At 45.5% G+C, this 144,179-nt stretch overlaps 2 protein-coding genes across 5 annotated transcripts in view; one reads left to right on the top strand and one right to left on the bottom strand.

Moving 5' to 3' along the window:
- LOC110510023 (transmembrane protein 47) overlaps positions 1 to 11,553 on the bottom strand; it is a 16,885-nt gene extending 5,332 nt beyond the window's left edge. The window contains exons 1-2 of the mRNA XM_021591294.3: positions 10,823 to 11,553; positions 8,191 to 8,331 (exon numbers count right to left, since the gene is read on the bottom strand). Coding sequence (XP_021446969.1) covers positions 8,191 to 8,331; positions 10,823 to 11,018 — 337 coding nt within the window. The 5' untranslated portion in view covers positions 11,019 to 11,553. The remainder of the gene's footprint in view (positions 1 to 8,190; positions 8,332 to 10,822) is intronic.
- A 38,751-nt stretch (positions 11,554 to 50,304) lies between these two features.
- LOC110510024 (neuronal migration protein doublecortin) lies at positions 50,305 to 142,516 on the top strand. 4 transcript variants are annotated; one of them, XM_036967372.2, is made up of 8 exons: positions 50,305 to 50,735; positions 57,724 to 58,147; positions 69,301 to 69,641; positions 114,062 to 114,164; positions 121,354 to 121,410; positions 127,648 to 127,725; positions 132,135 to 132,277; positions 140,062 to 142,516. In XM_036967372.2, exons 2-8 carry the CDS (start codon positions 57,787 to 57,789, stop codon positions 140,116 to 140,118), a joined length of 1,140 nt encoding a protein of 379 aa, XP_036823267.2. In that variant the 5' UTR covers positions 50,305 to 50,735; positions 57,724 to 57,786; the 3' UTR covers positions 140,119 to 142,516. The 4 variants fall into 4 exon arrangements, with proteins under 4 accessions (XP_036823267.2, XP_036823269.1, XP_090083489.1 ...); XM_036967373.2 differs by lacking the exon at positions 50,305 to 50,735 and adding an exon at positions 51,025 to 51,043; XM_036967374.2 differs by lacking the exon at positions 121,354 to 121,410.
- Positions 142,517 to 144,179: the final 1,663 nt, after the last annotated feature.

Genomic DNA, 144,179 nt, shown 5'->3' with positions numbered 1-144,179 from the left:
AAATGCTGCCATCTATCCACGGTGTATGGTTTGGGTAGGTTTTAATAGTCACAGTGGGAACAACATCCTCTATACACTTCCTGATGAACTCAGTCACCGGGTCCGTGTATACGTCAATGTTATTCTCAGAAGCTACCCAGAACATATCCCAGTCGACGTGATCAAAACAATCAGGAAGCATGGATTCCGATTGGTCAGATGAGCATTGAATAGACCTTAGCACGGGTACTTCCTGTTTGAGTTTCTGCCTATATGAAGGGAGGAGCAAAATGGAGTTGTGATCTGATTTGCCCGAAAGGAGGGCAGGGGAGGGGCTTGTAGGCATATGTGAAGAGAGAATAGCAGTGGTTGAGTGTTTTCCCAGCGTGAGTACTAAAGTCAATGTGTTGATAGAACTTCGGTAGCGTTTTCTTCAAGTTCGCTTCGTTAAAATCCCCAGCTACAATAAAATCCTCAGAATATGTGGTTTTCAGTTTGCACAAAGTCCAGTGTAGTTTCATGAGGGTCGTCATGGTATCGGTTTGAGGGGGAATATACACAGCTGTAACTATAACCGAAGAGAATTCTCTAGGGAGGTAATACGGTCAGCACTAGATTGTGAAGTTTCTGTACGTTATCACAATCACACCATGAGTGGATAATCATGAAACATACACCACCACCCTACCAGGCACAACACACCCACCAGACTCATTACTGCAGGACAACACACTGGCCCATACTTCACCACACAGTAAACAAACAACATCCTGTATCCAATCTCTAATTCACTTGTAACGTTCTAATGCATCCTCCTTCAGTTGACTCTGAGCAGTACTCTACCATATGTTATACTCTATGGTTGTGGCATAACATTCTTGGGCTTTATTGACCACAGCCTAAATATAGGCTCATTGGCCCGTATTCACAAAGCAACTCAGACGAGTGCAGATCTAGGATCAGTTTTGCCTTTCAGGTCAAAATTAATAGGTTTATATGGACAGCAGGCACCTGATCCTAGATCAGAACTCCTACTCTCAGACGCTTTATGAATACAGGCCATTGTATTAAACAATTCCGGTCCAGTATTTTACACGTATTTTACACTGAAGTGTTTAGGTAAAGGCCTACAGATACTGGATCTTAATTTGACCAGTATTGTCGTAGCAAAATAATCCTATAGTCCAGAATGTTGCTCGATCGGTGGTTATGCTATTACGTGGAAAAATGAGGCTACATGAAATGTGCAATACGCTCACATTCAAAACTATCAGCAAAAAAAAAAAAAAATCTAATTACAACGAACAAAAATATAAATGCAACAATTATGTTACAGCTCATATAACGAAATCAGTCAATTGAAATAAATTCATTAGGCCCTAATCTATGGATTTCACATGACTGGGAATATAGATATGCATCTGTTGGTCACAGATATCTTTATAAAAAAGGTAGGGGTGTGGATCAGAAAACCAGTCAGTATCTGGTGTGACCACCACTTGCCTCATGCAGCGTGACACATCTCCTTCACATAGAGTTGATCAGGCTGTGTATTGTGGCCTGTTGAATGTTGTCCCACTCCTCTTCAACGGCAGTGCGAAGTTGCTGGATATTGGCAGGAACGGGAACACGCTGTCATACACGTCAACCCAGAGCATCCCAAACATGCTCAATGGGTGACATGTCTGGTGAGTATGCAGGCCAGGGAAGAACTGGGACATTTTTTGTTTCCAGGAATTGTGTACAGATCCTTGTGACATGGGGCCGTGCATTATCATGCTGGAACATGAGGTGATGGCGGCATATGAATGGCACGACAATGGGCCTCAGGATCTCGTCACGTTATCTCTGTGCATTCAAAGGGCCCTCGATAAAATGCAATTGTGATCATTGTCAGTAGCTTATGCCTGCCCATACCATAACCCCACCTCCACCATGGGGCACTCTGTTCACAACACTGACAACAGCAAACTGCTCGCCCACACAACGCCACACACACTGTCTGCCATTGGACCGGTATAGCTGAAACCAGGATTCATCTGTGAAGATCACGCTTCTAAAGCGTGCCAGTGGCCATTGAAGGTGAGCATTTTCCCACTGAAGTCGGTTACGCCGCAGAACTGCAGTCAGGTCAAGACCCAGATGAGGACGACGAGCACTCAGATGAGCTTCCCTGAGACGGTTTCTGACAGTTTGTGCAGAAACTCTTTGGTGGTGCGAACCCACAGTTTCATCAGCTGTCCGGGTGGCTGGTCTCAGACGATCCCACAGGTGAAGAAGCCAGATGTGGAGGTCCTGGGTTGGCATGGTTACATGTTGTCAGCGGTTGTGAGGCCAGTTGGACGTACTGCCACATTCTCTAAAAAGACGTTGCAGGCAGTTTATGGTAGAGAAATTAACATTCAATTCTCTGGCAACAGCTCTGGTGGACATTCCTGCAGTCAACATGCCAATAACACACTCCCTCAAAACCTGAGACATCTTGTGGCATTGTGTTTTATGACCATGCTGTTTTATTAGCTTCTTGATATGCCACACCTGTCAGGTGGAAGGATTATCTTGGCAAAGTAGAAATGCTCACTAACAGGGATATAAAGAAATTTGTGAACAACATTTTAGACATTTTAAAGCTTTTTGTACCTATGGAAAAATGTTGTGATCTTTTATTTCAGCTGATGAAACATGGGACCAACACAAAAATATTTTTGTTCAGTGTAAGATCTGACACCTGTACTATAACTAGCTCTATGTTGGCATAATACTGTCATATAATCCTGAACTTCCAGAGAAAAGTCAAATGTTCCACCAGTGTTTAAAGTTGTGTTCTACTGGACTGTATTGAGTTTGTAGTGGCAGAGTAAACAACACTGTTAAAGCTTCCAATTCACTGCTTCATTGACAACGTTTGACCTGACGAAGATCCGTTTGGGATGGAAACGTTGTCAATAAAGAGGTGAATTGGGAGCTTTAACAGTGTGCGGGCCTTCTTGTTCTTTACTAGTATTTTTTATTAGCCTATGTTTTTAAGGATGTGCGTATGCCCACGACTTTTCTATAGACTGTAGTGGCAGAGGTCATAATAGAAAACCTGAAATATCTGAAATATCCCTATAGCGACAGATCTTTCATTATGGACATCATGTGTTAACATTGTTCGGTGCAACTTGTGGAGCAGGAAAGGTTTAACACAGTAGTTGCCACACAGTTGTCAGATTGTTATAAGGCTCAGTGAGTGTCTGTTCTGTACATCCTGTGGAATAGTCACCAGTGTTGGCCGATGGAACTTTGATCTAATAGCACTACAACAAAGTTATGATTCACTTTGGCTCCCTTTGGTCACATTGTGTAAACTCATCCCTCATCACATTCCTCACATTCTGAGTCAACGCATTCTTAATAAATCCTTTTAAGAGCAGGAAGCTGTCAGTGTGTGTGTGTGTGTGTACATGTCTGCTTACACATGTGTGTGTTCTTCCTACTTTTAGAGTCAAACAGTAGGGCGCCTAGTTAAAAGAGAGAAATACCACACTGTGGGCCCTCTACACATTTTAACTACTGTTCCTTGTGTGTGTGTATACGTGTGTGTGTATACACGTATGTGTGTATATGTGTGAGTACTGGACTCAGAGCAAGGACATTGTGTAATTTACTGAGACCACCTATTTCCTTCCTGCTGTACAAGGCGGCGGGGCCTGGAGGAGAGGAGGAGATGGAGAGGGGGGTAGGCTGAGACATAAGCCAAGGAACATGACTCTGTTGAGGGAGGCCAGACTGAAGTGGCTGGGCTGGGGCTGTACCTCTGGCCAGCAGTTAGGCACAACACTATTGACTCCAAGCCTTTCTCTGACTAGGGGAAAGGCTGGGAAATGTACCACTCTCTCCCCTTCCCTCGCTTCCCCTCCCTCTCCCGTGACTGCTGGCTCCCTCTCTCCCATGACTGAGGGCTCTCTCCCTCTCCACCCCTCTCTCCCGTGACTACTGGCTCTCTCCCTCCCTCTCTCCCATGACTGAGGGCTCTCTCCCTCTCCCCCCTCTCTCCCATGACTGCTGGCTCTCTCCCTCTCCCCCCCTCTCTCCCATGACTGCTGGCTCTCTCCCTCCCTCTCTCCCATGACTGAGGGCTCTCTCCCTCTCCCCCCCTCTTTCCCATGACAGAGGTCCCTTTCCCACCACCCACCCATCCTCTCCCATGATGGAGGGCTCTCTCCCTCTCCCCCGTGACGGAGCCCCCCCCCCCCCCCCCATCCTGTGACTAAGGGCTCTCTTCCCCTCCTTCTTCCCCCTCCCTCCGCCTCCCTCCTGTGACTGGGAGCTTTCCTGCCATAAGGAGACCTTTATCCTCACCAGGCCTGAAAGCACTGCCTCTTACACATTTCTCAGCAAATGACAAACAGCGAAAGCCTCAGACATCATATCTACCCCACTACATACTGTTCCTACAGTACTGCAGGCTTTCATGCTGTTTAGGTTTTTCCAAGAGCGAGCTTAAGTAACCGGGTGATGGAACCAATGGTTGGCTGTATCCATCCTTACACCTGTCCCCCAATGGACTTGCAGAACACTTCCCAAACAGAAAACTTAGAAAAGATATGTGTTGAGGCCTAAGAAGAGAAAGTGCAGGGAGTGGGAGAAAGGTATTTGTTAGCATTCGACATAAATGGCATAGCAGGGTGTATGTCTGTTATTAAAAACAAGTTTTATATTGGGGAAAGTTGTACTGAGCACCACCCAAGTAAGGCTGTGGTCTCTGCTTCATCGTTGTTTTCAAACCACAAGATGTACTGACTGCACTGTACACTGCTCTATTCCTGACATCACATACAACACACAGACACGCACAGACCTTTTGTTCTTCATTACTACAACAAAAACAATGTCTGTTTTAATATTCCTTTCTTATATTTTAACCTTTATTTAACTAGGCAAGTCAGCTCAGAACAAATTCTTACTTTAAAATGAAGGCCTACCCCCGGCCAAACCCTAACCCGGACGACGCTAGGCAAATGGTGCGCCATCCTATGGGACTCTCAATCACGGCCGGTTGTGATACAGCCTGGAATTTAACCAGGGTCTGTAGTGACGCCTCTAGCACAGAGATGCAGTGCCTAAACCACTGCTCCACTCGGAATGCTTGGTCTACTATGCTTGTCCCCTCTGGGAATGTTTTATATGGTGATGTATTGGTTGTAATATGTCGCTGTTAATTTGCAACAGTACAGTTCACACAAGACAAACACAAAGTATTGTGAAATTCGTTTTTTGAACTATGACTTTATGAGTTGAGTGCTCCTCTGCACTGTCATTCCAGGACTATTTATTGTGTTTCACTGAGCCTGAAAAGTAAAAAGGACCAGAGCAGACAGAAAGAGTGAGTGACTGAGTGAGAGAGTGAGAGAGAGAGAGTACAGACAAAACAGAGAGAGAGAGAGAGCAGACAAAGCAGGGAGAGAGAGAGAGAGAGAGAGAGAGCAGACAAAGCAGAGAGAGCAGACAAAGCAGAGAGAAAGAGAGAGCAGACAAAGCCGAGTGAGAGAGAGAGCAGACAAAGCAGAGAGAGAGAGAGAGCAGACAAAGCAGAGAGAAAGAGAGAGCAGACAAAGCAGAGTGAGAGAGAGAGAGAGAGCAGACAAAGCAGAAAGAGAGAGAGAGAGAGAGAACAGACAAAACAGAGAGAGCAGACAAAGCAGAGAGAGAGAGCAGACAAAGCAGAGAGAGAGAGAGAGAGAGCAGACAAAGCAGAGAGAGAGAGAAGAAAAAGCAGAAAGAGAGAGAGCAGACAAAGCAGAGAGAGAGAGAGAGAGAGAGAGAGCAGACAAAGCAGAGAGAGCGAGAGAGAGAGCAGACAAAGCAGAAAGAGAGAGAGCAGACAAAGCAGAAAGAGAGAGAGAGAACAGAAAAAGCAGAAAGAGAGAGAGCAGAAAAAGCAGAAAGAGAGAGAGAGCAGACAAAGCAGAAAGAGAGAGAGCAGACAAAGCAGAAAGAGAGAGAGCAGACAAAGCAGAGAGAGAGAGAGAGAGAGAGAGAGAGCAGAAAAAGAAGAAAGAGAGAGAGAGCAGAAAAAGCAGAAAGAGAGAGAGCAGACAAAGCAGAAAGAGAGAGAGCAGACAAAGCAGAAGGAGAGAGAGCAGACAAAGCAGAAAGAAATAGAGAGAGAGAGAGCAGACAAAGCAGAAAGAGAGAGAGAGAGAGATGGGGAGGGAATACATTCCTCTCCTCATTGGTAACTGTGCAAATTCTGTGGCTGCTTTTCTTGGCACACAGCAGCCTGCTTTCTGGGTCTCACAACAGCTCCCTCACCACAGAAAAAGTTAGCTCAAACCCAACTCCCCTCTTATCCCCCCCACCCTCTCCTTCTCCACACGTTAGTATTTTATTACGATCCATGTTAGCTGTTGCCAAGGCAGCAGCTACTCTTCCTGTCCTGAAGTCCAAACAGAGATAAAACATTACATCAAACAAAACACTGTGCATTATATAAATGTATATTTCTCCATTACAGTATTACAATACTACATTACTAACAAAATTGTGTGGGTGTGTGTAGAGTGCATGTTTTAGAGAGTGTGTGTGAGTCCCCGTTGTGCGGTGAGGTGTTGTTTCATCGCTTTTTCTAATCAGATTTTACTCCTGGCTTGAGTTACCTGAGGAGGAAGAGAGTTCCATCCTGGCTCTATATAGTACTATGCATTTCCTAGCCACTGTTCTGGACTTGGAGACTTTTCAAAGACCTCTGGTGGCATGTCTTGTGGGGTACGTATGAGTGTCTGAGCTGTGTGCTAATCAATTAAACAGACAGACTGCTACTTTTAACCTCACCCTCACATTCAGTCTCAGTCAGTGTCTATTTAGCTTTGTGCAAATAACTTGACCATTTTCTCAAATGGTAATTATGTGTCTATGTAGACCAACTGTGGTGTGAAGAGAAAATAAAGGTAACTGCCAAAATAAAGGAAACACCAACATAAAGCGTCTTAATAGGGGGTTGGGTCACCGTGAGCCGCCAGAACAGCTTCAATACGCCTTGCCATAGATCTGGCTATGCTCCATGCCATAGGCTGTAGGCTTGTTCATTTACCCGACAAGATATGTTATGTCCCATGCCATTATTTTATATTATATGATTTTATAGTAAAAAGAATAGAATTTAACTGAACTGAAAGAAGTAGAAGTGATATTTTTCCCATTTCGGAGCGAGTGGAAATATGAAGTGGATATGTGGAGCATAAAAGTGATCATTTGAAACAGGTCCTATATGCTTGATTTTGAGTTATTTGGCAACTTTAGTTGTGAGTGATACAAACCTTAGAATGTCTTACAAATCAAAATGTATATGGGATGCATGATGGGACTACGGGCTATCGATGATTTGAGAAAGTCTGCAAAAAAAAAGCTTGCTCTCTGTTCCTTGCCTCATGCTGCACATGCTGTGTGTCCTCCCATCAAGTGATCATATTTTCACCCATCAGACTATTCTCTCGTCTTTACTAATATGTAACATTTGTTTCGATTTAGAATGACCCTTTTGGGAACAGGGGAAAATACATGTTATCTCTATGCACTCGAATAAATCAAATCAAATCCTATTTGTCACAGATAATAAACATTGAGTAGCAGCAGTGTAAAAATGTTTGTGTGTGTGTGTGTGTGTGTGGGGGGGGGGTCAATGTAAATAGTCTGGGTGGCCATTTGATGAATTGTTTAGCAGAGAAGTGAGAGCCAGTTTCATCATAAAGCTTGATGGTTTTAACAAGGCACACCTGTTAATTGAAATGCATCCTCATGAAGCTGGTTGAGATAATGCCAAGAGTGTGTAAAGCTGCCATTAAGGCAAAGCGTGGCTACTTTGAAGAATCTCAAATATGAAATATATTTTGATTTGTTTAACACTTTTTTGGTTACTACATGATGCCATATGTGTTATGTCATAGTTTTAATCACTTCAGTATTATTCTACAATGTAGAAAATAGTAAAAAGAAAGAAAAACTCTGGAATAAGTAGGTGTGTCCAAACTTTTGACTGGTACTGTATATATATTAAAAATGAACATCATATTTTTTGCAGTGGTGGCAAGAATTTAACAGCGGTTGGCCACTGCTCCTAAATGAATATAGGAGAAACATTAGAGATGTAAGTGATGGTGTTGTGGATTATTGTAGAGTGTTGTACAGTATGTCCATGTATGGTGTTATGTTGGAGCATGATGGATGTACCTGCAGTGAACAGGAACACAGCCACCATGCGGTAGTGCCGTATGCGTGTCCCCCGGCACAGGGAGATGAGGGCCACCAGGAAGGTCACCAGAGTCACCGCAGCACCGGCCAGCAGCAGCACCAGGGTGGCGATCTGCCAGTCTGCAGGAGGAGGAGACATGTTACAGTCACTCACTGAAATCACACTATGGTGGAGTTGAATGGATCCCCCATTAACTCAGATCAGTGATGATAGACAAGCAGGAAACAAATAACCTACTGCTCGTTACAACGCAAAACACGTGTGTTTGTGGTCAAGAAAATATATTAAAATTCCCCACACACAGCTCTCCCTCTTCAGTGTTAGCAGACAGTGAACAGGGAGCTTAACTCATACAGCTACTTCAAACATGCTCACTTGACTATGTGCCAAAAAGGTTCTCCCATATCCTCCATCCCATCTGCCACTGCCTCTCTTCTGTCCAGGTTCTGGCTGTGCAGAAAGTGCTGAAGTACAGTGCTCCAAAATCCAGCTGACTGTTCAGTTCTCTCTCAGGTCTGTTGCGTCTCGGTTGGCTGGCTCATCTCAGAGAACAGAGAGAAGCTCCACCCGAGGCAGCTAATGGGCTCCGTCTGTCCTCTGTCATGTCCCTATCTGCCCCCCCAGGCCATTTACTCTTTTGTCTCCTGTAATGTTAACCCCACAGCCCTGATGCCCTTGTCCTTATGAGCTCCGCCAGGCAGGCAGGTGTTCTCTCTCACTGCCCAGGGACAAGCTTATCTCTCAGGGCCCACCTCACATTCACCCCCACACTCTCCACATTCCACCACAACAACAGAGGGGAGGAGATCCATCACAGCAGCTCATAATGCCCCCTCTGCTCCACCTCATCAAGCTGTGTGAGATGAGAGGCCTCCACAGACCCACTGGGGATGGATGCTGATGGTTCCTCATTTCACCCCTACTCAAACGAGCTGGACTTAGAACCAACCACAGCACCAGGATGGACCAGAGGAACAATACAGAGACCATTCCATTGACGACACGGTCTGTCCAGACAAACCTCTGAGGTGGGGATAGCAGGAGGCTCTGGCAGGAGAATGACAGGTGTTTTTCTGACAGAGACGGACCATCAAGCTGGGTTGGGAGAGGGAGGGTGTCGCTGGCTGGGCACAGATCTGAGAGAAAGGATCCTATCAGAGGAGACAGCCAGGGTTAACCTGCCTCGCCTGAGCACAGCACCCATCTGGTGTCTGTCTCAGTCTCCACTGCCTGCCAGCCTCTCTGCTCTGTGCTGTGCTCGAGTCATAAAGCTGGCTGCAGTGGCAGTAGTGTCATCCCTAATGCCCTCCCTGCAGGTAAAATAAACAGCACATTCTACTCTGCTTGGAGGTTCAGCCAAAACAGCTACTGAGATACTGAGAAGCAGTAGGGGAGAAGGAAGATACTCTTGTTTGGAAGGAGCATGGGATATTGAAAGAGACCAACAATCGTTTTCAGTAGTGCAATATGATAACATGTTGTTTCCATAAATAGATAGAATACATTCTCATCAAACATATGTTTATGGCCAAAGGAAATGTTTTTTTCTCCCTTAAATATGTGTCTTGAACCCAGTAGGAATGTGTGAGAACTCCATCTCCTTAAAACAAACTGTGAAATCTATCTATGATAAGGCTTTCAGTCCCTAACCAAGGACCCTCAATCCCCATCCCCCATTCAAAGAGAGTGGCCTACACCAGTGGAACGCAACAATAGGTGGAACACACCCACCTGCATTCACAAAGCTTACAAAGGCCAGTGGAGCTCCCAGACGGCACATCACGTCATAGGGACAACTCTCAGCTGAGAAAGAAAACTTCAAATTGCAAGATCAAAAAACCGCGAGGACACGAAAAGAGAACCGATATGCCTAAACAGCTACTTGTATCTCGAGAATTACTCACATAGGTGGCGAATCTCCACTATATTGGCGCGCTCTGACTGACAGGGCAGAGAGCAAAATATTACCACTGGCCTGGAACGCAAATGCTACAGTAGACACGCATATGTGGAGCCGGACTGAGAGCGATTACAGTACATTAACAATGGTCCATTGTTTTATCTCTTCATCCATGATGTACATAGAAATTCACCGTAAATTCCAGACATTTCTCTCACTATAATCAGATTGAGTCACGCATTGTTCTTCTATCCATCTGGGCCAGTCTGTTAATGTGTGTAGACTAAACATTGTATAGCCTATGCTAGAACTTTGATAAAGAGAAACAACTGAAAAAGAGACTGGGTCTCAGTGGGCTTTTCCTGGTCAAATAAAATATTAAATAAATAAACTGCACCAGACGACCCCCAGTTTCCATGCCACAGCATGAAGGCAGGCGTTATAGCCAGGTTCTATAACGTGTGTTACAACAGATGATGGGAAATAATATAATGTTTTAAAAGGCCAATATCACAATGTTTGGGTACCGTATAGTCAGTCCCAAGTCATGCTATGCCAATAAAGGCCTACTTCCCCATTATTTTGGGAGTCAAAGGATTATAACTAATTATGGGGACCCCTTTTCATCTGGACAGAACACCACTTGAAAGGCGTGATTTACATCAAGATACAGAATCATTTTAGGGAAAAAAACGTTAATCGCTTCTTACCAGATGTGAGGGTGGAAAGGCATCTCCAGCCAGCCTCTGTTTCAGTGCATGATTCCCATAGCGACAAAGAAAAACGCTCTGCCGTTACCCAGGCGGGACTCAATAACGCTACGATGTCCAGACACAATGCCAGAAATATACAAAGTAAAGCAATCAACTTGAACGGTCGGAAAACGTACACTTCATTTATCGACATTTTTTCATATTAAGTTGACTTGGACCCACGCGTGTTGAAATTGAGGAGAAAATAAAAGCTGCGACAGGGTCCTCAAGCACGATCAGATCCGAAAGTTCAGAATCGACTACAGCAAGTTGTGGTGCAACCCCTCATAAAGTCCTCTCCTCCCGGCGTCTGTCTGTGCGCACAATGCGCTTTACTCAGATCCCGTGCGCCCCCATCTGGACAATTGATATGGCAGCTCCCACAGTCACTGCGGAACTCATTTCACTACTACAGTTGGGATAAGGATGGAAATATACGAGCCATCAATATAAGAATGATTACAGACGGAGTAGTCTCCCGTGGGCAGATTATGCGTGTAGTTGACCAAATTATTCAAGATTTTACTTCTGGGTTAACCGAGATTACAGACGGAGGCGCTTTGGATACCATGGACTGGAAACCAATCAAAATCCCGAATTCCTCCCCACATTGGAGCATCCCGCCAGTCGTTGGTCGCCTAACACCTCTAACAAGGTCACATGACCGTCCCATAACGACACCTGGTCAGAGGCTGGACTTCAAGTCTATGGTTGCTGTCCAAACACTTAAAGACACACCCTATCCCCTCTGCCCTCAAATTAAGTGGACACTTCTGATGACGTAACATGACGTCTGACGAGTATACACTTGCAGGGCAAGGGGCGAGGGAGGAAGGAATGTTTTTCAAATGGACCACCTTTGGTTGGAAATTCGTCACTCGTTCATCCCGCCATGATTGTGTTTTCCGCCACAGGTAGCTTGTGGGTGCTTTATATGCGCTTCAGTCAATAATGAGTGCATGTCTACTTATATTAATATATAATTATGAATATACGCCTACTGTATGATAGCTAGACAATTAATTAGCTAACTAACGTTAGCCTGCCTAGCTGGAACTAGCTGAAGAAGGAAAATGTTTTATTTCTACAATTTCCAAATGATAACCAAACAAAAACATATTCACTTTTAAGAGAGGTGTTTGTGCTGTCGTGCATTAGTAGTACAATTTCTAACTTAGTTGCATTCGTTTTTACTTATACTTATGTCTTAGCGGATGTACAAAAGTCGCGATTTGAATTAATGGGGAGTTTCAGGCCCCGGAGTGAACTTAATTGTACACTCGCAAAGCCGACTAAAAACGGGGATTCCCCCAAGGGCATAAGGCGAGGGTAAGTGGACGAGGGTGTCTTTTAAGTGTTTGGACTGTGTGGATATGTGCTTCACTGATTTCTGCTGTCGTAAAAGCCTGGGGTTTCTGCACGTTAACACTAGAAGCTTATTACCTAAAAGGAATAAATTGAAAGTGTGGGTTCACAACTCCAATCCAGATGTGTTGGTCATTAGAGACGTGGGACGTGGTTAAGGAAGAGTGTTTTGAATACTGATGTCAACCTTTCTGTTTATAACCTTTTTCAGCAAGACAGATCTTCTAAAGGTGGGAGAGTGGCAATCTTTACCAAGGATCACCTTCAGTGCTCGGTTGTCTCCACCAAGTCTGTCCCCAAACTATTTGATTTGCTGGTTATAAACATTCAACTTTCAAATTGCTCTTTGTTGATTGTTTCTGGGTGTTATTGTCCTCCATCTGCACCGCCTGTACCCTATCTGCTCTAAGCTCTCTCCTGGCCCCATACACTAAGTCTGAATTTATCCTGCTAGGTGACCTAAACTGGGACATGCTTAAACAACCTGACCAAGTCCTAAAGCAATGGGACACCCTAAATATTAAATTGTCAATATTACAAATATATATATATACCCGACAGTATTTGGTGCCTGGTGTTCTGGTTTTTATATATTCCATAAGTGATGAATTTGCAACATGTTTTTAAAAAACAAATAAATAATGAGGTTGTCCTCCCATGAGGGGAAGGGGGTGAATGTGGTGGAGGTGTGCCAAATATATATATTTTTAATAGACTATTTAAAGCTAGAGTCCTTAGTTTCTACATCAATGTTTTACTTTCAATGATTTTAGAAGAATACAACTTATTTTTTAATTAGTTATTTATTAGTTCATTACATTTTTTACAATACAAAACAAACACATAAATGACAAAATACAGATGCACACATACATTAACGACATCACCCCTGCCCAGACCCACCTGCTCAAGATTCTGGTAGTGGTGGCAGCATCAAGCTGTAGGGATGTTTTTCAGCGGCAGGGACTGGGAGATTAGTCAAGATCGAGGGAAAGCTAAACGGAGCAAAGTACAGAGAGATCCATGATGAAAGTTTGATCCAGAGCGCTCAGGACCTCAGACTGGGCCAAGGTTCACCTTCCAACAGGACAACGACCCTAAGCACACAACCAAGACAATACAGGAGTGGCTTCGGGACAAGTCTCTGAATGTCCTTGAGGTGCCCAGCCAGAGCCCGGACTTGAACCCAATCAAACATTTCTGGAGAGGCCTGAAAATAGCTGTGGCAGTGACACTCCCCATCCAACCCGACAGAGCTTGAGAGGATCTGCAGAGAAGAATGGGAGAAACTCCCCAAATACAGGTGTGCCAAGCTTGTGTCATACCCAAGAAGACTCAAAGCTGTAAATCGCTGCCAAAGGTGCTTCAACAAAGTACAGGGTAAAGGGTCTGAATACTTATGGAAATGTGATATTTCTGGGGGGGGGGGTTTGTGCAAAAAGGCATTGGGTATGGTGGGGAAAAAACAATTTAATCAATTTTAGAATAAGCCTGTAACGTAACAAAATGTGGAAAAAGTCGAGGGGTCTGAATACTTTCCTAATGTACTGTAGGTTCTCCCACCGCCTTTGTTTTCTGGGTCCTTAGAAAAACGAAATAATGGGGAATGTTCCCGAAGATTCTGGTGATAGCAAAATGCAGCTAGCCATGTGGATGATTGGAGGACTTCCACCAGACTTACTGGTCTTCCAACATGGAGCCTGGTGCGGTTGCTAGGTGATTTGTAACACAACTGCATGCCCTCTCTAAGTAGCAAGTAAAGGCCCTAAGTGGCGAGTTGATACAATTCCAGGTCTGGAAGGTTATAACCACCTCTGATTTAGGAATATGTCAAATATTCCTTTTAATTTTATGAGTTTTATTTGCCCGTAAAAAGTCTTATGACCAAGCATATATTTTTTAACAATGTCTTTAGAGGGGTAATTGGTATTACCAAGAATAAATATACAAACTTTAGAAGCCATGCCATTCTGAAGAGGTTTATTCTGTTATTGGAAGATTGTTCCATTTACAGTGCCTTGCGAAAGTATTCGGCCCCCTTGAACTTTGTGACCTTTTGCCACATTTCAGGCTTCAAACATAAAGATATAAAACTGTATTTTTTTGTGAAGAATCAACAACAAGTGGGACACAATCATGAAGTGGAATGACATTTATTGGATATTTCAAACTTTTTTAACAAATCAAAAACTGAAAAATTGGGCGTGCAAATTTATTCAGCCCCTTTACTTTCAGTGCAGCAAACTCTCTCCAGAAGTTCAGTGAGGATCTCTGAATGATCCAATGTTGACCTAAATGACTAATGATGATAAATACAATCCACCTGTGTGTAATCAAGTCTCCGTATAAAGCCTGAAATGTGGCAAAAGGTCGCAAAGTTCAAGGGGGCCGAATACTTTCGCAAGGCACTGTAATTACATCTGTTTTCATATTGTTGAGCAATGGGATAATTTTATCTTTATATACTTGTTGTTTGTTGTCACTTATTAAGCATCCTAAGTAGTTTATATTTTTTTGTAGTCCACTTAAAGGATTGCTGTAAATCATGAGTTATTTAAAAAAAAAAAAATCCTATTGCCATTGTTTTTTTCCATGTTAATATTATATCCTGAGATTTTAGAATATTCTGAAAAATCTTTTAGCAAGGGGCCATTGATTTTTCAATATTGGTCAGGTATATCAGGAGATCATCTGCAAATAACTTATAACAATCTAGTTAGTTAGTCCAATCCAGCATTTATTTGGGGGGGCGCACACCTCCATGTGCTCGCCAGAGGTAGCCTGACTGCCATTAAGTACAGATGAGATCCTCAGACCCCTTGTGAGACCATATGCTGGTGCGGTTGGCCCTGGGTTCCTCCTAATGCAAGACAATGCTAGACCTCATGTGGCTGGAGTGTGTCAGCAGTTCCTGCAAGAGGAAGGCATTGATGCTATGGACTGGCCCACCCGTTCCCCAGACCTGAATCCAGGCACATCTGGGACATCATGTCTCACTCCATCCATCAACGCCACGTTGCACCACAGACTGTCCAGGAGTTGGTGGATGCTTTAGTCCAGGTCTGGGAGGAGATCCCTCAGGAGACCATCCGCCACCTCATCAGGAGCATGCCCAGGCGTTGTAGGGAGGTCATACAGGCACGTGGAGGCCACACACACTACTGAGCCTCAGTTTGACTTGTTTTAAGGACATCACATCAAAGTCGGATCAGCCTGTAGTGTGGTTTTCCACTTTAATTTTGAGTGTGACTCCAAATCCTGACCTCCATGGGTTGATACATTTGATTTCCATTGATAATTTTTGTGTGATTTTGTTGTCAGCACATTCAACTATGTATTTAATAAGAATATTTCATTCATTCAGATCTAGGATGTGTTATTTTAGTGTTCCCTTCATTTTATTGAGCAGTGTATATGCACATTCCATGTAATACGTTGGATTTAGTTTGTCTTTACTTGTATACAATCAAAGTCAACATTGTCTGTTCCGTCTATCATTAAAAACTGTGATAAAACATTTTAGCAGACATGTATGAGGGCTGTGGGCATTCCATGAAATGGGAGTCATAGTATGAATACATAGTTATTGAATACATTACATATATATGAGCATGTGCACTGTAAAATATATTGTGCCCCTTCTACTTAATTTTTTTTTAGGTAACTATTTGCATCAGCCTTTTAAGTAAATCCAACAAGGAGGATCTTTTAAGTATAATATACTTCACTTTTAGTGCATTATAAACTCAAATATATTAAGTGCAAACAGGATCTCAAAAATTCCTTCCATTCAACTTAATTTTATCAGGTTCAAAAGTTTTTTTTTTACCTGCTTAAGTCCTTCAAGTCCCAGAACTAATGTTATGCGTTTGATATACTTAATGTAAATCAGTTACAGAACTAATATCGTAAGTTTAATTTGATGAATTTACTCTGTATCAGAATATAAATGACATGTTTTATCTACAAATGTTTTTTGCTCAGTTACTTATGGTACTCAGATAGTAAAATGTATTTAATTTGGGTTCTTATTACTCAAATATATACTCACAACTATACTTAAAAAGCTGACGCAAATAGTTACCTCAATATACTTGGGATAATTTACTAAAAAAGTATTATTTCTATACAAGGGAATATGCAAAAAGAAACAGTGTTCAACCTCAAACTTCAACACCTTTATTTTTAATAAAGGTTTTCTTCAAACTTCAATCTCAAATGGCCACTTAAACCCTACTCCTTAAGAATTTGTGGAGAGCTCATTATTTTGTAATCTGTAATCATTCTGGGTATAACTCCACCTTACATCCAGATAGCTACACCTGACTGCAAATCATCTCAGATCTTCACAACTGCATGAAGTTAAGGTTATAGTTTGATTAGCACTTTGACCTCACATCTTTTACAATTTGGCAATACTTCTCTGGTGGTCTGTGTGCCCCTTAACAAAGCGATATTTTATACGATATACTTTACACAAAGCACAATATGAACTTTAGCTCAAATACAACTTCATTCAAACTGTTTTAGATTCATCAAATCATGGGTTTTCAAAACATGCATTGTACATATTGTTACAAAATAAATGCCAAATTGTCCCTTAAACCTGACTCCATATGCACTAGTGAAGCCCATATGGACATATTATTTTGACAGCTATAAGCATTCTGGGTATGACTACACCTTGTCTCCTTAGGTAAAGATACATCCAGATAGCTTACACTTGACTACACATAATCTCAGAAATCCACTACCGCATATGGAGTAAGTTTTAAAACAAAGCAGTTTTTTTAAACAGGAATTGACAATGACTCATGACTTCACCTGAAAAAGAGCATCATGTAAACTGTAGTTCCTATACCACCTAGCAGCTAGCTTTTCAGCTTACTGAGTAAGGTTTAGACCAGTTTGTGAGTGGCCCTTTGAGAGTTCTCATAGATATCTTTAGATATCTCTGAAAACAAGTAACTTCATCTTTAGAGCTTGGACCCGTGGAAAGGTCCTGAGATCAAGTTCCAAAAAGGTATATTTCAGTTCTTTAGGGTACCTTAGATTTAAGCCATAAATGAGGCCCATAAGCAAGGTACGTGACACTGCAAATACTGACCAGGACCCAAGGATGACAAAAAGCAGAGAATTTACCGTTTACTAGGAATTTATTCCGTCACACGGTAATTTGGGGAAAAAGGGCTGGATGGAACCAAAGCAAAGAAAATAAAAGTCAAAGCCCCCTCTCCTACCTACCCACTACTTACCTATTTTAGCACCACCTGGTGCACTAACCAAAATACAAGGGGTGGTCCCCCCAGGTCTTACCTAGTGTGCATAGACAGTAAGTACTACAGGTTATGTATGCCCGCAGGCCTCTTGCCTAAGCACTCCTAGGTGCCTTCCCCTTCCCCCCTGGGAACAAATGAAACAGAATAATACAAACTAGTTCACAACAACTACAAAAAAACTCTGAGAAACAACTAACACAGGACATAACCATCAGCTCTCTCTCAGCAACAACCAACACAAGACATATCAATAATCTTTTTCCTAACAAAGGAACACTTGCTTTTCTAGCTTCAGAAGGAGTCGGTAATTGAAGACAGCTGTTTCTGACGAGAGGGCGGGGTCAGCTCCAATCATCAATGGGGCTGACCAATCAGCTGCTTGAGGGAATTTCAGGAAGCCACCCTGAAACACACAAATACAAACAAAACCACAACACAGAAACTGGGGAATGTAACAGAGACAATTAAGAAATAACAGACTAGGCTATTACATTAACTGTGCAACTTGAGGAGGAGAGGGAAACAAAGGAAAATACCTAATTTAGAGATAAATAAGGATACAAAAATAAAAATATTTTACCTTGTACTCTGTAATAAGGTCTTCAACCATCTCACCGAGGTATATGATCAGGCCACGGATCACCCTGTCTCTTCTTTCATGGATGGTGTTGCACTGTGTAATGATGTTATACAAAAAATTGCATTTAATATCGGCAACTAAATACACACAGTATAACCTATATACTATTATGAAGGTGTTACTGTACATAACCCGTACAGAACTTCAACGATTTTTGGCATTCACACCTTTACAGCACCTCCTTTTGACTTAAACAAGTCCAATAGTTTTGATGTAAATTTGTCCAGCTTGTGGATAAAGGTGGACTCAAGAGCAACAGTTGTAATTCTTCTGAACTCTTCCTTAATTTGAGAGAGAGAGAAGGGGGAGGAAACATCTTCTGAACAGATGAGAAAAGATGATCTGAGAGCCAGAATACTTTTGGGAATCCCCTCCCAAAGCATGTGCAGAGTGAGAACTTTCAGACTAATCTTTAATGCATATATAATTGTAGAATAGAATATTAGGTCAAGACAACCCAAAATATTTCAATGAATATTAAAAAAAATACCTACATTGACTATTTTCATTCAGCTGTATTTTGTACCTGAGTGGGCTCAAACAGGGCTGGGCATGTTTATTTGAAGACAATGTCAGGAGAAAAAAAACTCGAATGATTTCAGCTTTAGATAGCTAGCTAGCAAAACAATGGAAACATCAAAATCCAAGCTGACTTGGAAGAGCTGATTGTTGTCTATCTTACTAGCAGCACAGTTATTTAATTTAGCTAGTTTGGCTGTTAGATATTGACTAGATAACTACTGCACAAGGTCAATGTTTGCAGTGCTGCCTTGAACATGTTGTGAATATGTGAACAACAACAAGGTTCCTGCAAGGTCAGGTGTAGTTAGCTAGCTAGCTACGTATTGTTCCTATCGGTCTCTTCCTGGGTAGCTTGCCTAGCAGGCAAACATTAAGTTTGCAGGGGCACATGTGTTCAGTTCTACTGTAATGTTTGTTGACGAGGCATTTTTTGGTAAGCTAGGTAGCTAATATGTTACATAGCTGTTTCGGTTAATATAAAACTTAAACAAAAAAAGACAAACGTTAAACAGCGCTGAGGCGAGTAAATGCACTGCTAACTTACTAGCTAGTAGCATGCCCACCACTAGTTAACTATTGTTGGTGTTGTAAAACAGGAGAGTGAGAACAAATCATGGACGCTGGACAGAGTGTAATCAAGTATAGCAAAAAGGCAGTTTATTGAGTCAAAAGATATCTTGTCCTGCAGTTTAACGTGCACGGACCCTATTCCTTTGGCTCAGAAGGAGTCAGCCCAGAAAGGGGTGCTTAGCCAGAGTTTACAGCCGAATGTATACACAGAATAATGTAGGTGGAGTCTCGTCGTGTTGGTTTTCTGACTGGTCCTGAAGAGTTGGAGGCGGGCCTGCTTCTAGCCAGAGCAGGAGCCCCATTGGTGCACAGCAAAGTCCTTTGCTCACGTCACCCGACCAGTAGGGGGGGGGGGGGGGGGGGTGGAGTGTGAGTGTGCGTTGCTCATGAAATGTATGTGTGTCAAGGAAGCGTGGATTTAGGGACTGCTCAGGTGTTTCCTGTCTTTGCAGGAGTGCATGCAAGGGTCAATGTCAGTGAGATAGTTTGGCACTCTAAGCTCGTTAGTGTTGCAGGCTGTTCTTTGTAGTTACAGGGGAGTATATTTGCGTGATGGCAGCTGTGTGTCCTTCGGATAATCATGTTATTGCACGTAGGCTCTAAACTTGACTGAGGACACTGGGCCCAGAGTTATCTGAAGGCATCCGGTTTAACCAGAGCTTTGGTCTGCTAGTAATGCTTGATATTAGATTATTTATATAACACTATACAGACATCATGGAAGTTAACTAGCTAGTAGCATGCCCACCACTAGTTAACTATACAGACATCATGGACGTTAACTAGCTAGTAGCATGCCCACCACTAGCTAACTATACAGACATCATGGAAGTTAACTAATTAGTAGCATGCCCACCACTAGTTAACTATACAGACATCATGGAAGTTAACTAGTTAGTAGCATGCCCACCACTAGCTAACTATACAGACATCACGGCCATTAACTAGCTATCTTATCAACGTGCAAATATATCAAGTACCCTGGCAATATAACTAGCTAGCTTTTCATACTTGAATAACATTATTTAATGTTTATTAACCCAACTTTACACACAGTAGCCCACGCCAAATGAATGAAAGTTAACCCACAAGCCAACAGTGAGCTTCTCTTGTGAAGCCCAGACATAAGAGAAAGAACAAAGGCTAAACATGGTCTTAACTCCCAATGCTCCATCCCCCTGCCCAACCCCCCTCCACGCCACTCCGCCAACCGCCAGGATGCCTGGCACCAAAACATTCCAGGCATTCCCGTGATTGGCAGATAGCAGGTTGATTGGCATGTCGGACCCCGCGAACACTGGGTACTGGTAAGTACAACACAACCACCTACTAGCCTAACACATAACACACAGCTGTCTGTGCAGGTCGCTACAGTACTTCTATGTACTTTGAGGCAATATTTAAGAAACTTGGAGTGTAGGACCACCTAGAGACTGAAGTGAGATGAGTGGAGGCCCCACACTCACCTCAGAGAAATGTCTGATACCCTCCCAGTCACCCTATCCCCCGGATAGAGCCCCTCTCCACTCTCACCAATAACCACCATTGAATCTTAGCTATAATAACAAACAAGAAATATTGCCTTGACACCCCCCCCCCCCCCCCTATCTATACAGATCTATTGTTCATTTTACAGCAGGTTTGCAAGTCGCAAAAATAAATACAATTACATTGTAGTATAGCTAAATGTACCTTGTCTCTCCTAAGCTAAACCCATCCCTCTCCACCTCCACCTCCCCCTCCATGTTTTCCCCGTTTAGAATAATCATAAGAATATAATTTATAAATGTCTCACGAGCTTAGTTCAGCTGTCCTACCCCATCAGAACCCGAAATATTAGCTTGTTTAACTCCAACGTTTGTAAACAATATAATGTAAACCGACACTGTATATAGCCTCATACCATGGTTAAAACTATAATTTTGATATCATGAATGGTCAGTCCTTGCAACCATACCTCTGCCGATTAATTTAAGAGTGGTTACATTTCTCCAGCCCCATCCAAAATCTTAAAAAAAAAAAAAACTGTGGCAGTGAATACGCTTTGTTATTGTTTCAATTACGGATTCTAGCTTTCAAGGATAGTTTATTTACAGTAACCAAATAACATGACCCCCACCCATCGCAACAACCATAATATAGATAAATAAAGTAAAAATACTGAGCATGAAACATGATAGTATTTTCTGAAGAATAAAACCATAAATTAATTTCTTAACCGTTGTGCTCCAACCTCCCAACCAATGCCTTCAGTCAATGGTTCGACGTTCAGGGTATTTTTAAGAGGATGCAAGGTCACTGTTTCTATTTTTATGACACAAAACCCATCCGTTCATTAATTTTTTAAATGTCACTGGGAGGAGGCAAACATAAACAGTGCGCAAAAAGCCTAGACAATGTATCTATTTTTAATGTAAAGTATATTAGAAGTCCATTTTAAATCCATTCAAATAAACAGCGGTCTCCTCGTAAGCTTTGTGTCATGCAATTGCTCTCATTATAAGGGCGACGTAATCCTACCGAGAACACGCGGAGAGCGCACTCACAGGCGTGACAGAAATCCGCGCGCCCGTGTGCTTATATGCACACCTTAACGTCTACTACGGTCACCGTGTATCCTAGAAACCTGTCCTCCGACTGGCCAACGGTCTTCATTCACCAAACCGTTTGAATTATGTCGACGATTGCACATTCAAATGTAATTGGGATATACATTGGGCATTGCGCGACTGGACATAAACCATTCGTTCACGTGAAACCCGCAGTCAACAGCTTGATGACACCATTGTAATGTTCACCATGATGAATCACCAAATAATCTGGAGGAACTTTTTTACTCCAAGACGTGATGGTTTTTCCAAAATTGTATTCAACTCCAGCGAGGAGCACATCTGGACAACAACTGTCTCGCAAATAGAACGTCAAGACCCAACGCTACCAAGTTTATCGACATACGTTGGACTTTTTGTACATTTGTTCTTATTTTTGCTTGTCATGTTGATCGTAATGCTTTACCGAATGAAACACAAAATTGCTCCGTTGACCACAGATATGGAGAATGCAGGTCACATGGAAATGTTTCCAGATGTTGAACTGGCCGCCGTGTAGCTGTTTCGGATGATCGGAGCCCACTCGGACGCATCGTCTCGCCTCTCTCATCACATTTGTGCTGATCAAACTATAGTATAAATTACTAGTCTAATAAATTGTTTTGTGATTTATATGCTATATTTACACCTGTTGATTTACCCATTTCTTTTGTGGCAGATCATTTTTATTATGCTTGACTGAAAACGTTCTAACAATGTTTAGAAAATATAAACATAAGAAAAACGTTTTCTTATTTTCTGTGGACCTGTTTTATAAACTGAGTTTCTTTTTTGATAAACAGATAGTGATACTGTACATTTTCTCTCACCTTACTCAGTAGTAGAAGGCAACATGGCAAGTGCTAACTAAACAGAGTTGTCAACAAATTCTGGATCATTGAAGGAGTGGAACATGTTGATGTCGGAATATAGTGCCATGCTTGTCGTGTTGATATCAGTTGTGACTCTTTTGACATGTAATATCTCCACATTTAACACCTGCAGATTGTTTCTGTAACATTGGTATTACAGAGCCATTATTTCACCCAACACAATGAATCAGATCAGAGAGCATTTATTTGCTTATTTCTTGTGTAGGTTTCCCTACTGGGTTAACTTGCTACGATGTTTTGCATACAGGGGTTAGACACATATTTTTCAAGTACACTTTCTTTTATCATGTTTTAATGAAATGCTTAATTAAAGCTCCCGCAGGAAATCAACATTCAAATATTCCTGTATTACTCTAAGATCTGGTGCCTGAGCTGTGGTGGTGGGAAGATAATGGACCAAGCCTCACTGCTCTCCAGTACATGAAAGCTAATTGAGGCAGAGAGTGAGTTGCCCTCCTTTGGTGAGAGCCCCCCCCTCCAACCTCACCTGTAGCATCTTTTGCATAACAGGAGCCACAGCAGTGAAGGGTCAGTCACCTGACATGACAGCTTGACTAACATGATCACTAAGGGGCAGACTCCAGGCAGGCTAGAACACCGTTGGAGGTCTGCCCAACTAGTCTGAGGCGTTGGCTCATCTATGTTAGCGTAACAGGATGAATGTAACGTGGACTATATTTATACAATTCAGACTCCTTTTTTTAACGCAATGTGTCTGCTTTCTGGATTGTACTGTTGGTATCTGTGTAATATAATGCATTATTCTGCGTCCGTATCAATGTCTTTGTGTGTCCTATGTATCTTTCTATGACCACCATTGGCACTTTTATCTCTCATGTTGTGTCATTGCATTGTAAGGACTTTCCTGCTTTTGGTGCACACCTCTCAATTCACTCATGTGACTGATGCTACTACTTTGATTAAATGATCAGCAGGATTGTACATGTCTTCCTTGATTTTAGGCATTTTGAAATCAGTGTTTTACCTGAAACACCTGATGCTCAGGACCCATGTAGTACCACAGCCTCCCAGTCGGAGTAGCCAATCCACACAGAAACTCACTGTGTCTGTTCTGCAGGGATGGAGGAACAGTCCACCTCTCCCCCTGTATTGGCTTTAATTGCTGCTCCATTTCCCCGTTCTTCTCCCCATAATTGCTTGCTCTCTGGCCCTAGAGAGATGCTTACGTCATCACCTTGTGCCAGAGCAGGTAGCAAGGTCTAGTGAGCAAATCTGAGGACTGTTAGGACATGACACCAAGTTCCCAGATTAATAGAGGGGAATGAAACCCCTGAGCATTCCAGGAGCCTAAATTATCTGTCCTGGACCCCTCTGAGTCATTTGGTCACATTCAGTCAAAAATAAGTGATGGCTGCTGCCAGGTATTCTCAGGGGGGACCTGCCTTGACAGTTGTTGCTGTGAAAGGCTTGGGCATATACAGTGCATTCGGGAAGTATTCAGACCGACTGACTTTTTCCACATTTTGTTACGTTACAGCCTTATTCTAAAATGTATGAAATAAAACATTTTCTTCATCAATCTACACCCAATAACCCATAACGACAAAGTGAAAACAGATATTCAGACCCTTTGCTATGAGACTCAAAATTGAGCTCATGTGCATCCTATTTCCATTCATCATCCTTGAGATGTTTCTACAACTTGATTGTAGTCCACCTGTGGTAAATACATTTGGTTGGACATGATTTGGAAAGGCACACACCTGTCTATGTAAGGTCCCACAGTTGACAGTGCATGTCAGAGCAAAAACCAAGCCATGAGGTCAAAGGAATTGTCCGTAGAGCTCCAAGATAGGATTGTGTTGAGGCTCAGATCTTGGGATGGGTACCGAAAAATGTATGCAGCATTGAAGTGTGTGGCCTCAACACAGTGGCCTCCATCATTCTTTAATGGAAGAAGTTTGGAACCACCAATTCTCTTTTTAGAGCTGGCCGCCCGGCCAAACTGAGCAATTGGGGAGAAGTGCCTTGATCAGGGAGGTGACCAAGAACCTGATAGTCACTCTGACAGAGCTCCAGAGTTCCTCTGTGAAGATGGGAGAACTTTCCAGAAGGACAACCATCTCTGCAGCGCTCAACCAATCAGGCCTTTAAGGTAGAGTGACCAGACGGAACACACCCCTCAGTAAAAGGCACATGACAGCTAGCTTAGAGTGTGCCAAAAGGCACCTAAAGGACTCTCAGACCATGAGAAACAAGATTCTCTGGTCTGTTGAAACAAAGATTGAACCATCCCCACAGTGAAGCAAGGTGATGTCAGCATCATGATGTGGGGATGTTTTTCAGTGGCAGGGACTCGGACACTAGTTAGGTTCGAGATGAATGGAGCAAAGTACAGGGAGATCCTTGATGAAAACCTGCTCCAGAGCGCTCAGGACCTCAGACTGGGGCGAAGGTTCACCTCCCAATAGGACAACGACCCTAAGCAATCAGTCATGACAATGGCAGAGTGGCTTCGGGACAAGTCCTTGAATGGCCCAGCCAGAGCCCAGACTTGAACCCGATCGAACATGTCTGAAGAGACCTGAAAATAGCTGAGCAGCGACGCTCCCCATCCAACCTGACAGAGCTTGAGAGGATCTGCAGAAAAGAATGGGAGAAATTCCTCAAATACAGGTGTGCAAAGCTTGTAGCGTCATACCCAACAAGACTCAAGGCTGTAATCGCTGCCAAAGGTGCTTCAACAAAGCACTGAGTGATGGGTCTGAATACTTATGTGATATACTTATGTGCAAGAATTTCTAAAAAACGTTTTTTTTTGCTTTGTCATTATGTGCTATTGTGTGTAGATTGATGAGGGGAAAAAACAATTTCATCAATTTTAGAATAAGGCTGTAATGTAACAAAATAGGAAAAAGTGAAGTGATTTGAATACTTTCCGAATGCACCGTGCATAGCACCAGGTTTTAGGTTAGTGCAGCAACGCTTTTTAGTCCACACAGATTTCGCCTGCGCTTTAGGCTACACCACTCATAATATTTCAGTGGGGCCTCCAGAGGCTAATATGGAGTGTGGTAATGAGCCTTCACACCAGGGGGCACTAGAACAGCTTATCTGACAGGCTCTGGCAATAATAATCACCGTCTTCGAAGATTCACCAAGACTCAAAAGATAGCCTACAATCACTCATAGATTACATCCTGGTTTAAAAGGTCAACTCATTAGCCCACACTACCTAATTGCTGACAAGTGATCACAGAATAAAAGGGCCAAAATACTTAACCCTAATTTGATCCAGAGGCGACGTAGTGCTATGGCTGACTCTGTAAAACAACACATTTCACTGCACCTATCCGGTGTCTGTGACAATATATATTTTTTCTTATTATTTATGTTGTACCTAATATTATCTTGGAGCAGTTCATTAAGGGATTAAACGGATCATGTTTGTCCTTTTGTCCTTCTGACCGTAAAATGTAAGGAAGAAAAAGGCGAGTGCAGTTTTTAGATTGTCCACAAGGTGGAACTTCAGTCTCACAGTTAGCACATCGCAAGTGATGCTTGGCCCTTGTGATCATATGCTGTATCTCACTACTAGAAATCTTGTCTGTGGTAAAAATCAAGCATTTCTATTGGGCTACAGCTATTGATCCTCATATGATGGATAATTTTGCTTTAGATATGTCAAGATAAAACGGATAGTGGTAAATGTCTCTCCTTTGGTGTTTCTGGGATTGAGAGCACTGGTTGAGAGAGATAATGTCCCTAAACAATGGGTGCCCTTCTCTTTTGACCCTCTGTTACAAAGAGCCTTGAGCTTCTTCTAGAGAGTTTATTTGTCAATCTTTGATCTTCTCCTTCATGTGAAACCATTTTATTGTGTAGAGGTCAGAGGCAAGGCGTGGCTGGGTGGAGTCCTGAATCCTTGCCTGTTTGATCTGTGAGGTCAGTTTGAACTCACCTGTGATGTTTTTGTCCAGTGTCCACTTTTTGTGTTCCATTTTATGTCAAACAGAGAGTCCTCACTGATACTTTGAGGGCACGGCTATTGATCAAAGAGGAATGACAAAGTGAGTATCCACTATCCACACAATATAGATTGTTTTGCGACAAAGCCTTCATGCTCCGCCAGTTCATTTTTGTTCCACTCAGTAGGAATACCCTTTCTCCTTTCCGCTAAGCTAGTTGTCGCCTGCTGGGTGAGTGAGGGTTGCATTTGTTGTGTAATCCCTGAACTGGGTCATCTAATGGCTATACACTTTTTAAATCACAGATCCTATTTTCATCATAAAAATAGTTATTTTAATCCATTTGAAGTTTAGAGTGAATATGACACAGATTATATACCATAATACAGCTGATAACGCCAGCATAACAACATCTCCCCAAAATGTTTCCATGGAAAATTGAGATTAGGGAGGCACGTGGGCGCATGCTGACAATAGGGTGCCAGCCCTGTGCCACCATAATAACATGGTACTGTTTTGTCTGGCATCTCAAGTGGAGAAGAGGCTGTGTTGTGTTGGCTCCAGCTGCCTTCTGCACACAAAATCCCACAGCTTCAGATGTTATTTCATTCCTCCAATATTTGTGGATCTAACAGGATCCAGCTTAGCCTGAAATCCAGACCTGTTTTGTCTTAGTATACACTCCTTGTACTCTGTGTCATACAGTATGTTTCGCATCAATCAATGAATATTTTATAAATCCATTTTTACATCAGCAGTTGTCACAAAGTGCATGACAAGTAGTGGAAAAGAGTGGAATGTTGTCACAAACAAACTGGTACCCAGGCAAGATCCAGGTTTCTTTTGATTAGTATTTCTAGTAGTGTCATGGTCAACATGTGATTGAACTACCACTGCCCTTTTGTCTGACCCACGGAATAAGATATGCTTTCATATTCCCTTTCTGTGTTTTTAGGATATTAGGAGAGTTTTCATATTTGACATCAAGGCAGCATAATAAAAAAAGTTTTTATTGTCACTGAATAGGTCCAGGGAAATGTGTTGTTTTACAGGGTCAGCCATAGTTGTGCGGTGCACCTGGCCCAAATCAGGGTTAAGTGCCTTGCTCAAGGGCACATCAACAGATGTTTCACCTTGTCAGCAAGGGTATTCAAACCAGCAAACTTTCGGTTACTGTCCCTCTAACCGCTAGACTACCCGTCGTCCTAATAGCTGACCTAGAGACTGTTTCATCACATCCAGTGTTGGGCTGGGGTCAGTTACTACGTGGGAAGTGCTGATGCACAACAAAGTACAGTGTACAGTGCCTTCGGAAAGTATTCAGACCCCTTGACGTTTTACACATTTGGTTACGTTACAGCCTTTTTCTGAAATTGTTTAAATGTTTTTTCTCTATCAATCTACACACATCACTCCATAATGACAAAGTAAAAACAGTTTTTTTGTCATTTTTGCAACAAAGAAAAGTATTCAGACCCTTTACTCAGTACTTTGTTGAAGCACCTTTGGCAGTGATTACATTCTCGAGTCCTCTTGGGTATGACGCTACAAGCTTGACAAACCTGTATTTGGGGAGTTTCTCCCAATCTTCTCTGCAGATCCTCTTAAGGTCTGTCAGGTTCAATGGGGGGCGTCGCTGCACAGCTATTTTCAGGTCTCTCCAGAGATGTTTGATCGGGTTCAAGTCTGGGCTCTGGCTGGGCCACTCAAGGACATTCAGAGACTTGTCACGAAGCCACTCCTGCGTTGTATTGGCTGTGTGCTTAGGGTCGTTGTCCTGTTGGAAGGTAAACCTCCGCTCCAGTCTGAGGTCCTGAGTGCTCTGGAGCAGGTTTTCATCAATCAAGGATCTCTCTGTACTTTGCTCCGTTCATCTTTCCCTTGATCCTGACGAGACTCTCAGTCCGTGCCGCTGAAAAACATCCTCACAGCATGACGCTACCAACCCCATGCCAGGTTTCCTTCAGACGTGATGCTTGGCATTCAGGCCAAAGAGTTCAATATTGATTTCATCAGACCAGAGAATCTTGTTTCTCATGGTCTGAGAGTCTTTTGGTGCCTTTTGGCAAACTCCATGCGGGCTGTCATGTGAATTTTACTGAGGAGTGGCTTCTGTCTGTCCACTGTACCATAAAGGCCTGATTGGTGGAGTGATGCAAAAATGGTTGACCTTCTGGAAGATTCTCCCATCTCCACAGAGAAACTCTGGAGCTCTGTCAGAGTGACCATCGGGTCTTGGTCACCTCCCTGACCATGGCTCTTCTCCCCCGATTGATCAGTTTGGCCGGGCGGCCAGCTCTAGGAAGAGTCTTTGGTGTTCCAAACTTCTTCCATTTAAGAATGATGGAGGCCACTGTGTTCTTGGGGACCTTCAATGCTGCAGAAAGGTTTTGGTACCCTTCCCCAGATCTGTGCCTCGACACAATCCCGTCTCGGAGCTCTACGGATAATTCCTTCGACCTCATGGCTTGGTTTTTACTCTGACATGCACTGTCAACTATGGGACCTTATACAGACAGGTGTGTGCCTTTCTAAATCATGTCCAATCAATTGAATTTACCAGAGGTGGACTCCAATCAAGTTGTCGAAACGTCTCAATGATAAACAATGAAAACAGGATGCACCTGCAGAGTCAAGTGGTCTGAATACTTTCCGAAGGCATTGTAAGTATGTAAGAGCTTTGCTTGTCTTCTATTATTCACTAAAAACTACAAGACACAAAACACTAGGCTCTGAACTCCTAGCAAGCCTCTGTCTGAACTCCTAGCAAGCCTCTGTCTGAACTCCTAGCAAGCCTCTGTCTGAACTCCTAGCAAGCCTCTGTCTGAACTCCTAGCAAGCCTCTGTCTGAACTCCTAGCAAGCCTCTGTCTGAACTCCTAGCAAGCCTCTGTCTGAACTCCTAGCAAGCCTCTGTCTGACCTCCTAGCAAGCCTCTGTCTGAACTCCTAGCAAGCCTCTGTCTGAACTCCTAGCAAGCCTCTGTCTGACCTCCTAGCAAGCCTCTGTCTGACCTCCTAGCAAGCCTCTGTCTGAACTCCTAGCAAGCCTCTGCCTGAACTCCTAGCAAGCCTCTGTCTGAACACCTAGCAAGCCTCTGTCTGAACTCCTAGCAAGCCTCTGTCTGACCTCCTAGCAAGCCTCTGTCTGAACTCCTAGCAAGCCTCTGTCTGACCTCCTAGCAAACCTCTGTCTGAACTCCTAGCAAGCCTCTGTCTGACCTCCTAGCAAGCCTCTGTCTGAACTCCTAGCAAGCCTCTGTCTGAACTCCTAGCAAGCCTCTGTCTGATCTCCTAGCAAGCCTCTGTCTGAACTCCTAGCAAGCCTCTGTCTGAACTCCTAGCAAGCCTCTGTCTGAACTCCTAGCAAGCCTCTGTCTGAACTCCTAGCAAGCCTCTGTCTGAACTCCTAGCAAGCCTCTGTCTGAACTCCTAGCAAGCCTCTGTCTGAACTCCTAGCAAGCCTCTGTCTGAACTCCTAGCAAGCCTCTGTCTGAACTCCTAGCAAGCCTCTGTCTGACCTCCTAGCAAGCCTCTGTCTGAACTCCTAGCAAGCCTCTGTCTGAACTCCTAGCAAGCCTCTGTCTGATCTCCTAGCAAGCCTCTGTCTGAACTCCTAGCAAGCCTCTGTCTGAACTCCTAGCAAACCTCTGTCTGAACTCCTAGCAAGCCTCTGTCTGACCTCCTAGCAAGCCTCTGTCTGACCTCCTATCAAGCCTCTGTCTGACCTCCTAGCAAGCCTCTGTCTGAACTCCTAGCAAGCCTCTGTCTGAACTCCTAGCAAGCCTCTGTCTGAACTCCTAGAAAGCCTCTGTCTGAACTCCTAGCAAGCCTCTGTCTGAACTCCTAGCAAGCCTCTGTCTGAACTCCTAGCAAGCCTCTGTCTGAACTCCTAGCAAGCCTCTGTCTGACCTCCTAGCAAGCCTCTGTCTGAACTCCTAGCAAGCCTCTGTCTGAACTCCTAGCAAGCCTCTGTCTGAACTCCTAGCAAGCCTCTGTCTGAACTCCTAGCAAGCCTCTGTCTGACCTCCTAGCAAGCCTCTGTCTGACATCCTAGCAAGCCTCTTTCTGACCTCCTAGCAAGCCTCTGTCTGACCTCCTAGCAAGCCTCTGTCTGAACTCCTAGCAAGCCTCTGTCTGAACTCCTAGCAAGCCTCTGTCTGAACTCCTAGCAAGCCTCTGTCTGAACTCCTAGCAAGCCTCTGTCTGAACTCCTAGCAAGCCTCAGTCTGAACTCCTAGCAAGCCTCTGTCTGAACTCCTAGCAAGCCTCTGTCTGAACTCCTAGCAAGCCTCTGTCTGAACTCCTAGCAAGCCTCTGTCTGAACTCCTAGCAAGCCTCTGTCTGAACTCCTAGCAAGCCTCTGTCTGAACTCCTAGAAAGCCTCTGTCTGAACTCCTAGCAAGCCTCTGTCTGAACTCCTAGCAAGCCTCTGTCTGAACTCCTAGAAAGCCTCTGTCTGAACTCCTAGCAAGCCTCTGTCTGAACTCCTAGCAAGCCTCTGTCTGAACTCCTAGCAAGCCTCTGTCTGAACTCCTAGCAAGCCTCTGTCTGACCTCCTAGCAAGCCTCTGTCTGAACTCCTAGCAAGCCTCTGTCTGAACTCCTAGCAAGCCTCTGTCTGAACTCCTAGCAAGCCTCTGTCTGAACTCCTAGCAAGCCTCTGTCTGACCTCCTAGCAAGCCTCTGTCTGACATCCTAGCAAGCCTCTTTCTGACCTCCTAGCAAGCCTCTGTCTGACCTCCTAGCAAGCCTCTGTCTGAACTCCTAGCAAGCCTCTGTCTGAACTCCTAGCAAGCCTCTGTCTGAACTCCTAGCAAGCCTCTGTCTGAACTCCTAGCAAGCCTCTGTCTGAACTCCTAGCAAGCCTCAGTCTGAACTCCTAGCAAGCCTCTGTCTGAACTCCTAGCAAGCCTCTGTCTGAACTCCTAGCAAGCCTCTGTCTGAACTCCTAGCAAGCCTCTGTCTGAACTCCTAGCAAGCCTCTGTCTGAACTCCTAGCAAGCCTCTGTCTGACCTCCTAGCAAGCCTCTGTCTGACCTCCTAGCAAGCCTCTGTCTGACCTCCTAGCAAGCCTCTGTCTGACCTCCTAGCAAGCCTCTGTCTGACCTCCTAGCAAGCCTGTCTGACCTCCTATCAAGCCTCTGTCTGAACTCCTAGCAAGCCTCTGTCTGACCTCCTAGCAAGACTCTGTCTGAACTCCTAGCAAGCCTCTGTCTGAACTCCTAGCAAGCCTCTGTCTGACCTCCTAGCAAGCCTCTGTCTGAACTCCTAGCAAGCCTCTGTCTGAACTCCTAGCAAGCCTCTGTCTGACCTCCTAGCAAGCCTCTGTCTGAACTCCTAGCAAGCCTCTGTCTGAACTCCTAGCAAGCCTCTGTCTGAACTCCTAGCAAGCCTCTGTCTGAACTCCTAACAAGCCTCTGTCTGACCTCCTAGCAAGCCTCTGTCTGAACTCCTAGCAAGCCTCTGTCTGAACTCCTAGCAAGCCTCTGTCTGAACTCCTAGCAAGCCTCTGTCTGACCTCCTAGCAAGCCTCTGTCTGACCTCCTATCAAGCCTCTGTCTGAACTCCTAGCAAGCCTCTGTCTGAACTCCTAGCAAGCCGCTGTCTGAACTCCTAGCAAGCCTCTGTCTGAACTCCTAGCAAGCCTCTGTCTGACCTCCTAGCAAGCCTCTGTCTGAACTCCTAGCAAGCCTCTGTCTGAACTCCTAGCAAGCCTCTGTCTGAACTCCTAGCAAGCCTCTGTCTGAACTCCTAGCAAGCCTCTGTCTGAACTCCTAGCAAGCCGCTGTCTGAACTCCTAGCAAGCCTCTGTCTGAACTCCTAGCAAGCCTCTGTCTGACCTCCTAGCAAGCCTCTGTCTGAACTCCTAGCAAGCCTCTGTCTGAACTCCTAGCAAGCCTCTGTCTGAACTCCTAGCAAGCCTCTGTCTGAACTCCTAGCAAGCCTCTGTCTGAACTCCTATCAAGCCTCTGTCTGAACTCCTAGCAAGCCTCTGTCTGAACTCCTAGCAAGCCTCTGTCTGAACTCCTAGCAAGCCTCTGTCTGAACTCCTAGCAAGCCTCTGTCTGAACTCCTAGCAAGCCTCTATCTGAACTCCTATTTTTTCTCAGAAGGCTGTGTGCTCCCTCCGCCCAAACCATTTTCCTAACCAGTGTCTAAATTAGAGGCTTTCAGTGAGTCTGACATTCAGTGGGTGAAATAACAGACTAATGCCACTCTGTCTACATAGTACTGTCAAACTGCCAGCAGGGCAGAGGAGAGGAGGGGGTTTCAGTCTGAGGCGACATCCTAATGGACGTTCTCTTTTGATGCCCCTCCGGTCCCCCTGTGAGCTTGCAGCGTGTGCTGTCATCCCTCTCCAAACCTCTTCATTAGAAAATGGGGTAAAGAGAACAGGCTACTTGTTACTCTGCACAAAAGGTAACTGGCTGTGGTAACCATAGTGATGGGAGAGCAGATAAAGGAAATCCAGGTCATGTCTTTTTGTTTGAACCGCCCTAACCTCACACCGTCCCTTCCTCCATACCCACCCACTAACCTCACACCGTCCCTTCCTCCATACCCACCCACTAACCTCACACCGTCCCTTCCTCCATACCCACCCACTAACCTCACACCGTCCCTTCCTGCATACCCACCCACTAACCTCACACCGTCCCTTCCTCCATACCCACCCACTAACCTCACACCGTCCCTTCCTGCATACCCACCCACTAACCTCACACCGTCCCTTCCTCCATACCCACCCACTAACCTCACACCGTCCCTTCCTCCATACCCACCCACTAACCTCACACCGTCCCTTCCTCCATACCCACCCACTAACCTCACACCGTCCCTTCCTCCATACCCACCCACTAACCTCACACCGTCCCTTCCTCCATACCCACCCACTAACCTCACACCGTCCCTTCCTCCATACCCACCCACTAACCTCACACCGTCCCTTCCTCCATACCCACCCACTAACCTCACACCGTCCCTTCCTCCATACCCACCCACCCTTCCAATTTCATACACGCCATACAATAAATATGGTGACAATGTTCAGACACCATATGCCTACACAGTCTCTACAACACCCTCAGCTTTCACGTCATCTTTGTTTTCATAACCAGCATGAAAAGCCCCTGAAACAATTGTAACTCTTTATCCCCTGCAGTCGGTCAGAGGGGTGTGCCAGGCTCTGGTCTGGCTGTAGGTCTGCCTCATTCTCAACTGGCATTGAGAGAGACAAAGCCCTCTGCCACACTGACTGCACAGGCACTGACTGATATCACCTTACAAAGTGCAATAACACACACACACGCACACATACACACAAACACAAACATACACACACACATACATGTGGTGCGGGGTGCAGCTGTGATTCACCAGATGTGATGATAAGTATCTTCGAGGGAGAGAAAGCACAGTACTTCCATACACACATGATGTCATCCTCTAGTCCTCTAGTGTTCACATGGTTTCCTGGCAGTGTGTGTGACTGAGCTCATCCCTAACCCTGGGCCTCTGGATGTAAACCACTTATGGCTCCTCAGAGCATGAACGGGGTCTCATTAGACACACAGTTTTATGGATGGGTCATCATCCTACTGGTACTGTCATCACTACTAATTCCTCCCTTTCCACCCGGTCTTCTGAAATCTGTGGCAACCAATTTCAACCCCACTGGACCCTCCAACCCTTGGCTTTCCTCATGGCCTGTCTGTTTGAGTCAGGGCTGCTTATTGGGTCGATGTGATGACGCCCTGTCATGCTTCCTGCTCGTCAGCCACTTACTGATGATGTCACTGAGTGCTCCAACAGAGTGCTGACTGAGCCGGGAAGGAACAGGAAGAGGCCGCCTGATGGATCCATTCAGACTGCTGCTGTGATAAAAAGCTTTCTAACAGCCCAAATGAGTTTATCAGAGTCATATTAGCTCATCGGCTCAATCATCAATGAATCTCGCAGAAAGTATAAAGGAGCTGCTGAAATATGATCAATAAAAGTGGTCACAGTGGTCTTGCTGATTAACTTTGATCATGATGAGAATCATGATCAAAGTATTTAGACAGAAAACTGTGGTGCATGATGGTTAATGTTATTAACATGTGTATCGTTGATGGATTGACTGGCTGGCTGACTGACTGGCTGACTGGCTGACTGGCTGATTGACTGGCTGACTGACTGGCTGATTGACTGGCTGACTGACTGACTGACTGGCTGACTGGCTGATTGACTGGCTGACTGACTGATTGACTGGCTGACTGACTGACTGACTGACTGGCTGATTGACTGACTGGCTGACTGGCTGACTGACTGGCTGACTGGCTGACTGACTGACTGACTGGCTGATTGACTGACTGGCTGACTGGCTGACTGACTGACTGGCTGATTGACTGGCTGATTGACTGGCTGACTGACTGATTGACTGGCTGACTGACTGGCTGACTGGCTGATTGACTGGCTGACTGACTGGCTGACTGACTGGCTGATTGACTGGCTGACTGACTGACTGACTGACTGACTGGCTGACTGGCTGATTGACTGGCTGACTGACTGAGTGGCTGACTGACTGGCTGATTGACTGGCTGACTGACTGGCTGATTGACTGGCTGACTGATTGACTGGCTGACTGACTGACTGACTGGCTGACTGACTGACTGACTGGCTGACTGACTGGCTGACTGGCTGACTGACTGACTGGCTGACTGGCTGACTGACTGACTGACTGGCTGACTGACTGGCTGATTGACTGGCTGACTGACTGATTGACTGGCTGACTGACTGACTGGCTGACTGACTGACTGACTGACTGACTGGCTGACTGACTGACTGGCTGACTGGCTGACTGACTGACTGACTGGCTGACTGGCTGATTGACTGACTGACTGGCTGACTGGCTGATTGACTGGCTGACTGACTGACTGGCTGACTGACTGGCTGACTGACTGATTGACTGGCTGACTGACTGACTGATTGACTGGCTGACTGGCTGACTGACTGGCTGACTGACTGACTGACTGACTGGCTGACTGGCTGACTGACTGGCTGACTGGCTGATTGACTGACTGACTGGCTGACTGGCTGATTGACTGGCTGACTGACTGACTGGCTGACTGACTGGCTGACTGACTGATTGACTGGCTGACTGACTGGCTGACTGACTGGCTGATTGATTGACTGACTGACTGGCTGACTGACTGGCTGACTGGCTGACTGACTGACTGGCTGACTGACTGGCTGACTGACTGGCTGACTGACTGACTGATTGACTGACTGGCTGACTGACTGACTGGCTGACTGACTGACTGATTGACTGGCTGACTGGCTGACTGACTGACTGACTGACTGATTGACTGACTGATTGACTGGCTGACTGGCTGACTGACTGACTGACTGGCTGACTGACTGACTGATTGACTGACTGGCTGACTGGCTGACTGACTGACTGGCTGACTGACTGATTGATTGACTGGCTGACTGGCTGACTGGCTGATTGACTGGCTGACTGACTGGCTGACTGACTGGCTGACTGACTGACGTGCTGACTGTGTGTCAGACTTCACACCGTTCTAGTCTGGAGATTATGATTACATCAGTCTGATACACAAACAGGTGCTCCTTCCAAACCCTCTTTAAAAGATGAAAGATCAGGGACCATGTATCTGTATGTTATCTCAAAACACAGCCGTCTTACCATCCTTTAAATACAACACAGCATCACTTGACTTTTATGAAGAGAAATATTCATGCATATACACGTTTAATATGCATCTTGAACTGTTTGTATGATCGGATCCTTTGTTAAATTATTGAGGGATGAAGCTTTTGGTTTTCTAGAAACACCACCAGGGTGATAAAATGCAATTTAGCACAAACTGAATTATGGGATCCATTTTCAGGTCAGGATTTGATTATATGATCCTTATTAGATCACAGCTGAAATGAATACCAATGTTTGTATTTGTTTGGCTAGATCTGACAGCATGGTAGCTGATGAGACACAACAGCTTTAATATTTGATAGTCTAGTGTCAATCACTTCTTCTGTTTCCACTGAATTACTTACGGGTAGTGGGTGAGTTTCTATGGGCATGTATAGTTCTACCAGCCTGAGCCAAGACCCCTCTCCTCCACCTGTCTCCTATAGTTCTACCAGCCTGGGCCAGGACCCCCCTGCTCCACCTGTCTCCTATAGTTCTACCAGCCTGGGCCAGGACCCCCCTCCTCCACCTGTCTCCTATAGTTCTACCAGCCTGGGCCAGGACCCCCCTCCTCCACCTGTCTCCTATAGTTCTACCAGCCTGGGCCAGGACCCCCCTCCTCCACCTGTCTCCTATAGTTCTACCAGCCTGGGCCAGGACCCCCCTCCTCCACCTGTCTCATATAGTTCTACCAGCCTGGGCAAGGACCCCCATCATCCACCTGTCTCCTATAGTTCTACCAGCCCGGGCCAGGACCCCCATCCTCCACCTGTCTCCTATAGTTCTACCAGCCTGGGCCAGGACCCCCCTCATCCACCTGTCTCCTATAATTCTACCAGCCTGGGCCAGGACCCCCCTCCTCCACCTGTCTCCTATAGTTCTACCAACCTGGGCCAGGACCCCCCTCCTCCACCTGTCTCCTATAGTTCTGCCAGCCTGGGCCAGGACCCCCCTCCTCCACCTGTCTCCTATAGTTCTACCAGCCTGGGCCAGGACCCCCCTCCTCCACTTGTCTCCTATAGTTCTACCAGCCTTGGCCAGGACCCCCCTCCTCCACCTGTCTCCTATAGTTCTACCAGCCTGGGCCAGGAACCCCTCCTCCACCTGTCTCCTATAGTTCTACCAGCCTGGGCAAGGACCCCCCATCCTCCACCTGCCTCCTATAGTTCTACCAGCCTGGGCCAGGACCCCCATCCTCCACCTGTCTCCTATATGTCCCTCTCTACCAGCCTGGACCATGTTTCTCTCTACCGGCCTGGACCATGTCCCTCTCTACCAGCCTGGATCATGTTTCTCTCTACCAGCCTGGACCATGTCCTCTCTACCGGCCTGGACCATGTCCTCTCTACCAGCCTGGACCATGTCCCTCTCTACCGGCCTGGACCATGTCCCTCTCTACCAGCCTGGACCATGTTTCTCTCTACCGGCCTGGACCAGGTCCCTGTCTACCAGCCTGGACCATGTTTCTCTCTACCAGCCTGGACCATGTCCTCTCTACCAGCCTGGACCATGTCCCTCTCTACCGGCCTGGACCATGTCCCTCTCTACCGGCCTGGACCATGTCCCTCTCTACTGGCCTGGACCATGTCCCTCTCTACTGGCCTGGACCATGTTTCTCTCTACCAGCCTGGACCATGTCCCTCTCTACTGGCCTGGACCATGTTTCTCTCTACTGGCCTGGACCATGTCCCTCTCTACTGGCCTGGACCATGTCCCTCTCTACTGGCCTGGACCATGTTTCTCTCTACCAGCATGGACCATGTCCCTCTCTACCAACCTGGACCATGTCCCTCTCTACTGGCCTGGACCATGTTTCTCTCTACTGGCCTGGACCATGTCCCTCTCTACTGGCCTGGACCATGTCCCTCTCTACCGGCCTGGACCATGTCCCTCTCTACTGGCCTGGACCATGTTTCTCTCTACCAGCATGGACCATGTCCCTCTCTACCAACCTGGACCATGTCCCTCTCTACTGGCCTGGACCATGTTTCTCTCTACCAGCCTGGACCATGTTTCTCTCTACCAGCCTGGACCATGTTTCTCTCTACCGGCCTGGACCATGTTTCTCTCTACCGGCCTGGACCATGTCCCTCTCTACCGGCCTGGACCATGTCCCTCTCTACCGGCCTGGACCATGTCCCTCTCTAGCGGCCTGGACCATGTCCCTCTCTAGCGGCCTGGACCATGTCCCTCTCTACCGGCCTGGACCATATCCCTCTCTACCGGCCTGGACCAATGCCCTCTCTACCGGCCTGGACCATGTCCCTCTCTACCGGCCTGGACCATGTCCCTCTCTACCAGCCTGGACGATGTCCCTCTCTACTGGCCTGGACCATGTCCCTCTCTACCGGCCTGGACCATGTCCCTCTCTACCGGCCTGGACCATGTCCCTCTCTACTGGCCTGGACCATGTTTCTCTCTACCGGCCTGGACCATGTTTCTCTCTACCAGCCTGGACCATGTTTCTCTCTACCGGCCTGGACCATGTTTCTCTCTACCGGCCTGGACCATGTCCCTCTCTACCGGCCTGGACCATGTCCCTCTCTACTGGCCTGGACCATGTTCCTTTCTGCTAGCCTCTTGGACATCTGCCTCCATGACCCATCGTCTGTTTACATCCTCGTCAATCCAAATCAAATGTATTTGTCACATACACATGGTAAGCAGATGTTAATGCGAGTGTAGCGAAATGCTTGTGCTTCTAGTTCCCGACAATGCAGTAATAACCAACGGGTAATCTAATCTAACCTAACAGTTCCAAATCCACTACCTTATACACACAAGTGTAAAGGGATAAAGATCCGTCAACATAGCAGCCCCCCTCCCCATTGCCGGCCCTTTTTCTCATGTTTCCCCAAAATACCCTCTAAAGATCTGCTCTCACCTCACTCCTACATGGTCTACATGGTGCATCAAAGTGTGTTGTTGGCACAGTAATAGCTAATTCACTGTAGATAATCTGTTCCTCATTTGAACAAATTGCTAATTGACTCATGTTGAAATAGTATGTGTACAGTAAACTAGCAGTCAAAGGAAAACACATAAACTTCATCTGATTTAGATTCTCTGCGGTGGTAAACGTAGTCAACATTTTTAAGTGAAGCCCAAATAAGCTTAATCCACAAGAGCTTTTTAATGAGGCACAGAGCATGTTGAGTTTGGCCGAAGCATTGTGTGACACAGCACCCCACTGAGTGTGTAACGGCATTCAGAGGTGGAAGAAGGATCGGACCAAAGGGCAGCGTGGTAAGTGTTCATGATGATATTTAATTGAAACGAACTGAACACTGAAATACAAAACAATAAACGATGTGAACAAAATGAAAACCGAAACAGTACCGTGTGACCCAAACACTCACACGGAAACAAACACCCACAAACCAAAAGTGAAACCCAGGCTACCTAAGTATGATTCTCAATCAGAGACAACTAACGACACCTGCCTCTGATTGAGAACCATACTAGGCCGAACACAAAAACCAACATAGAAAAACAAACAGACTGCCCACCCCAACTCACGCCATGACCATACTAAAACAAATAATAAAATAACAGGACTATGGTCAGAACGTGACAGAGTGGCTAAGGTCCAAATCTGCCCCCCCTTCCTGTGCCAGCCCCCCAACCAAATGCACCCGTTGCCCCACCTGTCTGTGTCCCGGCAGTCTGTGTGCGAGAGGCAGCCCCTCTCAGACAGCTGGGGAAGGTGGTGAGGAGGCAGTCCCTCTCAGACAGCTGGGGGAGGTGGTGAGGAGGCAGCCCCTCTCAGACAACTGGGGGAGGTGGTGATGAGGCAGCCCCTCTCAGACAGCTGGGGGAGGTGGTGATGAGGCAGCCCCTCTCAGACAACTGGGGGAGGTGGTGATGAGGCAGCCCCTCTCAGACAGCTGGGGGAGGTGGTGAGGAGGCAGCCCCTCTCAGACAACTGGGGGAGGTGGTGAGGAGGCAGCCCCTCTCAGACAGCTGGGGGAGGTGGTGAGGAGGCAGCCCCTCTCAGACAACTGGGGGAGGTGGTGATGAGGCAGCCCCTCTCAGACAGCTGGGGGAGGTGGTGAGGAGGCAGCCCCTCTCAGACAGCTGGGGGAGGTGGTGAGGAGGCAGCCCCTCTCAGACAGCTGGGGGAGGTGGTGATGAGGCAGCCCCTCTCAGACAGCTGGGGGAGGTGGTGAGGAGGCAGCCCCTCTCAGACAGCTGGGGGAGGTGGTGATGAGGCAGCCCCTCTCAGACAGCTGGGGGAGGTGGTGAGGAGGCTTCGGTCAGACTGAATTAGAGTTATGTGTGACATGCACAGGAGAGGTACCAGAATGCAGCAAAAGCTGAGTCTGAAAGTGTGTGTCTTACACCTGAGGGGAGAGCGGGGGAGCAGTCAAAATAGTGACCCCTCTGAAAAGGGAGGTCACTTTTTGGGGGGGGGTTTCCAAGATGGCGTAGCAGTCAGACTTTTGTCTTTTTCCTGTCGTGTCCCTTGTATATATCTTTTTATATATTTTTCTTCACATATCTTTTACAAATATTTTCCTTTACCTCAACTTCTAAATACTCTCCTGCAACCAGCCTCACCCAATCCGGCATGGATCTGTTTTTTTTCAAAAGTATTTCTATTTACTTTGGATCTGGAATCCCTCAACTGAAGCTAGCCAGCTAACTAGTTACCAGCTATCAGTCAGCAAACCATTGCTAGCGGTCATCAGCTAACCTTTAGCTCGGAAAGCTCTCGCCAGTTCATACATTGAGACTCAAACCAGAGCATAATGGACCTATTTTTTTCTCTCCATATCCTCGGATTCCTACCGCAAACTCTGAACATTTTCATCTGGATCTTCGCAACTAGCTAACCGCAATCCCGGGTGACTACTCCTGGCTAGCGTTTCCATCCCGGAGCCAGCACCAAATAGCCTGAAGCTAGCCCAGCTAGGGCTCCTGGGCTACCACCGAAGCCCACTCCTGGGCTACAATATCCGTACCCCTCCTACTGCCGGTACGGGGCACTGAACCCCGCCAATCCTCTACGGCTGGAATACCGACATAATCTGCCCAAGGAGTCCAACAGGCCCCTCAGGCACGACGGTCTGCTAGCGCGGCCTGCTAGCTACCTAGAGCTACTTGGAACCCTACTAATCCAGGACTGATCTATCGACTTCACCGCACGAAGAGGCAAAAACAGACTTACTTCCATCGCGACGTCCCCAAAAGGCCCTTCTGCTAATTTGCTAGCCCTGGTCTACTAACTGCTAGCTTGCTAGCCCCGGTCTTCTAACTGCTAGCTTGTTAGCCCCGGCCTACTAACTGCTAGCTTGTTAGCACCGGCCTGCTAACTGTCTGAATCGCCGTGTCCCCAGCCAGCCCAACTACTCACTGGACCCATATGTTCACTTGGCTACGCATGCCTCCCTCTAATATCAATATGCCTCATCCATTACTGTCCTGGTTAGTGATTACTGTCTTATTTCACTGTAGCGCCTCTAGCCATGCTCAATATGCCTTAACCAACCTTGTTGTTCCACCTCCTACATATGCAATGACATCACCTGGGTTAAACGTCTCTAGAGACTATATCTTTCTCACCGTTACTCAATGCCTAGGTTTTTCTCCAATGTACTCACATCCTACCTTACCTTTGTCTGTACACTATGCCTTGAATCTATGCTATCGTTCCCAGAAACCTGCTCCTTTTACTCTCTGTTCCGAACGTGCTAGACGGCCAGTTAATATAGCCTTTAGCCGTACCCTTATCCTACTTCCCCTCTGTTCTTCTGGTGATGTAGAGGTTAATCTAGGTCCTGCAGTGCCTAGCTCCACTCCCACTCCCCAGGTGTTCTCATTTGTTGACTTCTGTAACCATAAAAGCCTTGGTTTCATGCATGTTAACATTAGAAGCCTACTCCCTAAGTTTGTTTTACTCACTGCTTTAGCACACTCTGCCAACCCGGATCTCTTAGCCGTTTCTGAATCCTGGCGTAGGAAAACCACCAAACACTCTGAAATCTCCATTCCTAACTATAACATTTTCCTCCGAAATAGAACTGCCAAAGGGGGCGGTGTTGCAATCTACTGCAAAGATAGCCTGCAGAGGTCTTACTATCCAGGTCTGTGCCCAAACAATTCAAGCTTCTACTTCTAAAAATTTGCCTTTCCAGAAACAAGTATCTCACAGTTGCCGCTTGCCATAGACCACCCTCTGCCCCTGTGACAGGTTAAAGGAAATATTCATAGCCTGTTATACATTAAAAAGTATTAGTAAGTTTATAGTATGTGAGGATCGTAAAACATCTAAGGTTAAAAAGATGCATTCAGTATCAGTTGATAGAGATTAATAACATTCATCTAATTGTGTTAACGCTAAAATCTGTCAAAGGGTAAGAATTGAGAGTAATGTGTAAACGTTATATTGATTACTTTATTTTGTGGTGCCTAAAAGTTTTAATCTGTGATCTACGAAATGCTCTTAATCTATGAGCCGGAGATCGATTGCTCTGGTCTCCACCCATATTCCTGGGGAAATCGTGGTCTTTTCTCATTACACTAAACTTTGAATTGAGAATACAACACCGTATCACGCTCGTGATTATTTCTCCCCTGTTTTCAGGTACTTTATTGATGATAAAATAGTAATTTAAATGTTATAACTCGCTAACATGTCAAGAGTGTTTAAGGTGTGTCTTAGTAACGTCTTGAGGAAGTTAGAGTTAAGTTTGAAGAGAGTAATATTAGCCCTGCTCGGTTGAAGTGAAGAATAGCATCGTACTGAGAGTAGCTGCCATTTTATGTCGATTGTGAATGAACATGTACGTTGTTAATAAGATATTTTGCTGTGTTAGTTGTATAATGGGTTTTCTGTTGTTTTGTAATGTGTTACTTTTGTGAAATGATTTCACTAAACGTTGAATTGAGAATACAACACCGTATCACGCTCGTGATTATTTCTCCCCTGTTTTCAGGGGCGTAACACCCCCAGGTGTACCCTAGACACCATATGTGAATTGATTGCCCCCCCATCTATCTTCTGAGCTCTTGCTACTAGGTGACCTAAACTGGGACATGCTTAACACCCCGGCCATCCTACAATCTAAACTTGATGCCTCCAATCTCACACAAATTGTCAATGAACCTACCAGGTACAACCCCAAATTCGTAAACACGGGCACCCTCATAGATATCATCCTAACTAACTCAACCTCCAAATACACCTCTGCTGTTTTCAATCAAGATCTCAGCGATCACTGCCTCATTGCCAGCATCCGTAATGGGTCTGTGACCAAACGACCACCCCTCATCACTGTCAAACGCTCCCTAAAACACTTCTGCGAGCAGGCCTTCTAATCGACCTGGCCGGGTTATCCTGGAATGACATTGACCTCATCCGATCAGTAGAGGATGCCTGGCTATTCTTTAAAAGTGCCTTCCTCACCATCTTAAATAAGCATTCCCCATTCAAAAAATGTATAACTAGGAATAGAAATAGTCCTTGGTTCACTCCAGACCTGTCTGCCCTTGACCAGCACAAAAACATCCAGTGGCGTTCTGCATTAGCATCGAATAGCCCCTGTGATATGCAACTTTTCAGGGAAAGTAAGAACAAATATACACGCAGGTAGGAAAGCCAAGGCTAGCTTTTTCAAACAGAAATCTGCTTCCTGTAGTACAAACTCCAAAAAGTTCTGGGACATTGCAAAGTCCATGGAGAATAAGAGCACCTCCTCCCAGCTGCCCACTGCTCTGAGGCTAGGAAACACTGTTACAGTGCCTTGCGAAAGTATTCGGCCCCCTTGAACTTTGCAACCTTTTGCCACATTTCAGGCTTCAAACATAAAGATATAAAACTGTATTTTTTTGTGAAGAATCAACAAGAAGTGGGACACAATCATGAAGTGGAACGACATTTATTAGATATTTCAAACTTTTTTAACAAATCAAAAACTGAAAAATTGGGCGTGCAAAATTATTCAGCCCCTTTACTTTCAGTGCAGCAAACTCTCTCCAGAATTTCAGTGAGGATCTCTGAATGATCCAATGTTGACCTAAATGACTAATGATGATAAATACAATCCACCTGTGTGTAATCAAGTCTCCGTATAAATGCACCTGCACTGTGATAGTCTCAGAGGTCCGTTAAAAGCGCAGAGAGCATCATGAAGAACAAGGAACACACCAGGCAGGTCCGAGATACTGTTGTGAAGAAGTTTAAAGCCGGATTTGGATACAAAAAGATTTCCCAAGCTTTAAACATCCCAAGGAGCACTGTGCAAGCGATAATATTGAAATGGAAGGAGTATCAGACCACTGCAAATCTACCAAGACCTGTCCATCCCTCTAAACTAAAGGAGAAGACTGATCAGAGATGCAGCCAAGAGGCCCATGATCACTCTGGATGAACTGCAGAGATCTACAGCTGAGGTGGGAGACTCTGTCCATAGGACAACAATCAGTCGTATATTGCACAAATCTGGCCTTTATGGAAGAGTGGCAAGAAGAAAGCCATTTCTTAAAGATATCCATAAAAAGTGTCGGTTAAAGTTTGCCACAAGCCACACCAAACATGTGTAAGAAGGTGCTCTGGTCAGATGAAACCAAAATTGAACTTTTTGGCAACAATGCAAAACGTTATGTTTGGCGTAAAAGCAACACAGCTGAACACACCATCCCCACTGTCAAACATGGTGGTGGCAGCATCATGGTTTGGGCCTGCTTTTCTTCAGCAGGGACAGGGAAGATGGTTAAAATTGATGGGAAGATGGATGGAGCCAAATACAGGACCATTCTGGAAGAAAACCTGATGGAGTCTGCAAAAGACCTGAGACTGGGACGGAGATTTGTCTTCCAACAAGACAATGATCCAAAACATAAAGCAAAATCTACAATGGAATGGTTCAAAAATAAACATATCCAGGTGTTAGAATGGCCAAGTCAAAGTCCAGACCTGAATCCAATCGAGAATCTGGAAAGAACTGAAAACTGCTGTTCACAAATGCTCTCCATCCAACCTCACTGAGCTCGAGCTGTTTTGCAAGGAGGAATGGGAAAAAATGTCAGTCTCTCGATGTGCAAAACTGACAGACATACCCCAAGCGACTTACAGCTGTAATCGCAGCAAAAGGTGGCGCTACAAAGTATTAACTTAAGGGGGCTGAATAATTTTGCACGCCCAATTTTTCAGTTTTTGATTTGTTAAAAAAGTTTGAAATATCCAATAAATGTCGTTCCACTTCATGATTGTGTCCCACTTGTTGTTGATTCTTCACAAAAAAATACAGTTTTATATCTTTATGTTTGAAGCCTGAAATGTGGCAAAAGGTCGCAAAGTTCAAGGGGGCCGAATACTTTCGCAAGGCACTGTACCACCGATAAATCCACTATAATTGAGATTTTCAATAAGCATTTCTCTACGGCTGGCCATGCTTTCCACCTGGCTACCCCTACCCCGGTCAACTGCCTGGCACCCTCCACAGCAACCCGCCGAAGCCCCCACCATTTCTCCTTCACCCAAATCCAGATAGCTGATGTTCTGAAAGAGCTGCAAAATCTGGAGCCTCTCTTTCTAAAATGATCTGCTGGAATTGTTGCCCCTATTACTATTACTAGCCTATTCAACCTCTCTTTCGTATCATCTGAGATTCCCAAAGATAGGAAAGCTGCCGTGGTCATCCCCCTCATCAAAGATATATCCCAAATCAAATCATATCAAATGTATTTATATAGCCCTTCATACATCAGCTGATATCTCAAAGTGCTGTACAGAAACCCAGCCTAAAACCCCAAACAGCAAGCAATGCAGGTGTAGAAACACGGTGGCTAGGAAAAACTCCCTAGAAAGGCCAAAACCTAGGAAGAAACCTAGAGAGGAACCAGGCTATGTGGGGTGGCCAGTCCTCTTCTATCTATCCTACCCTGTCTTTCTAAGGTCTTTGAAAGCCAAGTTAACAAACAGATTACTGACCATTTCGAATCCCACCATACCTTCTCCGCTATGCAATATGGTTTCAGAGCTGGTCATGGGTGCACCTCAGCCACGCTCAAGGTCCTAAATAACATCATAACCGCCATCGATAAGAGACATTACTGTGCAGCCGTAGTCATCGACCTGGCCAAGGCTTTCGACTCTGTCAATCACCACATTCTTATTGGCAGACTCAACAGCCTTGGTTTCTCTAATGATTGCCTCGCCTGGTTTACCAACTACTTCTCAGACAGAGTTCAGTGTGTCAAATCGGTGGGCCTGTTGACCGGACCTCTTGCAGTCTCTATGGGGGTGCCACAGGGTTAAATTCTCGGGCCGACTCTCTTCTCTGTATACATCAATGATGTTGCTCTTGCTGCTGGTGATTCTCTGATCCACCTCTACGCAGACGACACCATTCTGTATACTTCTGGCCCCTCTTTAGACACTGTGTTAACTAACCTCCAGACGAGCTTCAATGCCATACAACTCTCCTTCCGTGGCCTCCAACTGCTCGTAAATGCAAGTTAAACTAAATGCATGCTCTTCAACCGATCACTTCCCGCACCCACCCGCCTGTCTAGCATCACTACTCTGGATGGTTCTGACTTAGAATATGTGGACAACTACAAATACCTAGGTGTCTAGTTAGACTGTAAACTCCCTTTCCAGACTCACATTAAGCATCTCCAATCCAAAATTAAATCTAGAATCGGCTTCCTATATCGCAACAAAGCATCCTTCACTCATGCCGCCAAACATACCCTCGTAAAACTGACCATCCTACCGATCCTCGACTTCGGCGATGTCATCTATAAAATAGCCTCCAACACTCTACTCAACAAATTGGATGCAGTCTATCACAGTGCCATCCGTTTTGTTACCAAAGCCCCATACACTACCCACCACTGCGACCTGTACGCTCTCGTTGGTTGGCCCTCGCTTCATAATCTTCGCCAAACCCGCTGGCTACAGGTTATCTACAAGTTTCTGCTAGGTAAAGCCTCGCCTTATCTCAGCTCACTGGTCACCACAGCAGCACCCACTCGTAGCACACGCTCCAGAAGGTATATCTCACTGGTCACCCCCAAAGCCAATTCCTCCTTTGGTCGCCTTTCCTTCCAGTTCTCTGCTGCCAATGACTGGAACGAACTGCAAAAATCACTGAGGCTGGAGAATCATATCTCCCTCACTAGCTTTAAGCACCAGCTGTCAGAGCAGCTCACAGATCACTGCACCTGTACATAGCCCATCTGTAAACAGCCCATCTACCTACCTCATCCCCATACTGTATTTATTTATGTATCTTGCGCCTTTGAACCCCAGTATCTCTTCTTGCACATTCATCTTCTGCACATCTACCATTCCAGTGTTTATATTGCTATATTGTAATTACTTCGCCAAGATGGCCTATTTATTGCCTTCTCCCTTATCTTACCTCATTTGCACTCACTGTATATAGACTTATTTTTTTTCTCTACTGTATTATTGACTGTATGTTTTGTTTATTCCATGTGTTTTATCATGGCCAGGTCGCAGTTGTAAATGAGAACTTGTTCTCAACTCGCCTTCCTGGTTAAATAAAGGTGAAATAAACAACAACAAAAAATTTAAACTACTAATGTTTCTGTGAGCTCTCTTAGGCGACAAATGGTGGCCTTGTGTTATGTCATGTTAAATAGGAAGAACATTTGTAAAGAATTAGGCTGCTCTATTTAGGTGATCTATTTGACAGAGGCTGTCTTTTTGACAGAGGCAGTCTATTTGACAGAGACAGTCTTTTTGACAGAGGCAGTCTTTTTGACAGAGGCAGTCTTTTTGACAGAGGCAGTCTTTTTGACAGAGGCAGTCTTTTTGATAGAGGCAGTCTTTTTGACAGAGGCAGGCATTTGAACACTCAAACTCCCTGGGATTTAAATATTGTACAAACCATTGTCTGTTTCTAATAAAAAACACAATTGATAGAGAATCAAATGGATACATAACCAAAAGAAAGGCCACCCTTCCCGTGTTCTTAGCACCAGCAGTACCAGAGAGCATGAAACATTAAACAGCAGTACTGTCTCCTAGTGTCACAGAGGCAGAGATTGGTGGTTTCTATGGTATGAATGGCCACAAGTCATTTCTTGTTGTGAACTGCAAGATAAATTGGAAACTATATCCTGAAAATGTCTGACGGAAATAATTTCTCGCTTTGCTCCAGCGGTCCCCATAGGCGCTGAAGTCACCAGCCACTGTCCCAGTGTTCATACCTGGCTTGGTAGAACATTTTGTGTTTTGTTTGTCATTGTACTCTGTCATGATTTTTCCTCGTTGATACACTTTGACCTATCGATGGGTTAGGACAAGCAAGAATCAACCTGACTAGAGCTCTGAGAGTATCCAATGAAATGCTCTAGGTCAGGTCCCTCAGGTCAGATATCACCTGGGCTACGCATTATTCCTGCACTGCTCTGTCAGAGTTGTGAGTGACTAACATCAATACTACACCACACTCTCATTTTATGATACATTGTGCCTGGCCATGAGGTGAGGTGACAAATGTAGACAGCACAGCTTTGCAAATCAGTGTGACATTAGCTAGATCAAATGTTCTGGTGACTCACTTGGACCGAGTCCAATGGATCCTATATCTGTTGGAGAGCGATATTGTTATTGACAGTGACAGGAGCCTTACAAAGAGGTGATGGTGTTATATGACACCACACTACTCCCCTCTGTCACCACAGGGTGATGTAGTGTGTGTGTTGTTGACTGGACCAAGACACAAATTTGATTTAAAGAGTCGACTCGTCTTAAAACCCCAACTCCACGGAAGCAAGGCAGATTGGACACATGCATTGAGGTGTTTAGGCTTTTAGTGTCACGACTTCCGCCGAAGTCGAGGCCTCTCCTTGTTCGGGCGGCGTTCGGCTTTCGACGTCACCGGCCTTCTAGCCACCGCCGATCCACTTTTCATTTTCCATTTGTTTTGTCTTAGTCTTACACACCTGGTTTCACTCACCGAATTACCTGTTTATTATTTAACCCTCTGTTCCCCATGTTTGTTTGTGAGTGATTGTTCTTTGTAAATCGGTCCGTTATTGTGGGCTCGTAATTTTTGCCTTGTATTTTTGTATTTTTGAGTAAAGTATGTTGATTACTAATTTCTGCTGTCCTGCACCTGACTCTCTAAACCAGCTACACACAGGACCCCATTACATGTATCAATACTCCCCAAAGAGGCCCTGCATCACAACACCATTTCTGATTAGTCTGAAAGAGATCAAATCAAATCATATTTTATTTGTCACATGCTTCTTAAACAACAGGTGTAGACTAACAGTGCCTTCTGACTGGCACTTTCCAACAAAGCAGAGAGAAAAATAGAAAAATAATGAACGTGTAGCACAAGGAATAAATACACAATGAGTAACGAAACTTGGCTGTATACACGGGGTACCAGTACAGAGTAAATGTGCAGGGGTACGAGGTAATTGAGGTAGGTACAGTATGTACATATAGGTAGGGGTAAAGTGACTCGGTAACAGGATAGATAATAAGCAGTAGCAGCAACTTATGTGATGAGTCAAAAGAGTTCGCGCAAAGGGGGTCAATGCAGATAGTCTGGGATGACTTTGTCTCAGTTCATTACACACGAGATTCTATGATAACAACTTCACACACACACACACACACTAAACAATCTAAACACAGGTGCTAATCTAAACACAGGTGCTCATAAACACTTCCACCTGCACCTGAAACTCACACCACACACCAGATGCCTCCCATATAAAGAGCCTCTTATCTGGAAGGACATCAGCTCTTTAGAGCTATCCTTTCTCCTTTCTCTCTGGCAGTGGTGTAGATAATGGGCTTTTACCTTCAGAAGCCAACACACACACCCATACACATTCGTCAATAAATCAATCTACAATCCTGCTGTTTCTGCCTCTGGAAATATAACATGGATGGTGTGAAGAGAGGAGCAACACCCACACAGTTCAATCTGTTTGGAGGGGGTTATCAACACCACATTACTTTACAATAGAGATAGTGGAAAGATCCTGTGGCATCATTTTCTCAAAACACAGGGATCAAATCAATTTAGCAGGCAGATTTTTTCTCTCTCCAGATTTGTATTTATAATTTCAATAGGCAGCATATACAGTGCATGGGTGTCTGAATGAATAAAAAACTATTCATCATGGCACAGTAGATTCCCGAAAGTTTTTAAAAAATCAGCTCTGAAAAGGTTTACATCATCCTTTTGTGAGAAATACCCCAAAATGTTGGTCAGTGCCATTGCCATGCTAGGGCGGGTTCAGCTAGGTCGCCTCTAGGACCCAGCAGTGCAGCCGGTCAGGTAGGCTCAGCTCGTAGACTAGAGAGAGGCAGACAAAGGCAGAGAGAGCTCGTGCCGCTATCCTGCAGCATCCACACCCACCCACCTCACTCCAAACGCTCCAGCGCGGGTGAGTACCCGATACTTTTTATATTTTGGTTAAACATAATTAAATGGAGAAAAAATATTATGTCAGTATTTAAATTATGTTTCTGACGGTGAGTTAAGTTGTTGTGTTCAGGAGTATTGCACACTGTGAATGATTGGTAGAATTTTTGTCTATTTAGGCTGTCGGCTATATGAGCAGGTGATTATAGGTGTGCGCGTACCCGTTGGTACAAAACTGTCATGGCTCATCTGTATGTACTGCGCCCACCGCTTTTCTCTGAGGGCATATGGACAACTGATCCGTTTTTTTGTTGCTGAAAGCTAGAGGGGGTACTGAAAAACTTTTGTTGTTATTTAAAAACAAATATGACTTAAAACCAGCTCAGACTGGCTTAGTGTTACTAGATAAGACACAGATCTGCTGTGATGAGGATGTTTGGGGTGATTTGATGCAGGACGCTGACGGGCAGGTCAAAGTTGTTATCTGGGCTGCTGTGGCGCTGATAGCACAGACCCAGCCTCACATCTCTGTCGTGCAGTTAGACATGTCACAGTCACACAATAGAACAGCTCTGCAGTCTGTGTGCTGCACTGTGAGCAGGAAGTAGCCTGCCCTGGTTAGGTAAGCATGGTGAGAACATTTGTATTATTTTACACATATCCATTTATTTGTGATATTCAGGGATTGAATGACATATCTGTTGGGGGGTGTTATGAGTAGTGGTCTGGACCTTATGGGGATAGACATTTTACATACTTAGGGGCCCCTCCTGTAATTTGAGCCCTGATGATTGCAATGCACTGGGGTGAATCATTAGTCTAGTAATAATACTATTATTTGTAGTTGTATCCGTGTGTGATGTAGCACTACAGTAGTTGTAGTGATGGGGGTGTCCCTGTGAGACAATGGGCTGTCCTGAGCGTAGACCATATATAGGTCCTAAGTGACGTCCTAGGGAGAGGGTCAGTGATTTACCTCTCTGTCTATTATATTAGGCGAGCAGATGGGCCCCTGTCTGTCGGGAGGAGTACCACTACCCATAACCCATCCCTCCCTGGTCTGGGACCTACCCCCATCTCAGGACCTGTCATAAAAGCTCAGCCAGACTCAGGGCCAGGGTGTGCGGGGGAGGGGAGATCCCAGACGCGTTAAGCGTGGGGACAATGTGGTCCTCTCTGTTTGTCTTCATGGAGGAGGACACGCGTGATGGGGCTGTGAAGAGACAAGGGGAGGAGGACATATCAATCATAATCAGTATTTCGCCATTAAAAGCTGTGAGTTTCATGACCTTTGGCATTGGGGCGTTGCCAGTCTAACACAATCATTGTTTAAGCAGAAATGAGTTAACAAGCCCCTGTTAAGTCATGGAGTCTACATTTGGTTGCCATTACCCAGCAGTAGAGCCATGTGTGGGCATTGTATGTGGAGCGAGAGTGGGTGATAGCAAGGGTGTGGAGGGGTTGAGGGGTTAGGCTGCATGTCTTTATCTGAAGCCATTGAGGTGTGGTCACTGGTCACAGCCACTAGGTGGGGATTTGACAGGAAGTGGCCAGGCTTTAATTGGTAAAGCTGCTTCAATCCTTGGCCCAGCCCAGGACTGGTCTGTCTGTCTGTCTGTCTGGCACAGATCAGAGCTTTAAATGTCACAGATAGCAGCCTCTAGTCTACACACCCTCACTAGCGGCAGGTTGATGTTTATTGGGACGAGGCAGAACTGAGCAATTTGCACTAGATGGGCCAACTGTAAAGCCAAAATTGGCCAAATTGTAAAAATTAACAAAAAACAAAACATTTGCTTTTTTTCTTAATTTAAGGTTACTGTTAGGCATTGTGGTTATGGTTAAGTTTTAAAATCACATTTTATGACTTTGTGGCTGTGCCAGATGGTGACCACTCTGCAGCGCTGCCTCTTGAACTAGATTCATGCCGAAAAATGTTATCTTGCCCACTAATTAATGGCCAAGATGGACTGAATGTGTTGACATAACAATGTGTGCCAAAGCCCTTTTATTGCTAGTTAAAGCTGTTTTCCAGTTCATTAATGTGTGATTAAGCTTTGTGTGGCCATTAGTAAAACTCCCCCACTGTGTTGATCAACGGTCAGATATAACCTCATCTCCCTCCTCACATGAGGGTCTGTGTGTTGTACGAAGTGGAACCTTCTGGGTAGAGGCATGGTGAACAGCGGCTGTTACAGTGCTACCCTCTGGAGGGGGCTGTTTATTTCAGATAGGGTAGTTCAGTCAAACTGACAAGCCCAGATCTAACACCTAGAAATCCAATAATTGTCCTGAGCACTGGGTTGATGTGCTGTTTTAAAAGTTGATTTAACCACATGGTGCATTGAGGTGTGTTATAAAGTTACCTTACCATGTGACATCTTCACACATGTTTCTCACTCAAGACTCACTCTGTATAAAATTAATTACTGAGTCATTGATCATCTACATATGACGATTGATTGATCAATCAAGGTTCACAAATAGTCTTAAGAATGTGTGGAGTTGATTGTGCGTGATAATCTTGTGTGATAATCTTGTGTATCAGAGTGAAGCAGCAGTTCTGGAAGAGAGTCAGTCCGTCACCAGTGAATCAGAGTTGGGATTCGACCTCTCTTTTCCTAAACAACAGGCCGAGCTTTGCTACATTTCCCCAGAGAGCAGCTCCTCCAGCCTCGTTCTAATACTAACAATGCATTAGGAATTTAGCAAACAAATCTAATTCTCGACAGGATGTGAAAGTGGCCCAGGGGGCTCACAACAAGAACACTATATTTTTGCGGCATGGGTTGGGGTGGATAGTTAAGGCCACTTGAAAAGGGCTTGTCATCAGGCAGAGGCATGTGATGTGAGATGGAGGGGGTGCTGTTATGTTTTTTGGTCCTCTCCAGGAAGGGGATGTGGTCTCTGTGGGGCTCCAGGGCTCAGTGGACTGGGCGGCGGAGGTCAGACTGTCATAAAGGACTCTCATTTATCACACATCATCTGCTCCTGCCTCCTTCAGCCGCCACACCTCCTGCCTACTTCAACACATCACCCTACTGGCCCATATCCTGGGAGTCAGCTTGGGGGGGCGACAGTGACAAATGCTTTGTTTGTGAACAATGGGCGTGAGCTTATTGACGAGTGGTTATTGAAAGACATTTTGGGGCATTTGAGTGAGAGGGGCTATTGATGATGGTTGAACAATATAGGAAAAAGATAGGCCTGGAGCTAAACAGAGCACCATATTGTCCCTAGAGTACTGATATTGTTTTACCTGATAGTTACTGTACTTTGATAAAAGATGACATACCTTGTGACTTGCAGTGTAATATAAGAAGCCACTAGTTCCTGTATCGGATGTGTCTTTTACAGAGAAGCTGTTTGCCTTGTAAACATGGCTACAAATGCAGCCAGACAGCCCAGACTTGAGTGTCAGCACATTCTAGGCAGGTGTAGATGGGGTTTGTCCCACTGCAGCTAACCTCATTCACAAGTCTTGTACAGTACAATATGGCTGCTGTGCCTGTGCTCTAGCACGTGGATACTGCTGTGGTGCAGTGAGTCTTTGTTCTGACATGGAGCAGCTAGCATTCAGCTCTACTGTGCGGTCATCATAACCTCACGTTTCCCATCTCATACAGAGGAATTATATTCACTTTGATTAGATCACACAGAGATGGCTAATGACATTCATTAGAAATGGGGCTTTGTGTGTCGTCGTAGCGAAGCAACCTGCCCCACGACTCTGACGTGTTTCTTTGTCTGCTCTGCAGTCGGCTAGTTTCACTGAAACGCTAGTTCCACTCCTGAATGCTCGGAATCGAAACGTTCGTTGAAACGAACAGACAGACTGCCTGTCTGACCTGGACAGGACTCCAAGCATGTTCCAGGGCACGGCGTTTCAACGATGACCTTCACTGTGCCCTCTGTCCTCCTATGGCGGGGACATTGTTATGATGGTGTGAGATGTGAGACATGGCAGAGAGGGTGACGGCTGCTGGGATCCCATTCACAGTGGCACAGTAATGAGTGCTCTCTGCCCGTTTAGTGGCTAATCTCCTCATTATTCCAAACGGTCTATTTCAAAGTTCCAGTAACGAACTGGGTAGCAGAAAACACGTCTCTGGCCAGTCAGCCAGCCAGTCAGCCAGCCAGTCAGCCAGCCAGTCAGCCAGCCAGTCAGTCCCTCCCACCATGCTTTCTTTTCTTCTGTCTTTTTGCGGAGGGGATAAAACGGTCTGCTTGCGTTTAGAAAGAGCAGATGTTAGTGGAGAGTTTTGGCAGGAGCACGCTGTGCTCTCTAACCCTCGCCTCATCTACAGGCTTTACAGAGACGTCTGGACTACCCAGAAAGAGACCATTCCTGCTAGGCTGCTCAGGCCTTTACACAAGCCATGTTATCTGCCAAAAGACACCAAATAGAAAACCCTTTAAAAAATACATTGAATCATTTTTTAACCTCAACCTTAGTAATTGTTCTTTCAGAGTCTTTGTATGCTATAAGGTTTTAGACCGGCTTCCTTTGTACATTGGATTATGTAAACTTGTGGGTGGATCACTCCATGTACCTTTCCCAGTGGTAGAGGATGAGTAACCACTGAAATGTGTGAATACACCCTCACACATGGTGCTCAGCACCACACATCGATGTAGTGACTATGATACCATGGACTTTACATCAGTGACTAATGCTCCAAATGTTCAGCTCAGCTCTCTGGTCCATGAGCCCTTTTTATGGGATGCTGATTGTACAGTAGATCCAGAACCTCCCCTGCTGCCTGCTCATAGCTCAGACCCCGAGGTGTGGTAGGATTCAGATGGTTCTAGCTTGTTTCTGCCGTTCTTTAAAACAACCCAGGTGGTGAAACATTTTTGTTAGCCTTTCCATGTAAGATATATGGTACTTGCAAATGCACATCCCAAAAATGAGTATATTGTCATGGTTGTAAGGCAAAGGGGAACTGTACAGAGATCAGATACAGAAACCAGAATCACATTAAGCACATATTGCATGCTGGCATTTATTGTCATAAATCTTTACCTGGAGGCAGTTCACAGAGTGGTCACTAGCTGTCACAGCCACAAAATCATCTAATCTGATTTGAAATGTACACCTAACCTTAACCACACTGCTAACCCTAACATTTTTATGAATTCTTACATTATAGACAATTTTGACTTTACAGCTGGCCCATTAGCGTAAATCGCTCAGTTCTGCCTCCAGGACAAGACTCAGGACAATCAATGTCAATCTGTGCACATATCCTGGAGCCAGAGGGAAAGTGTCTCGTTTCCCACCCTGGTCAGACCACAAACAGCAACACTCTCTGATGAGACATTCTTCTCCAAAATATCACACATCCACTTTGCCTTCTTAATAATAGTTCCTTACTGGCCACTCCCTTCCCCTCTCTGAAGAACACAGGCTGAATATATGGTAGATGACAGACAGACGTACAGCCGGAGCAACCTCCGCTCTACAGGAGACCTGTACATCCCATTTAGTGCATACCATGTTTAGTATGTAGTGTATGTTCAGAACTAATGGCCTTAGTTTTAGGGGTCACTGAAGGGTTGTAATGCCTACATAGGGCATGTACTACTGAGTATACAGCAGAGTGATTCTGTTCACCTGACATTAAATACTGATCCCCTGTTCACTCGGGAACATCCTAAACGAGGCTTGTGTTTTTGTTGCTGCGCCGTCATGGCAGAACGTTCTCCAGTTGCTTTCACACACTTCCACACACACAGAAGGGCTGAGGGTTAACACATCTCTGTGTCTGTCTGTGAGTGGGTGGGCTAATCGATAGTGAGGGCTGTAATTGATTGGGCTGGCCTAGCCTCTCTTCATCTGGCAGAAACCATACACACTCTGGAGAGAGGGCATGGGGAGGCGGGGCGTGGGAAGACATGGAGAGACAGGACATGGAGAGACAGGGTATGGAGAGACAGGGTATGGGGAGACATGGAGAGACAGGGTATGGAGAGACAGGGTATGGGGAGACATGGAGTGACAGGGTATGGGGAGACATGGAGTGACAGGGTATGGGGAGACATGGGGAGACATGGTATGGGGAGACGTGGAGAGACAGGGTATGGAGAGACAGGGTATGGGGAGACGTGGAGAGACAGGGTATGGGGAGACGTGGGGAGACAGGGAATGGGGAGACGTGGGGAGACAGGGAATGGGGAGACAGGGAATGGGGAGACGTGGGGAGACAGGGAATGGGGAGACGTGGGGAGACGTGGGGAGACAGGGAATGGGGAGACGTGGGGAGACGTGGGGAGACAGGGAATGGGGAGACATGGGGAGACGTGGGGAGACAGGGAATGGGGAGACATGGGGAGACAGGGAATGGGGAGACATGGGGAGACGTGGGGAGACAGGGAATGGGGAGACGTGGAGAGACAGGGAATGGGGAGACAGGGTATGGAGAGACAGGGTATGGAGAGACAGGGAATGGGGAGACAGGGTATGGAGAGACAGGGAATGGGGAGACAGGGTATGGAGAGACAGGGTATGGAGAGACAGGGTATGGAGAGACAGGGTATGGAGAGACAGGGTATGGGGAGACAGGGTATGGAGAGACAGGGAATGAGGAGACGTGGAGAGACAGGGAATGGGGAGACAGGGAATGGGGAGACGTGGAGAGACAGGGAATGGGGAGACTGGGCATTAGGAGGCAAAGCATGGGGGGGGGGGTGGCTTGGGGTAACGGGTCATGGAAGAAACAGGGCATGGGAGGCTTAGCTTAGTTTACTGCATGTGACCCCCAGCACACCTGTGGTGCATGGTACTCTACTGTATTAGAGGGATAGAGATGGAAAGGAATTCCCACTGCAGGGGAATTTCACAGTAGCTAGATGGTGGAATGTTGAGGGATTCATTTACCACTTTGGTACTCTGTTATTGAATAGCCCTTTTTAGATGTTCATGCCTAAAATACCTTTACCAAGTCTCCTTAGTTGTATACTGTATGAGCATCAGTATAACTCATAGTGTTATGTTTTTCCAATGCTAGACTTCCCAGAGCTCAGCACAACCAGCACCTCTCTACCACGGACCCTCCCTGACATCTGTCACCATGGAGCTGGACTTCGGCCATTTTGATGAGCGCGACAAGCCCCGTACCCCACGGGGTGGTCGCATGAATGGGCTGCCTAGCCCCACCCACAGCGCCCACTGCAGCTTCTACCGCACGCGCACCCTGCAGGCCCTCACCAACGAGAAGAAGGCCAAGAAGGTGAGGTTCTACCGCAACGGAGACCGCTACTTCAAGGGCATCGTGTACGCCGTGGCCGTGGAACGCTTCCGCACCTTCGACGCCCTCTTGGCCGACCTGACGCGCTCGCTCTCCGACCACATCAACCTTCCCCAGGGGGTCCGCTTCATCTTCTCCATCGACGGAACGCGCAAGATCACCACCATGGACGAGCTGGAGGAAGGTGAGCTCACAGGGGGTTGGGTGGTAGGGAGTAGTGGTCATTATGGAGGAAGGTGAGCTCACAGGGGGGTTGGGTGGTAGGGAGTGGGGGTCATTATGGAGGAAGGTGAGCTCACAGGGGGTTGGGTGGTAGGGAGTGGGGGTCATTGGATAAAGGTGAGCTCACGGGGTTGGGTGGTAAGGAGTGGGGGTCATTATGGAGGAAGGTGAGCTCACGGGGTTTGGGTGGTAGGGAGTGGAGGTCATTATGGAGGAAGGTGAGCTCACAGGGGGGTTGGGTGGTAGGGAGTGGGGGTCATTATGGAGGAATTTGAGCTCACAGGGGGTTGGGTGGTAAGGAGTGGGGGTCCTTGTGGAGGAAGGTGAGCTCATGGGGTTGGGTGGTAGGGAGTGGTGGTCATTATGGAGGAAGGTGAGCTCACAGGGAAGTCGGTAGGTAGAGAGTGGGGGTCATTATGGAGAAGGTGAGCTCACAGGGGTTGGGTGGTAGGAAGGGTGGTCATTATGGAGGAAGGTGAGCTCACAGGTTGGTTGGGTGGTAGGGAGTGGGGGTCATTGGAGGAAGGTGAGCTCACAGGTTGGTTGGGTGGTAGGGAGTGGGGGTCATTATGGACGAAGGTGAGCTCACAGGGGTTAAGTGATAGGGAGTGGAGGTCATTATGGAGGAAGGTGAGCTCACAGGGAGGTTGGGTGGTAGGGAGTGGGGGTCCTTGTGGAGGAAGGTGAGCTCACAGGGTTTGTGTGGTAGGAGGTGGGGGTTATTGTGGAGGAAGGTGAGCTCACAGCGGTTGGGTGATAGGGAGTGGGGGTCATTATGGAGGAAGGTGAGCTCACAGGGAAGTCGGTAGGTAGAGAGTGGGGGTCATTATGGAGAAGGTGAGCTCACAGGGAGGTCGGGAGTGGGGGTCATTATGGAGGAAGGTGAGCTCACAGGGGTTGTGTGAAAGGGAATGGAGGAAGGTGAGCTCACGGGGGGTTGGGTGGTAGGGAATGGGGGTCATTGTGGAGGAAGGTGAGCTCACAGGGGGTTTGGGTGGTAGGGAGTGGGGGTTATTGTGGAGGAAGGTGAGCTCACAGCGGTTGGGTGATAGGGAGTGGGGGTCATTATGGAGGAAGGTGAGCTCACAGCGGTTGGGTGATAGGGAGTGGGGGTCATTATGGAGGAAGGTGAGCTCACAGGGGTTGGGTGGTAGGGAGTGGGGATCATTGTGGATAATGGTGAGCTCACAGGGAAGTCGGGTAGTAGGGAGTGGGGATCATTGTGGAGGAAGGTGAGCTCACAGGTTGGTTGGGTGGTAGGGAGTGGGGGTCATTGTGGATAATGGTGAGCTCACAGGGAAGTCGGGTAGTAGGGAGTGGGGGTCATTATGTAGGAAGGTGAGCTCACAGGTTGGTTGGGTGGTAGGGAGTGGGGGTCATTGTGGATAATGGTGAGCTCACAGGCAAGTCGGGTAGTAGGGAGTGGGGGGTTGGGTGCTAGGGAGTAGGGGGGGTTGGGTTCTAGGGAGTAGGGGGGTTTGGTGCTAGGGAGTAGGGGGTCATTGTGTAGGAAGGTGAGCTAGGGAGTGGGGGTCATTGTGGAGGAAGGTGATCTCACATGGGGGGTTGGGTGCTAGGGAGTTGGTCATTGTGGAGGAAGGTGATCTCACATGGGGGGTTGGGTGATAGGGAGTGGGGTCATTATGGAGGAAGGTGATCTCACATGGGGGCTTGGGTGCTAGGAAGTGGGGGTCATTATGGAGGAAGGTGATCTCACATGGGGTGTTGGGTGCTAGGGAGTTAGGGGGGGTTGGGTGCTAGGGAGTAGGGGGGTTGGGTGCTAGGGAGTAGGGGGTCATTGTGTAGGCAGGTGAGCTCACATGGGGGGTTGGGTGCTAGGGAGTGGGGGTCATTGTGGAGGAAGGTGATCTCACATGGGGGGTTGGGTGATAGGGAGTGGGGGTCATTGTGGAGGAAGGTGAGCTCACGGGGTTGGGTGATTGGGAGTGGGGGTCATTATGGAGGAAGGTGATCTCACATGGGGGGTTGGGTGCTAGGGAGTGGGGGTCATTGTGGAGGAAGGTGAGCTCACAGGGGGTTGGGTGATTGTGGAGGAAGGTGATCTCACATGGGGGGGTTGGGTGCTAGGGAGTAGGGGTCATTGTGGAGGAAGGTGATATCACATGGGGGGTTGGGTGCTAGGGAGTAGGGGGTCATTATGGAGGAAGGTGATCTCACATGGGGGGTTGGGTGCTAGGGAGTAGGGGGTTTGGGTGCTAGGGAGTAGGGGGGTTGGTTGCTAGGGAGTAGGGGGTAATGGTGGAGGAAGGTGAGCTCACAGGGGGTTGGGTGATTGGGAGTGGGGGTCTTTATGGAGGAAGGTGATCTCAAATGGGGGGTTGGGTGATAGGGAGTGGGGGTCATTGTGGAGGAAGGTGAGCTCACAGGGGTTGAGTGAAAGGGAATGGAGGAAGGTGAGCTCACGGGGGGTTGGGTGGTAGGGAATGGGGGTCATTGTGGAGGAAGGTGAGCTCACAGGGGGTTTGGGTGGTAGGGAGTGGGGGTTATTGTGGAGGAAGGTGAGCTCACAGCGGTTGGGTGATAGGGAGTGGGGGTCATTATGGAGGAAGGTGAGCTCACAGCGGTTGGGTGATAGGGAGTGGGGGTCATTATGGAGGAAGGTGAGCTCACAGGGGTTGGGTGGTAGGGAGTGGGGATCATTGTGGATAATGGTGAGCTCACAGGGAAGTCGGGTAGTAGGGAGTGGGGATCATTGTGGAGGAAGGTGAGCTCACAGGTTGGTTGGGTGGTAGGGAGTGGGGGTCATTGTGGATAATGGTGAGCTCACAGGGAAGTCGGGTAGTAGGGAGTGGGGGTCATTATGTAGGAAGGTGAGCTCACAGGTTGGTTGGGTGGTAGGGAGTGGGGGTCATTGTGGATAATGGTGAGCTCACAGGCAAGTCGGGTAGTAGGGAGTGGGGGGTTGGGTGCTAGGGAGTAGGGGGGGTTGGGTTCTAGGGAGTAGGGGGGTTTGGTGCTAGGGAGTAGGGGGTCATTGTGTAGGAAGGTGAGCTAGGGAGTGGGGGTCATTGTGGAGGAAGGTGATCTCACATGGGGGGTTGGGTGCTAGGGAGTTGGTCATTGTGGAGGAAGGTGATCTCACATGGGGGGTTGGGTGATAGGGAGTGGGGTCATTATGGAGGAAGGTGATCTCACATGGGGGCTTGGGTGCTAGGAAGTGGGGGTCATTATGGAGGAAGGTGATCTCACATGGGGTGTTGGGTGCTAGGGAGTTAGGGGGGGTTGGGTGCTAGGGAGTAGGGGGGTTGGGTGCTAGGGAGTAGGGGGTCATTGTGTAGGCAGGTGAGCTCACATGGGGGGTTGGGTGCTAGGGAGTGGGGGTCATTGTGGAGGAAGGTGATCTCACATGGGGGGTTGGGTGATAGGGAGTGGGGGTCATTGTGGAGGAAGGTGAGCTCACGGGGTTGGGTGATTGGGAGTGGGGGTCATTATGGAGGAAGGTGATCTCACATGGGGGGTTGGGTGCTAGGGAGTGGGGGTCATTGTGGAGGAAGGTGAGCTCACAGGGGGTTGGGTGATTGTGGAGGAAGGTGATCTCACATGGGGGGGTTGGGTGCTAGGGAGTGGGGGTCATTGTGGAGGAAGGTGATATCACATGGGGGGTTGGGTGCTAGGGAGTAGGGGGTCATTATGGAGGAAGGTGATCTCACATGGGGGGTTGGGTGCTAGGGAGTAGGGGGTTTGGGTGCTAGGGAGTAGGGGGGTTGGTTGCTAGGGAGTAGGGGGTAATGGTGGAGGAAGGTGAGCTCACAGGGGGTTGGGTGATTGGGAGTGGGGGTCTTTATGGAGGAAGGTGATCTCAAATGGGGGGTTGGGTGATAGGGAGTGGGGGTCATTGTGGAGGAAGGTGAGCTCACAGGGGGTTGGATGATCGGGAGTGGCGGTCATTATGGAGGAAGGTGATCTCATATGGGGGTTGGGTGATTGTGGAGGAAGGTGATCTCACATGGGGGGGTTGAGTGCTAGGGAGTGGGGGTCATTGTGGAGGAAGGTGATCTCACATGGGGGGGTTGGGTGATAGGGAGTGGGGGTCATTGTGGAGGAAGGTGATCTCACATGGGGGGGTTGGGTGATAGGGAGTGGGGGTCATTATGGTGGAAGGTGAGCTCACGGGGTTGGGTGGTATGGAGTGGGGGTCAATATGGAGGAAAGTGTGGTCACAGGGGTTGGGTGGTATGGAGTGGGGGTCATTATGGAGGAAGGTGAGCTCACATGGGGGGTTGGGTGCTTGGGAGTGGGGGTCATTATGGAGGAAGGTGATCTCACATGGGGGGTTGGGTGCTTGGGAGTGGGGGTCATTGTGGATAATGGTGAGCTCACAAGGGGTTGGGTGGTAGTGAGTGGGGGTCATTATGGATAAAGGTGTGGTCACGGGGGTTGGGTGGTAAGGAGTGGGGGAGTTTGTGCATAGTTTTCTCCTTGGATGACACCTATCATTCTAAGTTCTGTTAATTTGATTAGGAAAGGTTAAACAGCGGTATTCTGTCATCACCTGTAACATGGGAATAACGAGAGACATGAACGTCTCCTGCTCTGAGATGGAGTCTAGTCTGGCTGTAATCTCTGCATATTAAATATGATCATCTGATGGTTTACAGGGCAATGGAGCAGTGGGACGGTGTGCTATGCTAGTTTACACAGTGTACTCCAGAGACCCTGCCACTCTGCTAAAAGCTGCTACTTGTTGAGCAGCACAAGTACAGTCACTTCAGTCATGCTGTTAAATCTCAGTAATTCATTAGCAGTGATTCGGTCAGCGCCTCAGGAGCCAGCGAGCAGCAGTCTCAGTATGTCTGAAGCAGACCGATGATAGCATCAGAATGTCATCTAGTCATCAACTTTTTCAGCTCTAGACCCAAGTGAGAAATGTACTGTCCTCAAACGACCCAAATTAAGAAATAGTCTGAAATAATACATGTTTACTCATAACTCGCTGGTCTAGACTATGCTGGTTTAACACTTTTCCACCACTGTTCCCACCACTTTACCCCCACTGTTCCACCACTGTTCCCACCACTTTACCTCCACTGTTCCTTCACTGTTCCACCACTTTACCACCACTGTTCCACCACTTTACCACCACTGTTCCCACCACTGTTCCTTCACTGTTCCACTACTTTACCACCACTGTTCCACCACTGTTCCACTACTTTACCACCACTGTTCCTTCACTTTACCACCACTGTTCCTTCACTTTACCACCACTGTTCCTTCATTTTACCACCACTGTTCCTTCACTTTACCACCACTGTTCCTTCACTTTACCACCACTGTTCCTTCACTTTACCCCCACTGTTCCTTCACTTTACCCCCACTGTTCCTTCACTTTACCCCCACTGTTCCTTCACTTTACCCCCACTGTTCCCACCACTTTACCTCCACTGTTCCTCCACTGTTCCTTCACTGTTCCACCACTTTACCACCACTGTTCCCACCACTGTTCCACCACTTTACCACCACTGTTCCTTCACTTTACCACCACTGTTCCTTCACTTTACCCCCACTGTTCCTTCACTTTACCACCACTGTTCCTTCACTTTACCACCACTGTTCCTTCACTTTACCCCCACTGTTCCTTCACTTTACCACCACTGTTCCTTCACTTTACCCCCACTGTTCCTTCACTTTACCCCCACTGTTCCTTCACTTTACCCCCACTGTTCCTTCACTTTACCCCCACTGTTCCCACCACTTTACCTCCACTGTTCCTTCACTGTTCCACCACTTTACCACCACTGTTCCCACCACTGTTCCACCACTTTACCACCACTGTTCCTTCACTTTACCACCACTGTTCCTTCACTTTACCACCACTGTTCCTTCACTTTACCACCACTGTTCCTTCACTTTACCACCACTGTTCCTTCACTTTACCACCACTGTTCCTTCACTTTACCACCACTGTTCCTTCACTTTACCCCCACTGTTCCTTCACTTTACCCCCACTGTTCCTTCACTTTACCCCCACTGTTCCTTCACTTTACCCCCACTGTTCCTTCACTTTACCCCCACTGTTCCTTCACTTTACCCCCACTGTTCCTTCACTTTACCCCCACTGTTCCTTCACTTTACCCCCACTGTTCTTTCACTTTACCCCCACTGTTCTTTCACTTTACCACCACTGTTGCACCACTGTTGCACCACTGTTGCACCACTGTTGCACCACTGTTTCTTCACTGTTCCACCACTGTTCCTTCAATTTACCACCACTGTTCCACCACTTTACCCCCACTGTTCCACCACTTTACCCCCACTGTTCCACCACTTTACCCCCACTGTTCCACCACTTTACCACCACTGTTCCTTCACTGTTCCACCACTTTACCACCATTTTACCACCACTGTACCACCACTTTACCCCCACTGTTCCTTCACTTTACCACCACTGTTCCACCACTTTACCACCACTGTTCCTTCACTGTTCCACCACATTACCACCACTTTACCCCCACTGTTCCTTCACTGTTCCAACACTTTACCACCATTTTACCACCACTGTACCACCACTTTACCACCACTGTTCCTTCACTGTTCCACCACTTTACCACCACTTTACCCCCACTGTTCCACCACTGTTCCTTCACTTTACCACCACTGTTCCTTCACTGTTCCACCATTTTACCACCATTTTACCACCACTTTACCCTCACTGTTCCACCACTTTACCACCACTTTACCACCACTTTACCCCCACTGTTCCACCACTTTACCACCACTTTACCCCCACTGTTCCACCACTGTTCCTTCACTTTACCACCACTGTTCCTTCACTGTTCCACTACTTTACCACCACTTTACCCCCACTGTTCCACCACTTTACCACCACTTTACCCCCACTGTTCCACCACTGTTCCTTCACTTTACCACCACTGTTCCTTCACTGTTCCACTACTTTACCACCACTTTACCCCCACTGTTCCTTCACTGTTCCACCACTGTTCCTTCACTTTACCACCACTTTAGCCCCACTGTTCCTTCACTTTACCACCACTGTTCCCCCACTGTTCCACCACTTTACCACCACTTTACCCCCACTGTTCCACCACTGTTCCTTCACTTTACCACCACTTTAGCCCCACTGTTCCACCACTTTACCCCCACTGTTCCTTCACTGTTCCACTACTTTACCACCACTTTACCACCACTGTTCCCCCACTGTTCCACCACTTTACCACCACTTTACCCCCACTGTTTCTTCACTGTTCCACCACTTTACCACCACTGTTCCTTCACTGTTCCACTACTTTACCTTCACTGTTCCACCACTTTACCACTGCTCTGTTCCGCTGTTGGTGTCCACCACTTTAGTGACTGCTTTAGTGCTCTGTGGGTTGATGGATTGTGATAATGATGCATCCTACTGTCTTCATGATCATCATAGTCAGTAGGGTGGACATGGATAGTGAAACAGTTTTCACAATTATGTCTTCCTCCTCTCATTGATATGCATGGTGTAGTGGTAGTCTGTTGCTTTCGTTGTGTGAAACCGTACACTGTTATTAGAGATTCTCACTGAGGTTTTTATCCGGTCAGTGACTCTCACTGGAATGTACATGTGGAATTCTCTGCTCAGAAGTGGAGGGAGAGAGAGCATTGCAATGAGTGCTTGGCAGGATCCAAAGCCGTAATCGCTGCGTCTGCATCCAGGAATTAGGAAATGGTTCCTAAATGGAGCCTGTTGTCCCAGTGGAACCATCCATCCATCTGCCTGGAGGCTGGAGCACAGGCAGCATTCTGTTTGATGAGCCGACAGACGGGGTCTCGGCCCCTCTCCTTGGCATGATGTAATGTAACGTCTCCTCCCCTCATTAGGGGGACTCCCCCACCTTGATGTGATTGCTGAGTCTCAGACTCGCCATAATTATCCATACGGGAGTCTTACAGCCAGCTCAGCCAATCTCTCTCAGCAGAATATCATGAAGACTGCTGGATGCTCTACACACTGCCCTATCCCACCTGGACAAGAGGAACACCTATGTGAGAATGTTGCTAATTGACTACAGCTCAGCATTCAACACAATAGTCCCCTCCAAGCTTGACACTGCTCAAGGACCTGAGTATGAGCACCTCCCTCTGCAACTGGATCCTGGACTTCCTGACAGGCAGACCTCGGGTGGTGAGGGTAGTCAATAACACCTCAACACAGGGGGGCCTCCCAAGGGTGCTCGGCCCCCTCCTGTACATCTCTTACTCGGTTATATTAATACCCCCCTCAACAGTACTAGTATCTGTTATTCCTTCTTAAGGTTGCAAAGGGAGGTTAAATTAGTGGAAACTATCAAAGTCTACCAGTAAACTAACAGAATTTTGGTAACTTCCAGGGTTTGTTTGGAATTTTATCAAATTACATCTAGTGGCATTTTTGGGCACAGATTGTCACACGTGTCTGTAATTATTTCTGATCTGACCTTAGGAGAAATCAGGACCTGCTTACCTGGATGGAAGTGTTGAGCGTTGCCATTTACACTGTTGCTGGGCAGAATGCCCTACTGTATAGACTCGCTCAATTATAATAGTGAGAGGTAGCAGGCAGTTCCCCACCGTCCTACTACAGAATCTGCTAGATCTGATGAAAGAGAGAGATAAATATATTTTTTCCAGGTGCTGTGAGTAAGCAGTGCACTCTAGGTAGATGCTGTCATAACACTGTTTGAAAAGCTGTTTCTGCTGTCTCTGCACTTTTACACAGGACAGCCACAGTTTCAGATGTAGTGTTATGTGCTAATGTAATTTATTCACTTTCCATTGGAAAAACATCTGTAGAAATATACCTATGATATTGTGTTGGATCTCATGACAAAACATATCATGATTTTGAGCACCACAGGTAGGAAGACTTTAGTAGAAATTCACATTAGTATTTCAGCTAGACATGGAATATTATATTATAACAGTGTTTTGATGCACAAAGAGCTCATTTTAGACTTAACTTATTCATTTGCTTAGGCAAAGGCATGTAAATAATTGTGTGCGTTCTCCAGGGATGAACATGCTATACCGTAGGCTATGTAGCTTTGATCACGTCTCAATGACAGCGCCTTCTCTGTGTGCCGTCTGGAACAAATGCAGAGAATATAATGAGTAGGAAGGAGGTGCCAAGTAGCCTAGCGGTTATGAGCATTGGACCAGCAACCGAAAGGTTGTTGGTTTGAATCCCCTTGCCGACTACGTGACAGATCTGTCGGTGCCCTTGTGCAACACACTTAACCCTATTGGCTCCTGTAAGTTGCTCTGGATAAGAGCATCTAGTAAAATGTAAATGTAGAGTGAGCTCTGTCCATCAACCATGTGACCTGTCACATACACCCACTGACAGGCAGATCTGGGGGAGTTCAGGGCTGACTATGTGGAAGCAAAAGCCCACTGCTTTTCAAAGTAAAGAAAAGTAAAGGTTTGTCAGTTTCATTGCTCCTCTGGTCGTCCTGTCCTCTGGTGTGTCATTGCTCCTCTGGCACCTAGCTAGCTCTCATCACCAGCCTGATGAGTTTTGTCTCCCAGCTCTCGCTCCTGCAGATTCCATCTATCTTTCTCTGGTTTGCTTCCTCTCTGTGACAGGGATCATCAGTCTATCCACTGACTGTCCTGTCTCTTCTCCTCTTCTCTCTCTTCAGCCTCAAAACATTACGCTCGCTTCTCTCCACTTTAGGGTCATGTGGGTTGAATAGTTATACCTAATTTCTAGCCCCTTTCATGTAGCTAGTCTCTCTGTATATCAAATGTATATCCCTGACTCTCTTAACTGGAGGCCAGTATAGATGTCATCCTATCACTGGTCTATAGAGATCACCTATAGCTGGCCCCTGATCCACAGAGACCTGTCCCGTTACTGCTCCTCCTACAGTACACTACATACAAGGTCACAGTAGGACCACCCTCCTCCTACAGGTCACAGTAGGACCACCCTCCTCCTACAGGTCACAGTAGGACCACCCTCCTCCTACAGGTCACAGTAGGACCACCCTCCTCCTGCAGGTCACAGTAGGACCACCCTCCTCCTGCAGGTCACAGTAGGACCACCCTGCTCCTGCAGGTCACAGTAGGACCACCCTGCTCCTGCAGGTCACAGTAGGACCACCCTGCTCCTGCAGGTCACAGTAGGACCACCCTCCTCCTGCAGGTCACAGTAGGACCACCCTCCTCCTGCAGGTCACAGTAGGACCACCCTCCTCCTACAGGTCACAGTAGGACCACCCTTCTCCTACAGGTCACAGTAGGACCACCCTTCTCCTACAGGTCACAGTAGAACCACCCTTCTCCTACAGGTCACAGTAGAACCACCCTTCTCCTGCAGGTCACAGTAGAACCACCCTCCTCCTGCAGGTCACAGTAGAACCACCCTCCTCCTACAGGTCACAGTAGAACCACAGGTCTTCATGATCAGTATTTTTTAAACTAGGACAAATTGGAGAGCATTACCACACCTAGGATCTAAGGTAATTCCATCAGCTGATGTGAAGAACTTGATACACCCACTAAGAGGACCATGTCATTGTCACCGTGTGTTGCTGTAATAAAGCATGGTGGAGGAGGACTCATGGACTGGTATGACATTACAATATTGTATGTTTGTGTTTGAGAGAATGGGGGATGGCGAATCTCTGTCAGAGCAGTCTCCTGCTGTTTGATGATTGGGGAGAGTTCAGTGCACAGGTCACCATGCTTTGGATTAGGTTCATGGAGATGCTATAGCAATTACTGACAGGGTGGAAGCACACGTCACTGGCTCGTTTTTTAAACTTCTGGGAGAGTAACTGCTAGTTTGCCAACACACTATGAGATACGGTAGAGCTAGATTGTCCCGTTTGAGTAGGAGGCTGTTTTTCTGTCCTCAGTTTATCTTGAATCCATGCATTTAGATCAGATGTAGTGGGGAAGCATAGTTTATATGAAGATGTGTTGGTATTGTCTCCCTCACGAAGGTCTGTGACATCTGAGCTGGTTATCCTCCAAGCTTTAACTCCACACCTCTACTTACGATAGTACTGATGTTGGGTTCCTTTTAAAGCAAATATTTCCTCAGTTTATGTCAAACAAAGTTGATTATTTCATATTCCTTACGGCGTTCTCTCTTTGTCTCTCCTCTCACCCCCTCAGGAGAGAGCTACGTCTGTGCGTCTGAGAACGTCTACAAGAAGGTCGACTACACAAAGAACGTCAACCCCAACTGGTCTGTGAACGTGAAGGCCTCAGCCAGCCAGAAGAACCTGCAGAGCCTGGCCAGCAAGCAGGCCAACGAGGCCCGGGAGGGTAAGGAGTTTGTTCGCCCCAAGCTGGTGACGGTGATGCGGAGTGGCGTGAAGCCGAGGAAGGCCGTCCGCGTGCTGCTCAACAAGAAGACAGCGCACTCCTTCGAACAGGTGCTCACCGACATCACAGAGGCCATCAAGCTGGAGAGCGGCGTGGTCAAGAGGATCTACACACTGGACGGAAAGCAGGTAGGTCACACATTCACTCACACTGGCACACCTCAACACCCACCTCCAGAATGTTAGTTGGACTCAGATCGATGTCAGACTAAGGTCACATTCAGCACTACTAACCCTGAGTCATTATACAAACATCTGAAACAAACATGAATCAAAAATATACCTAAGAAGTCTCTTGTGTTTAGTTCTCTTTGTTGATATTGAGAGGCAGCCCGACAATGCCGTATAGTTTGTTTTGCTGTCCCTATAAGGTCGTTTCTATTCAGGCTCTAGGGAACATGCAACCTGGAATAAGAGGATAAAAGCTGGAATAAGTAAAGAATATGTTCATCACTCAGTCAGAAAGGAAGGCAGACAGAGGGAGGCAGGAGATGGACTCTTTTGCTGCCTTGGCTCCCAGCTCTCTAACAGACCTGCAGTGGAATGGAAACACCCATATAGGCTAGTTACTGATAATCAATATGTGAATTGGCTGTTTCATCAGGATCTTCATGACTCAGATGAGATAGAAAAGACCTCTACAGCCCAACCATGAAAAGAGCATTGCCTTGTTATGAGGGGTTGTAATGCACCATAAGGCATATGAACATTTCAATTACTAATATCCATATGAATCTATTTACACTGCCAGGAGGCCACTCAAAGTGCAGCAATTAGCAGCTGTAAAGACAAAGGGCCAGCTGTCCGTAGGCTCTTAAAGCAGTTTAAAGTTTTTCGGTACAATAGAGTAGTAGAAATGGAGGTAATGACAGTGCGTGAGGGCTCCTCTGAGAGGTTAAAGTGCCTCTACCTCAGCAGGCAGCCACAGCCCTGGCCTGGTCAGCCCCAGAGAGACACAGAGGACACATCAGGAGGCACAAACAACCCTGATGACCTGACATAGAGAGAGGACATTACATCCATGTTCTTAAGGGTGTCAGCAGTGGTAGAGCGACATCTGCAATTTTTTTTTATTTTTTTTAACGATGGCATCGTTGATTTCATGTCCTTGCTGGGAGCAAAAGACAATTCTGCCCTGTCATAATGCATCTGACCCTGTTTGTTAGAATTCCCTCTTCTCTTCTCTTCTCCTGGCTGTCCAACACCACTCAGTGCTGCAAGAGGCCAGGTTCAATTAGGCTCCAGTACTATAGACCCGGTCCTAGCCAGGAGTGTTTACAGATATGGTTAAACTGACTGCTAATCTCTTGTGTCTGGACCACTCTGATTGTATCAGTCATCAAACAGGCATCTGAGGCCACGGTCGGCAGACTAACTAAGGAAATCCCCCCCCCCCCCTCTCTTGTGGAGAAGTCAGATCTCCTCTGCTTTTTGTTCTGCTGATTGAGGAGAATGGGATTGTGCTCCCTCTGTTATTTCTTCATTATTATTCCTGTTAATAACGGCAAGATGTAAGTCCAGCAGGCTTTAGGGAGGACAGAGCTGCAGTGTGGAGATAGCAGGCTGATTTGACTTTAATATCCCACCCTAGGGGCTCACTGCCCCAGGTCACTGTCTCCTAGTAGGCCCCTTACGATTTCTGTCACTTTGAGCCTAGGCAGTGTTGTCTATTTTGTTTTAGATATAAGGCAGCTGTGGATCAATATGGATGGAAACATGCTGGACTTATGTCTGTGCGTGCGCACATGCATGTTTGTATGTGTACACAATAATGTCCAGGATTTCTATTCACATTCAGTCTCACATGAAGTCTGATCAGCATATTTCACTGACCCAGTCTGGAGCGATCTCACACCAGGAAACTGAAACTCACAAAACCTGGATGTAGGGCTGTGACGGTCTTGGAATTTCAGGTTACGGTTATTGGCCAGGACAATGTACATGGTCACCGTCATAACCGTTGGGAGGGGTGATTGGCAAAAACCAGACTCAAAATAAACACATTGCTTTTCTCTGCAACTTCACTATTACCATTACACTTTGTTATTATCAGAAGCATTTCATTATTATTCAAGTTATTATTACATCTAAGTATTAGTCAGGTTTACAAATGAAGAAACATCAGATTGGAGAGGAATTACTGAAAGAATCTAGATTTCAGATTTTGAAGCACTAAACCATTCACACCAAGTCCGATGCGTTTTGCCCTCCACTTTTCCGAACAATTCACATAATGTCACCTCATTCTCTGTGGCAATATGTTGTTCAAAGTAGAGTTCTTCACGGGTCCCAAAAATTCTGACTGTACCCGAGGACAGTCGGACCTGTTCCGAAAAGGCCAGTGGAAAAACAGACCCAAACAGACATCCCGGTTCGCATCCGCAAGGAGGAAGAGAGAGCAAAAGAAACCTCAGACCGAGTACTGCAAATGTATTAACAATAAGAAAACAGAAATACCGTAAGTATTCAGACCCTTTGCTATGAGACTATAAATTGAGCTCGGGTGCATCCTGTTTCCATTTACCATCCTTGATAAGTTTCGACAACTTGATTGCAGTCCACCTGTGGTAAATTCAATTGGTTGGACATGATTTGGAAAGGCAAACACCTGTCTATATAAGGTCCCACAGATGGCAGTGCATGTCAGAGCGAAAACCAAGCCATGAGGTCAAAGGAATTGTCTGTAGTGCGCAGAGACAGGATTGTGTCAAGGCACAGATCTGGGGAAGGGTACCAAAAAATGTCACAATGGCCTCCATCATTCTTAAATGGAAGAAGTTTGGAACCACCAAGACTCTTCCTAGAGCTGGCCGCCCATCCAAACTGAGTAATCAAGGAAGGAGGGCCTTGGTCAGGGAGGTGACCAAGACCCGATGGTAACTCTGACAGAGCTCCAGAGTTCCTCTGTGGAGATGAGAGAATGTTCCAGAAGCACAACCATCTTTGCAGCACTCCACCAATCAGGCCTTTATGGTAGAGTGACCAGACAGAAGCCACCCCTCAGTAAAAGGCACATGACAGGCACCTCAGTAAAAGGCACCAAAAGGCACCTAAAGGACTCTCAGACCATAAGAAACAAGATTCTCTGGTCTGATGAAACCAAGATTGAAATCTTAGGCCTGAATGCCAAGCGTCACGTCTGGAGGGAACCTGGCACCATCCCGATCTAACATCTCTGGAAAGACCTGAAAAGAGCTGTGCAGTGACGCTCCCCATCCAACCTGACAGAGCTTGAGAGGATCTGCAGAGAAGAATGGGATAAACTCCCCAAATACAGGTGTGCCAAGCTTGTAGCGTCATACCCAAGAAAACTCGAGGCTGTAATCGCTGCCAAAGGTGCTTGAACAAAGTATTGAGTAAAGGGTCTGAATACTTACGTAAATGTAATATTTCAGTTTTTTAAATGTTTTAATACATTTGCTAAAATCATACCTTGCTGCTTGCTGCACTGATGCATTTCGAACGTAAAAAACAGGCAGAGAGAAATGTATTAATTCAATTCACACAACAAACTTGTTCCGAATAAATAATTGAGGGATTGTGGCAGGACGATATTTTCGCAGTTGGCTTGAACGGTGTCATAAACAAATGTGCTCATATTTATTATTTTCTTCATAATTATTCTGACAGAAATAACAGACTTTTTTTTAGAAAGGGCCTTTACTGAAAATATTACATGACGGGAGCGTTTGACAGGCTACTTTAGGAAACTATCTGAATGGACATACTGTAGGCGATGGACTCAGAGCCAGAACAACCTTGTCAACTGCTGTTGAATAATTCATGAATAGTCAGACACATCCAACCTTTTTTTAAGAGAAGACCAATTTATGTATTTACTAGCAAGCAATGAGAATGTGCTTTAAATAAAAGAAAGTTCTTATTTTTTAAACTGAAGTGGCATAGCCTATAGATTCTACTCCAACGTGGGATTAGCTGCTGGAGCTGTTGGAAAGAGGAGATGTAGACCGTTTAAAAGACAGACGGACTAAGTTAGCTAAATAATTGCTTTATCTACATAAAAATAATAATAATAATAATGAATGTAAGCATGTTTAAACGGGTTTGACGGTTATTTTATTTGCATGGCTGTCTTCATCCCTAACCGTCAGTCACATGGTTATACTGTACCATCACAGCCATACCTGCATGAGAATTACAGTAATAACATGCCAAACCTCTTTAGCGTTTATACAAAATGGGGATGTTTTTCCTAAACGAGAGACGCTGTCAAAAGTTTGTCTGCTTAAAGGCACTAGACCTTCTTTTGGATTGAATCTCAGATCTGTTGTCTCTCTGTCTCTCTCTAACTCTAGGAACTGTTGGCTGTTGCATGCTATGAATGTTTAATAAGATGCACACTAAGATGCACACTGATTTTATTGCTGGCTGTATGACTGCATGTGCCATATGTACAGTTTGATGTGATATGATTGTACATATCATCTGTTATTTTCTGTGTGAAACCCACACGTTTGCCTTTGGTCCGTGTATTACGCAGTACACTCTTAAACCCACATGGCCCTCAGATGCCATAGTGTGTAGCAGTAACAAACCCACTCTAACCATGTGTTCACCAGCCTAATCAAAGTGTACTATAATACACTGTGTCTGTTTCTCAGAATGTGTCTCCAGTCCTGAGGTTCATTGTAATGCACAGACACGTAGCTTCTGGAGTGATGAAACTGCGATGTGAGTAGTATTAGGGCTCTCTTTGTGTGCTGAAGCTGGCGAGGCGGGGTGGCTAGGCTAGCTGCAGACTGCAGGCGAGGCGGGGTGGCTAGGCTAGCTGCAGACTGTAGGCGAGGCAGGGGCGATGTGCTGCTGGTGATATGGTAGGGGGAGTTTTGATGCAGTGCCAGCCCCTCCCTGATCCTGCACCGTTCCTCCTCTTCCCATTCCTCACCGACAGCTGGTGTGACTGGTTGCTAGGAGACCACATCTGAAGCACAAAGAGAGCCCAGCTGGTGTGACTGGTCTATCAGTCACCACATCCAGTGTGTGTGTGTGTTTCAATATCAGCTGCCATGTATGCAGTGCTTGACTTGGACTGAAATAGGTGTCTGTACTCATTTTGGGTGCAGGTACTGTTTCTATTTAGCTCCAAGATACTGTTGAGCTAATATTCCATAAGAGGAACAGGAGCTCAAGCAGTAGCTAGAACATTTAAGATGCCGGTACTACTACCCCAGTCAAGTACTGCATGTATGTAAGGTATGTTCATTGTACACTGTCTGGGTATGTGTGTGTGTGCTTTGCATAAGAATTTGACAGTGTGTGTGTTAAAGGGAGCGAGAGAGGCAGATTGGTGGGGCCAGCTTATTGCACCTTATCCAGCAATTTGTCCTTGAATGCGGACTTCACCACTGTTAATTGCTATGTGAAGATATAGCCCCCCACCAGCCGCCGCCGCCCTCCTTCGCTGTCAGTGAGTAAAACGCCACAATTTTCTCCTCAACAGCCTGCGCATTCAGACCCAAGGAGAACAGGGGCAGGGTGATGGGGTACAGGATGCATTCTCCAGTTTAAAAAACAGAAAATTGGGATCTGTTTTATATTCACTGCAGGGGATACTTATTCCTTGTATCTAAAAAGCTGGAGTGAATTCCTTCATTCGCCCTCTCCTGTCTTTCCAGGGTACATCAGGGAGGAGAGACTTATTTTCCTGGCAGCCATTTTGTCCCTATTTTTTCCTAATAGCTGTGTTCATGGTAGAGTGACTCACTAAATGCCACTGTCCTTTTAACTTGAGGGCTCTCCCAGAACAGGTGTTTTTTTTTTAGCTCGTCCTTGGCTTATAACAGCAAGTTCAGGCAAATTGTCGATCAGATTCTTTGTGACTGACACCACAATCGTTTTCTAATATTTGCTATATTGGGAGTAGCTCTCCAATCTTTCTTTTAAATCATCTATTCATTTAAGGAAGACACTGTGTTGTGGCCTCTCATTTTAGAATGTTCATTATTGCATCAAGGTCCTGAGCTGAGCTTGGCCATATGTCTTGTAAAGTCATTTCCTACAAAGAGGCACTATAGATGCTAATTAGCACTCAATTCAATCTCATACGTCCATGTTCCCTGCACAAGGTCATGCTGCAATTGTCTTAGCACCCCCCCCCCCCCCCCACACACACACACACCATCCAGTTTGGCCAGTGAATCGGTGAAAATGGTTTAGGTACGTATGCTTCATGTTTAAATGTTCCCAGGTTGAATGCCTGAAAATCTGACTTTCCTCTGGAGATTGCAGGGTTCTTTCTGTCTGCTCCTCTGATCAGGGGAGGGTTTGCAAGGCATGCAGTGGAGGCGGTTGCCATGGCAATTTACTCCACAGTGATTGACTCGGTGTCTGTGACAATGGCTACGCAGCAAAATACGCTGAGTCTGCTCCTTACATTCTGTAACGGAGCTAGCCACAGAACTCCTAACCTCTCACATTCGTATTCACAATCCTTCCTTCTTCCTACCCTGCCGCGCTCGTACAGGATTTGAGAGAGAGATGGATGAGCTGAACAAGGGGCATGGCCACATCATAAAGCATCCTGATTGAACAGACATAGCTGCAGGCATCCAGTGCTGCCCTCACCCCAACCCCCATATCTAGCCCACATCAACAAGTGACCACAACCTGTGGGGATGAGCAGAATAAATCTAATAACACCAGAGCCACATCAGTCAGAGCCACATGGCCAGCCTGGCCGTCTCAATGGAGATCGCATGGAGGCAGCAGTGTGTGCATGGCGGAACCTCGGCAGCATTTGGAGCCCATTAGTGACATCACAGCTGTGATGTGTAACCCTGGGGGGCCTCCGGAACATCAGGCACCAGCTGGCCCCCATAACTCTACGGAGCTGGCTGCCCCGGCTTGCTGCCCCGGCTGGCTGCCCCGGCTGGCTGCTCGGCTGGCTGCCCCGGCTGGCTGCCCGGCTGGCTGCCCCGGTTGGCTGCCCGGCTGTCTGCCCCGGCTGTCTGCCCCGGCTGTCTGCCCCGGCTGGCTGCTCGGCTGGCTGCTTGGCTGGCTGGCTGCTTGGCTGGCTGGCTGCTCGGCTGGCTGCCCCGGCTGGCTGCTCGGTTGGCTGCCCGGCTGGCTAAATTCTGTTTCACTACTGCTGCCCTAAACACAGTTTAAAGAACCAAGCATGGGCCAATCAGAGCAAGCATGGGCCAATCAGAGCTCTGTAATAGGCCGATCACGGTATTTTACAGGCAGGGACCTCTTCATTTAACAGTTTTATGTTCTATTAGTCATATCTACGGGATACAGGTGTGGTATACACCATCCAATGAAACGTTTACTTGCAGGTTTTGTCTCGACAATGCAAAAACAATAATAAATAAGAAAAGATAAGAATATGAACAAAGTAAATAAAATAAGCATTTTAGCATCAGTATAATACAGGAAGGCACAATTTATTGTTCAATATTTACGTGTGTTTGAGAAGAGGGAATAGGGGGGCAAGTGTTTTAAATTGTGCAGTATTTAGAAAACATAAGTCTGGTAGCAGCAGTTGTGATGTGTGTGTAGCATGAATGTGTGGGTGTGTGAGTGCGTGCCTGAGTGCGTGCCTGAGTGCGTGCCTGAGTGAGTGCATGTGTACTAAGGTGCTGAGAATCAGTGCAGGTGGTCAGTCCAGGTCAAGTGTTCAGCAGTCTGATGGCTTGTAGATAGAAACTGTCCCTGAGCCTGTTGATATTGGACCTCATGCTCCGGTACTTTCTGATCGACGGTACGGGTGTAAACAGCTCGTGGCTGGGCTTAGCTGGTGCTTAAGGAAGACAGGTTAATGGTGATTGACTGTTAAGACCGTGTTTAATTATAATAGTACTGACCAGTGGACAGATGTTAACGTAGTGATTTTAGCATGGTTTGACTGCCATGGTTATGAAATACTAGACCATAGGACGTTGTGATTACACATCGTAGTCTCCTTCCTTCACCCCTGGTTCCTCTGGGTGGTCTGCACTCAACACTACTCTCCTGTCCCGGAGTCTGTGATTGTGACCACTCCTTACGACCTACAGTATTTGTCCTTATATGGAAGAAAACAAGCTGCATATAAATCAGAACATTTCCTCTATACTTTTTAATTGGATAGATAAGAAGGTTAGAAATAAAGGATGAGAAGCGAGGGATTCTGCAAGGTAGGAGAGATGAGAAAACCAGACTCTTGACTCAGTATCTCTTTGTTTTGTCCCCCGCAAACAACTTTCATTATTTGAACAAAAATATTTTTCCGTCAGGGATTTCCTTGACTTGAGTGTGTATTTATTTTGAGTACTTTGCTGGGAATGTTTCAGTGTCATAACAATCTTAACCTAAATACGCCCTGGCAGCCTCAGTCCTCTCTGCCTGATGCTTCCTGATACACAGGACTGACTCAATTACCAGAGTGCACAAGGAGAGAGGGATGGGATGTGGAGGGGGGGGGGGGGGGGGGGGGGGGGGGGTCCATAGTACTGACCCTGTTCCCAACCTCCCTAACACATTCTACCCTACTGCCACTCTGTACCTCTATATAGAGAAAAGAATAGGAGTTCATTTGACCTCACCAGCAAGAGGCTCTTCAGTCAGCCCTTATCAGATTACAAACAGAGGAGTGCAGTAACAGAGAGAGCAGTCCAATATCCACCTCTAGGCTCCCAGAACACTGATTAGTGTGTGTGTGTGTGTGTGCACCTCTTTTTGTGTCAGCCGTAATTAATAATCTAGTGTGTTACACTGAAGAAGGGCTCATATGTCTGTTGAGAGTTACAAGCACTCACTTTAAGTCCTATTAAGTAGCGTGCTCTACTTAGGGTAGTTAGTCCAACTCTGCACACTGAGAGCAGGGGAGAAACCACCCAGAGAGCCGTCTGAAAAGCTTGGTTAATACGGCACTAAAACCACCGCAGAGCCTGAGCCCACCTCCAGTGACTCCATCCCCACCATCCCCCAAACAATACGTGAAGCCTGAATATGCTGAGGAGCTGCATGCAGCCCTGTTTGCTGAATGTACCCAGGCTTGTTTCTCGCATCCCTTATTCTGGTCGCCTTTCATCCCTAAGTCAAAACACTGCGTCCATGTCGGAGCATCGTTATTTACTCCAGATTCTCCCATCGTTTGAACCTCACTGAATTTAGCTCACCGCTAACGTGAATTTCAGAAATGGTCTTGTTATTTGCTGCAGAGCCCCCTCCCTTACAGTACACGTTGGCACAATGCCCTGTCAGCAGAGCTGCTGAACACTTGGATTTACCAAAGTTGTCTTAATGTTTGTTGTCATTGTCTCATATGGAGACCTACTTCACATTTTGTCATAGGTGTGTCATCCATTTTTACAAAAGCTTCAGAAGATCCCATAGTGTATGAGACAACAATTTAATCCAGAGAATACAGTAGGTGTATTGACCTCAGTGACCTATAGCTCATTGTGTTTTTGTGTTCTCTACCTCCCACCTCGAAGCTTTCACAAAGTCATGGTCTCCGCTTTGAAGGGTTCTCAAAGTTTCAGAACAGTGACTAAGATAGAAACAGCATATTTTGTGTTGTGAGCTACACACCCACGACACTGACTCTAAATCCTGCTAATCCTCCTTTCCATGGGCCTGTCTTATCCTTAAACCAGCCTCTTCGCTTCCTCTTCTCTGGCTTCAAAGTGCCGGTCGCACCAAAATATCACAGTCCTACTCCCTACCTCCCTCAGGAAAACACACATGACTGCTGGGCTAGATAAGGTATTTTGTTTTTTTTTGTAAATAGGTCATTTCAGTTGGCTGTTTGGAGAGTAATGGAGCGGAGGTTCTGAACCATGGCTCTGGAATCAAAGATTAGGATTCTAATCCTCGTTGAGGTAAACATATATGCCATTTTGAAAAGAAACAACATCTTTTCATAGAATTTCCCCAAATATCCTAATATTGTGGCACTACCTGTACTGTAATACGAAGATATATTGGAACAAATGGTATTGTAAAAAGTGACATTATTGGGGAACATTGATGTTTGACTTTCAAAGAGTCTTTGGTAAAGTGTATCCAAGATGCTGCTTTGCTGACACGCTTGATCCCTTCCCAATCTCTCCGGGACCAAAAGGCTTGTTCAGTTATCAGAGAGCTGACTGTGGACTTTGAGGTATTTCAGAGGTCCCCCCCCCCCCCCCCAAAGAATGCTGATGTACACTAATATAAAATAATCTATTTTCTAATTCCCAGTCTGGATTAGGCTCTGACATTCAAACACATGTCTGAAATGCACATGCCACATTGCGTCAGAGGAGCCACAGTATACAGTGTTATTGGCCACCAGTCCTTCCCCTGCAGTTGTTCCTTGATCTGTGTTCTGTATGGATAGAAATGGGACATGGAGTCAGTGTCCAACTACTCAAATGTGTGCAATGCATGTTTATTGGCTCTATAGTTTTGATATATGTAGAAGAAACATTTGGAGGGATGGAGGGTGATATTTGCCATTATGACTACTCACATGGTATTTCACCATCTTCATATAACTGATATTGTTCTTAGAGACCTAGAGGGATTACATAATGTCTTTTTTTCCTTTTATTTCTGCAGCTCATATATTTCCAGAATAATTCCTGGCAAAGAAATTTGCTTTCAAATTCCTTCCTTTCAATTAAAATAACTGAAACAAATGTTGATGATCAGCCTAGTGTGATTTAGGCTTGTTATAAAAATGTTGTAATCCATTCTGCTCAACATTACAGACCAGATGTGATTAAGGACGAAAGCACATACACTATTACCTTTCACACAATCAATAGGAAAAAGTAGCCCAGTGCTTTATCAACTGCACTCAGGCAGTGGTGAGGGAAATGCAGTGTTCTGTGATGATACAAGGGTCCTGTTTTAGGCAGGCTTCAGAGCCCACACTATCAATCATGGGGAGGAGTCTGCAGAGGAGTGGGGAGTTGCCCTCAGGTCAGGTACCGGTTCCTTCTGGATTCAGGCTCAGGACTTTATTCTGTCACTGTGCTGGTGCATAGTGTGGGTAATGGTGGTGGAGACTTGCTTAAATATAAATACATATTGTTCTGTTGCATGTTCCTTATGACATTCACAAAGGATCTTATATGTTTCACATTTCTAATGCCATTCAGCCATTAACTCAGACATTGGGAATGTACATGTATGGATTTCTAAAGAAAACCTAGCCATGTCTTCTCCACCTGCATGCTTGTCCTGCCCACTGCCCCCCTTCTCATCTCATGGGGGACAATACTCTGTTCATCTTACCCCCCGCTCTCTCCATGTCTCTGAGAAAGCCTAGTGCGGCAGAAACTACTGCAGCGTGCACTCCTCTGCTACACCTCATTTCCCATGTTCCTAGGTCTTTAATATTTCACATGGTGCTTGTCTTGTTTCTCGATATCATAGCCTGTGTCTATGGAAGGAGATGATATAGTGAATCTGAGATGTTGCTAAATTGCTCTGGGAAGAGCTGCCGAAATGATTTAGCATGGCTGCTTGGCTCTGTAGAAAGAAGGTCCCTCGTTTGTCTCGCCTCGCCCCTCGCCTCTCGCCCCTGTCTTCTAGAAAGTACAGCAGTGGTAAGGCCTGCTGGCTGTTACTGTGCTGGCTCTACAACAACAGCTAGCACAGCCCCACAGTCCCACAGACAGCCCCTGGCAGATCAATAGGTATCACAGGCTATCGATTGGCCTCACCTGACCGTCCATGCTGGCTGAAATACCCAACAGACAACCCCAAAAGTTCTCTCAAAGTTTACGGTTGTTCCTTTTGACTTATGCTAAGCAATACTGTATGAGTTACATACGTCTTTGCATGATTGTTTAATAGTAAGATCAATGTTGTCGTGTCTTTACTATCATTCAATTGAAGACTTCGTTTTTTATCAAAGATTCCATGATTTAGTATTACGCGATTAAACTGAATAATCATGTAACTGTAATTAACTAGGAAATCGGGGCACCAAGGAAAGTATTCAGATTACAAGGTTATAATTTCCCAATATAACCTTTCAGATATTTTCATATCTGATCAATAGTCTTCTGATTAATGATTTATTTATTTTACCTCACGTTAGTCTCATTCCAAACGTCGTAAATTGTTGGTTTTCTGCACGAATCCAGTCTTCACTATTAGTCATCCATACATCAATTGTCTTAAATCATTTATTTATTACTAACTAAGTCATTCACAGAAATGCATAAACGAACAGTAAATATGGTCACATGAAATGGTAGAATGTGCCCTAGTGGGCTGAACTGGCATGACAGCTTGTTAGACAAAGGGGCAATGGGGGGGTCAACTAAGAAGTCCCTAAAGAGTTAATTATAACAATTAAAATGCTAATCCCTTACACATGAACGCTCACTCATTCGGGAACAATTACAATCAATATATATATTTACGCTCAGTGTGTCGTCTTGATCTCTGCTGAAAAGTGAATTTCTTTTGTAGGATTGTCCGTCTCTCTTGGTTGTGGTTAGAGGGGATGGTTCAGAGTGACATTCGTTATAGAATGGATGTTTCGGTGGTTGTCGTTCTTCACGTTCAATGATACCGAATTCCTAGCTGCAGACTAGTAATCAATATCAAAGACTTGTTCTTATTCTGTCGGTATCGATAGTCTAAGAGTTTAACCACGTGGTATGGTTAAAAGACCTTTAGTCCCCCTCCTAATGGAGAAAGACATGGTCTACTGATAATTTGTCAAAGTGGGGTTTTATTCAGAATGGCAGAATAGGGCTGTCTCAGGATGTCTGGCCCTAACTGGGCTCAGGGTCGGTCCTCTGATTTAGTTCAAATCAAAAGGGAATTGTATTTTTCTTCATTAAACAGTCCACAATCATATTACACCATTATTCAAACAGTATCATCCTCATTCATCTTATATAACAATTAGATGTAAACCTCATATCTGAGGCTATTATATAAACAGTGGTATGGTAATGTGGCCACACTGTCTCCCATGAGCTTCCCAAGTTGTGGCAAACGCACCAGTTCGTAGCTGGATTCTTAACCGATCTTTTACACTTTCTCTGGAACATGACATTTTTTCGTACCTCACGTTCTGTGAGGTGGAAGGATTTCCTTTGTCTCCATGAAAACTACTCTCTATAACTGTGTGTCCATGAGGCAGGGTCTTCCTTAGGAATTTACGACCTCACTCTGCCCACAGCAGTCTGGTTGTAGAAGCAGAGAGCGGGGGATGGTGCTCGCTGTACTCAAAGAGGGCAACATCATGACAATGTGAACAGGGAGCACTGGAGGCATATGAAACAGCTGCATCCTGTAATAGAAAGCAGACATGCATCTGACTGTCACCAACTGATATCTGTTTTTCAGATGAAATAGGAGCAGATCACTGATGGATTACTCATTGACTCTACTACATTCTCTTTTGACTCCTCGTTAACATTAGTTGTGAGTCTCAAGTAGAGGTCGACCGATTATGATTTTTCAAAGCCGATACCGATTATTGGAGGACAAAAAAAGCAGATACGGATTTTATCGGCTGATTTTTAAAATGTATTTGTAATAGTGACAATTACAACAATACTGAATGAACAATTATTTTAACTTAATATAATACATCAATCAAATCAATTTAGCCTCAAATAAATAATGAAATGTGTTTAATTTGGTTTAAATAATGCAAAAACAAAGTGTTGGAGAAGAAAGTAAAAGTGCAATATGTGCCATGTAAGAAAGCTAACGTTTAAGTTCCTTGCTCAAACATGAGAACATATGAAAGCTGGTGGTTCCTTTTAACATGAGTCTTCAATATTCCCAGGTAAGAAGTTTTAGGTTGTAGTTATTATAGGAATTATAGGACTATTTCCCTCTATACCATTTGTATTTCATTAACCTTTGACTATTGGATGTTCTTATAGGCACTTTAGTATTGCCAGTGTAACAGTATAACTTCCGTCCCTCTCCTTGCTCCTACCTGGGCTCGAACCAGAAACACATCGACAACAGCCACCCTCGAAGCAGCGTTACCCATGCAGAGCAAGGGGAACAACTACTCCAAGTCTCAGAGCGAGTGACGTTTGAAAAGCTATTAGCGCGCACCCCGCTAACTAGCTAGCCATTTCACATTGGTTACACCAGTCTAATCTCAACAGCAGAGCTGCTGGCAAAACGCACGAAAGTGCTGTTTGAATGAATGCTTACGAGCCTGCTGGTGCCTACCACCTCTGTCAGGGTGCTCTATCAAATCATAGACTTAATTATGACATAATAACACACAGAAATACGAGCCTTAGGTCATTAATATGGTCGAATCCAGAAACTAAATTTATTCTTTCAGCGAAATACGGAACCGTTCCGTATTTTATCTAACGGGTGGCATCCATAAGTCTAAATATTCCTGCTACATTGCTCAACCTTCAATGTTATGTCATAATTATGTACAATTCTGGTAAATTAGTTTTGCAATGAGCCAGGCGGCCCAAACTGTTGCATATACCCTGACTCTGCGTGCAATGAACGCAAGAGAAGTGACACAATTTCACCTAGTTAATATTGCCTGTGAACCTGGATTTCTTTTAGCTAAATATGCAGGTTTAAAAATATATACTTCTGTGTATTGATTTTAAGAAAGGCATTGATGTTTATGGTTAGGTACACGTTGGAGCAACGACAGTCCTTTTTCGCGAATGCGCACTGCATCGATTATATGCAACGCAGGACACGCTAGATAAACTATTAATATCATCAACCATGTGTAGTTAAAACTAGTGATTATGATTGAGTGAATGATTGTTTTTTATAAGATAAGTTTAATGCTAGCTAGCAACTTACCTTGGCTTCTTACTGCATTCGCGTAACAGGTGAGCTCTTCGTGAGGCAGGTTGTTAGAGCATTGGACTAGTTAACCGTAAGGTTGCAAGATTGAATCCCTGAGCTGACAAGGTAAAAATCTGTCGTTCTGCACCTGAACAAGGCAGTTAACTCACCGTTCCAAGGCCGTCATTGAAAATAAGAATGTGTTCTTAACTGACTTGCCTAGTTAAATAAAGATTAAATAAAGGTGTAAAAAAAAAATCTGCAAATTCAGTGTCCAAAATTACCGATTTCCAATTGTTATGAAAACCTGAAATCGGTCCTAATTAATCGGCCATGCCGATTAATCGGTCGACTTCTAGTCTCGACCTCTAGTGTTGGTAAGATAAGTTAGATCCCTCCCAGGTCCCAGACCTGTGCTCCTTCCTGATTACATTAGCCAACCATCTCACCCAAAATGCACTAATTGCTCTGCTTTTGTTGTGCATGAAGATTAATTAACATGGTTTCCCGGGGCAACAGTAGGGATGGCGACAGTCCAGGCAGAGATGCAGAGAGAGAAGAGGTATCTCAGGGCTAGTCATTTGTTCATTAATTTATTTCCATTCAAAAGTGATATTGGAATAAATGCATTCAAGCCAAACCTCCCGTGGCTGTTCTACAAGGAGAGATGATTCCAGAGTTGGGGATTGGGGGAAATGCTTCCTGCTGCTTGTCAGATTTGGCACAATAATCAAGGTCAGAGTCAAGGAACTGGTGTTCAGCCATAATTATCTGGCATTAAATTGTGTTGCTCTGTTCAGACACAACTGAAGTCTTTGTTTCTCAGACAAAATGTTAAGCCAGTCGTAAGAAAGGTTGTTCGCTATATATAGATATATTTTTGTTGGAATTCGACTCTATCTTTCAACACTGTAAATCGAAAGCCTAGGTGCATTTTTTAAAATTTGAGACCAGCTGGCATTGGTGCTGACTTATAATTAATAGTCAAATGATGGACCTTTTGTTTGCAGTACATGTTTGCTTCAAATACAGCACCAATTTTCTGCTGTCAATCTGTGAAATATTACCCAATCTGCTATCTGAAAAATGAGGGAGGCATATATTTTCTGTTATTCTTATTGGCTTGTATAACATGAATCATATCATAGCTACAGTAATCCACATCATTCAACCTCAGAACGAGGATACACTAGCTTGTATGTTTCATTCCTGCTTTTTCAGCTCTCCTCCTGGAGGTGATCTGTAGTGCCTTCTCTTAGCCGTGCCTCTAGCAACTCTTTCTCCAAGTTTGTGAAAATGAATTCCTTTCAAAGGCAAAGTGTCTGGGCCTATAGGACTAGGTAATTGGGTTGTGTTACTCCACTATTTCTTTAGACTGGATATTGGAAGGAAAACAAATGTTTTCACTGCCTTTAGAGAAATTATAGAATTGTCGTTAGGCTTGAGGGCACTCTCAATAGTTTTGCTGAGATGGTGGTTTATAGGAATAGATTTGACTTTATTACTCACTAATCCACTGCTATCAGATTGTAAAGCATCTGGGAGAATGAACAATTGTTTGGAATTGTGTCAAGAAAAGAGCTTTGAATAATTCAGTTGGTGTAGTTGTGGGGTCCCTGCTTGGCTGCTGGTACTGGTGGTAGTTTGGTGGTAGCATGTGGCCCTGACAGCTGGTAAGACCGGGATTAGGGGTGGGGGGACACCTGGAGTCAGGGAGGGGCCAGACTCTCAACAGGACACCCACTACTGCTGCTGCAGATCAGGGAGGAGCCAGACACTCAACAGAACACCCACTACTGCTGCTGCAGATCGGGGAGGGGCCAGACTCTCAACAGAACACCCACTACTGCTGCTGCAGATCAGGGAAGGTGGCTATAGACCCAGACACACACTTCATATTGGCATAGACTATGCTCTGTAAATACTGTACATACTGTACTGTGGTCAGGATCATACATGTAGACTGTGTAGACACATTTAAATGAACACACCGTACCAGTCAAACGTTTACACACCTGCTCATTCCAGGGTTTTTCTTTATTTTTGCTATTTTCTACAAGACATCAAAACTATGAAATAACACATATGGAATCGTGTGGTAACCAAATAATATATATTTTATATTATATGTAGTGCTGCATCAGATGGATGACCTGGCCTCCATAATCACGAGACCTCAACCCAATTGAGATGGTTTGGGATGAGTTGGACCGCAGAGGGAAGGAAAAGCAGTCAACAAGTGTTCAGCATATGTGGGAACTCCTTCAAGACTGTTGGAAAAGCATTCCAGGTGAAGCTGGTTGAGAGAATGCCACCCGTGTGCAAAGCTGTCATCAAGGCAAAGGGTGGCTACTTTGAAGAATCTCAAATCTCAAATATATTTTGATTTGTTTAACACTTTTTTTGGTTACTACATAATTCTGTGTGTTATTTTGTAGTTTTGATGTCTTCACTGTTATGCTACAATGTAGAAAATAGTAAAAAATTAAGAAAAACCCTTGAGTAGGTGTCCACAGGTGAGTAGGTGTCCACATTTTTGACTTGTACTGTATATGTAGACAATACAGGGATGAATAATAAAACATCTTAAAAGTGTCCTGTGTCATCCCACCAATGGATCCTGTTGCTAGGCGACTCTAGAGCCCCATATATACCTGGTTCTAACATGCATCCTTTTTCCTGATCTTGTCCTCATTCCGATTATGCCCACATTTTCAGACAGATTGTGATCTGATCTTCCGACCACTTCCAGAGGTTGTCAGGCACGCGTTGTGTCTGGATATCTTACAAGTGTACACTGATCGGGACAGTGAATCTATTTAAATCATGATTATCCTCCTTCTAAAATCATTGACAGGTACCGCCATTGACTTATGGCATCAATATGTGTCTTAAAATAACAAATAAATATTATTTTGAAAGAATAACTGTAATTAGCATACAGGGAGGGACCGGGAAATCTGGTCACAATGCGGACACAGTGTACAGATATGAGACACATTTTAATACCATGTGTAGACGCACATCTGAAAAAGTGGGCACATTCAGAATATGGATAAAATCAGGGCAAAGGATGCATGTTAGCGCCAGGTATAAATGAGGCTTAGATGACTACGTGGCTTGACCTTTTCACACAGAGACATGATGCTCATCTGATTTAATATTGCCCAATCTTGACAGTCATGGCTGTGAGGGACTGTGACATTTCACATTTCAGCCTCCGGTACGCTGCCTACACAGATGTCTGCTTCAACATGTCTGGAAATATAAGACAGTTCTCAGAAAAGAAGGTAGGTTTACAAAAGAAAAATGGATCTCTTGTAATGGACACGTATTTTATCTGACTCGTGGTATTTAGTTTACTGACACAAGAACACGCCAGTCGATCAGAATATATCATAAGTACCAGTAATTGCTGTCTGTCTAGACAGAAAAAGACTTTCCGATTTTGCAGTTAATATTTTTTGCGGAGTTACAACACTTTGTCTTTGTAGGGAAGTACAGACATCTGCCTCTTGTAGCATCTGTCCCTAGAGGGGTAAAGACGATAGTGCATTCATGCTTTTGTGTTGTACCCTGACAGATTCTGTCAGATTTTGAAATGTCGCCTCTAGTGTGTGTTTTCCAGATTCTCAGACTCCCCATGTATTTTCAAAAACACTCACAACAAATATCCTCAAGGACACATTGAGTTTCCATTTGTTTGATCAAGTCCATATAGAACCTGCAGATGCAGCAGGCCACCTGGGACCACATGGCTGTGAGGAAGACTTAAGAGGAAAGCAAACTAGCATCCCCACCCCCTTCCCATATTGGGAGTGCGGTGCAGATGAGAGCAGGAGGGTGGAGAGTGTGAGCTCTCTCACTTCCTCAACTTACTCCTGATTTATGGAAATCGCAGCGCAAACACCCTGTGAGCGGTTGCTGATAAGGCTTCCTTTTGAATATGTCAGCTTCTCCTTGGCACCCCTGAGAGCCCGAGTACAGGACTAATCATTCTCCTGCTGTCAACGTTTAACAGGGAGGGGATTAGAGAAGGGAACTGCTCTGGCTCTGTCTGCCTGGGCTGCCTCAGCCTCCCTCCCTCCCTCACCATCCCTCTGCCTTGGTCTCGGCCTCTGCCCCAGCCTCTCTAACTAGCCTCATGCTCCTCTCAAGGGCCCAGTCAGTCACACTGCATAAAGGCTACAGTCAACAGACACATTGTCTTTTCCTTTGAAGAGGGCTTTAGTTTTGGCTCAGACAAGCGTTGGTGCCTAGTGGAAGACTTGCTGTCTCCGTTTGGCTGGATTGGGCTTTTTGTTGAAAGGTCATTGGTTTCTGTTTAGAAACTACAGGGATGTAGATCATGTAGAATGAGAGACCTAGTCTTATCCCATTGCATTGTTCTTTTCCTCTTTGGCTGGCTTCATACTGTAGATTCAGTAACCGAAGACAACAGAGAGGAGAATGCAGTGTGCCTCGCCTGCAGTCTAATTGTTTCATTAATATTAAATAAGATAAAACATTTTGCTTGCTTGGTTACATGATTAGCTTGCAAGATCCTTCCAGTCATTGTGATTGCAGGGGGTATTGATCCACAGAGCAGTGCCATATTTATGTATGATTGCTTAATCAGGTGGTTATCTCTGTTTGACAGATCTGTGTTCTGATTGACAGGTCAGTGTGGCAGTAGCTGTGGAGGATTAGCTCCATGTTGACCTATCAGACTTGCAGGGGAAACAGCCAGGGGCCAGGATGGAATAACTCTAGTTCTAGTGCCATTATCACTGTTACAGATGTAGGATCTTAATTTGAGCCCGTTTGTAGTTGTGCTTTCACCTTTCACCTGTGTGTAGAAGCTGCTCCACATACAAGCGGCTCCATATAGAGAAGCATACCGCACACAACAGTGTTCCAGAGCCTAACACACTATCACCTGATCTGTGTTACTAGATTAGTTCTACTCATTTCTAACACCCCTTGCAGTATCTCCATGTTTCCAAAGACGGTTCCATACAGTATAACAATAGATCTAATAGAGTTGGTGTGTGTCAGCCACTATGGGCACTGTCCCAGGATGCACTTGGATAGGATTAGCCAAAAAAACAATTTTATCCCCAGCATGATAATGAGAGCCTATGTTTGGATTACACACATTTTCCGGGCCCACAAGTCATTCTCACAGCCAATCTGCATGTTCGGATGTAAATGTACATCTTAATTAGTGGCGCACCCTAGCCCCCCCCCCCCCCCCCCCCCCCCCGCCCCATGTGCCTTCACCCCACCCTACCCCTCACAGAGGCAGGGCCAGGGAGAAGGGAAGGAGAGGGGGTGGAGGGGTTCAGAGCCGGGAGCTGTACCCAGGAGAGAGGCATCGTGCTGGGATTAGCTCTAATGGGATTACACTAGTACGGCCATTTTAGCCAGGCCTGGAAGGGTGCAGGTATATTGGGGTGACATCATATCCTCTTCTGGCTGCTGCTGGCTGACGCTGCATTCTGTCAATCTGTTTTTTTTGGGGGGGGGCAGAGAGTTGAGTATATGTAAAAAAATAAATAATAATAATTACATTTGACCCAGTGAATCCTCTTTTAAGTGTAATTTCAGTGGGCCAGTTGTCTCTCAGACTGAAGGAGATGCACTGCAGCAATGTGAAGGAGTCCAGGAGATGTCCAGGAGATGAGCTGCTGAATTCTGGGAAGCTCTCCAGTAGTAACTGTCGCATGTTGTGTAACCTTGACTGCTGTAGTGGACATAGATGACGGAGATGAACTGGGATAGGCAGACTGTTCTCAGGCTCCCTGCACAGTGTGGAATCTGTGTTTCCGTGGTTACCCTGCTCATTGATTTCACTCATTCTGCTTTTGTTTTATGAGCGCTAGTGGTCTTACAGCTCCAATGGCTTTCTAGATGAAGTGTACATGTAATTATGGTAATGTAAAGCCTGTAGATGGGAGTTGTCTCCCTCCAATCACTCAGAACACACTCACTCACTCACTCACTCACACACACACACACACACACAGAGCTAGGCTGAGCTGCTGTATAACTCCTCCACTGTGTTCAATAGTATCAAGGCTAAAGGATTAACCATTAACACTAGAACTGCCTGGCCTTTCAGCCTATCAGTACTCACTAGAGAACATTGCCGGGTGTCACCTTTAGCATATGCATATCAACCAAACAATGTAGAAACAAACAAGATGATGATAATATAACCAGCCAGGTCACAGGTGACATTTTTTCCATATTCCTAAACAAACGCATCAGTGCATGAACAATTGTAAAGGATGAATTGCCACAATAAATATTTATGGAAATATATTCATGACAAGATATAAAAACATAATTTGTTGATTGTATTGGACACGGATTACCAGGACGTGTACTGCGAGCATGCACTGACCAGCTGGCAAGGGTCTTCACTGACATTTTCAACCTCTCCCTGTCCGAGTCTGTAATACCAACATGTTTTAAGCAGACCACCATAGTCTGTGTGCCCAAGAACACTAAGGTAACCTGCCTAAATGACTACCGACCCATAGCACTCATGTCTGTAGCCATGACATGATTTGAAAGGCTGGTCATGGCTCACATCAACACCATCATCCCAGAAACCCTAGACCCACTCCAATTTGCGTACCGCCCCAACAGATCCACAGATGTTGCAATCTCCATTGCAGTCCATACTGCCCTTTCCCACCTGGACAAAAGGAACACCTATGTGAGAATGCTATTCATTGACTACAGCTCAGTGTTTAACACCATAATGCCCTCAAAGCTCATCAATAAGCTAGGGACCCTGGGACTAAACACCTCACTCTGCAACTGGATCCTGGACTTCCTGACGGGCCAACCTCAGGTGGTAAGGGTAGGTAACAACACATCCGCCACGCTGATCCTCAACACGGGGGCCCCTCAGGGGTGCATGCTCAGTCCCCTCCTATACTCCCTGTTCATTCATGACTGCATGGCCAAACACGACTCCAATACCATTCAAATTGCCGATGACACAACAGTGGTAGACCTGATCACCGAGAACGATGAGACAGCCTAAAGGGGGGTCAGAGACCTGGCCGTGTGGTGCCTGGACAACCTCTCCCTCAACGTGATCAAGACAAAGGAGATGATTGTGGATTACAGGAAAAAGAGGACTGAGCCCGCCCCCATTCTCATTGATGGGGCTGCAGTGGAGCAGGTTGAGCGCTTCAAGTTCCTTGGTGTCCACATCACCAACAAACTATCATGGTCCAAGCACACCAATACAGTCGTGAAGAGGGCACGACAAAACCTATTCCCCCTCACGAGACTGAAAAGATTTGTCATGGGTCCTCAGATCCTCAAAAGGTTCTACAGCTGCACCATCGAGAGCATCCTGACGGGTTGCATCACTGCCTGGTATGGCAACTGCTTGGCCTCCGACCTCAAGGCACTACACAGGGTAGTGCGAACGGTCCAGTACATCACTGGGGCCAAGCTTCCTGCCATCCAGGACCTCTATACCAGGTGGTGTCAGAGGAAGGCCCTAAAAATTGCCAAAGACTCCAGCCACCCTAGTCATAGACTGTTCTCTCTGCTACCGCATGACAAACGGTACCGGAGCGCCAAGTCTAGGTCCAGAGGCTTCTAAACAGCTTCTACCCCCGAGCCATAATACTTCTGTACATCTAGTCAAATGGCTACCCAGACTATTTGCAGTGCCACCTCCTACCCCCTCTTTACACCACTGCTACTCTCTGTTGTCATCTATCTATTGGGGCGGCAGGGTAGCGTGTTGGGCTAGTAACCGAAAGGTTGCAAGTACAAATCCCCAAGCTGACAAGGTAAGCTGACAAGGTACAAATCTGTCGTTCTGCCCCTGAACAGGCAGTTAACCCACTGTTCCTAGGCCGTCATTGAAAATAAGAATTTGTTCTTAACTGACTTGCCTGGTTAAATAAAGGTTTAAAAAAAAAAAAAAAAAAAATGTGTAGTCACTTTGATAACTCTAACTCTACCGTGCCATCCCTCCCAGAGTCCTGTCTCACTGTGGCAGTTGGGATCACTGTCTCAGTTGGCTCTGTTCTGGTTTTTCTGCAGTGAGGCTCAGGCATCGGAGGCGGAGGCTCGAAATCAACATCAGAATCAGATGAAGACTCTTCATCAGCAGGCTCAATATCCAATCCTCCATCTGACTCCAACTCAGTGCATCCAGTCTTTTGGTTGGGCTTGCCTTTGTGAACTACACACATTGTATGTTGTATTCCGTGCCTGATTTGACTCTCCCAGTGGAAGATGCACCATTATCAGATTCTAACATTGACAACAGAATAGCATATTTTAATATGTTACTAGTTTTTGAGTAGTAGCCAGAGCAATGCTGCCGCACTCGTGGTCATGTGGCGAATGCATGGACAGCATGGATATTCTGACATATTCTGACATTATTCTGACATTTGGAAATAGAGCTGCACCTCTTGAATTCTGAGAGCTATTTGACAAATGTGTCATAGAAACGGCAGAATATGCTCTTTCTGATACTATATAGAAATCAACATGTTTTACCTGCATGTGACTCTGGAAGATAAAAGTGATGCTCCTTTCCCTGCATCTGTCAATTACAAGATGCTCCCATCGCTTCATGTATTGTAAAGTTTGACAACTGATAGTCCTAATATTATCACCCTTCAGATTATTGTCAATTTAATCAGGTCTATAGGCTAACGTTTATTATGTGTGAAATTAGTTTGGGTATAGTTTCGGGGTAGTTTCAATGGGCCGGCTGTGCAGGCTGACTGGCATTGTTTGTTTCCCGCTCATCAACTTGGATGGACTCAAGGAAATGTTTTGCATTTTTCGAAAGGCCTACTGCAACACGCAACATGTTTTCGTTCCCCTTACAATAAATTAGATTCGTAATAGAGTTACCGTAAATAAAATAAAAAGTCCTGTAACAGCTTATTTTTACAAAGTAAAACATAAACGAGAATGGTAGACACTCGCAAGGCACACAGTCAAATGAATAACATGAGGGCCAATGCTGAGAAATAGGTATTACAAACTCTTCATTACACTATTGTTGTTCTAAATGAAATCAACCTCTTCAAACTCATCATTCAGTTAGGCCTAACTTAAATTTGATTGTGAAGTAACTTCCACAATTATCGCCCAATCGATCCACTTGTCATTAATTCAGTGGGCTTTGCTTCGCTGGATAGACTCAAGGAAATGTTTTGCATTATTCTAAAGGCCTACTGCAACACGTAGCATGTTTTTGTTTCCCTTACAATACATTTGATTAGAAAAATAGTTATAGTAAATACAAAGTAAAGTGTAAAAGAGAATGGCATCAACCCACAAGGCTGTTGATAAATAATGATTTCACACAAACTGACTTTCTAAATTCACCCTCATCATTTTTAGACCTATTTTGTTATTAAATTGTATAGTAAGGTGCACAATTATCGGCCATTCATCTATTTGTCATTCACTCAGTGAGGAAAGCGAGATGCATTAGCGTCTGGCTGGGTACCAACGTCCTACAGCACATTTCTTGGCGGGTTAAGTTTGGAATAAGTGTGGAGAAAAAAAAACAGTTTAGGCTATAAATACTGTAAAATACAAAGATTTAGGAAAAGTCCGGGTCGGAGCAGGACATACACTGTAGCATTTTTTGCGGGAAGATTTAAAAAATGGATTTACTAAATCAAACGTCAGTGGTTGTTGGCCTATGGCGGTTCTAGTGTTACGTGCTCATTCTCACAGCCCTCCGAAGTGGAGGTCTTTAGTTACAGTGTTAGCTACTAATCCGAATGCCCTGTCTAATCAGACCAATGGCAGAGTAGTAATAAAGGCCTTGGACCGACAGAAGAGTAAGAGAGGCCTTGTCTGCGATTGCATGAACTCAGACAGAATGGATCGGCATTGACCTGTCATCTCACATCAGATGTTTTTGAACTCCTTTTCTTCTTTGAGGCAGTGTAGATCCCCTTTCTGAGTGGTGTGATGATATGTCAGTGATGCTGCTGAGGGGGAGCTGTTGATTGGCCTTGATGTGCTGAAGAGGCAGCTGTTGATTGGCCTTGATGTGCTGAGGGAGCTGTTGATTGGCCTTGATGTGTTCCTCTGTTGAGGCTACAGCACTGTCTTTCCTCTTATTGCATAGTGTCTGGCCTAGTTGGTGGCCTAGACGGTCCCTCCCCTGAGTTCATCTCCAGCTCTCTCTGTGTGTGTGTCTACTGTATATATGAATGCTGGTGGCCAGTCTGACAGGCACACCCGCGTTGAAGGTCACCCCTCCCCCTTTCCTCCCTGGTCCATGTTTGTGGGTGTCTTCTCTCCCATCCACTCAGATCACATCACCACTGCCTGCTGCCCTGTCAGCCACAGCCTCAACCTACGACTGTGCTCCCAAACCTCCTCTGTCTCACTGTGTGGCAATGTGACTGTTGCCCTGCAAAAATGAAGCCCTAAGCAAAGCCATTTAATATAGATGTAGATGTGCCTCTATCTTCACAGCAGTAAGCATCATATGATATCTGGAGAATGATCTTTCTCAGACCCACTATTCTCCCAGGATGCACTGCTTTCATCTTTAATATTCAGTTATAGGTCTAGGCTTAAAGGAGGGTCTATGAACAAATGTCGCTGTATGTTAGGGTATAACTTTATATAGAATTTAGTATCAATGCAACTACAATGTAAGTAAATGCACAGTTGAAATCAAACTGCAATTGTGATGTATTGACTTGAGAAAGGTGACAACTTGAATCGCTCTGGATAAGTACTTTAATAAGAGCAACCAAAGGCATGATTGAAATGACCCATACAGTATTTCCAAACCTCCTCCTTACTGTTCATGTTAATGGTTGGGTAAAGCCTTGTGATTAGATATTTGATCTTAGTGTAAGTGTACAGCGAGTCTCTGACCGAACCCTGTCCTCCTTATGGTTAGTGAGATGTGATTGGCTGGCTGGTCGGTGTAAACTGTGGTATCTGCCTGACTGAGTTGTGATTGGCTGGCTGTCAATTTAAGCTGTGGTGTCTGTCTGGCCGAGGGTTGTGATTGGTTGGTTGAGCTGTGTTGACTGTGGTGCTGAGAGGTGAAAGGAGTTGACAGATGAGGGTTAGTGGCCCAACCTTACCAGCTCGACACAGTTCCTTATGTGAGCTGGTGGAAGCAAGCCCAATCAGGATTAAGCTGGTGTCTACAGGCAACATGTCATGCTCTCTGCTGTCTCAGACCTGATCTGCTCCGACTTCCGTGAATACTCTTTCTCAATGTAATACTTCCTTAGCAAGATGGAGGATAGGACAATACAGCTGACAAAACTGGTTGCAGTGATGTGAAAATGACCTTCTTGCTCACTAGGAAGTCTCCCCTGCCTTTGTCCCCAGGTCCTTCTCCTGTACTGCTCCGACTGTCCATGTCCATTCTGGACCTTTCTAGGCCGTGTTTGTCACAGTGATAGTGCTGTCAGATCAGACAGGCATTTCTATAATCAGGAGCTCTGCAGTCAATTAGCTCTACGTCAGCACAAATCCACACAAAATCAGTGGCTGTCACACTGGATGACGTGACAGCTCCTCTTGTCTAAAGTGCATTGGTGTGCTGAGTGGGCTGCCTATAGCACCATACAGCAGTGGCTGCACTCATGTCTGAGCATTAACATAAACATTCAGTTGTATTAGGTGATCAAGTAGTGCTTCTCAATGAAGTATGACTGAACACATGGTTAGATGGGTATATACTTAGACAGACAGCGTGTGGTTTGATTCCCTGGTGGTAATGGTAGTGCAATATGACTGACCTTTATGGAGGGACACGGGATCTCTGGAAAGGCTGACTATCTACGGCTTCATGTGGATCAAACTATTTTATTTCCATTACTGCAGCAACACACTCATTCATTTTCTATTTAGCCCACATACACACACCACAGTTTCCAAAACGCTTCTCGCTGGCTACGAGTTCCAATGTTTTTCTCCAGAAATTGATGAATTCTCAAAATAACAAGTCTTGGGTCACTGATTATATTGATGATCTGATTTCATACACGGACATGTTTGGATGCCCTCAGGCCAGTACTCTGGTCACTGACCTGTCATTCTAAAGTAGTGGACTTGATAGATAGTATGAGATATAATTCTAATGTTGACCATCACTGCATAAAGCAATACATGGGAGGCTTATTCTACATACACCATTATATTTGACCTACATTTTCTGTATTAGAGGTCGACCGATTATCATTTTTCCAACACCGATGCCGATTATGATTTTTCCAACACCGATACCGATTATTGGAGGACCAAAAAAAGCCGATAGTGATTTAATCGGCCAAATTTATTATAATATATATATATATATATTTTTTTTTATATGTACAATGGGGCAAAAAAGTATTTAGTCAGCCACCAATTGTGCAAGTTCTCCCACTTAAAAAGATGAGAGAGGACTGTCATTTTCATCATAGGTACACTTCAACCGACAAAATGAGAAAAAAAATCCAGAAAATCACATTGTAGGATTTTAAATGAATTTATTTGCAAATTATGGTGGAAAATAAGTATTTGGTCAATAACAAAAGTTTATCTCAATACTTTGTTATATACCCTTTGTTGGCAATGACAGAGGTCACACGTTTTCTGTAAGTCTTCACAAGGTTGCTGGTATTTTGGCCCATTCCTCCATGCAGATCTCCTCTAGAGCAGTGATGTTTTGGGGCTGTTGCTGGGCAACATGGACTTTCAACTCCCTCCAAAGATTTTCTATGGGGTTGAGATCTGGAGACTGGCTAGGCCACTCCAGGACCTTGAAATGCTTCTTACGAAGCCCCTCCTTCGTTGCCCGGGCGGTGTGTTTGGGATCATTGTCATGCTGAAAGACCCAGCCACGTTTCATCTTCAATGCCCTTGCTGATAGGAGGTTTTCACTCAAAATCTCACGATACATGGCCCCATTCATTCCTTCCTTTACACAAATCAGTGGTCCTTGTCCCTTTGCAGAAAATGCTTCACAGTAGGTATGGTGTTCGTTGGATGCAACTCAGCATTCTTTGTCCTCCAAACACGACGAGTTGAGTTTTTACCAAAAAGTTATATTTTGGTTTCATCTGACCATATGACATTCTCCCAATCTTCTTCTGGATCATCCAAATGCTCTCTAACAAACTTCAGACGGGCCTGGCCATGTACTGGCTTAAGCAGGGGGACACGTCTGGCACTGCAGGATTTAAGTCCCTGGCGGCGTAGTGTGCTACTGATGGTAGGCTTTGTTACTTTGGTCCCAGCTCTCTGCAGGTCATTCACTAGGTCCCCCCGTGTGGTTCTGGGATTTTGCTCACCGTTCTTGTGATCATTTTGACCCCACAGGGTGAGATCTTGCGTGGAGCCCCAGATTGAGGGAGATTATCAGTGGTCTTGTATGTCTTCCATTTCTTAATATTTGCTCCCACAGTTGATTTCTTCAAACCAAGCTGCTTACCTATTGCAGATGAAGTCTTCCCAGCCTGGTGCAGGTCTACAATTTTGTTTCTGGTGTCCTTTGACAGCTCTTTGGTCTTGGTCATAGTGGAGTTTGGAGTGTGACTGTTTGAGGTTGTGGACAGGTGTCTTTTATACTGATAACAAGTTCAAACAGGTGCCATTGATACAGGTAACGAGTGGAGGAAAGAGGAGCCTCTTAAAGAAGAAGTTACAGGTCTGTGAGAGCCAGGAATCTTGCTTGTTTGTAGGTGACCAAATACTTATTTTCCACCATAATTTGCAAATAAATTCATTAAAAATCCTACAATGTGATTTTCTGGATTTTTTTTCTGTCATAGTTGAAGTGTACCTGTGGTGAAAATTACAGGCCTCTCTCATATTTTTAAGTGGGAGAACTTGCACAATTGGTGGCTGACTAAATACTTTTTTGCCCCACTATATATATGTGTGTGTGTGTGTGTGTGTGTGTGATAATGACAATTACAACAATACTGAATGAACAATGAACACTTTTATTTTAACTTAATGTAATACAAAATATATTAAGTCTCAAATAAATAATGAAACATGTTCAATTTTGTTTAAATAATACAAAAAACACGTTGGCAAAGAAAGTAAAAGTGCAATATGTGCCATGTAAAAAAACTAACATTTAAGTTCCTTGCTCAGAACATTTTTTATTTTATTTAACCTTTATTTAAACAGGAAGGGCTCATTGAGATTACAATCTCTTTTTCAAGAGCGCCCTGGCTAAGATAGGCAGCAGCAAGTCATTACAAAAAAATGACAGGCAGACAACATGAAAAACTACAAGTAATCTAGTAAAAACCATTGAATTCACAAGAGTATAAAACAGCAAATTAAAAACATTGACAGGTCAGGGAATCAGCCTCAAAATCCTTCATCAGTGATTTAAAAACACCAATCGGGACAAGGTCATCCAGTTTAAAAGTATTTTGTAAGGTGTTCCAAGACAGAGAATATAAAAGCCCTTTTACCAAATTCAGTTCGGACATTTGGAACAGTTAGCAGGATAAAGTCCAGCGAACGAAGAGAGTACCCACCACATTTCTGAACAATTGAAATGCACAAATAAAAAGGTAGTAAACCCAAAATGGCTTTGTAAATAAAAGTATACCAGTGACTGAGCCTACGAGTGACTAGAGAAGGCCAGCCAGCCCTGGTATACAAAGTGCAGTGGTGCGTTACGGTTTTTCAGTTTAAAATAAATCTCAAAGTGCCATGGTAAAGGGTGTCAATTGATCTCAAACACTGAGCGGAAGCATTCATATATAAAATATCCCCATAGTCTAGTAAAGGCATAAATGTAGCTGATACTAGCCTCCTTCTGGCTTCAAAAGAAAAACCAGGCCTTATTCCTAAAACAAAATCCCAATTTCAGCTTCAATTTTTTTGTAAGTTGTTGAACATGAGAGCATATGAAAGCTGGTGGTTCAATATTCCCAGTTCTTCAATATTCCCAGTTAAGAAGTTTTTATAGGAATTATGACGCGTCGACTCTTTCTCTCTGCACCATTTTGTATTGCCTTTTGACTATTGGATGTTCTTATAGGCACTTTAGTATTGCCAGCCTAATCTCAGGAGTTGATAGGATTGAAGTCATAAACAGCACTGTGCAAATGCAGTAAAGTGCTGTTTGAATGAATGCTTACGATTCTGGCAAATTAATTACGGTCTTCACACAGTTGGCAATGAGCCAGGCGGCCCAGACTGTTGCACTGACTCTGCTTGCACTGAACAAAGAGAAGTGAAACAATTTCCCTAGTTAATATTGCCTGCTAAAATGAATTTATTTTAACTAAATATGCAGGTTTAAAATATATACTTATATGTATGGATTTTAAGAAAAACATTGATGTTTATGGTTAGGTACATTTGTTCAACGATTGTGCTTTTTTCACGAATGCGCTTTTGTTAAATCATCACCCGTTTGGCAAAGTTGAAGTGGGCTGTGATTCGATGATAAATTAACAGGCACCGCATTGATTATATGAAACGCAGGACAAGCTAGTTAACCTAGTAATATCATCAACCATGTGTAGTTAACTAATCATTATGTGAAGATTGATTGTTTTTTAAAAGACAAGTTTAATGCTAGCTAGCAACTTACCTTGGCTCCTTGGTCCTTTTGACGCTGCACTCGCGTAACAGGTGGTCATCCTGCCACGCAGTTTCCTCATCGGCCATAATCGGCATCCAAAAAGGCCAATTACCGATTGTTATGAAAACTTGAAATCGGCCCTAATTAATCTGCCATGCCGATTTAATCTGTCGACCTCTAAACTGTATTGCTCCTTTTGTCTGTCTGCTGGATTCTCATCACTCTAATAATGACCTCTGACTCATCCAGAGTGACCCTGAACAAAAGCATGGGGGAGTGGGTGTGGGACACACAGAAAGACAGACAAATATGAACCATAGTCATACTGTGGTCCAACTATGACCTTCCTCATAGGGCCCTGTGGCTTGCTTCACCCCCGCAGCCCCCCTCTCCTCCTGCTCTGCATTGATTTCATTAACGGTGCAGCTGGGGAGCCCGGCCAGCCTTGATGGGCTGTTGTCAACAAAGGGTCTGACACCTGGATCCCCCAGAGACCTCCAAAGACCCCCATTTACATCCCATCTCCATCAGCACCACCTAGGGATGTAGTGGGGGGCTGGGTTGGGGGTTAGAGGGACCCCATCACGCTCCCCATCTGAGAAATGATTGACTGGCTGAGAGGCAGCCTTTAACCTCTTGAGTGTAGGGAGCAGTATTTTGATGTTTGGATGAAAAACGTACCCAAATGAAACTGCCTATTTCTCAGGCCCAGAATCCAGAATATGCATAGAATTGATTAGGATATAAAACACTCTAAAGTCTCCAAAACTGTCAAAATATTGTCTGTGAGTATAACAGAACTGATATTGCACCCGGAAGTGCTGTTTTTCCTGAAACCTCTCTGTTCCATTGCATGCCTTCCCTCCATTTAAAGGGATATCAACCAGATTCCTTTCTCTATGACTTCCGCATGGTGTGAATAGTCTTTAGACAAAGTTTCAGGCTTTTATTCCGAAAAATGAGCGAGAACGATCACATTGCATCAGTGGATGGCTGGGTGCCAGCAGAGTTTTGCAATGTCTGCAGCTTGGAGCAGACATTTTCTCTCTCTGTCCTATTGAAAAATCTACGGTCCGGTTGAAATATTATCGATTATTTATTGTAAAAACAACCTGAGGATTGATTTTAAAAAACGTTTGACATGTTTCTACGAACTTTACGGATACTATTTGGAATTTTCGTCTGCCACGTCGTCACCGCTCCAGCCTGTGGATTTCTGAACAAAATGCGCCAACCAAATGGAGGTATTTTGGATATAAAAATCATCTTTATGGATCATAAGGAACATTTATTGTGTAACTGGGAGTCTCGTTAGTGCAAACATCCAAAGATCATCAAAGGTAAGTGATTCATTTTATTGCTTTTCTGACTTTCGTGACCAATCTCCTTTGCTGCTAATGTTTTGTCTGCTGAGAGAGATGTCCTAACATAAACGCTTGGATTGCTTTTGCTGTAAAGCTTTTTTGAAATCTGACACGCCAGGTGGATTAACAACAAGCTAAGCTGTGTTTTGCTATATTGCACTTGTGATTTCATGAAAATTAAATATTTTTTGTAATTAGAATTTGGCGCTCTTCAATTCAGCGGGATGGGTGTGCCAAGAAGTTGTTAAAGGTCACCAATATAGCTACATCCTTGCTAAATGCCACAGCAATTGTAAGATTAAAGGAAATAGAAAAGTTATTTATTTTTAAGCTTACAATATTGTGTTCAACAGACACTCCATTCATTCGATGAAAGAGTTCCGTTAATTAGAGGTCTACAACGACAAAGCAAGCAAGAAAGGGATTATATATAGACATTTTGTTTGACCCTAGGGTTTGTGCTAGAAGTCGACCGATTTTATGATTTTTCAACGCCCATACCAATACCGATTATTGGAGGACTCAAATAAATAATGAAACATGTTCAATTTGGTTTAAATAATGCAAAAACAAAGTGTTGGAGAAGAAAGTAAAAGTGCAATATGTGCCATGTAAGAAAGCTAGCGTTTAAGTTCCTTGCTCAGAACATGAGAACACATGAAAGCTGGTGGTTCCTTTTAACATGAGTCTTCAATATTCCCAGGTAAGAAGTTTTAGGTCGTATTTATGATAGGAATTTAGGACTATTTCTCTCTATACGATTTGTATTTCATATACCTTCATAAGTATACATATACTTTGACTATTGGATGTTCTTATAGGCACTTTACTATTGCCAGTGTAACAGTATAGCTTCCGTCCCTCTCCTCGCTCCTACCTGGGCTCGAACCAGGAACACATCGACAACAGCCACACTCGAAGCAGCGTTACCCATGCAGAGCAAGGGGAACAACTACTCCAAGTCTCAGAGCGAGTGACGTTTGAAACGCTATTAGCGCGCACCCCGCTAACTAGCTAGCCATTTCACATCGGCTACACCAGCCTAATCTCCGGAGTTGATGGGCTCGAAGTCATAAACAGCGCAATGCTTGAAGCATTGCTAAGAGCTGCTGGCAGAACGCACGAAAATGCCATTTGAATAAATGTTTACGAGCCTGCTGGTGCCTACCATTGCTCAGTCAGACTGCTCTATCAAATCATAGACGTAATTATAACACAATAACACACAAATACGAGCCTTAGGTCATTAATATGGTCGAATCCGGAAACTATCATCTCGAAAACAAAACGTTTATTCTTTCAGTGAAATACAGAACCTCAGTCTAAATCAGTCTAAATATTCCTGTTACATTGCACAACCTCAATGTTATGCCATAATTATGTAAAATTCTGGCAAATTAGTTCAACAAGCCAGGCGGCTCAAACTGTTGCATATACCCTGACTCAGCGTGCAATGAACGCAAGAGAAGTGACACAATTTCACCTGGTTAATATTGCCTGCTAACCTGGATTTCTTTTAGCTAAATATGCAGGTTTAAAAATATATACTTCTGTGTATTGATTTTAAGAAAGGTATTGATGTTCATGGTTAGGTACACATTGGAGCAACTGCATCGATTATATGCAACGCAAGACACGCTAGATAAACTAGTAATATCATCAACCATGTGTAATTAACTAGGGATTATGATTGATTGTTTTTTATAAGATAAGTTTAATGCTAGCTATCATCTTACCTTGGCTTCTTACTGCATTCGCGTAACAGGCAGGCTCCTCGTGGAGTGTAATGTAAGGCAGGTGGTTAGAGCGTTGGACTAGTTAACCGTAAGGTTGCAAGATTGAATCCCCGACCTGACAAGGGAAAAATCTGTCGTTCTGCCCCTGAACAAGGCAGTTAACCCACCGTTTCTAGGCCGTCATTGAAAATAAGAATGTGTTTTTAACTGACTTGCCTAGTTCAATAAAGGTGTAAAAAAATATATATTTTCTATTTTCAAACCCCACTGAGCCTCTGTAATACGAAGATTAGCAATGCTAACAAGTACAAGTAAAATCCCATAGACAATGCTAACGAAATGCTAACAAGCAAATTGCAAACATTTAATACAATCTCTAACCTAAACTATTTGAAGGACAGACATCCCAGCTCATGAAGTTATATAAAACAAAATGCTACTCACCGTTTGCTGCATGCACAAAACAAATATTAGACAGCAAGGCTCTTGATCCAGGAGGGGATTTTCTGCTGTTACCAAGCAAAGCTTGATTTTGGAAGAAGCCTAAAAGGCTGAAGGAGATCTGCCTCATTAGATGTCATCTTAGATACATTCACCTGTCTCCTCTATACTGAACATTTCAGTTCCTCCTAATACAATTTCTTGATCTGGGAGGTTAGTCTTTTATCCCATGTCTTAGTCAGTCCTTTGGTATCCACACAATTTATAATCCTCAACCATCTACAATTTAAGCGGCATTAAACACGAGGTTTTAAATAATTCTAGGAGCCCCATAGCTATTCAACTAATCTCAAACCTTGCACAATATTATAAGCAACATTTTAAAAATGAACACACAGTCAGCATTTTAAAAACACTTGAGAGCAATAGAGAATGTTAATGAACTATGAGACTGGCCCTCTTTTTGGAGCACAAGTTTACTACTGAATTTCCCTGCTCTTTCTTTGTGTAGCTGCTACTGTAATGTTGTTACTGATCAGTGGCGGCCCGCCAATCAGGGAGTTAGAGGCGGCGCTCCACATGTGATTGTTGAAAATACAGTGCCTTCCGAAAGTATTCGGCCCCCTTGAACTTTGCGACCTTTTGCCACAATTCAGGCTTCAAACATAAAGATATAAAACTGTATCACAATCATGAAGTGGAACGACATTTATTGGATATTTCAAACTTTTTTAACAAATCAAAAACTGAAAAATTGGGCGTGCAAAATTATTCAGCCCCCTTAAGTTAATACTTTGTAGCGCCACCTTTTGCTGCGATTACAGCTGTAAGTCGCTTGGGGTATGTCTCTATCAGTTTTGCACATCGAGAGACTGACATTTTTTTTCCCATTCCTCCTTGCAAAACAGCTCGAGCTCAGTGAGGTTGGATGGAGAGCATTTGTGAACAGCAGTTTTCAGTTCTTTCCACAGATTCTCGATTGGATTCAGGTCTGGGCTTTGACTTGGCCATTCTAACACCTGGATATGTTTATTTTTGAACCATTCCATTGTAGATTTTGCTTTATGTTTTGGATCATTGTCTTGTTGGAAGACAAATCTCCATCCCAGTCTCAGGTCTTTTGCAGACTCCATCAGGTTTTCTTCCAGAATGGTCCTGTATTTGGTTCCATCCATCTTCCCATCAATTTTAACCATCTTCCCTGTCCCTGCTGAAGAAAAGCAGGTCCAAACCATGATGCTGCCACCACCATGTTTGACAGTGGGGATGGTGTGTTCAGCTGTGTTGCATTTACGCCAAACATAACGTCTTGCATTGTTGCCAAAAAGTTCAATTTTGGTTTCATCTGACCAGAGCACCTTCTTCCACATGTTTGGTGTGTCTCCCAGGTGGCTTGTGGCAAACTTTAAACGACACTTTTTATGGATATCTTTAAGAAATGGCTTTCTTCTTGCCACTCTTCCATAAAGGCCAGATTTGTGCAATATACGACTGATTGTTGTCCTATGGACAGAGTCTCCCACCTCAGCTGTAGATCTCTGCAGTTCATCCAGAGTGATCATGGGCCTCTTGGCTGCATCTCTGATCAGTCTTCTCCTTGTATGAGCTGAAAGTTTAGAGGGACGGCCAGGTCTTGGTAGATTTGCAGTGGTCTGATACTCCTTCCATTTCAATATTATCGCTTGCACAGTGCTCCTTGGGATGTTTAAAGCTTGGGAAATCATTTTGTATCCAAATCCGTCTTTAAACTTCTTCACAACAGTATCTCGGACCTGCCTGGTGTGTTCCTTGTTCTTCATGATGCTCTCTGCGCTTTTAACGGACCTCTGAGACTATCACAGTGCAGGTGCATTTATACGGAGACTTGATTACACACAGGTGGATTGTATTTATCATCATTAGTCATTTAGGTCAACATTGGATCATTCAGAGATCCTCACTGAACTTCTGGAGAGAGTTTGCTGCACTGAAAGTAAAGGGGCTGAATAATTTTGCACGCCCAATTTTTCAGTTTTTGATTTGTTAAAAAAGTTTGAAATATCCAATAAATGTTGTTCCACTTCATGATTGTGTCCCACTTGTTGTTGATTCTTCACAAAAAAATACAGTTTTATATCTTTATGTTTGAAGCCTGAAATGTGGCAAAAGGTCGCAAAGTTCAAGGGGGCCGAATACTTTCGCAAGGCACTGTATATACAGTACCAGTCAAAAGTTTGGACACACCTACTCATTCAAGGGTTTGTCTTTATTTTTACTATTTTCTACATTGTAGAATAATAGTGAAGACATCAAAACTATGAAATAACATATATGGAGTCATGTAGTAACCAAAAAAGTGCTTAACATATTTTAGATTTTAGATTCTTCAAAGTAGCCAACCTTTCCCTTGATGACAGCATTGCATACTTTTGGCATTCCCTCAACCAGCTTCATGAGGGAGGAATGCTTTTCCAACAGTCTTGAAGGAGTTGATCTCTTGTTGGCTGCTTTTCCTGCACTCTGCAGTCCAACTCCAAAACCATCTCAATTGGGTTGAGGTCGGGTGATTGTGGAGGCCAGGTCATCTGATGCAGCACTCCATCACTCTCCTTCTTGGTCAAATAGCCCTTACATAGCCTGGAGTTGTGATTTGGGTCATTGTCCTGTTGAAAAACAAATGACACGAAGCCCCGCCGTTCCACCACGACTGGTCTGCCAACGTAACTCTATCAGCTGTGCCCCCAACGGCCTTTGCCAGACGTCGGCGCAGGCGCTTCTACTAGCCCCGGCCTGCTAACTTTAAAGCCATGTCTACAGCTTGCTAGGTAGTAAGGACTACCCAGTGGCTTCCCTGTTTAACCTATTGTTGTTCACTGGACCCTATGATCACTTGGCTACATAGCTGATGCCTGCTGGACTGTTCATTAATCACGGTACTCCATTTTGTTTATTTTTGTTTATCTGTCAGCCACAGCCTTGAACTCAGGCCCTGTGTGTAGTTAACTGACCCTCTCTGCCCATTCATTGCCATTTTACCTGTTGTTGTCTTACCCGTTGTTGTCTTAGCTAGCTCTCCCAATCAACACCTGTGATTGCTTTATGCCTCGCTTTGTCTCTCTCAAATGTCAATATGCATTATATATTGTTGTTTAGGATAGTTATCATTTTTTAGTTTACTGCGGAGCCCCTAGTCCCACTCAACATGCCTCAGATACCTCCTTTTTCCCACCTCCCACACATGTGGTGACCTCACGCAGCATAATTAGTATGTCCAGAGATGCAATCTCTCTTATCATCACAAAATGCCTGAGTTTACCTCCACTGTACCCGTACCCCACCATAACCCTGTCTGTACATTATGCCCTGAATCTATTCTACCATGCCCAGAAATCTGCTCCTTTTATTCTCTGTCCCCAACGTACTAGACGACCAGTTTTGATAGCCTTCAGCCGTACCCTCATCCTACTCCTCCTCTGTTCCTCGGGTGATGTGAAGGTTAACCCAGGCCATGTGTGTCCCCAGGCACTCTCATTTGTTAAATTCTGTAACCAAAAAAGGCTTGGTTTCATGCATGTTAACATCAGAAGCCTCCTCCGTAAGTTTGTTTTTCTCACTGCTTCAGCACACTCTGCCAACCTTGATGTCCTTGCCGTGTCTGAATCCTGGCTTAGGAAGGCCACCATCCCACCATTCCATCCCCGACTACAACATTTTCCTTCAAGAAAGTGCCAAAGGCGGTGGAGTTGCAATCTACTGCAGAGATAGCTTGGAAAGTTCTGTCATACTTTCCAGGTCTATGCCCAAACAATTCGAGCTTCTAATTTTAAAAATGAATCTCTCTAGAACTAAGTCTCTCACTGTTGCTGCCTGTTATAGACCCCCCTCAGCTCCCAACTGTGCCCTAGACACTATATGTGAATTGATTGCCCCTCATCTATCTTCAGAGTTCATTCTGTTAGGTGACCTAAACTGGGATATGCTTAACACCTCGGCAGTCCGACAATCTCAGATTCCCTCAATCTCACACAAATTTTCAAGAAACCCACCAACCCTAAATCTGTAAACATGGGCACCCTCATAGATATTATCCTGACCAACTTGCCTTCCAAATACACCTCTGCTGTTTTCAATCAGGATCTCAGCGATCAGTACCTCATTGCCTGCATCCGCTATGGGTCTGCGGTCAAACGACCACCCCACATCACTGTCATCCGCTCCCTAAAACACTTCTCTCTGGAGACAGCAGGAGCGGTAGAATTACTCTGAATGACATTTACTCCTGAGGTGCTGAACTGTTACACCCTCTACAACCACTGTGATTATTATTATTTGACCATGCTGGTCATTTATGAACATTTGAACATCTTGGCCATGTTCTGTTATCTCCACCCGGCACAGCCAGAAGAGGACTGGCCACCCCTCATAGCCTGGTTCCTCTCTAGGTTTCTTCCTAGGTTCTGGCCTTTCTAGAGAGTTTTCCTAGCCACCGTGCTTCTACACCTGCATTGCTTGCTGTTTGGGGTTTTAGGCTGGGATTATGTACAGAACTTTGAGATATCAGCTGATGTAAGAAGGGCTTTATAAATAGTAGAAAGAGGAGGAAGGGAAGCGCTACTAAGCTACACAATTGTACATTTTGGTAGATAGGTGCTCTTTGGTAAAAGGGGTAAATCAAAAAGGAAGGAGGACCAAAGCACTCTTCATATAATTAATTAAAATGTCTTTATTAGTATGGCATGTTCAATAGAAACAACGTTTTTTTTAAACGACGCGTTTCGGCTGCATGGCCTTCGTCAGAGAGTACAAAAAAAAAGGAATACAAGGTCCTCTTTTAAACAGCTTATCAATTAGCCCGAAGAGGGAGTGGTTACACAATTGATTGGACACACCTAGTAAGCAATACTATACACATTGAAATACTGTAGCTATGTTATCATAAAAATACAACTCCAAACTACAAGTATCAGAACACTAAAAGGTAGTTCTAACCTTAAATATGACTGGGAGAAGTGTCAAGAAAAAGAAAGCTAAATATTCCATAGTACACTAGAACACAGCAAAACATGAACAACAACAGTCTAACCATAGCTGAGGGCAATAGAGCAAAATGTCCACTAGATGAAAGCAAATGGACCCAGCACGACCCTACAGGAAGGGTAAGAAATCCATATCTTCATTTAAACCAGGGTATTTTGTGGCCTGTAGTTTGTAAATCCCAAAACTGTCCCTTTGGTTTAACTGTTAAAGGCAGTCCCATTTTCTAATAGAGGCTGGAATATGATCAATACCCATAGCTTGTAGAGAGGCAGGGTTGCCATGGTGTAGGGACTTGTAGTGCCTTGTCATGGGGTAGTCTTCATTACCTACCCGTATGGCGTACTTGTGTTCCGCTAAGCGGTCTTGAAGGCATCTCTTTGTCCTTCCAATGTAGAACACCCTGCACTGTGGACATTCCAATCTATAGATGACATGAGTAGTTTTACAGTTAATGAAATGCTTGACGTAATACTCCATTTTGGAAGCTGTGTCAACAAAATACTTATTCTGTGCAATATCACTGCAATGGTTGCAATGGTTACATTTAAAAGAGCTTGGGTTTTCTGAGAGTCACCCGGAAGATAACTGTGGACTAATTTGTCATTTAGGGTAGGACATCTCTTAAAGCTTATGACTGATGGCTCAGGAAAGACTTGGCGTAGTAGTGTATCACTTTGGATGATTCCCCAATTGTTTTTATTTTTTATTTTATTTTAAATTTTACCCCTTTTTCTCCCCAATTTCGTAGTATCCAATTGTTGTAGTAGCTACTATCTTGTCTCATCGCTACAACTCCCGTACGGGCTCGGGAGAGACGAAGGTTGAAAGTCATGCGTCCTCCGATACACAACCAACCAAGCCGCTGCTTCTTTAACACAGCGCACATCCAACCCGGAAGCCAGCCGCACCAATGCGCCAGAGGAAACACAGTGCACCTGGCCACCTTGGTTAGCGTACACTGCGCCCAGCCCGCCACAGGAGTCGCTGGTGCGCAATGAGACAAGGACACCCCTACCGACCAAGCCCTCCCTAACCCGGGCGACGCTAGGCCAATTGTGCGTCGCCCCACGGACCTCCCGGTCGCGACAGAGCCTGGGCGCGAACCCAGGGACTCTGATGGCACAGCTGGCGCTGCAGTACAGCGCCCAATTGTTTTTAATGATTATTTTAATGCTCTCTGCTTCAGTGCTGTATCTTGTAACAAAATACACTCTCTCCGATGTATCACGAGGCACCCCCCTTCACAACAAGTTCTATCTGTCAGCCCTTATACCGGCATCTTTCAGGACCTGAACGCTGTAGCCCCGATTCAAGAAGCGATTCTCCAATTCAGCAGTAATTTCCTCACAATCTTAAATAAGCATGCACCTTTAAAAAAAATGTAGAACTAAGAACAGATATAGCCCTTGGTTCACTCCAGACCTGACTGCCCTCGACCAGCATAAAAACATCCTGTGGTGGACTGCAATAGAATCGAATAGATTCCGCGATAAGCAACTGTTCACGGAAGTCAGCTAGCAAAGACTAGCTTTTTCAAACATAAATTTGCAGCCTGTAGCTCTAACTCCAAAATGTTTTGGGACATGGAGTCCATGGAGAACAAGAGCACCCCCTCCCAGCTTCCCACTGCACTGAGGCTAGGTAACACTGTCACCACCGATAAATCCACGATAATCGAGAATTTCAACAAGCATTTTTCTATGGCTGGCCATGCTTTCCTCCTGGCTACCCCAACCCCGGCCAACAGCTCCGCACCCCCCCGCAACTACTTGTCCAAGCCTCCCCAGTTTCTACTTCACCCAAATCCTGATAGTAGATGTTCTGAAAGAGTTCAGACACTTTCAAGGTACTAAATGATAACATAACCGCCATTGATAAAAGATTGAAGCCGGCTGCACAGTAAATCGACCTGGACAAGGCTTTCGACTCTGTCAATCACTGTATTCTTATCGACAGACTCAACAGCCTTGGTTTCTCAAATGACTGCCTCGCCTGATTCACCAACTACTTCTCAGACAGATTTCAGTGTGTCAAATCGGAGGGCCTGTTGTCCGGACCTCTGGCAATCTCTATGGGGGTACAACAGGGTTCAATTCTCGGGCCGACTCTTTTCTCTGTATACATCAACGATGCCGCTCTTGCTGCGGGTGATTCCCTGATCCACCTCTACACAGACGACACCATTCTGTATACATCTGGCCCTTTGGACACTGTGTTAACAAACCTCCAACGAGCTTCAATGCCATACTACACTCCTCCCGTGTCCTCCAACTGCTCTTAAACGCTAGTTAAACTAAAAGCTTGCTTTTCAACCGTTCGCTGCCCACACCCGCCTGCCCGACTAGCATCACTACTCTGGACGGTTCTGATTATGTGGACAACTACAAATACCTAGGTGTCTGGCTAGACTGTAAACTCTCCTTCCAGACTCATATTAAACACCTCCAATCCAAAATTACATCTGGAATCGGCTTTCTATTTCGCAACAAAGACTTTCACTCACGCCGCCAAACATACCCTAGTAAAACTGACTATCCTTCCGATCCTCGACTTTGGTGATGTCATTTACAAAATAGCCACCAACACTCTACTCAGCAAACTGGATTCAGTCCATCCCAGTGCCATCTGTTTTGTCACCAAAGCCCCATATACCACCCACCGCTGTGACCTGTATGCTCTAGTTGGCTGGCCCTCGCTACATATTCGTCGCCAGACCCACTGGCTCCAGGTCATCTATAAGTCTTTGCTAGGTAAAGGTCCGCCTTGTCTCAGCTCACTGGTCACGATAACAACACCCACCCGTAGCACACGTTCCAGCAGGTATATCTCACTGGTCATCCCCAAAGCCAACAGCTCCTTTGGCCGCCTTTCCTTCCAGTTCTCTGCTGCCAATGACTGGAACGAATTGCAAAAATCGCTGAAGCTGGAGACTTATATTTCCCTCACTAACTTTAAACATCAGCTATCCGAGCAGCTAACTGATCGCTGCAGCTGTACATAGCCCATCTGTAAATAGCCCATCCAATCTACCTACCCCATCTTGTTTTTATTTTATTTACTTTTCTGCTCTTTTGTACACCAGTATTTCTACTTGCCCATCATCATCTGCACATTTATCACTCCAGTGTTATTTGCTAAATTGTAATTACTTGCTACTATGGCCTATTTATTGCCTTACCCCCTCACGCCATTTGCACACACTGTCACGACCGTCGTAAGAAGCGGACCAAAGCGCAGCGTGGTGTGAATGCATCATTTTAAAGGATGACACGAAGTAAACTGAACAAAACAATGAATAAACAATGACCGTGACGCTATATACGAAATGTGCTGACACAAGCAACTAACATAGACAATCACCCACAACCCACAATGACAAAACAGGCTACCTAAATATGGTTCCCAATCAGAGACAACGACTAACACCTGCCTCTGATTGAGAACCATATCAGGCCAAACACAGAAACAGACAAACTAGACATACAACATAGAATGCCCACTCAGATCACACCCTGACCAAACAAAACATAGAAACGTACAAAGCAAACTATGGTCAGGGCGTGACACACACTGTATATAGACTTTATTTTTTCTGTTGTGTTATTGACTGTACGCTTGTTCATTCCAAGTGTAACTCTGTGTTGTTATTTGTGTCGCACTGCTTTGCTTTATCTTGGCCAGGTCGCAGTTGTAAATGAGAACTACCTGGTTAAATAGGTGAAATAAATCAAATAAATAAAATAGTCCCACTAAGCGCAAACCAGATGGGATGGCGTATCGCTTCAGAATGCTGTGGTAGCCATGCTTGTTAAGTTGTGCCTTGAATTCTAAATAAATCACAGACAGTGTCACCAGTAAAGCACCCCCAGACCATCACACCTCCTCCATTCTTCATGGTGGGAACCACACATGCGGAGATCATCCATTCACCTATTCTGCATCTCAAAGACAGAGGTTGGAACCAAAATTCTCAAATTTGGAATCATCAGACCAAAGGACAGATTTCCGGTCTAATGTCCATTGCTCGTGTCTCTTAGACCAAGCAAGTCTCTTCTTATTATTGGTGTCCTTTAGTAGTGGTATTTTGGCTGATTTCTTTAGATTTTCCCATGATGTCAAGCAAAGAGGCACTGAGTTTGAAAGTAGGCCTTGAAATACATCCACAGGTAACACCTCCAATTGACTCAAATGATGTCAATTAGCCTATCAGAAGCTTCTAAAGCCATGACATAATTTTCTGGAATTTTCCAAGCTGTTTAAAGGCACAGTCAAGTTAGTGTATGTAAACTTCTGACCCACTGTAATTATGATACAGTGAATTATAAGTGAAATAATATGTCTGTAAACAATTGTTGGAAAAATGACTTGTCATGCACAAAGTAGATGTCCTAACCGACTTGCCAAAACTATAGTTTGTTAACAAGAGATTTGTGGAGTGGTTGAAAAAACAGTTTTAATGACTCCAACCTAAGTGTATGTAAACTTTTTGTATGTAGACTTCAACTGTATGTATATATATATCATTCATTCATTCATTCATTCATGGATTATGTTTTAAATGCTCATGAAAGTGTGGTACATGTGTAAATTGTTCCTGTTTCTTGTAACGGCTTTCTTCTATCTCCTCCTCTGACGAAGAGGTGGAACAAGGATCGGACCAAAATGCAGCGTGTAGATTGCGATCCATGTTTAATGAACAAACGTAAACATGAATTAATACAAACACTACAAAACAAAAGAACGTAATGAACGAAACGAAAACCGAAATAGCCTATACTTGTGTAAACTAACAAAGACAGGAACAAGGACACTAAGGACAATCACCCACGACAAACTCAAAGAATATGGCTGCCTAAATATGGTTCCCAATCAGAGACAACGATAAACACCTGCCTCTGATTGAGAACCACTTCAGACAGCCATAGACTTAACTAGAACACCCCACTAGCTACAATCCCCATACATACACACCACATACAAAAACCCATGCCACACCCTGGCCTGACCAAATAAATAAAGATATAAACACAAAATACTTCGACCAGGGCGTGACATTTCTAAAATCTATTGTTCAAAACAAGCTGTTCAGTTACTTACTGCTCTGCCCCTCTGTGACTCTGACAGCAGCTCTGCTGGCACATAGGCTGTGGCTACATTGCTTGGATTGTTTTTACAGCTATTTGCTATGAGGGGGAACTGCCCCAATGAAATCGCACGATTTCATAGCATAAAATTTAACAGCACAAAGTTAATGGACTGTCCTAGGGCACTCAAATGTGCGCTCAGTCAGAACTTCTGGGTCTGTTCTAGTCTCCCTCCCATTGAGTCTCTCGCGCCATACGTGTTACTTCCGCATGTGAAACTTTATCTGCTCTATTAGGTACAATTAACGTGTTTATTAGCATGTAAATAAATAATCATAACAGTCATGGGAGCCTGGGACCTGATCCACTCCAAACACCCCTGCACCCCGCGCCCCGGGTATTCAGCCAATCTGCTCCCGCCACTGTTAGTAGCATGATGTGACCTGGGAGAAAATGAGGAGTCAAGGAGGTAGTAGTGCTGAGATGTTACACTGGTCATTGTCTACGATGGATTTATTTTACATCTGATATGTGTTGTTGCAGGCCTGCATTCTCAAATGGTACTGTCTCTCTGCTCCTCCAGGTCACCTGTCTTCAGGATTTCTTTGGTGATGATGATGTCTTCATTGCCTGTGGCCCTGAGAAGTTCCGCTATGCCCAGGATGACTTCTCTCTGGATGAGAATGGTGAGAGCAGCCACACCAGTAGTCACTAACTACACCACTGTAGCACCAGTAGTCACTAACTACACCACTGTAGCACCAGTAGTCACTAACTACACCACTGTAGCACCAGTAGTCACTAACTACACCACTGTAGCACCAGTAGTCACTAACTACACCACTGTAGCACCAGTAGTCACTAACTACACCACTGTAGCACCAGTAGTCACTAACTACACCACTGTAGCACCAGTAGTCACTAACTATACCACTGTAGCACCAGTAGTCACTAACTACACCACTGTAGCACCAGTAGTCACTAACTATACCACTGTAGCACCAGTAGTCACTAACTACACCACTGTAGCACCAGTAGTCACTAACTATACCACTGTAGCACCAGTAGTCACTAACTATACCACTGTAGCACCAGTAGTCACTAACTATACCAGTAGTCACTAACTACACCACTGTAACACGGCTAGTTACTAACTACACCACTGTAGCACCAGTAGTCACTAACTATACCACTGTAGCACCAGTAGTCACTAACTATACCAGCAGTCACTAACTATACCACTAGTCACTAACTATACCACTAGTCACTAACTATACCACTAGTCACTAACTACACCACTGTAACACGGCTAGTCACTAACTACACCACTGTAGCACCAGTAGTCACTAACTACACCACTGTAGCACCAGTAGTCACTAACTACACCACTGTAGCACCAGTAGTCACTAACTATACCACTGTAGCACCAGTAGTCACTAACTATACCACTGTAGCACCAGTAGTCACTAACTATACCACTAGTCACTAACTATACCACTAGTCACTAACTATACCACTAGTCACTAACTATACCACTAGTCACTAACTACACCACTGTAACACGGCTAGTCACTAACTACACCACTGTAACACGGCTAGTCACTAACTACACCACTGTAACACGGCTAGTCACTAACTACACCACTGTAACACGGCTAGTCACCAACTACACCACTAGTCACTAACTACACCACTAGTCACTAACTACACCACTGTAACACGGCTAGTCCCCCTTCACACCACTCTCACTGAATCACTGTTCCCTGCTTAAGTTCCTGGGACCAGAACCTGTTTCCCTCATACACTGCAAAAGTCACTGTTTTACTGTGGTCAAATGTTACTGTTACTGTTCTATCTAAAATATTGCCCATTTTCTATGATGTGACATGCATTATATTTGTACTGTATACATTGCAACATAGGAAGTTTTGTAACCTTTTGTGAAATTCTCTAATCTGTCAATGTGATAGTGGTATTTTAGTCACTGTATATTTCTTTCTCTCTCTCTCTCTCTCTCACACACACATCACACACACACACACACACACACACACACACACACACACACACACACACACACACACACACACACACACACACACACACACACACAGTGCAGATAGGAACTTGCAGCTCTGATTTAGAAAGGAAATAATCTCTCTGAAATATATAGCTAAATAAAATATCAGCACCCCAGAACCCCAGAAAATCCAGATTTAGGCTGGAGGCCGGACTCAGTTATGTCAACATACAGCTCAGTCCACATGTAGATTATGGTAGCTAGCTGTTCAATGGAGTGACTGGCAAATACATCACATTGCCTTCTTCTTTTGTCTCCTTTTGGAGTTTTTTCTTTATAGGTCTTTCAAATCAGTCTTGCACTAGAGCTCATTATTTAGATGGTGTTTATGTAAATGAGGTTTTAGACATTTATTTATTTTATTTATTTCACCTTTATTTAACCAGGTAGGCAAGTTGAGAACAAGTTCTCATTTACAATTGCGACCTGGCCAAGATAAAGCAAAGCAGTTTGACACATACAACGACACAGAGTTACACATGGAGTAAAACAAACATACAGTCAATAATACAGTATAAACAAGTCTATATACGATGTGAGCAAATGAGGTGAGATAAGGGAGGTAAAGGCAAAAAGGCCATGGTGGCAAAGTAAATACAATATAGCAAGTAAAACACTGGAATGGTAGATTTGCAATGGGAGAATGTGCAAAGTAGAAATAAAAAATAATGGGGTGCAAAGGAGCAAAATAAATTAATTAATTAAATACAGTAGGGCAAGAGGTAGTTGTTTGGGCTAAATTATAGGTGGACTATGTACAGGTACAGTAATCTGTGAGCTACTCTGACAGTTGGTGCTTAAAGCTAGTGAGGGAGATAAGTGTTTCCAGTTTCAGAGATTTTTGTAGTTCGTTCCAGTCATTGGCAGCAGAGTACTGGAAGGAGAGGCGGCCAAAGAAAGAATTGGTTTTGGGGGTGACTAGAGAGATATACCTGCTGGAGCGTGTGCTGCAGGTGGGAGATGCAATGGTGACCAGCGAGCTGAGATAAGGGGGGACTTTACCTAGCAGGGTCTTGTAGATGACATGGAGCCAGTGGGTTTGGCGACGAGTATGAAGCGAGGGCCAGCCAACGAGAGCGTACAGGTCGCAATGGTGGGTAGTATATGGGGCTTTGGTGACAAAACGGATTGCACTGTGATAGACTGCATCCAATTTGTTGAGTAGGGTATTGGAGGCTATTTTGTAAATGACATCGCCAAAGTCGAGGATTGGTAGGATGGTCAGTTTTACAAGGGTATGTTTGGCAGCATGAGTGAAGGATGCTTTGTTGCGAAATAGGAAGCCAATTCTAGATTTAACTTTGGATTGGAGATGTTTGATATGGGTTTGGAAGGAGAGTTTACAGTCTAACCAGACACCTAAGTATTTGTAGTTGTCCACGTATTCTAAGTCAGAGCCGTCCAGAGTAGTAATGTTGGACAGGCGGGTAGGTACAGGTAGCGATCGGTTGAAGAGCATGCATTTAGTTTTACTTGTATTTAAGAGCAATTGGAGGCCACGGAAGGAGAGTTGTATGGCATTGAAGCTTGCCTGGATGGTTGTTAACACAGTGTCCAAAGAAGAGCCAGAAGTATACAGAATGGTGTCGTCTGCGTAGAGGTGGATCAGAGACTCACCAGCAGCAAGAGCGACCTCATTGATGTATACAGAGAAGAGAGTCGGTCCAAGAATTGAACCCTGTGGCACCCCCATAGAGACTGCCAGAGGTCCGGACAGCAGACCCTCCGATTTGACACACTGAACTCTATCAGAGAAGTAGTTGGTGAACCAGGCGAGGCAATCATTTGAGAAACCAAGGCTGTCGAGTCTGCCGATGAGGATGTGGTGATTGACAGAGTCGAAAGCCTTGGCCAGATCAATGAATACGGCTGCACAGTAATGTTTCTTATCGATGGCGGTTAAGATATCATTTAGGACCTTCAGCGTGGCTGAGGTGCACCCATGACCAGCTCTGAAACCAGATTGCATAGCAGAGAAGGTATGGTGAGATTCGAAATGGTCGTTAATCTGTTTGTTGACTTGGCTTTCGAAGACCTTAGAAAGGCATGGTAGGATAGATATAGGTCTGTAGCAGTTTGGGTCAAGAGTGTCACCCCCTTTGAAGAGGGGGATGACCGCAGCTGCTTTCCAATCTTTGGGAATCTCAGACGACACGAAAGAGAGGTTGAACAGGCTAGTAATAGGGGTGGCAACAATTTTGGCAGATAATTTTTAGAAAGAAAGGGTCCAGATTGTCTAGCCTGGCTGATTTGTAGGGGTCCAGATTTTGCAGCTCATTCAGAACATCAGCTGAGCATATTTGGGAGAAGGAGAAATGGGGAAGGCTTGGGCGAGTTGTTGTGGGGGGTGCAGTGCTGTTGACCGGGGTAGGAGTAGCCAGGTGGAAAGCATGGCCAGCCGTAGAAAAATGCTTATTGAAATTCTCAATTATGGTGGATTTATCAGTGGTGACAGTGTTCTTCAGTGCAGTGGGCAGCTGGGAGGAGGTGTTCTTATTCTCCATGGACTTTACAGTGTCCCAGAACTTTTTTGAGTTAGTGTTGCAGGAAGCAAATTTCTGCTTGAAAAAGCTAGCCTTGGCTTTTCTAACTGCCTGTGTATAATGGTTTCTAGCTTCCCTGAACAGCTGCATATCACAGGGGCTGTTCGATGCTAATGCAGAACGCCATAGGATGTTTTTGTGTTGGTTAAGGGCAGTCAGGTCTGGGGAGAACCAAGGGCTATATCTGTTCCTGGTTCTAAATTTCTTGAATGGGGCATGTTTATTTAAGATGGTTAGGAAGGAATTTAAAAAAAATATCCAGGCATCCTCTACTGACGGGATGAGATCAATATCCTTCCAGGATACCCCGGCCAGGTCGATTAGAAAGGCCTGCTCGCTGAAGTGTTTCAGGGAGCGTTTTACAGTGATGAGTGGAGGTCGTTTGACCGCTGACCCATTACGGATGCAGGCAATGAGGCAGTGATTGCTGAGATCTTGGTTGAAAACAGCAGAGGTGTATTTAGAGGGCAAGTTGGTTAGGATGATATCTATGAGGGTGCCCGTGTTTAAGGCTTTGGGGAGGTACCTGGTAGGTTCATTGATAATTTGTGTGAGGTTGAGGGCATCAAGTTTAGATTGTAGGATGGCTGGGGTGTTAAGCATGTTCCAGTTTAGGTCGCCTAGCAGCACAAGCTCTGAAGAAAGATGGGGGCAATCAGTTCACATATGGTGTCCAGAGCACAGCTGGGGGCAGAGGGTGGTCTATATCAGGCGGCAACGGTGAGAGACTTGTTTTTAGAGAGGTGGATTTTTTAAAAGTAGAAGTTCAAATTGTTTGGGTACAGACCTGGATAGTAGGACAGAACTCTGCAGGCTATCTTTGCAGTAGATTGCAACACCGCCCCCTTTGGCAGTGCTATCTTGTCTGAAAATGTTGTAGTTTGGAATTAAAATGTCTGAATTTTTGGTGGTCTTCCTAAGCCAGGATTCAGACACAGCTAGAACATCCGGGTTGGCAGAGTGTGCTAAAGCAGTGAATAGAACAAACTTAGGGAGGAGGCTTCTAATGTTAACATGCATGAAACCAAGGCTATTACAGTTACAGAAGTCGTCAAAAGAGAGCGCCTTGGGAATAGGAGTGGAGCTAGGCACTGCAGGGTGCATCTACATCGCCAGATGAACAGAGTAGGAGTAGAATAAGGGTGCGGCTAAAAGCAATAAGAATTGGTCGTTTAGAACGTCTGGAACAGAGAGTAAAAGGAGGTTTCTGGGGTCGATAAAATAGCATCAAGGTATAATGTACAGACAAAGGTAAGGTAGGATGTGAATACAGTGGAGGTAAACCTAGGTATTGAGTGATGAAGAGAGAGATATTGTCTCATTGAAACCAGGAGATGTCATTGCATGTGTGGGTGGTGGAACTAATAGGTTGGATAAGGTATAATGAGCAGGACTAGAGGCTCTACAGTGAAATAAGCCAATAAACACTAACCAGAACAGCAATGGACAAGGCATATTGACATTAAGGAGAGGCATGCTCAGTCGAGTGATCAAAAGGGTCCAGTGAGTGGAGAGGTTGGTTGGGGGTCACGGCGATTTAGACAGCTAAATCGGTAGCAAGCTAGCATAGGAGCAAGCTAGCATAGGATGGAGGTCTGTTATTAGCCAACTCTTGCGTTCCGTCAGTAGATTAGTGGGTTTCCGTGTGGTAGAGGGGATTAATCCAAATCACACAACAACAACAAAAATAAAAACAATAGATATAGTTATAGAGGCCCAAGAAGAAAAATAAATAAATAAATAAAAATAAAATAAAATAAAAATTGTCCGATTGTCTATTCAGATAGCAGCCGATAAGATAGTCAACGGCTAGCAGGCCGCAGATGGGCGCCCAGGCAATGTTGCGCCGGAGGAGCCAGCCGGACAATTCCCTCGGGTAGACAACGTCGGCAGTCCAGCCGTGAAGGCCCGGTGGGGCTCCGCGTAGGCAGCAAAACAGGTCCGGATAGGTGACTGCAGCCCAGGAGTGATTGATGGAACTCTTCAGCTGGCTAGCTCCGGAACAATTGATGTTAGCTCCGGAATCGACGAAAGCCGATAGTCACACGGATAGCAGCTAGCTAGCTGCGAGATCCAGGCATGGACGTCCAGAGCCAGCGGCCGAAATCCAGGGACATGGAGAGAAAAATTGGTCCGATATGTTCCGCTCCAAGCCGCGCTGCGCTGCACCGCGCCGTACAAAACTGCCGATAGATTCTCGAGCCAAAGGACAGCCGATGACCACAAACCGTGGTCAGCTGAGTACCAACGATTAGCCAGTAAATTAGCTAACTAGCTTCTGAACTAGCCCCTGAACCAGCTTCAGAGTAGCTTCTGGACCAGCTTCTGGCTAGCTCCCGGCTAGCTTCTGGCTAATTTCTGGCTAGCCTCTCGGAGGATCACAGATCTGAGGTAAATAATACTTTTTTATATCAATATAAATTGGTGAAGCGGATTGCAGGAGAGTGTTCTGAAGATGAGTTTTTGGAAAATTAAAAATGTATGTGAAAAAAAAGTTGTAAATATATATATATACGGGACACGACAGGACGAGGACAAAAATACGTCTGAACTGCTATGCCATCTTGGGGGATGACATGTAAATAGAGTGGTAAGTAGTCTCTAGGGCACCTCAAATGCCAAACAGGATCAGGTACCGCCAGGGCCATAATGGGAAGGACTTAAGAATGGCCATTCTATGTGTTCCTCCCATCACATTTTAAAAGACAGGCCTACATGTAGGACAGGCATTTCCAGGCTACACTAGAACAGATGCCTCTTACTTACCAGAATAAATATAGTGTGTGCCACTGTGTATTCATGTGTGTGTGTAGTGAATGTAAATGTCAAGTATTGGTCTGCTGTGTTGTGGCAGTAAGCAGCAGGGAAAGATAAGTCTGGGTGGAGGAACAGCCATTCATCTTGTTGGTGACAGGTTGAGATCATTGGTGCTGATACTGACTCTGGGTGGAGGAGAGAAGTAGAGCTACACTACCCAGCCTGGCCACTTCCTACAGGTGTTTTAAAGGTTATTTTCACATAATAGCTACACAGGCCACTGCACATTCAGCTCCCTCTCCCAAGCACCGTCACACCTCTCTATAGCAGAGAGCTCAGTAACAAGGGGAAATCATATACATGATTACGGTACACTATCAGTGTAGGATTGATATGTTTTAGGCAGGGTCTATTTCCTAACCCCCTGCCAGTCCTCTGGGTCCTTGACTGAGGAGTTGGCCCGTGTGCTTTAATGTTGTGGTTCCTTTCTTTCAGCGCTCTACCCCTCTGGAACCAAACCCAAAGCAGCCCAGGGGGCCTTTAATAACCAAGGTCAGTGGGGTCATGCCGACATCACACTGACATCATATTATGTCTGCTGGAGACCACTGAGTTGGCCTGGGTGGGGCCAGGAGCGAGGAACGGAGTGGCCCTGTCTTTCACACACTGCACTGGTCCAAACTGATACAGCACAGTCAGAGATAATCCAATCCTATCACCATACACAGACATATTTGGTAAAATGTATCCAGTTTTGATGGCCATTGCAGGAGACAGAGGGGAGTGTATGTAGCTCAGTATTTAATAAGCATCACTACAAGCAGAATTGGATCACCTTCAATTGGCCATGGCAAATGTGGACTGAACTCAAAGCCCTTTAATTAACCCTTTAAAAGTCTAAATACATAAGGCTATTTCAGATAAGTCAAATCTGTCATTTTAAGAACACTTCTGTCATCTTTGGGTCATATAATTTCCTCTCCCTGGGGGTGTAGCAGAGTATTTCATAGACTAAACCACTCTTCCAGACAGGGGCGGGGTGAGCGTGGTGTAGAGGGGAAGTGAGTGTCTAATATGCTCTTTAGGTGTGAAGGATTTTTGAATACCCGGTGGCATTTCACACGAGCACTGGCACACAGACATCTGGCTGTGTGACTCCTGGTGCATGAAGGGGAGGGATGGACACGATGGACACGAGAGGAGGGTGGAGGGATGGACATGAGAGGAGGGTGGAGGGATGGACACGAGATGAGGGTGGAGGGAGGAGGGATGGGTCCTGGAGGAGGGATGGGTCCTGGAGGAGGGATGGGTCCTGGAGGAGGGATGGGTCCTGGAGGAGGGATGGGTGCTGGAGGAGGTGTGGGCGCTAGAGGAGGGAGGAGGGATGGGCGCTAGAGGAGGGATGGGCGCTAGAGGAGGGAGGAGGGATGGGCGCTAGAGGAGGGAGGAGGGATGGGCGCTAGAGGAGGGAAAAGGGATGGGCGCTAGAGGAGGGAGGAGGGAGGAGGGATGTGCGCTAGAGGAGGAATGGGTGCTTGAGGAAGGTGGAGGGATGGGCGCTAGAGGAGGGATGGGCGCTAGAGGAGGGATGGGCGCTAGAGGAGGGGTGGGCGCTAGAGGAGGGGTGGGCGCTAGAGGAGGGAGGAGGGGTGGGCGCTAGACGGAGGGGTGGGCTCTAGACGGAGGGGTGGGCTCTAGACGGAGGGGTGGGCTCTAGACGGAGGGGTGGGCTCTGGAGGAGGGATGGGTGCTGGAGGAGGTGTGGGCGCTAGAGGAGGGAGGAGGGATGGGCGCTAGAGGAGGGATGGGCGGTAGAGGAGGGAGGAGGGATGGGCGCTAGAGGAGGGAGGAGGGATGGGCGCTAGAGGAGGGATGGGCGCTAGAGGAGGGGTGGGCGCTAGAGGAGGGATGGGCGCTAGAGGAGGGAGGAGGGGTGGGTGCTAGAGGAGGGAGGAGGGGTGGGCGCTAGATGGAGGGGTGGGCTCTAGACGGAGGGGTGGGCTCTAGACGGAGGGGTGGGCTCTAGACGGAGGGGTGGACGCTAGACGGAGGGGTGGGCGCTAGACGGAGGGGTGGGCTCTAGACGGAGTGGGCTCTAGACTGGAGGTGTGGGCTCTAGACTGGAGGTGTGGGCTCTAGACTGGAGGTGTGGGCTCTAGACGGAGGTGTGGGCTCTAGACGGAGGTGTGGGCTCTAGACGGAGGTGTGGGCGCTAGACGGAGGGGTGGGCGCTAGACGGAGGGGTGGGCGCTAGACGGAGGGGTGGGCGCTAGACGGAGGGGTGGGCGCTAGACGGAGGGGTGGGCTCTAGACGGAGGTGTGGGCTCTAGACGGAGGTGTGGGCTCTAGACGGAGGTGTGGGCTCTAGACGGAGGGGTGGGCGCTAGACGGAGGGGTGGGCGCTAGACGGGGTGGGCTCTAGACTGGAGGTGTGGGCTCTAGACTGGAGGTGTGGGCTCTAGACTGGAGGTGTGGGCTCTAGACTGGAGGTGTGGGCTCTAGACGGAGGTGTGGGCTCTAGACGGAGGTGTGGGCTCTAGACGGAGGGGTGGGCTCTAGACGGAGGGGTGGGCTGTAGACGGAGGGGTGGGCTGTAGACGGAGGGGTGGGCTCTAGACGGAGGGGTGGGCTCTAGACGGAGGGGTGAGCGTTAGACCGTGCACAGCCAGAAGAGGACTGGCCACCCCTCATAGCCTGGTTCCTCTCTAGGTTTCTTCCTAGGTTTTGGCCTTCCTAGGGAGTTTTTCCTAGCCACTGTGCTTCTACACTTGCATTGCTTGCTGTTTGGGGCTTTAGGCTGGGTTTTAGTACAGCACTTTGAGATATCAGCTGATGTAAGAAGGGCTATATAAATGTATTTGATTTGATTAGACGGAGGGGTGGGCTCTAGACGGAGGGGTGGGTTCTAGACGGAGGGGTGGGCGCTAGAGGAGGGGATGGGCGCTGGCGGAGGGGATAGGCGCTAGAGGAAGGGTGGGCGCTAGAGGAGTGGCGAGAGAGGGGTACTGGAAGAGAGCGGGGCGCTGGAGGAGGGGAGAGGGATGGCCGCTGGAGGAGGGAGGAGGGATGGCCGCTGGAGGAGGGAGGAGGGGTGGCCGCTAGTGGATGGGTGGCCGCTAGTGGATGGGTGGGTGCTAGTGGATGGGTGGGCGCTAGAGGAGGGGTGGGCGATGGCGGAGGGGATGGCGCTAGAGGAGGGAGGAGGGATGGGCGCTAGAGGAGGGAGGAGGGATGGGCGCTAGAGGAGGGATGGGCGCTAGAGGAGGGGTGGGCGCTAGAGGAGGGATGGGCGCTAGAGGAGGGAGGAGGGGTGGGTGCTAGAGGAGGGAGGAGGGGTGGGCGCTAGATGGAGGGGTGGGCTCTAGACGGAGGGGTGGGCTCTAGACGGAGGGGTGGGCTCTAGACGGAGGGGTGGACGCTAGACGGAGGGGTGGGCGCTAGACGGAGGGGTGGGCTCTAGACGGAGTGGGCTTTAGACTGGAGGTGTGGGCTCTAGACTGGAGGTGTGGGCTCTAGACGGAGGTGTGGGCTCTAGACGGAGGTGTGGGCTCTAGACGGAGGTGTGGGCTCTAGACGGAGGTGTGGGCTCTAGACGGAGGGGTGGGCGCTAGACGGAGGGGTGGGCGCTAGACGGAGGGGTGGGCGCTAGACGGAGGGGTGGGCGCTAGACGGAGGGGTGGGCTCTAGACGGAGGGGTGGGCTCTAGACGGAGGGGTGGGCGCTAGACGGAGGGGTGGGCGCTAGACGGAGGGGTGGGCGCTAGACGGAGGGGTGGGCGCTAGACGGAGGGGTGGGCTCTAGACGGGGTGGGCTCTAGACGGGAGGTGTGGGCTCTAGACGGAGGTGTGGGCTCTAGACGGAGGTGTGGGCTCTAGACGGAGGGGTGGGCTCTAGACGGAGCGGTGGGCTCTAGACGGAGGGGTGGGCTGTAGACGGAGGGGTGGGCTGTAGACGAAGGGGTGGGCTCTAGACGGAGGGGTGGGCTCTAGACGGAGGGGTGAGCGTTAGACCGTGCACAGCCAGAAGAGGACTGGCCACCCCTCATAGCCTGGTTCCTCTCTAGGTTTCTTCCTAGGTTTTGGCCTTCCTAGGGAGTTTTTCCTAGCCACTGTGCTTCTACACTTGCATTGCTTGCTGTTTGGGGCTTTAGGCTGGGTTTTAGTACAGCACTTTGAGATATCAGCTGATGTAAGAAGGGCTATATAAATGTATTTGATTTGATTAGACGGAGGGGTGGGCTCTAGACGGAGGGGTGGGTTCTAGACGGAGGGGTGGGCGCTAGAGGAGGGGATGGGCGCTGGCGGAGGGGATAGGCGCTAGAGGAAGGGTGGGCGCTAGAGGAGTGGCGAGAGAGGGGTACTGGAAGAGAGCGGGGCGCTGGAGGAGGGGAGAGGGATGGCCGCTGGAGGAGGGAGGAGGGGTGGCCGCTGGAGGAGGGAGGAGGGGTGGCCGCTAGTGGATGGGTGGCCGCTAGTGGATGGGTGGGTGCTAGTGGATGGGTGGGCGCTAGAGGAGGGGTGGGCGATGGCGGAGGGGATGGCGCTAGAGGAGGGATGGGCGCTAGAGGAGGGGTGGGCGATGGCGGAGGGGTGGGTGCTAGACGGAGGGGTGGGCGCTGGCGGAGGGGATGGCGCTAGAGGAGGGATGGGCGCTAGAGGAGGGGTGGGCGATGGCGGAGGGGTGGGCGCTAGACGGAGGGGTGGGCGCTGGCGGAGGGGATGGGCGCTGGCGGAGGGGATGGGTGCTGGCGGATGGGATGGCGCTAGAGGAGGGATGGGCGCTGGCGGAGGGGATGGGCGCTAGAGGAGGGGTGGGCGCTCGAGGAAGGATGGGCGCTCGAGGAGGGATGGGCGCTCGAGGAAGGATCGGCGCTAGAGGAGGGGTGGGCGCTAGAGGAAGTGTGGGCGCTAGAGGAGGTGTGGGCGCTAGAGGCGGTGTGGGCGCTAGAGGAGGGGTGGGCGCTTTAGGAGGGGTGGGCGCTAGAGGAGGAGGGATGCGTGCTAGAGGAGGGATGGGCGCTAGAGGAGGGTGGAGGGATGGGCGCTAGAGAAGGGTGGAGGGATGGGCGCTAGAGGAGGGATGGGTGCTAGAGGAGGGTAGAGGGATGGGCGCTAGAGGAGGGATGGGCGCTAGAGGAGGGATGGGCGCTAGAGGAGGGATGGGCCCTAGAGGAGGGTGGAGGGATGGGCGCTAGAGGAGGGTGAAGGGATGGGCGCTAGAGGAGGGTGGAGGGATGGGCGCTAGAGGAGGGTGGAGGGATGGGCGCTAGAGGAGGGTGGAGGGATGGGCGCTAGAGGAGGGTGGAGGGATGGGCGCTAGAGGAGGGTGGAGGGATGGGCGCTAGAGGAGGGTGGAGGGATGGGCGCTAGAGGAGGGAGGAGGGATGGGCGCTAGAGGAGGGAGGAGGGATGGGCGCAAGAGGAGGGAGGAGGGATGGGCGCAAGAGGAGGGAGGAGGGATGGGCGCAAGAGGAGGGAGGAGGGATGGGCGCAAGAGGAGGGATGGGCGCAAGAGGAGGGAGGAGGGATGGGCGCTAGAGGAGGGAGGAGGGATGGGCGCTAGAGGAGGGAGGAGGGAGGAGGGATGTGCGCTAGAGGAGGAATGGGTGCTTGAGGAAGGTGGAGGGATGGGTGCTAGAGGAGGGATGGGTGCTAGAGGAGGGATGGGCGCTAGAGGAGATTGGGCGCTAGAGGAGGTAGGAGGGATGGGCGCTAGAGGAGGTAGGAGGGATGGGCGCTAGAGGAGGGAGGAGGGATGGGCGCTAGAGGAGGGAGGAGGGAGGAGGGATGTGCGCTAGAGGAGGAATGGGTGCTTGAGGAAGGTGGAGGGATGGGTGCTAGAGGAGGGATGGGTGCTAGAGGAGGGATGGGCGCTAGAGGAGATTGGGCGCTAGAGGAGGGAGGAGGGATGGGCGCTAGAGGAGGTAGGAGGGATGGGCGCTAGAGGAGGTAGGAGGGATGGGCGCCTGAGGAGGTAGGAGGGATGGGCGCTAGTGGAGGTAGGAGGGATGGGCGCTAGTGGAGGTAGGAGGGATGGGCGCTAGTGGAGGAATGAGGGATGGGCGCTAGTGGAGGTAGGAGGGATGGGCGCTAGTGGAGGTAGGAGGGATGGGCGCTAGTGGAGGGAGGAGGGATGGGCGCTAGTGGAGGGAGGAGGGATGGGCGCTAGAGGAGTGAAGCTTTTTAGAGAGGAGAGTAGGGTGGAGGAATAGAAAAGCACTGTAGTGCTGAGAGGAAGGCAGAGGAGGAGTGGAGAGGTGAGCAGAGGGAGGATGTCTAGCAGTCTTTGTGGCTGTCGGCTTCATGCTGCACTCTTTACACTTATTAATGCAATGACCCAAAATAAACTGCATGACACACACAACTACTGTACAGACAGTAAACCTCACCGCTCTGCATACTGTCTACAGACAGTAAACCTCACCGCTCTGCATACTGTCTACAGACAGTAAACCTCACCGCTCTGCATACACAATATATAATTGCTGTACACACAGAAACCACATAGACTGAAGCTCACTATGAAGCTAGTCTTTGTACAACAGAGACCACCAAACTACCCACCTTGCTGAAAACATTTCAGCAACAATGGACTTCATTAAAGACACATCTGTATGCCATTTGGTAATCAATTAACATTTTACAGTGTCCATGTCAATCTGTTTGTATGAACGTCTATTTCTTTGTCAATGCTGCCTTTCACATGAAAGATGCTACTGTGATTACGGTTTGTCTGATGCTCACACACTGTCTGTCTGTCGTTCGTGTGCTTCTGCGTTTCTCTTCACAGAAGGGTGCAGGATGATGAAGAAGAAAGGTTCTAAGAGTCCAGGTCCGATCCGGCGCAGCAAGTCTCCTGCTGAATCGAGTGAGCTCATTGTTGTCTCATCTTCTATGTGACTCCATGTTGGCCCACATAGACTTTAATACAGATACTGCTACTCACCTTTACTATGAGCATCCATCCACCCACCCTGATTCTAAATGCAGCTAGATTTAAACCAACTGACATGGATGCATGTGGTTATTATTGTTTTTACGTGTCATTATCATAATGTGAATTTCTGTTCTATTGATTTTGTTTCATTCATTTTTTTTATGTTGAATTATATGTCTGTAATTTGCATGTTGTTGTCCAGGATTTCATTGCACAGTCAGGGTGTTTAAACCCTGGTTCCTGTTGTCTGTTCTGTCTGCAATGTCTGTCTATACTGTGAGTGAGACAGTGAGGCAGACAATGTTTACTGTCTAACCTCAACACAACACTTTCTGCATGCTGCGTTGCCCAATACCCCCACTAATAAATCAAAATGGGGACACAAACAAATCCAGCCTTTGTTTGATCAGGATAATGTGAGCAGATTATGAATTACAAAATGATACTAATCCAGATCTGCTTTCCTTAAGCATTGGTGAAAATCTGAAATCTGAAAAGGAAACAAAGGTAGTGGAGGATTGTAAATACCTCACATCTGTCTCTAGAGCTTGGAGCTATTATTATCCGTGACATACTGTGTCAAGGAGGGGGCCAACAAGATAGATAGACAGAGATTTGAAGAGAACAATCAGGAGTAAGCAGCAATCTCCCTCAACTACTAGACCTGTTATAACTACTGGAACTGTTATAACTACTAGACCTGTTGTGACTACTAGACCTGTTGTGACTACTAGACCTGTTATACCTACTAGACCTGTTATACCTACTAGACCTGTTATACCTACTAGACCTGTTATAACTACCGAAACTGTTATACCTACTAGACCTGTTATACCTACTAGACCTGTTATAACTACTGAAACTGTTATACCTACTATACCTGTTATAACTACTGAAACTGTTATACCTACTAGACCTGTTATAACTACTGAAACTGTTATACCTACTATACCTGTTATAACTACTGAAACTGTTATACCTACTAGAGCTGTTATACCTACTAGACCTGTTATACCTACTAGACCTGTTATACCTACTAGACCTGTTATACCTACTAGACCTGTTATACCTACTAGACCTGTTATAACTACTGAAACTGTTATACCTACTAGACCTGTTATACCTACTGAAACTGTTATACCTACTAGACCTGTTATAACTACTAGACCTGTTATACCTACTAGACCTGTTATACCTACTAGACCTGTTATACCTACTAGACCTGTTATACCTACCGGACCTGTTATACCTACTAGACCTGTTATACCTACTAGACCTGTTATACCTACTAGACCTGTTATACCTACTGAAACTGTTATACCTACTATACCTGTTATAACTACTGAAACTGTTATACCTACTAGACCTGTTATAACTACTAGACCTGTAATACCTACTGGACCTGTTATACCTACCGGACCTGTTATACCTACTAGACCTGTTATACCTACTAGACCTGTTATACCTACTAGACCTGTTATACCTACTAGACCTGTTATAACTACTGAAACTGTTATACCTACTATACCAGTTATAACTACTGAAACTGTTATACCTACTAGACCTGTTATAACTACTAGACCTGTAATACCTACTGGACCTGTTATACCTACCGGACCTGTTATACCTACTAGACCTGTTATAACTACTAGACCTGTTATAACTACTAGACCTGTTGTGACTACTAGACCTGTTATACCTACCAGACCTGTTATAACTACTATACCTGTTATACCTACTAGACCTGTTATACCTACTAGACCTGTTATACCTACTAGACCTGTTATACCTACTAGACCTGTTATAACTACTGAAACTGTTATACCTACTATACCTGTTATAACTACTGAAACTGTTATACCTACTAGACCTGTTATAACTACTAGACCTGTAATACCTACTGGACCTGTTATACCTACCGGACCTGTTATACCTACTAGACCTGTTATACCTACTAGACCTGTTATACCTACCGGACCTGTTATACCTACTAGACCTGTTATAACTACTGAAACTGTTATACCTACTATACCTGTTATAACTACTGAAACTGTTATACCTACTAGACCTGTTATAACTACTAGACCTGTAATACCTACTGGACCTGTTATACCTACCGGACCTGTTATACCTACTAGACCTGTTATAACTACTAGACCTGTTATAACTACTAGACCTGTTGTGACTACTAGACCTGTTATACCTACCAGACCTGTTATAACTACTATACCTGTTATACCTACCGGACCTGTTATACCTACTAGACCTGTTATAACTACTAGACCTGTTATACCTACTTGACCTGTTATACAAACTATACCTGTTATACCTACTTGACCTGTTATACCTACTTGACCTGTTATACCTACTAGAGCTGTTATACCTACTAGACCTGTTATACCTACTAGACCTGTTATACCTACTAGACCTGTTATACCTACTAGACCTGTTATACCTACTCATATGGTCAGAGTGTTCACTAGACAGGTGAAAGGTTGATGACACAAGATGGCACCATTATTTACTTTTTTCTCACACCAATTCATCCAGTGAAGTGCACACATAGGCTAAGATTTTAACACACCATTAAGGTGCTATCCTAGCTGACGTGTCACGCCGACTGATTGGTTTAGTGTCGCATGCCCCCTGGTCTTGTCACTCCACAGTGAGGTGCTTGCTCAGACTGAACTCACTGATCAAATGTTGGCTATTTTACCCAAATTTGTGCACCTCCATTAAGTATGTTGTGTTTAGTTTAATATTTCAGTGTGTACCGGTGGGGCCCAGGCTTGTAAAGGCAGCAGATGGACAGCCAAGTGGCTAGTTTGTCCAAGGTTAAACAGCCTCTTTATTGTGATGAGGGTAAAGTGGCCACCCAGGTGGGTGGAATCAGGATGGGTTGGGGTACACATAGGGTAGAGACAGGGGTAGAGGGTGCCAGTGTTGGCCTGTTTAATTTGATCTGATGCAGCCGCGTCATGAGCAGGAGAACATAAGATAAATGTCTTAATGAAAACAATTTTTACAGCCTCTACAGAGGCCCCCATTTTACACTGCAGTCACACATGATCAAAATAGTTTGGTTTTAAAGGACATCATCACACTGTTTTAATATTTGGTATCACATTGTTTTGGCTTGGTCTGAAAATATTTATTGTTTATTGATTATATGTTTATCGTGGTGGTAGTAAACGTAATCCTGACTGCCAGCATGCTTGCTCCCTTGTATGTACCTTCCCAATATTAACCCTACTTACTACCTCCTCCAATGGTGGTTTGGGTTTTACTCTTTTGTTCACACTTTTGTTTTGTTTGTTATTTTAGTTTTGTTGCACATTTTTGTTATTTTTCTTCATTTGAAATAAAAATCCAGGTTTTCTGTGATGTACCCCTGCTTCTCTCCATAACACCCTGGCCTTGTTGTTTTATTCAATTTATATTTAAAGCCTGGAATCAGACTAAAAGTTCATCTCCTGGCCATTATACTGCTTTACATCATATACACCCATAGACAAATCTTCTGAAATAGGCATGGACTAGAATACTCCATATCTTCATTGCCTTCCCAACCTAGTTCTGTCCATACTGCTTTCATATCATTCATTCTTAGCTTTTTAGTTCTGGTTTTCTGGTTTTAGTTAAATATACATTTTTGATCTGGATGAAGATATGAACTTTATGGAATTGAAGTTGGCTTCATCTGCAAAGCTCTGCTCTTGTGCTACTGTACCTGTTACCAATTCAGCCTGGAAGAGAGAGTGGCCATCTGTTTTAGTCTTTCCTTCGGGATTCAGTTTTGCTCTTTTAAAATGTCTTACTCCACAAACTACGACATCACACCACTCTGATGTAAACACTGTCTAGGCTAGGGGTATCTTAGCAACCTGAAAGGGCTGTAGAGTAATGGCCAAATGTCCCCCGGCAGAGAGGAACAAACAGGGACCCAGTCAGTCAGCCGCCCAGAGAGACTCTGTCCACAGCCAAGTGAGGGTCAAGCACTCAATGAATCAATCAAATGTATTGTATAAAGTCCTTTTTACATCAGCAGATGTCATAAAGTGCTATACAGATACTCAGCTTAAAACTCCACAGGGCAAGCAATGCAGATGTAGAAGCATAGTGGCTTGGAAAAACACCCTAGAAAGGGAGGAATCTAGGAAAAAACCCAGAGAGGAACCGGGCTCTGAGGAGTGGCCAGACCTCTCCTGGCTGTGACAGACATTACTCCTGGCATACAGGTCTTACACAATCTAATTCACTGGTCTCTCTCTTTTTCTCTCTCTTTCTCTTATTCTCTCTCTTTACACCTTTTCTTTCTCACTTCGTCTGGGTTCTCACAGCCAACGGGACGGGCTCCAGCAGCCAGCTCTCTACCCCAATTTCCAAGCAGTCCCCCACCTCCACCCCCAACAGCCCAGGCATCCACCGCAAGCAGTCCCCCACCTCCACCCCCAACAGCCCAGGCATCCACCGCAAGCAGAAGGTACCCCATTCTCTCCACCACCTATCCCCCCCTCTCTTCCCCTCTCTCTCTTTCCCTGTTCTCCCTCATACTGCCTTCTCTCTTCATCTCTCTCATACTTCACCTTCAAGCCCATAGCTCAGCTCAGAACTCATTGAACAGGATCTGTCCCCTAGCTCAGGCGTTTTCAAACGAGGATCCACGGTGTCCGCTGAAGTACTCAGGGGGTCTGCAAAGCAGTGTGACACAGACAACAACACAGAGTTACACATGGCGTAAACAATAAACAAGCCAATAACACAATAAACAAATCAATGACACAGTAGAAAAAATAAAGTCTATATACAGTGTGTGCAATGAGGAGGTAGGCAATAAATAGGCCATAGGAGCAAATAATTACAATTTAGCAGATTAACACTGGAGTGATAAATGATCAGATGATGATGTGCAAGTAGAGATACTGGTGTGCAAAAGAGCAGAAAAGTAAGGTAGATGGATTGGGTGGGCTATTTACAGATGGACTATGTACAGCTGCAGCAATCGGTTAGCTGCTCAGATAGTTGATGTTTAAAGTTGGTGAGGGAAATAAGTCTCCAACGATTTTTGCAATTCGTTCCAGTCACTGGCAGCAGAGAACTGGAAGGAAAGGCGGTCAAAGGAGGTTTTGGCTTTAGGGATGATCAGTGAGATATACCTGCTGGAACGTGTGCCACGGGTGGGTGTTGTTATCATGACCAGTGAACTGAGATAAGGCGGAGCTTTACCTAGCATAGACTTATAGATGACCTGGAGCCAGTGGGTCTGGTGACGGATGTGTAGCAAGGGCCAGCCGACTAGAGCATACAGGTCGCAGTGGTGGGTGGTATAATTTCATTTGGTAACAAAACTGATGGCACTGTGATAGACTGCATCCAGTTTGCTGAGTAGAGTGTTGGAAGCTATTTTGTAGATGACATCCCCGAAGTCGAGGATCTTTAGGATAGTCAGTTTTACTAGGGTAAGTTTGGTGGCGTGAGTGAAGGAGGCTTTGTTGCGAAATGGAAAGCCGATTCTAGATTTGATTTTTGATTGGAGATGTTTAATATGAGTCTGGAAGGAGAGTTTACAGTCTAGCCAGACAACTAGGTATTTATAGTTGTCCACATATTCTAGGTCGGAACCGTCCAGGGTGGTGATGTTAGTCGGGCGGCCGGGTGCGGGCAGCGAACGGTTGAAAAGCATGCATTTGGTTTTACTAGCTTTTTAGAGCAGTTGGAGGCCATGGAAGGAGTGTTGTATGGCATTGAAGCTTGTTTGGAGGTTAGTTAGCACAGTGTCCAAGGAAGGGCCAGATGTATACGGAATGGTGTCGTCTGCGTAGAGGTGAATCAGGGAATCGCCCGGAGCAAGAGCGACATCATTGATATATACAGAGAAGAGAGTCGGCCCGAGAATTGAACCCTGTAGTACCCCGATAGAACCCCATAGCTATCTAGCATTAGTGCAATGACAGGAAGTCTACAGGAACAGTTAGCATGCTAGCTGTTTCTGTTCGTCCGACTCTAGGGCAGTAGATAAATGGCTATCTTGAACTACCCATTTAATATGGAGGAAATTACAGTCATTGGAGACAATTACAGGTTTTTTTCTGTATAGAAAATTCTTTGTCTTAGTCTAAGTGGGCAATTTTCAGGATCGAAGAGTGTCAACTTAAACGACCAAAACCAGATCGAAGAATAATTGATACCATCTTTGAGAACTAACAATCAAATTAAAGCTAGACACTAGCTAGGTTTCCACTCAATTGGCGACAGATCTTCATGTGAATGTTCTAAAATCAGCATAAACAAAATACACCTTTCCCAGAAGTGGTGAGTTTCCATCAAACAGACTTGTTGCAGATAGAAATCAGAGTGTGATGACGTAGTGCACACACAGTACTTTTTCGCTTAAGTTTTCATGTACAAAATACATATCACAAACTGTTGATTTAAATAGCAAATGTGTCTACTCTGTTCTTGGGGCTTTAGCAAATGGCTTGCAGATACAGTGTGGGTAGGGTGTGCCATGCCGGTATGCTTGTCTACATGATGAGATTATTATGGCAAATATTTTTATTTGTCAAACGGCAGTCAAGCATCGATCATCATGTCACCAATCAGGCCCTTGATATTTATTGGAAAATATCATTAAGATTACTGTGCACTTTCCCCACCCTGTGAAGTTTATCATAAGTTATTTAATCTGTAGCCTAATAAACTGCATTGTTTCCAGAGTCGTAGTGGGAGGACCAGGGCTGTTGCGGTGACCGTATTACCGCGGTCACGAGTCATGAAGGCAGTCAAATTCCACATGACCATTTAGTCACGGTAATTAGGCTTCTCCAAGCTTTGATGCTGCTGCTGGTCATTAGTAACCTACCAAACTTGCTAACTGCCTGGTACTCAGCACTCTGTTGCCCCTCTAATCACTCTGACATCGATGCAAATGTAATCAAACACTTCATGAGAGCCCATGAGCAACATTTCTATAGTCTATGCAATTATGGGAGAATACAGAGTGATGGCCTCTAATAAAAAGAGGAGGATCCCATCAGCTTTCTATAGGCTAGGCCTAGTATATTTCTCTCAAATTTCCTGAAATTAAGCACATTGTTTAAATTTACCACAGGAGTGTAACGTAGACGCTAGGAGTAGGGAAGCACGTGCAGGTGGTGAGTTTAATAATAAACGGAACAGAGAACAAAATAACAAACACGAGTTTCAAACATGAAAGACAGTTCCATTCCTCAGACAGTATTTACTAAGGGAGTGACAGATTTAGGGGAGGTAATCAGTGAAGTGATGGAGTCCAGGTCTGCCTAATGATGAATGTCTGGACTGGTGGTTAGTAAACCGGCGACGTCGAACGCCGGAGGGAATGATGGCTGGCATGAAAATAAATCATCGGGAAAAGCATCCTCCATTTGCTATTTAAGTGCATAGATGACATGTATTTTTTCCCCTGCCCCTGTTTCGATACAGGTGCATGATAATGGTCCATTCTAAATCAAAACAAATTTCATACATGCAGTACCAGTCAAACGTTTTAGACACACCTACTCCTTGCAAAGTTTTTCTTTACCTTTACTATTTTCTACATTGTAGAATAATAGTGAAGACATTAAAACTATGAAATAACACATGTGGAATCATGTATTAACCAAAAAAGTGTTAAACAAATCAAAATATATTTTATATTTGAGATTTTTCAAAGTAGCCACCCTTTGCCTTGATGACAGCTTTGCACACTCTTCTCTCAACCAAGAAACATGAGCAATTAATATTAGACTGGTGGAAATCTGTCCTTTGGTCTGAGTCCAAATTTGAGATCCTTGGTTCCAACTGCAGTGTCTTTGTGAGACGCAGTGGTGAACGGATGATCTCCGCATGTGTGGCTCCCACCATGAAGCATGGAGGTGTGATGGTGACACTGTCTGTGATTTATTTAGAATTCAAGGCACACTAACCAGTATGGCTACCACAGCATTCTGCAGCGATACGCCATCCCATCTGGTTTGCGCTTAGTAGGACTATCATTTGTTTTTCAACAGGACAATGACCCAACACACCTCCAGGATGTGTAAGGGCTATTTGACCAAGAAGGAGAGTGATGGAGTGCTGTATCAGATGACCTCGCCTCCACAATTACCCGACCTCAACCCAATTGAGGTGGTTTGGGATGAGTTGGACCGCAGAAGGAAGGAAAAACAGCCAACTACTGCCCCGCATATGTGGGAACTCCTTCAAGACTGTTGGAAAAGCATTCCTCATGAAGCTGGTTGAGAGAATGCTTGAGTGTACAAAGCTGTCATCAAGGCAAAGAGTGGCTACTTTGAAGAATATAAAATATAAAACAGAAATATCTTATTTACATAAGTGTTCAGACCCTTTGCTATGAGACTGGAAATTGAGCTCAGGTGCATCCTGTTTCCATTGATCATCCTTGAGATGTTACTACAACTTGAAGTCCACCTGTGGTAAATTCAATTGATTGGACATGATTTGGAAAGGCACACATGTCACACCCTGACCTTAGAGATCCTTTAAATGTTTTATGTGGTAGGTCAGGATGTGACTAGGGTGGGAAATCTATGTTTATATTTCTTTGTTGGCAGAGTATGGTTCCCAATCAGAGGCAGCTGTCTATCGTTGTCTCCCATTTTTTGATCATATTTAGGCAGCCCTTTTTCCCACCTTCAGTTGTGGGATCTTGTCTTTGTGTGTTGCATGTGTTGCACTCCTAGCTTTACATTCGTTGAGTTGTTTATTGTTTTTTGGTGGAACATTTCAAATGAAAGAAAATGTACGCCTATCACGCTGCACCTTGGTCTCCATTTAACGACACGTTACAACACACCTGTCTATATAAGGTCCCACAGTTGACAGTGCATGTCAGAGCAGAAACCAAGCCGTGAGGTTGAAGGAATTGTCCGTAGCGCTCCTGGACAGGATTCTTTCGAAGCACAGATCTTGGGAAGGGTTCCAAAAAAATGTCTGCAGTATTGAAGGTCCCCAAGAACACCGTGGCCTTCATCATTCTTAAATGGAAGGACTGGCTGCCCAGCCAAACTAAGCATTTGGGGGAGAAGGGCATTGGTCAGGGAGGTGACCAGGAATCCGATGGTCACTCTGTTTGAGTTCCTCTGTGGAGATGAGAGAACCTTCCAGAAGGACAACAATCTCTGCAGAACTCCACCAGTCAGGCCTTTATGGTAAAGTGGCCAGACTGATGCCACTCCTCCGTAAAAGGCACATGACAGCCTGCTTGGAGTTTGCCAAAAGGCACCTAAAGACTCTCAGACCATGAGAAACAAGATTCTCTGGTCTGATGAAACCAAGATTGAACTCATTGGCCTGAATGCCAAGCGTCACGTCTGGAGGAAACCTGACACAATCCCTACGGTGAAGCATGGTGGTGGCAGCATCAAGCTGTGGGGATGTTTTTCAGTGACAGGGACTGGGAGACAAGTCAGGATTGAGGGAAAGATGAATGGAGAAAAGTACAGAGAGATCCTTGATGAAAACCTGCTCCAGAGCGCTCATGACCTCAGACTAGGGCAAAGGTTCAGCACACAGCCAAGACAACGCATGAGTGGCTTTGGGACAGGTCCTTGAGTGGCCCAGCCAGTGCCCGGACTTGAACCCGAGTGAACATCTCTGGAGAGACCTGAAAATAGCTGTGCAGCAACGCTCCCCATCCAACCTGACAGGGATTGAGAAGATCAGCAGAGAAGATTGGGAGAAACTCCTCAAATACAGGTGTGCCAAGCTTGTAGGTTAATACCCAAGAAGAATCGAGGCTGTAATCGCTGACAAAGGTGCTTCAACAAAGTACTTAATAAAGGGTCTGAATACTTATTTAAATGTAATATTTCGGGGGTTTTTTCTTGCACATAAAAAACTGTTTTTGGGGTATTGTGTGTAGATTGGTGAGGGGGGGATTATTTCATCCATTTTAGAATAAGGTTGTAATGAAACAAAATGTGGAAAAAGTCAAGGGGTCTGAATACTTTCTGAATGCACTGTATCTGCAATATTAAAGCAAAACATGTATAATAATAGCTAGTCACAAAATTGTACCGACCGTTCCTGTTTCCATCACAACTCTCGTTATTTTTTTTCCTTACGGTATGACTTGACTCGCATAAAAACTGTAGATGGAAACAATGTTTGTCAGGGAGAATCGAAAATTCCAAAACCAGGCTTTCAGGGCACAAGCCCATATATTATTTTATAATGTTTCCGCAGAGGAACACCGCAGTAGTCATGGCAAAATGCATAGAATTGCAGGAAATTAGCTTTAAAAACATCAAAATTGTCTCTCAGCGCCATGGAAAAATGGGTAGAATTGCAGAATGTGCTTTACTATAGCAAATTTTCTCTATGTCGCCAAAATACCTTTACCTTTCTAGCAAATATACTTTTATTCTCCACTTCCTCTTCTAGTGAACTGTGGGGAGATCATAATAATGAAACTGTCTACCAAATAAACTGAAGGGAACACTTAAACAACACAATGTAACTCCAAGTCAATCACACTTCTGTGAAATCAAACTGTCCACTTAGGAAGCAACACTGATTGACAATAAATTTCACATGCTGTTGTGCAAATGGAATAGACAACAGGTGGAAATTATAGGCAATTAGCAAGATACGCCCAATAAAGGAGTGGTTCTGCAGGTAGTCACCACAGACCACTCAGTTCCTATGCTTCCTGGCTGATGTTTTGGTCACTTTTGAATGCTGGCGGTGCTTTCACTCTAGTGGTAGCATGAGACGGAGTCTACAACCCACACAAGTGGCTCAGGTAGTGCAGCTCATCCAAAATGGCACATCAATGCGGGCTGTGGCAAGAATGTTTGCTGTGTCTGTCAGCGTAGTGTCCAGAGCATGGAGGCGCTACCAGGAGACAGGCCAGTACATCAGGAGACATGGAGGAGGCCGTAGGAGGGCAACAACCCAGCAGCAGGACCGCTACCTCCGCCTTTGTGCAAGGAGGAGCAGGAGGAGCACTGCCAGAGCCCTGCAAAATAACCTCCAGCAGGCCACAAATGTGCATGTGTCTGCTCAAACGGTCAGAAACAGACGCCATTTGGGTGGTATGAGGGCCCGATGTCCACAGGTGGGGGTTGTGCTTACAGCCCAACACCGTGCAGGACGTTTGGCATTTGCCAGAGAACACCAAGATTGGCAAATTCGCCACTGGCGCCCTGTGCTCTTCACAGATGAAAGCAGGTTCACACTGAGCACATGTGACAGACGTGACAGAGTCTGGAGACGCAGTGGAGAGCGTTCTGCTGCCTGCAACATCCTCCAGCATGACCGGTTTGGCAGTGGGTCAGTCATGGTGTGGGGTGGCATTTATTTGGGGGGCCGCACAGCCCTCCATGTGCTCGGTAGCCTGAGCATAGCCTGAGGTAGCCTGAGCCAGAGGTAGCCTGACTGCCATTAGGTACCGAGATGAGATCCTCAGACCCCTTGTGAGACCATATGCTGGTGCGGTTGGCCCTGGGTTCCTCCTAATGCAAGATAATGCTAGACCTCATGTGACTGGAGTGTGTCAGCAGTTCCTGCAAGAGGAAGGCATTGATGCTATGGACTGGCCCGCCCATTCCCCAGACCTGAATCCAATTGAGCACATCTGGGACATCATGTCTCGCTCCATCCACCAACATCTGTTGCACCACAGACTGTCCAGGAGTTGGCGGATGCTTTAGTCCAGGTCTGGGAGGAGATCCCTCAGGAGACCATCCGCCACCTCATCAGGAGCATGCCCAGGCATTGTAGGGAGGTCATACTGGCACGTGGAGGCCACACACACTACTGAGCCTCATTTTGACTTGTTTTAAGGACATTACATCAAAGTTGAATCAGCCTGTAGTGTGGTTTTCCACTTTCATTTTGAGTGTGACTCCAAATCCAGACCTCCATGGGTTGATAAATTTGATTTCCATTGATAAATTTTGCGTGATTTTTGTTGTCAGCACATTCAACTATGTAAAGAAAAAAGTATTTAATACGAATATTTCATTCATTCCGATGTGTTATTGTGTTGTGTTATTTTAGTGTTCCCTTCATTTTTTTGAGCAGTGTATATTCATAAAATGTTGATTACTTCTACTTACCATTACCATTCATCTGATAAGACAAGATGTGTGTTTTTTTGTTTTGCTAATATATACCTGGTCTGCCGGTTTGCCTGGACGGGGGTCTCTGGGCAAGAAATGCTTGAAAACCCCTGGCCCAGCTCATTCAGATAATGATCCTCCATGTTTTTCCCTGTAGGATCTCTACCTGCCCCTATCTCTGGATGATGATGATTCTCTTGGCGAGTCTATGTAGAGCCTCCTGTCTGTGTCTGTCTGTCAGTCAGCTGCTGCTGCCTGCCTGTCTCACCCAGGCCTACCTACCACTCAGATGTATCTCTGATGCTCTCCACCTTCACTAACGGCCAGCGCCCTCTAGTGTTCCTGGAGGACTTCTCCATTTGATCTCTCCCTGGTGCCACGCGTTAAGTCTACCTGGCTTGGCCACCACGGCTGTTCCACCTTTTGCTGCTTGAGAATTCACCACTAGATCATGTTTTTATATCCTATGTTGCTAAGAATGTATATGCTGGGCGTATACGACAATGATGTACGAATTACCGCCTCTAACAAATTCACCAAATCATTATATTGTGTGAAGGTTCACTATTACATGTTTATTGTTATACTTTCAAAGGAGAGCACATCATTTATTTACAAGCAATTTCAAAAAGGCAGTTCCCACAATATATCTACAATATATCTACGGTGTCTTTTTAACTTGAAAACCATGCATCCTGATATAGTGCAAACAACACATATTCCAAATTCACGTGAACAATTCCAAGCAGCAAATGGACTATTTATCCAGGGGTGTAGTAGTCAGACTTGAGTCAAAGTTTGAATAATGTCTCTCTGTCCATCTCTCTTTCTGTGCTATGGTTCAAGGTGTTAAAGTAATGAACATTTTTAGTTTTAGGTGAAGGCTCTTTAGCCATGAGAGTTGAATGTCCTTTTCATCCGCTGTAAATACTGTGTATAGCCATTGCTACATCCCAGCTAATGCCTAACATTCATGCTTCCATCGAGCGTCAATACAATGTCTGCCAAACGTTGAATCAACATAACATGTTTTTCATCTATCTATGAGGGAAAAAAACTGCAAGGCACAGGAGCCAAGAAGCTCTGAAACCGTTAAGAGTAGGAGTACTGGGGAGAAGTCCTCTTAGTGTGTAGAAGCCAACCAACCAACCAAAGCCAGAAAATGTGGCCCTTTTTTTAAAAACAAACAAGCACATCTTTTTTTATTAAAAAAGGGTTTAGGATTTTTAAGTCTATTTTAGCATGATTATCTTTCCTCCTTTTTCAAACTGATTCTAAGGAGACTTTAATGTTCATGTGATAAAGCCAGGTGTACTATATTGAGCAAGTTTTGAATAAACGAGCAATGTGGAAATTTGAAATGTAGATAATCTGTAATGCCCCAGTAGAGTCATACGTGTAGGCTACATGTACTGTCTGTATGTTACTGGGACCTAGTCCAATCTGACCAGACCATGTCCATATAGGGGAAATAGATTTTCACCCGCATAGAAAAACAATAAGTAGAGCTTCTCACATTTTGCATGGCTAGATCTTGTTTCTTTTTTTCTTAGTGCTTAATGATTGAATACAACGTTTTTAGATAGGAGGAAATTGCATTTTTGGATTTGTTCTCAAAAAAAAGTGGAATTTTATTGTTGATAAAATGATGTTAAAAGTAATATACATATATGTCTAAAACAATAACACATGAATGGTTATAATAATGTCATGTTCCTGGAGAGAATGTCCAATGAAATCTGATGGACACATTGTGTAATGCAAAGTGAATTAGTGCAGGCATACAGGGACATTTTTCTGTGGCAGTCATCACAAGGAATAGTGACATACTAGCCTATTAGGTAGACAGACTATGTATTACGTATGTCAGGTGTGCACCTCTCTCTGGATCTACCTGACTCTGCAAAAAAATCTGCTAAATTGGACCCAAGTGAGCAGCGCAGCAACTAGACTCCTCCCACCCTCCGTCTGCAGGGTGATGTCATTGTGATGTCAGCACTACAGCTAGTCCAACTGCAGGTCCACTTTTACCCCGTCTGGGAATCAACACTGTGTAAAATAAAACCTTAAGAGTTTGTTTTTCTTATGTGGACATTTCAGTTCGACTTTCTCACCAGCTGTTTGATATCTTTTATCTTTGCCCCAGATTTTCTTCAGCTTAACATTAAGTGTCAGTTGTTTTGTGTGAAGCTGCAGTCACCATGTCAGACAGGAGGTGGGAAACACCTCTCAGCTCCAGTGGTGCCTTTTTTTTTTTTTATAATAAAGAGGAAAACTAAGACTTGTTCTTTGTTAACCAACTGTAAAGCTTTTTTAAATGTCTTTGTAGCGCTGCGGTCAGCGCAGTGTGAACTCTCATTGTTTGTAGACTGCCAAGATAATAACTTTATCATGGTGCAAAATGTATTATTCTCTTTATGACTTGGGTTACTGGGAAATGTACAATGTCTTTGATGGTGTTTTTTGCAATGTCACAGTGGCTTGTTTCAGTGCTTCGTTCTATGTATTAATCAATTCCCTTTTGCAATTAAAAGAGTTGTGTTCCACCTCCCTTTGGCTGTAATCCAACGATGGCTGTTCGCTCAGTCTTAACTGAGCAACACAGTTCTACACTTCTGTCTCTTTGTTTTATTCACACCACTACCATACATCAATATCCACACACGGTCATATCCATAAATCCTGTTGAAATCACACGACAGTCCGTCTCCTCGCTGTTTTTGCCCATTATTAGGCTAGTGAACAAAGCAGCCTGTGCTGCAGTGGATTCTTCTGTGTAAAATTAGCGGAAACATATTCTAGAAACGTGCAAGCTTGGGTGAATTTGGAAGGAATTTTAAGTGATGATCATATCGCCCACATTTAAAATGGCAAGTAAAAAAAATGTTTAAGCTACCATGGTAACAATACAGTCCGTATTCTAGTCATATGTCCCTTGGTAGTGCTCAGCAGAATGACTTGGGTGTATTTTGTTGTGGGTGTCTGTGTGCACATGCATGTGTGTTTGTGGTAGGGGGAAGTCTGAAAGAGATGCAAAGATATGTAGAGACATCAAGAGGTACAAAAAAAATGGTATCAAATGTTATTTGTCACATACTTCGGAAACAACAGGTGTAGACTAACGGTGAAATGCTTCCGGGTCCTGTTCCAAGAATTCCAAATGAAAGATAAACAGAAGGAAATAGTGACATGAGGAATAAATACACAGTGAATAACGCATAAGAATGAGTTATGGTTATATAATAAGATGGCTATATAGAAGGAATTCCACAAGCAGTACCACAGTGAGAAACGCTGTGTTTCTATTCTGTTCATGAGAACTCACCATTTTGTCCGTCTCCATTGCCATGGAAACACGGAGTCTCAACAGTAAACATTAATCTCCAGTATAAACAGGGGTGTCTGGGGAATTCATTGCGATGTACACTACTGGGGAGTTCCCCTCACGTTTACACTGCTTTCGATGCAGCTGTGACCGTGGCACATTAGTAGACCTGCTGGAAACACAGCCAAGCACTAAATAACTGCTGCTGTTCTGTACGGTTTCCTCTGGTAAAACTTAACAGGGCGGCTGGAAGACATGCTTTCTCTCTGAAGAGCAGTGTCCAAGATGGTTGTGAAGAGAGAGTAGCATGTCCATTATTTTCTAGTAGTAAATGCATCCATACAGACAGACAAAATCTGCCTAAATCCATCATATTTACTATAGTATATCTTCACTGTTACTCATATTTTACTGGGGAGAGTACAACCAAAAATGCAATAAGACAATCCTAAGATAAAGCATTTATCAACACATGCACCTAACCATCTGTATGGGCTAAAAACATCCACAATTACTGTGTACCTTATATAATTCAATACAGATTCATGACATTCATCCACTAGAATATAACATATTACAGGTAAACTCTGGCATTATTCTTTTTGAGAGTTGGTCAACCCTATGAAGGATACAGGACTATTGACCACAGACAGAAATATGCACACATAGACACACACATGCTTGTATACACACACGTTTGTTTTACCACCCTTGTGGGGACCAAATAATTGATTTCAATTCAAAATTATATTTTCCCTAAACATAACCCTACCCCCCAACCATAATTCTAACCCTCAACCTAATTGTGAACCTAAACCTTACCCCTAAGCCTAAAACAGCCTTTTTTGCTTGTGGGAATCGGCTAAATGCTTGTGAGGACTTCTGGTCCTCACAAAGATAGTAAAGCCAAACACACACACCCACCTACACACACAGACAGACAGACATGC

The sequence above is a fragment of the Oncorhynchus mykiss genome, chromosome 29 (assembly GCF_057628025.1).
Source record: "Oncorhynchus mykiss isolate SJ-2025 chromosome 29, ASM5762802v1, whole genome shotgun sequence".
Taxonomy (NCBI): domain Eukaryota; kingdom Metazoa; phylum Chordata; class Actinopteri; order Salmoniformes; family Salmonidae; genus Oncorhynchus; species Oncorhynchus mykiss.
Note: the sequence above shows the minus strand (reverse complement) of the source record. Positions and strands in the feature narration are given on the sequence as shown.

Bases quoted from the DNA above. Each gene is read 5' to 3' on its own strand.
- LOC110510024 (XM_036967372.2), top strand. From the start codon at position 57,787: ATGGAGCTGGACTTCGGCCATTTTGATGAGCGCGACAAGCCCCGTACC. The intron at 58,148-69,300 runs GTGAGCTCACAG...TCACCCCCTCAG, and splicing joins CATGGACGAGCTGGAGGAAG to GAGAGAGCTACGTCTGTGCG. The intron at 114,165-121,353 runs GTGAGAGCAGCC...CCTTTCTTTCAG, and splicing joins CTTCTCTCTGGATGAGAATG to CGCTCTACCCCTCTGGAACC.